The 144,179-nt window shown below is 44.0% G+C and overlaps 3 protein-coding genes across 4 annotated transcripts; 1 reads left to right on the forward strand and 2 right to left on the reverse strand.

Annotated features, from left to right (window-relative positions):
* Positions 1–3,872: 3,872 nt before the first annotated feature.
* On the reverse strand, positions 3,873–9,308 carry LOC117049674 (tubulin beta-2 chain). Its single transcript, XM_033154482.1, has 4 exons — positions 9,145–9,308; positions 7,009–7,117; positions 6,475–6,585; positions 3,873–5,150 (listed from the first exon to the last, which is right to left on the reverse strand). The coding sequence occupies exons 1-4, from the start codon at positions 9,199–9,201 to the stop codon at positions 4,090–4,092; spliced, it is 1,338 nt and encodes a 445-aa protein (XP_033010373.1). The 5' UTR covers positions 9,202–9,308; the 3' UTR covers positions 3,873–4,089.
* A 12,940-nt stretch (positions 9,309–22,248) lies between these two features.
* Positions 22,249–26,928, forward strand: PSMG4 (proteasome assembly chaperone 4). The gene is made up of 3 exons (XM_033154483.1): positions 22,249–22,485; positions 24,385–24,460; positions 26,228–26,928. Exons 1-3 carry the CDS (start codon positions 22,264–22,266, stop codon positions 26,347–26,349), a joined length of 420 nt encoding a protein of 139 aa, XP_033010374.1. The 5' UTR covers positions 22,249–22,263; the 3' UTR covers positions 26,350–26,928.
* A 5,794-nt stretch (positions 26,929–32,722) lies between these two features.
* On the reverse strand, positions 32,723–117,049 carry SLC22A23 (solute carrier family 22 member 23). Of its 2 annotated transcripts, XM_033154484.1 has the most exons (11): positions 116,411–117,049; positions 96,991–97,094; positions 93,791–93,945; positions 57,898–58,066; positions 54,462–54,589; positions 52,153–52,269; positions 46,838–46,940; positions 44,360–44,592; positions 41,527–41,559; positions 40,023–40,146; positions 32,723–34,894 (listed from the first exon to the last, which is right to left on the reverse strand). In XM_033154484.1, exons 1-11 carry the CDS (start codon positions 116,990–116,992, stop codon positions 34,534–34,536), a joined length of 2,109 nt encoding a protein of 702 aa, XP_033010375.1. In that variant the 5' UTR covers positions 116,993–117,049; the 3' UTR covers positions 32,723–34,533. The 2 variants fall into 2 exon arrangements, with proteins under 2 accessions (XP_033010375.1, XP_033010376.1); XM_033154485.1 differs by lacking the exon at positions 52,153–52,269 and having other exon boundaries at positions 116,411–117,046.
* Positions 117,050–144,179: the final 27,130 nt, after the last annotated feature.

A 144,179-nucleotide genomic window follows, 5' to 3' on the forward strand; every position in this document is an offset into this window, starting at 1 on the left:
AAATGTGTGTGTTTTGTGGTGGTGGGGGGCTACTGGTTTGTTGTTTTTATTTTTATTATGCATTTTGTGGTTTTATATCTTGGATTTTATTCTGTGAACCGCCCTGAGAACCCCAGGTATAGGTTGGTATATAAATACAATCAAAATAAATTAAAAAGTGAAGTTGTAGCAACCGTGCAATTAATTAAGGGCTAGAGAAGGTGAAGGCAGCCAGGGAAAAAGCCGAGAGTTTCATCAGGGAGTGAAAAGACATTTGGATCTCAGATCCACCAGCTGATGGACAGCAGGTCTATCCATTGAGAACCAGCAGATGGGTAGATGCAAAGTGCATGTTTCTCGGATGCCAAGTCTACCAGCCCCATCACTGCTCTGTCACCAGATATGCTAGACCTGTTACCTGATACTAGTAATGTTTATTTGGCGTAAGCGCACCGATGGGAAAAGGCCAGCAACTGCTCATGCACCCAGATACAAAGTGTGGTGAGATGATTTCTCATAACGATGCAGAGGGGTATTAGCAGCTGGTATAACAAAAATAGGCACCCTTAAGCCCATTGAATTAAATGTCTCTAAGTATTGCTTAATTCTAAAGAATGGAGTACAAAATCTGGGGAAACATGTCTTCTTCTTTTTTTGTTACTACTTGTGTATTTTATATTTTGCTCCAGCCCTCCTGTTGGTTGAAAGAGGGCAAAATGTTTATATTCAAAATGTTTTCCCAGGGACAATGAAATGTGGTACTTCAAAAGAAAAGATAATGACCATACATAGCTGTGGTTCTTGGCTATGTATCACCCAGAACATGGGTAGGCAAACTAAGGCCCAGGGGCTGGATCCGGCCCAATTGCCTTCTAAATCCGGCCTTCAGATGGTCTGGGAATCAGAGTATTTTTACATGAGTAGAATGTGTCCTTTGATTTAAAATGCATCTCTGGGTTATTTGTGGGGCATAAGAACTCGTTCATTTCCCCCGCTTCAGAATCTAGCCTGGTCCCTCCCCCTAAGGTCTGAGGGACAGTAGACCGGTCCCCTGCTGAAAAAGTTTGCTGACCCCTGACCCAGAGTAATCCATTGTAGGCTGTTGAGAGGATCAGCATGAACACTGGTACACTCAGTTATGTGGATTGCAGGTATGAGGCCTGTTGATCATAGGGTGTCACAGGTGTTGCTTAAATGCAGGTGGTGCTGTGGTGCAAAGCACTGAGCCTCTTAGGCTTGCCGATCAGAAGGTGGGCGGTTCAAATCCCCATGACGGGGTGAGCTCCCATTGCTCTGTCCCAGCTCCTGCCAACCTAGCAGTTTGAAAGCACACCAGTGCAAGTAAATAAATAGGTACCACTATGGTGGGAAGGTAAACGGTGTTTCCATGCATTCTGGTTTCCACCACAGTGTTCTGTTGTGCTTGTCATGCTGTTTAGTCATGCTGGCCATGTGACCCGGAAAGCTGTCTGTGGACAAATGCCGGCCCCCTTGGCCTGAAAGTGAAATGAGCACCACAACCCCATAGTTGCCTTTGAATGGACTTAACTGTCCAGGGGTCCTTTACCTTTTACCTGCCACACATGCTATTGCTTTAGATTAGAAACGCTTTAAGGGAATTGGGGCAAGGGGAGCCTAACTCCACTACTGATGCTCCAGATTAAAATACACCATAAAAAGTGATGCCACTCGTCTCTCTCCCGCCCTGCATTTTACAAAGTTGATTTCCTTTAAAAGGAAGATGTTCAGTAAACGTGTGAATGTCAGCGGTGCTTCAGATGCTGGGCTTGACAAAGCCAAAGAGTTGAAGAACTGGAGGAGTTGGAAGGTATGCAAAGGGTCATCTAGTCCAACCCCCTGCAGTGCACGAATCACAGCTAAGAATCCCAAACAACTTCCTCACAAGGGAGCTATTGGGATGAGAATTCAAGTTCTGGGATAAAAAACTGAATAGATTTTAGGAACAAATGACAACCCAGCAGATTTTGGTTAGCCTCCTCCAAACAACATGCAGGTGAAGTAAGATGTTTTTATAGGTAGGTAGCCGTGTTGGTCTGTCATAGTCAAAACAAAATAAAAAAATAAAAAAAACTCCTTCCAGTAGCACTTTAGAGACCAACTAAGTTTGCTCTTGGTATGAGCTTTTGTGTGCATGCTATCTGAAGAAGTGTGCATGCACACAAATGTTCATACCAAGAACAAACTTAGTTGGTCTCTAAGGTGCTACTGGAAGGAGTTTTTTTATTATTTTGTTTTAAGATGTTTTTGTTATGGTTATTAACCCTTGTTTAGAAAGCTTTGTCTCAGTCCTTTACTACCATGTTTTCCAAATTCCACCCTGAATAAAGCATTTGTTCATTTAGTACAGTTTCCCAAATATGGGTCTCCAGTTGTTTTTGGTCCAGAATTATCATCATTACTCACCACTGATTCTGCTAGCTAGGGATGATGGGAGTCCAAGAGCAACTGGAGACCCAAGTTTGGGAAACACTGCCCAGCCACCCCATTATTCCCTAGGGCAGCCATGCCCAACTGGTTGATCGCGATCTACCGGTCGATCGCGGGGCATACCTGGTCAATTGTGTGATCCTGATCAATCGCCCAAAAAGGGAAAAAAAGCTCAATCAAATGGTTAGATCACTGCTAGCTTTCTTTTTCTAGTGGGAGTAGATTGCAGTATTTTGGGAGTTGGACATGCTTGCACTAGGGAATGCAGAAAAACAGGTTCCTGTCCCAGTCCTAGGAAGGTGGTAAAGGAAACCATGTCTCTCTTTTTTGTACACCCTGCAGCAGCAGCAGCACAGCATGAAGGAAAACTCTTCTCTGTGGAGAATGAAAGGACAGGTGTGGACTCTTCCTCAGTTAAACAGGCAGGTTCTGCACGTTGTCTCAGCAAAATATATTCTCAGTAGCCACTCCTCCAAGGTTTCAGGTGCATGTAGTGATCTGAAGGACAACCTCAAGTCTTATCATCACTGACCACAATCTTCTGCGTTCTCATGAAGCTTCAGAGGCACAGGCCCAATCTTGTTTTTCTGTAATTATGATAATCATTTACCACACCTTCAAACAATTGGTTTTAGGCTAAGGTCTTGACTCTCCTCTTTGAAGAAGAGTGTGGTTAGGTTGTTTAAAAAAAAAAAAACCTTGACTAAATTAATTGCAAAAGAAAACAATTATTCACTGTAATGAACATGAATGCAGTTCCTAAATTGAGTTGTGGTGGGCCAGTTACTTAGATACAACCTCTATTGAGGGACCATCTGAAGGAAAAATGAAATTTGTGCTGTAATTCTTGTTGCATCAATTAGGGGTAGAGTAGCAACTTGCTTTTCAATGGACAACAGTACTCCTTAATGTCAGGGCAATTTGGGCTTTAGACTTATTACGACACTGTTGAAAACATGTTTCTGGCCATTTCCTTCAAAGTATACTCCAGCTTCCTTAAATAGGGATGTGGATTCTGTGACCTTCCAAGTGATGTTGGACTAAAACTCCCACTCGCCATGCTCACTGGGGCTGATGGGAGTTGGAGTCCAACAATATCTGGAAGACCACACGTCCCTCATCACTCAATTAGGAAATGTACCAAGAAGCCTAAGGATGACAATCAACATTATCTTTTAACATAGTGTTAGCACCCCAAGGAGTGCATAATGATCCAAATATATTACAAAGAATATGCCTGTTGATTGTTACTTGGTCAAATACTTTTCCAGTGCCAAATGTAGCATTCTGATAATCAGTCCAGTTAATTCACATTTTATTTACTTGCATGACGGCTGCAACACTTCTGTCGCAGAAGTAGCATAATAATTTCTCACTGTTCCCTGACTTGGCTTCATTTCTGCTCTGCAGTTTTACAACAAAATAACGGAATCCAGACAACAGCGTGAAACACAAATGCCTTTTATGTTTGTATCAGACATTTAGACAGAAGACTTTTTCATAACTCTTTTGCAACTACTGTTACACAACGAGTAAATCTGCTGACAAAGCCAGCAGAGAAAGCACCAAGTTGAACTGAAAAAGCATGCATCAGCAGAGCTGAACAGACTGTGCCCCAAAACATTTGCCCCATTGCACTAAACTTGCCCCACTGCACAAAACCTAAGCCTCGTCCTCCTCGCCTTCCTCTTCAAACTCTCCCTGCTCATCTGCTGTGGCGTCTTGATATTGCTGGTATTCGGAGACCAGGTCATTCATGTTGCTCTCGGCCTCCGTGAACTCCATCTCATCCATGCCCTCTCCGGTGTACCAGTGCAGGAAGGCCTTTCGGCGGAACATGGCCGTGAACTGCTCTGAGATCCTCTTGAACAGCTCCTGGATGGCTGTGCTGTTGCCAATGAAGGTGGCGGACATCTTGAGGCCTCGCGGAGGGATGTCGCACACGGCCGTCTTCACGTTGTTGGGGATCCACTCGACAAAATAGCTGCTGTTCTTGTTCTGGACGTTGAGCATCTGCTCGTCCACTTCCTTCATGGACATTCTGCCCCGGAAAATGGCTGCCACCGTCAGGTAGCGCCCGTGGCGCGGGTCGCAGGCCGCCATCATGTTCTTAGAATCAAACATTTGCTGGGTCAGCTCTGGCACCGTCAGGGCCCGGTACTGCTGGCTTCCGCGGCTCGTGAGGGGAGCAAAGCCCGGCATGAAGAAGTGCAGGCGAGGGAATGGCACCATGTTGACCGCCAGCTTGCGGAGGTCGGCATTCAGTTGGCCAGGGAACCGCAGGCAAGTGGTGACGCCGCTCATGGTGGCCGACACCAAGTGGTTGAGGTCCCCGTACGTCGGAGTCGTGAGTTTGAGTGTGCGGAAGCAGATATCGTACAAGGCCTCATTGTCAATACAATAGGTTTCATCCGTGTTCTCCACCAGCTGGTGGACGGACAGCGTGGCATTATAGGGCTCCACCACCGTGTCCGACACCTTAGGGGACGGCATCACACTGAACGTGTTCATGATCCTGTCGGGATACTCCTCCCGGATCTTGCTGATGAGGAGCGTCCCCATCCCAGAGCCTGTGCCACCACCCAGGGAATGGGTCAACTGGAAGCCCTGCAAGCAGTCACAGCTCTCTGACTCCTTCCTTACCACATCCAGTACAGAGTCCACCAGCTCAGCTCCCTCCGTGTAGTGGCCCTTGGCCCAGTTGTTCCCAGCACCACTCTGGCCTAGTGGAAGAAGCAGAAAGGTGATGAATGGGCAGAAGCTACAGCTGCCAACACTTTGAATGCGTAAAGGGTGGAACTGCTAAAGCAAACCAGCTTGAACGGAAATGTACGTTTCTTTTTAGATTTTGGTTATGACCTCTTCAGGGGGGCACAGTCTGCAACAGCCCTTAGAAATGGTTCTGCTGAGTTCTTGGATAAGCATAGTGCATTCATCATGTGCTAGAACGTTGGTATTTCCATCATATATCTTCTCCAAATATTTATTTGCGTGCAAGCGCCAAACCCCATGGCCAAGAAATTTGCATGCAACAGGGACCCATGGTCCATCTAGCATAGTGTCAGGCCTGTGCACAGGAGTTTCCATGAAGAATTAATGAGCCTCTGACAGGTGTGCTTTCATTGCTCCTTAACCCTTTCCTGCCTCCTAGTCCGAGGGGAGGGAGGAACATCCCTGCCGCTCTCAAAGTAAGAGCCTTCCAAACACTTCATCCCTCCTGGTTGCCTAGCAACTTCATCAGGGCTATCTATTTCCTCCTCAGACTGCAAGGTTTCTTAATCTACTATTCTCTCTGTTACTGGGAACATTGAAGGAAGGGAGGGGGGCAATGTTGAAGGCTGCTCTGTCTGTGACTGCCTGCCTGCCTTGTCCGAGTCAGACCAGTCTCTGGCATCCGAAACTGGCCAGCCCCTGACACACAGAATCATAGAACTGTAGTGTTGGAAGGTACACCAAGGGTCATCTAGTCCAACTCCCTGCAATACAGGAATCTTTCACCCAACTTGTGCCTCGAACTCACAACCCTGCGATTAAGCGTCTCATGCTCCATTGACTGGTTCTGGTTAAGCTGTTAAGGAGAGGGAGAAGGCTGCCCTTTCTCCTGTGGCAAAATGCCCCAAATCCTGGAATATCTCATCCATTTCACTGTGGGAGAGATGCAGGAATGATCCCTTGACCCAATTTTCTGCGAATACAGAAGAGGGTTCTTCATCATATGGAAAACAGGAAATGTGTACTTGCCCATCCTACTCCTATTGTGAAAGCTCATAATGGCAGAACCCTACGCAGAGATTGATGCCTGACAACTTTAAAGAGGACCACACATGCTGACGGCAGGGAATGCGAATTGGCTTCAAGCCAAGCTGACTGTAGCACTCATGCTTCGCCTGGTGGAGGGGAGGAGATGAGGAGATACTGAAGGTGAACTGGAACAGATAGGTAGATTTCTTCGCAGCAAACCCTTGATCTAGGCAGAGAGGACCTGAGCTTCCGAGTTCATTTTCGCTTGGGCAACCCATTTTACAACAGCCATGCTGAAACACCTACCGAAGACAAAGTTGTCGGGTCTAAAGATCTGCCCAAAAGGTCCAGACCTGACCGAGTCCATTGTGCCAGGCTCCAAGTCCACAAGGATGGCACGGGGCACGTACTTGTTACCTGCAGTGCGGGGACGGGACAAAAAGACACTCAGCGTTACAGACCTGCTGTCAGCAGATTTCGTGGGCTGGGGAGGGGAATCTGCAAAAAAAAAAAAACCCTACACAAGGCAGCTCCTGTGCTCTTGGCAACCTCATTACCATTCACCGGAGAGACACAGCAACTCTCTAAACAGATAAAAGGAGTGGGGGAGGTGCAGATTTAAAGGGAACAGCCTAATGAAACCAGGCTTGAATTTTAAGTAGGCATTAAAGCGTTGCCAAGGATTTCAATAGCTGCTTAAAGGCTCCAGCTTGCCAGGGTTTTGTCACGCTGCTCTCCCATTTTTTGAAGAATCTAGACTATCAGCAGCTTTCCTCCCCAGCCCCCCCCCCTCTCTCACACACACACCCCACACACACACCGCTCCCTCCCCAAGGTTACCAGTCGCTTCATTGTAGTAGACGTTGATCCTCTCTAGCTGTAGGTCACTGTCTCCGTGGTAGCTGCCGGTGGGGTCAATTCCATGCTCGTCGCTGATGACTTCCCAGAACTGGAATGGGAATTTTGGAGAGCTATTAGCAACTGCCTTTGAAATGCCAAGAAGGCTGACACACCCACACACCCCACCAAAAAAAGCACATGCCGCTTGCTGGCAGCCCTTGCCAAAATCCCGTTGGCGGAGCTGCCAGATTCCCAGTTGAAAAGGGCTTCTGCCGTGGGAAGTGAGGCTGAGGCAGATCAAGGCAAACCCTTTAACGGCTCTGCGAGCCCAGGTGGCTGCCTTGACAGCAGCTCGAAGCACAAAGAAACAACACTGCTGCAATACTCCACATGCAACCCACAAAGGAAGCCACAATGCACCAGGATGCCATTGACGGCTCTTTAAAATCTCCATTTATAATTCTGAAATAGGTTGCATGGTGGGCAGTGAGAAAAGGATGGCTGCAGAAAATTCTTCAGTACTGCTTTCCTTTAAAAAAAAAAAAAAAAAACACCACTCCTTATGATTATAGGTATTTTCTCTACTCTCTCTTTTGTAATTCAAGCCTCTGTCTTGAATACTCTTGGTTTTGTTCAATTTTAACCGTATTTAAAAATTGAATGATAATCTTCCGTTGTGTGCCACCAAGCCCATGTACACACCCACTTGCGCCCCACCTTAGCGGAGCTAGAAAGGCTATTGTCTCCTGATGTTGTTCTCTAAAACACAAAATCAAACCAGGACCAACCAGCCTCTCTGCCCATGATCATAAGCAAAATGGCAGCAGAAAGCAACTCTTTGCTTCATATCCTTGATAAGGTAACCTTAGAAGCTGCTAGGGAAACTCCCTTATGAAAGGACCACTGGGCATGTGTCCCAAGATCTGTGACAATGTTTTCTGAACAAGCACTTACGGTCTAAGGTGGGGGGGGAGGGGGTGCTTTATGCCCACCGAAATAACGCCCTGCGGTGTCGCAGAAGATCAAAGAACACTTTCCATTCACTCGAGAGCCTCGAGATACACGCTGCATGGACCACACTATTACTGCACAGCCTGCCAAGGTGGTCGCGGGCAACTCTAAATATTCTCAAAGCAAATTCAGTATTTCTTCGTTCCCTTCCACAAAAGGGAAACGAAGCCCAGCGGGGGAAACCAGATCCCCAAACAAGCCAAGCTCAAAATAATAGGCTCATATGATCTATCCAAACTGAATTCAGAGAAAGCACCTGTGACACAGTGTGAAAGTCTACCTACGCAAGGGAAGCAACGTGGAGTAGCTTTCATTGATGAAAGTTAAAATCCCCTTTACTGCAGAATTTAGCCCAATACCTTATTAGGAGTGAGGATACCAGTGAGCCTAGAGATTACTATAGACCCCCTCGACTTACTGAAGGCTATATTGTCTCTGTACCAGCACTGAGGGTGTGGCTGGGAATTGAGTTACCAGCTACCCTTGCTTGTCAAAAATAAAACAAGTGGCTGGTGAAGATGCGCGGGGTATTAATAAAATTATTGTTTTAAAGCACTAGATCCAGCCCCATCCCCACAAAAAACCAACACCCCGATTTCTAAGTGTGTGTGTGTGTGTGTGACTTGGTGACTTGAGCGCCCAAGGCGATCACTGACTCAAAGCACGAAGTGGCTACAAGGCGGGATGAGGAAACGCCTTTTTCTAGACACCTTATTAGAGCGCCGGTTCCTGCTAGCAGCTCACACATAAAAGGCAACAAATGGGGCTACCAAACGCGACCAGCATTTTCTATTCTCCTCCTCACTCCCCTCCGCAAGGGGCGTGTAACAAAGGAACCGGCGGCTGCAGCATAGGATGAACGCGCCGTCGAGGAAGCAGAGACCCGACCCGGGGTAGCGGTGGTGAAGAATACACCTCTCAAGATTGTGAGAAGAGAGAGAGAGAGAGAGAGAGAGAGAGAGAGAGAGAGAGAATCGCTAGGTTGCTGAATAGGCTCCTTCGATATGCAGGAGGTCATTAAACCCCACCCGAGTTAGAGACGCGTGGAACGTCTGTAATTGGCGACACCCCCGCAGCGCGTGTGACAATAGAGACGCCCCCCTCCTTTCCTGGTCCAGACCATACCTTCGCCCCTATCTGGTTGCCACACTGGCCGGCCTGGATGTGCACGATCTCACGCATGGCGACGGCTTGACTCCGGGCTAACCCCCCCACTCGCTGGCCGCTTGTGCCTCCGGCGCGCCCACCTGCCTGACCTCGGCTCTCTTCAGCACCAGCAACGAGCAACAGGGAGCGCCTCGACCGGGAGCTTCCTTTTATACGGGGAGCGCCGATCGCCGCCTTTCTGCAGCCCAAGCCCCACCTACTCCCATTCACAGCTGCCTCCTCGGCTCGGGTGATGTAATGTGCCCAGTAGCTGACGGCGGAGCGGGGGACGGGACGGGGGGAGACGACGGATCGGCAGAAGTCCGTCCATCCCCTCTCCCCCACCCCACCCCCATCGCCAATCCCCCCCACCCCCAGTTGATTTTATTTTTTAATAGAATGCATTCAGGCATTTGCTTGGAGGTTTATCATATCGTAATTGCTGACCCATCTCTTCTCTCCCTTCGCTACCATTTATTTTTCTGATGTAGCGGGAGTGGGAACAGGGAGGGGCAGCTGCCACCCAAACTGAATAAAAATCCTATGCCCTTTTAAAATGTGTTTTTTTGTGGAGGGGGGCCCTATTGGGTTGTTGTTTTATTTTTATTACGTATTTTGTGGTTTTATATCTTTATTTTACTATGTGAACCGCCCTTAGACACCTCCGTATAGGGCGGTATATAAATTCAACCAACCAATCAATCAAAAATAAATAAATAAAAACAACAACAACAACAAAATAAATAAATAAAAATATAAAACCAACTGAAGTTCTCCCCCCCACACACACACACAAAATGCCTGCCCCTCCTTGGCAACACCCATGTATTTAAAGGCGGGTTGGAAGCTGCTACAAGTTGAAATGGACCGGAGGAACAGAAACAGCCTCCATCCTCCTCTCCCCTCCCTGTCTCCAGCAGGACTCCCCCCCCCATTCTGCTTCTTCTTTTTTAAAGGCTGGAGTGGAGTCGCTTTGTTCTCGACTCCCCCAGTGAGAAAAGATAACGTGATGGGGTCAGGGACAGAGGAGGAGGGGAAGAGAAAAAGAATCTGCTGCGCGCAGGGCTCCGGCATTTGCAGCATCCGGCCGCGCCCTCCGGCTCTCCCACCCCCCATCCTTTTGTTTCTTAAACGAACCCCACCCCCCACCCCGTTTGCAGCTGCCAACGCTGCAAGGTGGCAGGCAGGCAGGCAGCGCGCTCGGGCGCGGCCTTTGCTGCAGTTTCTCTCTGTCGTTTCCCACGCGCTTTCCCTGCCCGACCGACCCCTGTCGAGATCCAGGCCTGGTATGCAAGGCCAGGCCACTCTCTCCCCTGACTCGTTCCCGATTTCTGCAAGCAGAAACACGAGTCTGGGCGTGTTTATTAGCGAGCAAGCCCAGTGTGTGTGTGGGGGGGGGGCTGCATAACGGTCGGTGACTTGAATGAGGACGAGTCCCCCGGTTCGCAAGGTGGTGGTGGGAGGAGGAAAGGACCACGGCGCCTTTTAAGCTCTCGAGTCAGATCCACAACTATATCTGGGTTGGCACCGGGTGTGGCTGGAAGCAGGCTAGTTCACAGAATGAGAAGGAGCTGGTCATACTCACAACTGATCTTATGGGGTGGGGGGAGAGAGAACAAAACCCGCAAGGCCCTTTCTCATCTCAGCTACAATGCTCCAAATAATTTGCAATAATAATATGGTTCGGGGACCATAGCCAAATAAGCGCATTGATTCTCTTTGCTCCTTGGATCAAAAGCAAGATACAAGGCAATAACATGCCTTCAAAAAAAACAACCAATAACAAATGATGAATTTAAGCCGGATAACTCATTAAAGCGTGATGCTGCTTCCAGAACAAATGCATTCACTCACCAGTCTCAAGAAGATCTTTTGCTCCGTCTGGAGCGTTTTACATGACCTGGGTTATCTAAACGGTTCACCCAGTATTTCCCTGAGGGGCGATTCAGCTACGTAGATTCATCAATCTCGTTTGAGTTGCAGTGTGATTTGCATTTGTTTCGTGGATATAATTTTATTGCTGATGTTATGTTATTCACCGCCATGATATATATATTTTTAAATTGATGATGATGATGATGATGATGATTGCAAATACGGTTGCAAAAATGTTTTGGGTTCATTATTAAAGTCTTTTCTGAGGATGCAGCACTTCTTTCATTCCTTCCTTCCTTCCCAGCCAATAAACACTGTTGCTAATCGGTGTCTTCTCTTATCCCGTCCACGCCTTGCCCGGTGTTCTAGAGACAATGATGAGGTCAGCTTCCCATCTTCCAGGGAACAGAGGCTACATTTCAAGCTGGCAACGGAGCTGCTTTCGAGAAACGTACAGTAATATCGGGAGGGGGTGACTCAGGGCTGCCGGCTGCCTTCTGCCAGATCGTCATTGGGAGGGGAACTCCGCCTTGTCCTGCCCCCCTCCCTCCCTCCCTGCAAAGAGGATGAAACGATCCAAGCCAGGGGGTAACAGTTTGGTATTTGCTCTCTCTTGCATATTTTGCTGCTGTGCCTGTGGAGGAAGGGAAGACAGAGGGCGTGAATCGTATCACACCATATTCCTCGCAACACAGCCTGAGTGGTTGGTCGCAGCAGCGCTTTATCTCAAACCTGCTATTAGCAGCAGCAACGCGTTTCATTCTGTTTCTGTGTGCTCAGCAAACGAACAACAAAAGCAGGTGCCTAAAGGAGGCAGCTTATTCCCCCCCCCTATGTTTTCTAGCCAGCTAGAACTGTAACTGTATCACGTTTGGATCTTGTATGTATATTTACTCCGGGGGTGGGGCGGATCCACCGAATTTAATAGAGCTTATTCCCCATTTACCTGGGGGAGCTGGACCATAAAGAAGGCTGATCGCCGAAGAATTGATGCTTTTGAATTATGGTGCTGGAGGAGACTCTTGAGAGTCCCATGGACTGCAAGAAGATCAAACCTATCCATTCTCAAAGAAACCAGCCCTGAGTGCTCACTAGAAGGACAGATCCTGAAGTTGAGGCTCCAGTACTTTGGCCACCTCATGAGAAGAGAAGACTCCCTGGAAAAGACCCTGATGTTGGGAAAGATGGAGGGCACAAGGAGAAGGGGACGACAGAGGACAAGATGGTTGGACAGTGTTCTCGAAGCTACTAACATGAGTTTGGCCAAACTGCGAGAGGCAGTGAAGGATAGGCGTGCCTGGCGTGCTCTGGTCCATGGGGTCACGAAGAGTCGGACACGACTGAATGACTGAACAACAACAACATTCCCCATTCCCATAAAACTATTGACCTAGTAGTGAGCCTTACTGAACACAGTGCGTCTTGCTTCCGAAGAAACAAGACAAGCAAAACTGCAAATCCAAGATTACGCTTGGGAGTGAAGCCTCACTGAACATAAGTGGAATTGACCTTCAAATAAAATTGGGTGAAATTTAATGCTCCTCGTGGGTTAAACCACTGAGCCTAGGGCTTGTGGATCGGAAGGTCTGCGGTTCGAATCCCCGCGACAGGGTGAGCTCCCGTTGCTCGGTCCCAGCTCCTGCCCACCTAGCAGTTCGAAAGCACTTCAAAGTGCAAGTAGATAAATAGGTACCACTCCGGCAGGAAGGTAAACGGTGTTTCCGTGCGCTGCTCTGGATCGCCAGAATCTGCTTAGTCATGCTACATAACCCAGAAGCTGTATGCCAGCTCCCTCAGCCAGTAAAACAAGATGAGCATCGCAACCCCAGAGTCGTCAGCGACTGGACCTAATGGTCAGGAGTGCCTTTACCTTAACCTTTACTACTTAAGAAGTCAATTACCAATTCTTATCCCTTGAGTATTCACTATTTTCAATTCTTAGTTATTCTTTATAAGATTTATTACCCGCCCTTCTCAAGGAAGTCCCAGGGCAAGTTACAACAAATAGAAAATGCAATTTTGTAGCAGATAAAAGTCCATATACTCTTAAAGCACATACTGTACAAGCGTTCTAAAATGGAATAGAGCAATATATAATTAAAAAGTGCCAGATAGTCTGCTAAACTACCAGGCTGGTTTTTTTTAAAAAAACTTTATATTCCTTTTATAAGTAACACAACTCCCAGACTACAGGATTTCCAAAGAACTTGGAAGAAATTGAAAGAAAAATAAAAGTATCAGTATTCAAATTTATTTTTGTCACAGACCAGCATAAGATAAAAAAATACAGATAAACTGAATACATAAGATTTAAAATAGGTAAGGGATAAAAAACTAGGAATTAAAAGGTGATTATATCATGCATACTTAAAAAGATAGAAACAAGGACAAAGGGTTAAAAGGTTATACCCAGATGGGTGTGGTATGTATATATTATTATTATTATTATTATTATTATTATTATTATTATTAGGAAGGGAGTGTGAAGGATCACAGCTTCTCAGCCCTTTGGCTAAAATCAAGTGTAAAAATAAAAGTATTATCAAGAGACAACTATGTATAACCTCATGATTTCCATATTTGTGAGACAATGCTGTTTTATTTGCAAAGCAAATCTTTAGACCTGAGCATAGAATTTTGTCAATGATATTCTTTATTCCTTCTCCCAGGAATAGAGTAATCCTGCCTTGCCTTATATAGCTCAATACAGCTCTGTCAAATATTGATTATACAGATGCTCTCTGCTGCATATGAGCCAATTCTGGTCTATTATTGCGACACACACTTCTTCTGTTTGACATGTTTCCTCTAGATATATGAGGGAACCACAGAATAGCCCAACATGGATATTGTATTTTGCTGCGTCTGAATGTGCTGGGATTCCTGACAAACTGCCTTTCCAACACATGCACATGTAGGCAGAGGTTTTCCTGTAGGAAAAAAGAAAGGGAGGGAGTGTCTGAAAGAGCATTTAACCACTTGCAGTCTGAAAGAGAGCTGAGCAAAAGCAGCACTATATCACTCTCGTTTGTGTAGTTCGCCTCTTCAAAAAACTGGACTTTCCAGGCATGTCATCTTGGTGGCGGCAAGGATCAGCCAAACCCAAAACTGCAGACCTGGATTCACCACCACTCCCGAAAAGGGCTATAATTATATAATTAACAGTGCAACTTTGATGACACCCAGAGTTGTTGGCATCCAAATGTCTTGAGAGACAATGGAGTGTGCCTCCAGGGGCGCGGTCAAACCCCTGTGTTAGCAGCACCAAAGTGGCCTCCCTGGGGCACAAGCCTGGGCAGTGTGTATGAAGGTCGTGGGCTGCCTAGCTAACATGACCCCTTTCTCGGCCTCACTGATGTGGTCCAAAGGAGAGGAGAGCGAGACGTTTGGCACCAGCTTGGCTGCAGGAATTGCCAACCATCTTAGGGACTCGACTCCTGATTTGTGTAGGCCAGGGTTTGCTCCTTAGCCTTTTCTTCTCCCAAAGATGTCTTGCAAGGCGGCGGAGGTTTAGGATCTGAGTTTTCCTTCTCCTAGATGGCTACCTTCCCAGGTTGACGAGCCCCGCCTGCCCCTCACTTCCCTCTGCAGCATGTGCTGAAACCGCCTTCTTGACTGTTGGTCCCACTGATGGTCTCGTCTGCTCAATCTGCTGGAGCCAGTCTTTGCGTGCAGGGGGTGTCCCTGACTAACTGCGGGTTCACTGGCGGAGGAAGAGGAGTGCGGGGGGAGCACACCACCCCTGGCAGTGTGATCCCAGTAGGGTGCCATCATGGCTGCCCCCCAACTGCGTTGGGTGCCACGCCCCTGCAGGCGATGTGCCCCACCCCCGGGACATGTGCCAGCCCTGGCCCTGTCTGCTCTACACCCCCCCCCGGGTGCTGGAGCATGAAGCTCCACCACTGTGTGGGTTTCAAACCCATCAGCTACCTTCACCTAGTTTGGCTGGCCAATCAAAGCCATTTCCTGGGGTGTGGCTATTGTCACGTGCTGACAGCTCCTAGGAGCTATTGGCAGGAGCTGAGTGCAGGGTGGGGACTAAAGGTGGACACACTACCCCAGAAGGAGCACGAAGTGTCCCCTCCCAGAGGTACTACCTCTAACACCTTATACTCCCAACACTCACAGTACTCCTAAGCCAATGCAGCTGTAGTAGGTGGTGGACTCTCCTTCCCTGGAGGTTTTTAACAAGGGGTGGGATGACCATCCACCATGGATGCTTTAGTTGCCCGCATTGCAGGCAGTTGAACTACATGACCTGTGGGGTCCCTTCCAACTCTACAATTTTATGATTCTATGTAATGGACACAAGTCTTCTCTAGATACGGGTTCTGTAATAATAATAATTTATTATTTATACCCCACCCATCTGGTTGGGTTTCCCCAGCTACTCTGGACGGCTCCCAACAGAGTGTTCAAAACATGATAAAACATCAAACATTAAAAACTTCCCTAAACAGGGCTGCCTTCAGATAGTTATTTCCTTGACCTATGAAGGGAGGGTGTTCTACAGGGCGGGTGCCACTACCGAGAAGGTCCTCTGCCTGGTTCCCTGTAACCTCACTTCTTACAGTGATGGAACCACCAGAAGGCCATCAGAACTGGACCTCAGTGTCCGGGCTGAATGATGGGGGTGGAGACGCTCCTTCAGGTATACTGGGCCAAGGCCATTTAGGGCTGACCAACACCTTGAATTGTGCTTGGAAACATACTGGGAGCCAATGTAGGTCTTTCAGGACCGGTGTTATATAGTCTTGGCGGCCACTCCCAGTCACCAGTCTATTCTGGATTAGTTGTAGTTTCTGGTTCACCTGAACTGCTAGGTTGGCAGGAGCAGGGACCAAGCAACAGGAGCTCACCCTGTTGCAGGGATTCAAACTGCCAACCTTCTGATCAGCAAGCCCTAGGCTCTGTGATTTAGACTACAGCGCCACCTACGTCCTCTCAATAAGAGGTAGTCTCAGGTAAATAACGTATAGTCAAAGCCTGAGTCACTTCACCTGGATTGCCTTATCAGATGGAGAAAATTGTGTAAACAATAAACACTGGGTTACTTTAATACAATTTGTAGCCCATCACTTAGAATTTTTAGGTTGCATATCTTTTTTTTAAAAAAAAATCTATTAAATATTGTATTAAAAATAAGAGAAAATACAAACAGAAAATTCCAGCAGTTTCTGACATGGCTCAGAAATAAACAAGGAGTATGGTTCTTTATTGGATCTTAACAGAATCAATGAAAAAAAATACTTTTCTATCCCATTAAAAAGGGAACTGGTTTAATTTTCCGAATGCCGTCAGCAGAGTCACATTTAATGATCCTAATTTCCCCTCTATTTCTGGGGAAAGTGATTGGAAATGGAATGTGCTCTTAAGAGGAAACAAACACTAAAAACTACTTCCATATATATGTTGAGAAAATGCACCAGCGTATTCAATACCAATTTCTTCATTGTTCCTGAAAGAGATATTTCACTGGTACTGTATTGTTTTCCAATGCACAATTTTTAAATTCCGTTAGGCGATAAATCTTCATGGTTCGCAATTTTTGTCACACTTTCCTTTTCCGAGGTCTCCTTTTACTTCCACAGAGACGTCCCTCCTTCCTTCGTTGAAACTCTTCCCACAGCTCTGACGCTGGCCATACAGGCCATCAGATTCCACCTTCTGCAGTTTCCTAGGCAACCAGCCTAGTCTTGGAAACAAGCTGCCTAGTCTTGGAAACAGGATTTCTGCCGCCCAGCACCCTGTAACCTTTTCATTCTTTGCTGCATTATTCCCTTGCTTAAAAGCAGAGAATATGAAGACTAGCTGCTATGTCAGGATTATAGGATTGTCTTATTTCTTGCATACATTGAAAAAAGGACATATCTTCGAAAGTTGGCTTAAAATCAACTTACAGACCAAATTGATTTTGCTGTCTTTTCCTTGCCACTTACATGGCTACAATCTTCAAATACAAGAAACAAAGGTGATTGTGTAAAGTCCTTGCACGATCAGCTTTATCCAGGTCAGTCAGAACTGACGGATTCTCCGGAGGTATATCATAAAAGTGGTTTCTGACTTAAGTAATAGCAGTATTACATATGCTGCAACTCCTCGAGAGGTCTGGAGGGTGGCAACACGAGAGCGGGCCTTCTCTGCAGTGGCTCCCCATCTGTGGAATGCTCTCCCCAGGGAAGTTTGCCTGGTGCCTTCATTATACACCTTTAGGTGCCAGGCAAAAACATTTCTCTTTAACCAGGCCTTTGGTTGACCTGATGGACATCCTCTACCCTTTTAAAATGTGGCTCTTTTTTGGGGAGGGTGTTATTGTTCTTATTTTGATTTAATATATTGTGATCCTTTCTGTGAACTGCCCTGAGACCTCTGGGTATAAATTCAATAAATAAATAAAAATAAAAAACCCCTGTACCTACTTACCTGGGAGCAAGGCTTACTGAACTCAGCATGACTGGGGACACCCAGCCAGATGGGTGGGGTACAAATAATAAATTATTTGTTGTTGTTGTTGTTGTTGTTGTTGTTGTTGTTGTTGTTGTTGTGTCTGAGCATACATAGATAGCACTATCAGCACTTCATTTCCTTTCTATAGGTTATCTTAGTGCCCCTCACAACAGCACTGATCGCCAGTTGGAGGAAGGGAGGAACAGGTGCTGAATTCAAAGCATCCCCCCCCCAGTTCCCCTCTCCTGACCACAAAACAGGTGACCAGCATATCAACAGGTGATCAGTATATCAAAGATGGCAACAGTCACCATCTGTTGATTGGGGGGGGGGGTGTACCGCAAGTGCTGTAACATGTGTAGCCTCCTGATTCTTTGGGTTTAGACAATGACATCTCTGTAGAAATCTGTTCATTCACAAGACCGAGAACTGCGGCAAGAGTACAATAGCAAGAACTGGTGGGGCTAAGCTCCCCAACTCTTAATAAGGGCAGCAAGGATAGCCTCCCAAACTTTCTTTTCCAGAAGAAGAGAGCCACTGTGGTGTAGTGGTTAAGAGTGGTGGTCTTGTAATCTGGTGAACCGGGTTCGCGTATCCGCTCCTCCACATGCAGCTGCTGGGTGACCTTGGGCTAGTCACACTTCTCCGAAGTCTCTCAGCCCCACTCACCTCACAGAGTGTTTGTTGTGGGGGAGAAAGGGAAAGGAGAATGTTAGCCGCTTTGAGACTCCTTCGGGTAGTGATAAAGCGGGATATCAAATCCAAACTCCTCCTCCTCCTCCTCCTCTTCTTCTTCAGAACTGAAGTCCACTTCTCATTAGTATGTGCTCTCCAACTTGGTGTGAAGTTCCAGCGAGCCAGGATGGAAAAAGCGCTGAGGACTTATGGGGTCTTTGCTTTATTTAAACGTGTGCAACCAGAGCACAGTGGAAGCAAACAGGCACCCTACATACAGCAAGCGTCAGAATCTCAAAAAACAATGGACTCCCCTCCCCCACTCGACTTCAGCTTCTAATTTACACCCCTCCATTCAAATTCCTCCAAAGTCTCCATGCTCTGCTGAGTGCATATCTCACTCTAAAAAACCGAGTTCTCCAGGAATTTTCAGTCAGTAGCTATTAAACTATGTAAATTGCTTTCAACATTTTCCCCTGCAAGGAAAATACGTAGCTGTTTTGGTTTAGTGGTTGGGTCCCCAACTTGGTGCCTGTGGGTAGTGCTTAAAAAAAAACAAAAAACAGTGCCTGTGGGCACTATGGCACCCTCAGATACTCTCCTGGTGTCCCTCAAGACTCCTTGTGCTTTCTGTGTTTTAGTTTTGTTTAAAATTAGCTTTTCCTGCTTTTGCCGTTGTTCTTGGTTGGGTCTGTGACAGGTTTTTTCTTTCTTTCTTCCGGGAAGGGGCTTCCTTTTGTGAGCTTTATTTATTGGGGGAGTTGTTTTGCCTGGTTTTTTGTGGTTTTGTGGTGGGTGGGGTCTCCCCAGCTTTTTACTTCTGTGAAATAGGTATTTTGTGGTGTCCTTGAGTTTCTTAGATTTCCAAATGTGCTCCTGGACATGCAAAGGGCTGGTGATCTCTTGTTTGGACCACCAGCCAGCTTGAAGAGCCCCCACAACTCAGGAGTTTACACCCTGTTCTGCAGAGCAGCTTGTTCCCCTCCCATCCTGCTGGACATCTCACACATGCAAGCTCTGTTTATTTTCTCTGCACAAACACACATGAAGGCACATCCCTGCAATAATAATAATAATAATAATAATAATAATAATAATAAGAAGAAGAAGAAGAAGAAGAAGAAGAAGAAGTCACAACGAACAAGGTGAATTTCTGAATCATGGCAACTCTCAAAACCACAGCCACTAGAAAAAGGAGGACCGAGATTGCAGAAATAACTGTTAATCATTTCTGTTAAGTCTGTGTAGTGCCAATTTTACAGGACTGTTCTTTCAAGCAAGGGTACATTTTAAAATAGACATGTTTCCCCTTTAAATTCAGCACACAGGAACAGAGAAAAAGTTGAATCAGCAACTCCCGGGTGCCTCATTAATATTTTTAACAGGCAACAGACCCCAGACAGGAATAAGAAATACCCTCCATCTAGTGGTCAGATGAGACATCACTCCTCTAGGTCGTTGGTGCATGTCTGACATTTACACTCTGAGATGTTCCATAGAACCAATTGATTTGTTGCAGATCTCCCCCCCCTTTTTTTTAAGGAAAGGAAGCAAAGCAGTGGGTGGGTAAGCAAACAGATTATATATCTAATCAATTTCATCCTCACATCAACCCTGTGAGGTAGGTTAGGCTGCAAGGTGGTCTGAACTACAGCATGGATAACTTAAAAAGGTCTTAAAAAGTGAGCCATATTTTGCTAGTTCTTTGGTGGGTGATAGCTAATAAAAAAAGGAAGGGGGACCATTCTTTGTGAAAAGCTACTGCCGAGTTACCAGATTAAAGCTGCTATCCTATGCATATTTTCCAGGAAGTGAGCCCCACTGAACCCAGAACAACTTACTTCCTTGTAAGAGCTGAAATCCTGTGCACATTTCCAGCTCACACCTATGCAAAGGATTGTGTAATTGGGCTTAGGTGTATTCTAACTATGTATAGGATAGGGCTGTATTTGCACACAGGATCATTGCCTTACTAGGGAGTAATTCCCATTGAACTGCCATTGAGCTTCTCAGTAAACCAGACTTAGGACAAACTGAAAAAACCACAATAGGGTAATACCCTATTAGGGCCAACCAGAATGTCACAAAGTTGTGAGCAGTCTTTTGTGTTCTCCAGTACTTTTCCTTCAGCTCATGGAATTGCTCATTTTGTTGTTGTTCAGTCGTTCAGTCGTGTCCGACTCTTCGTGACCCCATGGACCAGAGCACGCCAATCTTTCACTGCCTCCCGCAGTTTGGCCAAACTCATGTTAGTAGCTTCAAGAACACTGTCCAACCATCTCAACCTCTGTCGTCCCCTTCTCCTTGTGCCCTCCATCTTTCCCAACATCAGGGTCTTTTCTAGGGAGTCTTCTCTTCTCATGAGGTGGCCAAAGTACTGGAGCCTCAACTTCAGGATCTGTCCTTCTAGTGAGCACTCAGGGCTAATTTCTTTAAGAATGGATAGATTTGATCTTCTTGCAGTCCATGGGACTCGTTGTTTTAACTGGACCAACATGACTACCTGTACTTCTTGTGTAATTAGAACTCTGCTGCAAAACACCTTTGAAGATGATGATGATGATAACTCATTACTTATACATCACCCATCTGACTGGGTTGCTCCAGCCACTCTGGGCGGCTTTCAACAGAATATAAAAACATAATGAAACACTAGACATTTAAAACTTCCCATACAGGGTTATGTTCAGATGATCTCATTGCATAAAATAATGCAGTGCACACACCCCACAGCAAGCACAGTCAGAACCACAGTTTAGACCTTCCTGTGAACATTTAACTACTGGATTTGCATCTAGTCCAGACACTTAGGAAATCTATGATCTCATCTTCATTTTCTGCTTAGTAGGTATATCCTGGAAAGAGAGTTATATGCAACTCAAAACTTGCACCTGAACTTTAGCAAGTCCATAAAGCCTATGACACAAACACACTTTCTTTCCTTGTTTTTGGAGATCTCACATGGCTGCAAGCCTCACCCCCCTCCCCGCCCCACTGGAAATAATAATAGTAAAAAAAAATTTTATTTGTACCCCGCCCATCTGACTGGGTAACCCCAGCCATTCTGGGTGGCTTCCAACACATAACAATCTGATCCAAGTCACAATAGCTTTAAAATAAACAACTTTTATCAAATAAAGTAGGGATGCACAACCTGTGGCCCGCCAGATGTTTCTGGACTACAACTCCCATCAGCCCCAGCCAGCATAGCCAGCGATCAGGGATGATGGGAGATGTAGTCCAATAACTTCTGAAGGGTGTCAGGATGTGCACCCCCAAAATAATGCAATATTCAATAATCCAGTGCTTTTTTCTGGGCGGGGGACGGACGGGCGGACACAGTGGTACTCATACCCCTAAACATTTTATGAGTCTTTGTACTTTTGTCTATGTTCTGTATTTATTTTCCCCACTTTGAACTATAAAATGGTGATTTTTCTGGAGTCAAAATGAGAGTACCCCTGAACATTTTTTTTAATTTAAAAAAACACTGCAATAATCCATTAGGATATAATAGTAAACAGTCAGTGCCGGATTTACGTATATGCTAAACAAGCTATAGGTTAGGGCCCCACTCTCTTGGAGGCCCCGCAAAAAATTTAAGGAAAAAAAACGAAGTACATTTCCAAAATATATGATGAAAAAACAAATACAGTAAAATAAAACCTACATACAGCATTTTGTGTTGTGTATGGACCTATTAGGTCCATAAATTACCATATAGCATATATTCAACACAAAGAACAGCAACAATTTGTTGTTGACAAAGGACAACTGGACATATAAAGGGCCCCATTACCTTCAGTAGCTTAGTGCCTCATCAAACCTAAATCTAGCCCTGTAAACATTGAATACTTTTTAGTCCCCCTTATCCTGGCCTTGCGACAAAAGGAAAGGAGGATGGATTTGATCTCCTCCCTACTAAAACCAGCCGCCCTTCAGCGCCGTCTGAACGGGCACATATATATATACACGTAAAAGGGGAGCCGAGCCCAACTTGGCCGCCTTTGACAAACTGAAAGTGAAAAGCTTGCCGGAAGGGCCTGGGCTGCGCTCGGGGATCGCTTGCTTTGGCCTGCCTGCGGCGGCTGAACTGCAGCAATGGAGGAGCTGCCGGAACCGGGGGAAGAGGCTGCCGAGCCGGTCTCGGCTCCGTCCGCTGTGGCCGCGGCGGGAGAGCGGATCTCGGTGCACAACTTCTGCGGGCGCCTGTCGGAGCAGCTGGTGCACTTCCACGCCATGCGCCTGCGGGACTCGCTCTTCCTCTGGGTAGGGGAAGGGCCCCAGCTCGGCAACCTGGCCGTGGCCATGTGCACCCCGCGCGTGAGTCCTCTCTCTCTCGGATGCTCTGAAACCCGGTGTTGTGGAGGGGGGGGGGCGGGGAGGATGCGTTGCAACTTCACATTTCCCCGTCGCGGATCGGTGGCGCGCATGCCCGTCTGGCTTGCACTCTTTATAAAGAGGAATGGAGGTTATCATCACCCCTCTTTTATTGTGCATTCCGGGTCGGCCAGCCACTGCCACAGTGTCCTTTTTCTCAAGATGAAAGCAGGTGACAAGCAAAGGTTGCAAGGTTTTTAGCTGGGGCAATCAGAATAAGATCCGCTATTATTTGACTATGGATCCAAACCCCTAAAATGTATTTTATATAATGTGACACTTTATTTCTATTCTTTGTGTATCGCATTGCTGTTTTATTGCTACGGCTGATGGCTGATGCAATTAAAGATTCGTTCGTTCGTTAGTTCCCCCGTTCCGCCGTCGCACCACTGTCCTCCCTCTTTGCAGGCTGGAAACGGAAAGAGAGCCATGGTGCTACCCGATCTGGAGAGTGCGGGCGCCGAGAAATGCTCCCCTCCCCGGCTCAAATCGGGCTTCTCCCTCTCCCCGGAGAAGCATGCAGAGGCTTTGATGATGATGATGTCTGCAACCATCGGATAATTCTCCTAATAGGATCAATTAAGGAGAGTGTTTTAAGATCGGGAAAGCGCGTCTGCTGACGCATTAGACATTTAAAGCAGATGACTCTTCCACGCACCGCAAAGGATCCTGGGAGTTGTAGTTTACCCTTGCAGAGGGAAAATTCCTAGCACTGTTAACAAACTAGAGAGCCCAGTACAGTTACTGGTAAACAATAGAGTTCCCAGGATCCTTTGGGGGGGGGAAAGGCAGGTGCTGTAAATGCATAGGGTGTTTGCAAATTTCTTAAGGGATAAGTTTTCCTGGTCCGTGGTCCACTTCATTAGATTCACACACACACACACACACACACACACACTGCTTCCCCCCCCAAAAAAACTGTTTAGGGGTGCTCTCATTTTCCTACTCATATTGAAATACTGCCCCTCAATGAGACCAAACTTAAATTCACAAAATGTTTAAGGGTATACGTCCCCCTGCGTCTCCCCAGAAAAAAGCACTGTACACACACACACACACGGTTGTGGGAGCTGGAGGTTGTAGGGGAGAGTGAGAGGGATATGAAATGCAAAAAGAACATGGAGCTTTTGCACCAGCATGGCCTCCTTTCCCTTTCTTAGATATGTAATGGCTTGTCCCTTTCACCGTATTTGAAGACAGTTTCATTTCCTGGGTCCAATCAGACACCCTTGGCTAGTTTGTAGGTGAAGTTTGCTTGAGTGGTTCTTCCGCAAGTTTCTCTTTTGACATGACCAGGGTCAAGACTTATTACAAGCAAGTGCATCTTTCTCTGTGGCTAATGTGGGAACCACAGGCCTTTTTCTGCTCCTCTTGAGCTCTGCTTATTTCAAATTCTGCTTGCTGTGCTTTCCTTAAGTAGGATACGAAGCAAAATATTCCGTAGCCAGGGAGTGAAAGAGTCCTTTTCCGGCTAATCTTGAATGGGTTTGTGTGACAGGTGTAGCACAGAAGTGACATAACTCCAGCCCAAAAGGGATATTGTGGCACTGCTGTTGGATTCTGGTTAATGATATATAGCAGGTATCTTCAGCCTTTTCAGACACAGGACCCAGTTTTAACCTAAACATGCATCTGGTGATAGGACTTTTAAAGTTGTCTTAAGAAGCCTGGAAACATTTTTCTAGGCCAGGCTCTGATGGCTCTACTTGTGTCTGTGATCTGTTTTAAATTGCCACGATCCAAGTACCTGTTGTGCTCTTTCCCGTATCTTTATGAGATAAGAAGAGGGTCACTTCTGGAGGATGGAGGAAAACTCACCACACTTTTTCGCTTTCTTTCCAGGACTCCATTCCAGCATCTACCTTACTCTTTGGCGACTCCTCCAACAGCACCTCCAGTTCACTAGCCCAAAAATTAGGTACGTAATTATGTGCACCTTTAAACCTGCTGCATGGTGCCAAGGTCTGGCTGGATGCAGAGGAATGGTGGGAGGCAGTTGCTGTGCTCATTAGGCCTGGCACTCCTGAGCAGACCTTGCTTCCTTGAATAAAGAGTTAACTTCACTTAGTGTGATTTATTGCTGCCTGCCCCTGACACATGGGCAGGGAGCTGTAGGCCTGGAGGTCAAATGTGCCCCACCCCTGGCCTCCCTAGCTAGCCCCTGGGACTCTTCCCAGGCATCCACCCTCTTGCCTACGTCTCACCCTTCACCAGCCCTGCTTTGCATCTGCCTTGAGTATATTTGTCTGGCTGGAATGGTTCCTTGGACTCTGATTATGCTTCTTGCTTGCCTAGAAGAAGGCTATAGAGGGGTATGTGTAGAAACAATTTTACTGTCCAAAGCTTAACATTTCTATCCATTGCCCCATTCACTTTTGGCACGGGGATGTGGCCCCCAGAAGGCATTGTGGCCCTCAGGCTGAAAACGGCTCCCTGCTCCTCCTGTAGCACATTTGAAGAGAAATAAGCCTACGGTCCCAGCTCCTGCCAACCTAGCAGTTCGAAAGCACGTCAAAGTGCAAGTAGATAAATAGGTACCGCTCCGGCGGGAAGGTAAATGGCATTTCCGTGCGCTGCTCTGGTTCGCCAGAAGCGGCTTAGTGATGCTGGCCACATGACCCGGAAGCTGTATGCCTGCTCCCGTGGCCAATAAAGCGAGATGAGCACCGCAACCCCAGAGTCGTCCGCGACTGGACCTAATGGTCAGGGTTCCCTTTACCTTTATCTTTCTGTCTATGGCAATGTAGGCTCTTTTTAAAAGCTCATATTCATTTTCTGAGTTATGCAGATACGTTTGGGGTGTATGGGGAAGGGAGGGGTAGCTGGGGGAAGCATCATGCTCCTTCTGGGGTAGTTTGCCCGCCTTCGGTTCCCATCCTGCACTCAGCTCTCAACTGTGGCTCTGAGAAGCTGGCAGCATGCGACAGTGGACACACCCAGGAAACGGCTTTGACTGTCCAGCTAAACCTGGTGAGGGCAGCTGATGGATCTCAAACCCTCGGTGAGTTAGGGACATCCCCTGCATGCGAAGACAGGCTCCTGCAAATTGAGTGGATGAGGCCAATATTGTGTCCAACGGTCAAGAAGGCAGTTTCTGCACGTGCTGTAGAGGGAAGCGAGGGGCACATCCATCTGGGAAAGTAGCCGTCTCGGAGAAGGAAAACTCTGATCCTAAACCTCCGCCGCCTTGCAAGACATCTTTGGGAGAAGAAGAGGCTAAGGAGCAAACCCTGGCCTACACAAATCAGGAGTCGAGTCCCTAAGATGGTTGGATGGCTCCTTGTACGCCTCCTTCCGGCAATTCCTGCAGCCAAGCTGGTGCCAAACACCTTGTTCTCCTCTCCTTTGGACCACATCAGCGAGGATGAGAGGGGGGTCATGTTAGCTAGGCAGCCCAGGACCTTCATGCACGCTGCCCAGGCTTGCGCCCCAGGGAGGCCACTTTGGTGCTGCTGACCTCACCCCCAGAGGCACACTCCATTGTCTCTTGAGATGGAAGGATGCCAGCGACAATGCAGGTAGCTTACTTCAGATGCCATTAGGTTATTTTCTTTCCTCCTCCCCTTAACCACTCGCCGCCCCTCCTGTGGAATTTGAACTGGGTATGTATTTTGCATTACTGCTGCAACATTGGCTCCTTCATATTTTTTTTTTGCTCATTTCTTTGCATCTGTTTTTCTTTCAGCCAGCAAGACTAAGAAGCAGATTTTTGTCAGCTATAATATTCAAAATACAGACAGCGGCTTCATACTACTTGTGGAAAACCGAATCAAGGAGGAAATGACAGCATTTCCAGACAAGTTTTAGCTTTGCATCATTGTAGCGTGTGTGCATTTTTGTTTCTATGGTTTTTCTTTGTTTTGTTTCTAAAATAATGAATGGGATGACATGCTTTTTTTCTGTCACTGAATGAAATTTTGTAGACATGCATTTGCTTTTTGTAACAGTCCTAGAAGCTGTAAGGTTTGGCTGAGGGTGCCATCTACTGGATGTGCTGGGAGCTACAAACATGATTAACACAATCTCTCTCTTGTGTACTGTACTTCCCACTATGGCTGCCTTCTCACTTCTAGTGTATTATGAGGCTAACTTGTTCCAGGGCAGTACCACTTCAACCATGGGGGACTCAGGAAATTCAGCTATCTTGAGAAAAACAAATCCCTACCTATCAAAAACCACATGGCAAGGAGAAGGGCTGACTGCCAGTTCCCTCTGTGCAAGGAGGTACTGCATTTTATTGTAAGGAGAACATTCAATCACGTGAGCCTCCCCTGCAGTCTTAAATGGTATGGCCTTTAACAGGTTTACTGCTTCATCTGCATTTGTTGCAGTCGAGAAACAGCCCTGCCTTAACAGGGAAGGAGTAAATATATTGAGTTGCATCTGTTAAGAGGAAGTACTGCTGGCATGAATCTAGTGGAGTCATCTAGTGCTTCTGTTAACAAGTTCCCTATTAAATGTGGGTTTTGTTGTTGTTTTTTAAATGAGAGGGAGGTAATCTTGCTTTCCCACAAGAACAACAAGAACAAACTACTGGAGCTACTATGGCATCTGGGCGTTAATAAAATGAAGTCCATAGGCACCAGGTCTAGGAGGCCTTGGGTGTCAGAACACCCACAATTTTGGGGGGCAGGGGGGTGGGTGCTTAGCACCCACAATGCACCTTAGCACCTCATGCGCAAGTTCCTCATGTCGGAGCCCCAACACGACCTCCCAGAAAACGTCGGATGCCCTGCCAGGCCTCTGGTAGAAACTGGAAGTCATTCTGGAGGCCTTTCAAGACCTCGGACGTAACCTCTGAGAGACCCTGCAAGGCCTTGTAAGTGATGCTGAAGCATGTATTTGGAGAGATGCTTCAAATGCACCTCCAACCTAGTGGCCTGTAGTTGGACTACAACTTCCACCAGCTGCTGCCATCATAGCCAGTGGCCAAGGATGGTGGGAACTGTAGTTCCAGCTACAGCTAGAGGTCAGCAGGTTTTTTTTTGGGGGGGGAGGTTGCATTAAACAAATGAATAATGCAAGAAGTGCACAGCCCAAACGAGAAGTTCTCCTGTGTGAGCATGGATGCAGGAGGAGAGCTTAATGAGATACTAGTCATGAAGACTAACGCTCTCCCGGTTTGACAAGTTGAATAGGTTGGCGTTTTGCAGGGATGGCAGTGCCTTGTGGCTCATCTTTGATAGGAACATGAGAAGTAGTCGCCTTACGCCCGATTCAAGCCGTGGGGCCAATCTAGCTCAGTATTGTGTTCAGTGCCTGGCTGGGGCACTGTAGGTTCTTAAGACTTAAGATGCCTTTCCCAGACATATCCCTGAAATGCTGGAGACTGGACTAGGATTGCATGTACTTGGTTAGTGAGCTACAACACTTAAAACTGATGGGATGGGTCCAGTGGAGAGCAGGTCTTAATGTGTGACATGATTTTAATGTTTTAACATGCTTTTATGGATGCCTATAAGCTGCCTTGACACTAGACACAGGTATATTGAAATATTTCAGTTAAAAATAATAACAATCAGGTACTTGGCTAAAGGAGCTTTTGAGCAGAGAGGTTGATAGTGTACCACTGGCAAGACAGACGAGTGTGGGGTTTGTTTGTTTTTTTTTCTAATGGGGCAATGTCTTTTATTCCTGTACGTTTACATACAAAGTTGTTCAGCAGGTACACCAGATGTGACATCATGCAGACATTTAGCTTTTAAGACGGTTCTTCAGTAGTTGACTTTTAAGCTTGTGCTATGAAGCACCACCAAACCACCCGTGATTTATTTTAATAATAATAAAAAAGAACAACCGCAGAGTAACAACGATTAGTCAGTAGAATTTCATCAAACTGAGGGAAAAGGGAAGGAAATCTCACCCACTACAGACATAAGCACACTACTCCATTCTTAAAAAAAAAAAGGTTTTCACACAGTACATTTAAAAATGTGGTTTCGTTAACATTTTTTTTAGAAATTAAGTGTGGAAGATCTGCCACGCTTAACTGGTTTCTTTCTGTCCCAGCTACAGATGCAACTTGACATCACATTCAGAATTCATTATAATGGCACTTCTGAGTTTGGTGACCCCCCACCCTCCCACTTTCATTTGGCTTTCGGAATTGGCAACATAAATGAAATACTTCCAATTAGTAGTAATAATAAAACAGCCTGTATCTCAAAACATCCCCAGCTCATATAGGGGTTGCATTATCACAACTGCTTTCTACCCCATCTTTATAGTGTTTTGGCAACAGAAATGGATGCAGAAAACCTAAATAAATAAATTAAAAAACCAGTCCTGATTAATGCTATTAAAAATGGGTTTTTAAGTAAAATATTTCAGTGCTAAATTTAAAAGTGAAAAAGCTAGACAAACTGACCGATCTTGGCTCACAGAAAAATGGGGAAATGACTGAAATCTATACAGTGGTACCTTGGTTGTCAAACTTAATCCGTTCCGGGAGTCTGTTCCTGCACTCAGCGAAAGCCACGGAAGCCGTGTCGGACGTTCGGCTTCCAAATAACATTCGAAAACCGGAACACTTCTGGGTTTTCGGCGTTTGGGAGCCAAACTGTACGTGTACCAAGGCGTTCGAGAACCAAGATATGACTGTAGTTGATTACTAGTGCTTTCCCTATTAGGATGAACTCAAGGTGATGTTTCTGTTATCTTCAGACCTGGCAACTACTGGAGGTTCCTTAACTGGGATGACTGGCTGCCTTGGTTCTTGACCTCCACTCCATGGGTTCCTGTGAAGAGTACTGAATGTTCTGTGTCCATCTAGAATCACCTGCCAATCAACAACCTTCAGTAACCATCCTGCAGCAACCATGGTCTTCTGCCAGCCTGTGTGCCAAAGCTGGTCTTTTAGTTGCATTGCTATAGGCCGAATCAGCCTTTGGCACAACCCCACTGACATGTTTAGTATGGCTTGTGGTAGCATAGCGGAAACTGACCTGAGCACAAGATGTCCTCAAGCACTCATCTCCTTCACCTCAGTCACGGCTAGAAGTCAGTAGAGGCGACTGAAAACCACAACTGCTACAGACTGAGGCTGCAGTGACTGCTACAGCCTTCCTTTCCCCATGAACTCTTCCCTTGTGTTTACCAGCAAAGGGAGGCGGGGGGGGGGGGAGCATGGCACCAGATATCTGGCCAATGTCAAATTATTACTTTTAATGGAGTGTTCACTGACTCTATGAAGGGGACCATCTGAACAAGGAACAAACAACAAACACTACCAATGAAGGCATGGCTGCATGATCTGGTTCCCTCTTTCGTATGAGGGGGATTATTGAACAGCCTTTTTTCTGCTAAGGAAGAACTGACCAGGACCAGCCTGGAGGTAGAAGATTGGTTTTAAGCCGAGATGATGGTGCAACAGAGGATGCTTGCTTGCTTGATTTACTTATTTATTTATAACCCCCCCCCCCCGGCCAAGGCTTGTGATGTACACAGTTGTTCCTTTTCATCTCTGTTCAAAACATAAGTTTGCAGTAAGTGCAAAACTTAACTGGTTGCAGGCTGAATTATTATTATTTATTTAATTTATATACTGCCCTATACCTGGAGGTCTCAGGGCGGTTCACAGGACAATGTGCACACTATGGTCAATGGTGCCACTACAACCTTCCACGAAACGTCGCCAGCCTCGCTTGTACAGTGCTACCTCGGGTTAAGAACTTAATTCATTCTGGAGGTCCGTTCATAACCTGAAACTGTTCTTAACCTGAAGCACCACTTTAGCTAATGGGACCTCCCGCTGCCGCTGCGCCGCCTGAGCACGATTTCTGTTCTTATCCTGAAGCAAAGTTCTTAACCTGAAGCGTTATTTCTGGGTTAGCGGAGTCTATAACCTGAAGCATCTGTAACCTGAAGCGTCTGTAACCTGAGGTACCACTGTACACTGTTGCAGCGCCTTAAAAAGTGAGATGGAAACCAGTGTTTCCTCAAAGATGGGCTTGTCAAACTTCCAACCCTCCGGCGGTGTGCATATGCTTGTTGCGTATAGAGGCCTACTACATAATGCCTACACAATGAGGACCGTGGCCTAGATGCGAAAACAGAAAGCCAACTCAAATGGCTGACAGGCTTCGATATGCAGCTGACAGGCCTGTCTTAAGGACACAAAGGATAATGCGAATGAGGAGCTAACAACAGGGCAGGCCAGAAACTCCTGCTTCCTACAGAGATGTCAACATCACGTTACCGTAAGGCTGTAACAAATTGCAACCGGTTTAGGTGGTGAGCTGTGTTCAGCTACATGCTATGGAGATATTGGGGCTTCCAGAAACCTTGGTTGCCTGAGACTTCCAGAACAGAGCACCTGGCAGGGCACAGTAGAGAGGTACTTTCTACAAGTTATACAGGACTGTAGTGCAGTGAATTCAGTAGTGCTCTTTGCTCAGAAGGTAAAAAAGGTAAAGGTAAAGAGACCCCTGGCTGTTAAGTCCAGTCACGGATGACTCTGGGGTTGTGGCGCTCATCTTGCGTTACTGGCCGAGGGAGCCGTTGTACAGCTTCTGGGTCATGTGGCCAGCATGACTAAGCCGCTTCTGACGAACTAGAGCAGCGCATGGAAACCTTCCCACCGGAGCGGTACCTATTTATCTACTTGCACTTTGACGTGCTTTCGAACTGCTAGGTTGGCAGGAGCTGGGACCGAGCCATGGGAGCTCACCCCATCGCGGGGATTTGAACCGCCGACCTCCTGATCGGCAAGCCCTAGGCTCTGTGATTTGGACCACAGCGCCACCTGCTCGGATGGTAAGTTAGTGTTAATCTTGTCCCTTTGTCGAAAGCCGATTTGAATCTGTTAAGCACCATGAGGTACTGGATGTTTAAAGTATCTTCAGCAAAAGTACTACTGCGAAGGGAAATGAACATTTGCTTTTGGACCAAGGGAAAACTGTAAAATAAGCTGGAAACAAAATGTGAAGTACTGATTCAAAAAGTGAGATTTCCAACGATATAAATAAAAGGGGAGGAAAAATCAAAAGATTAATTTTTATATTATTTTTTTATATGAAAAAATAATCACCAAGTGCTCCCATCACCTTACATAGTCCATTAAATATGTTAAGAAACTCCCTCTCTCTTGCTTTTTCTTGTTTGTAAAGTTAAGGAGCGTCACATCAGAACAGGAAAGTAGAAAGCGCAGCAGGCGAAAGAAATGAGCACAACAAAGACTTTAATGGTGTTAAAATGCAATGAACTCCACAGGCTGGCATGTGGTCCACATGATTCGTTACACTATTCTAAGACTATATGCACAGAGACGGGGAATTAGAAATCTGTTTTGTACCACAAGGATTGCAAAAGTGCTGTGTGTTGGCCTGGAACTCTTGCACGTCGATAACCAAATCCTCTCTCTGCCTCTCTCTAAAATGCTTTTCAGGGCCCCACTCTAGTTTAAAAACAATGAAAAAAATTAAACTTCATAGATTTTACTGAAATGCTAGGGTGTTCCTGATAGGTCGCTTGCTAACAAGCATTATATAAAAGGCGTTACACAAATTTGGCACATGAATACTGCACAATTCAAAGAGGCCTTATTTTTCGCTGCGAGGTTGTAATAGTCTCGACATAAAAGTAGAATGGAGAGGAAGAAGTGGCCTTTTTGTGGTCGAAGCCAGACAGTTTATTAGAGAGTGTAAGAAAGATGGGGCTCGCACTTTTTCAAGTCCCACTCAGGTGAATGCAGCAGTGGCACTTCAGGGGGGGAAATTATAACTTTATATATATAAAGTTATATATATACACACCACTGAACTATTCAGTGTTGTTGTCTTTCCCTCAATGGAGCTTGAGAAAGATTTTCCCGAGTGTCTCAACCTCTGTATGAAAGTTACCAGCTTTACAACAACGTCGTCATTTTTTTCTTCTCAAGTACATACATTCTTGCCTCTTAGATCAGGCCAATTTTGCCTTCCTAGCAAAAAAAGCCAGCACTGAAACGCTGCACAACTTGCTATATGACAAGCTGCTTTGTGGGCTTGGTCGCAGGAACGCAAAAAAGCAGCCCGACAGAGGAAGAAAGAAGAAACACAAGCAAGTTAACAGACAATATATAGAGCAAAGAAGGGCCACGGCAGGGAGGAAAGCACACTGGGGGGGTGGGGGTGGGAAGAGTCCCTTTCCTTCACCCACAAATGCAAGATGTACATCAAACAAAGTGACAGTCAAGTGGATGGATGTACACGCCACCACACATCTGGCTGCTGCACTCATTTAAATGGCTGTACCACTGGGCAATCACAAATGCATGGTCTGAGTGGAAGGGGAGGGAAGGGGACAGTTAACTATAAGCAAAGTAGCTGCAACTCCAGAACATCCTTGCACAAAGCTGGCTCTGCAAAGCTCTTGCGCAATGAACACGGCTTGAGCAGCCAACATCTGTTTGTGTTAGGAACATTTAAATCGTTGCTAGCTTTTGGTGGAAGAGGAAGGAAGAAGGCTGTTGGTGGGTTGCTCTTTTTTCTTTTTTTTGCTTCGTTGACATCCTGATCCTAAACCCATATTAAGCAAGAACAACCTCTGTTGAATTTCAGTCTCTAAATACATTTAGGATCAGGGGACGTCTGCTTTCAGCCAAGTGGACCATATGGGGCCAATGCATTTGTTTATTGGGGGTGGAGGGGAGGAGAAATCCTACAAGAGCACTTGGGATTTTTATTTTGGTGCACTTCAAGTGGCCATTTCCCATAAGCTTTCACGTTGGAAAATGGCAGCCGGCTGATACCTATTCTTGGAAAAACACTATTACAAATCTCATAAGGAAACCACTCTGGTCTCTATTAAACATCCAAAGAGCCTGTTTGGCTTATTATTCCCCATCTCCTCTTCCCCTAATCTGAAGCATTAATTTATCGTATCATTCCATTTACAGCTTATCGCTCATATTAGTCCGTTAAAATCAGTCTTTGGGGGACAGGGAGGGGTCGCAGCTGAGCCAGTGTTGGGATAGACAGAACTTTCCAGTCTAGCCACTTCTGGACCAAGCATGTTCAAGTCTTAAACCCTTCTGGGCCATCTTTTTCCCTTCCCAAATTGGAGATATTCTCATAGAAAAAGCACTACCTTATAGTCCCTAGAACCTGTGTTAGGTCAGAACCACTTCAGGTAAAGCCTTGTTTACCACTGAGTAACGAATTTTGAAATTGCTTATTGTTGTTGTTATTATTATTATTAATAAACACCTGTAAGAATTCCCTATAACATTCCTCTTTTAAATCCACATGCCTGATCTCCATTGGAAAAAAACGTAGTTTGCTTGTGCAGTGGTTTCTTTTAGACTTGAAACTGCAACCAATGTGTGGACTCTTCCACTTTTCAAGTTTAGAAAACAGCTTTTTAAAAAACAGACTACAGCTCACTAACCAAACTCTATTTCTGCTGCCTAGAATGGAGTTGGAATTTTAAGTGAGAGCTTTGTATGCACACTTATACAGTAGGTAAACTGCAAGATGGGGTGGTGGTAGGGAGGACTGGATTATCTGGAGAGACAAAGAAAACTGGTTGAACCTAAAACGTCAGTAGTCCAAATAATTCTTTGTCGCAGCAAGGAGATGCTTCATTCCTCCAACAAAAGCACAAAAAGAGACAATAAAAAGCAAAACGAATCTCATGATTTCTATCTTGGAATGTCTGCTCTTACGGAGAACAACGCGGCTTCATGTTTGTGGTCAACAAAGGAGAAAAGGGAATAAAGTGCTTCATGGCGGGGAGAATCATTAAAATAAATAGAAACATTTCATGGCAGGAAGAAAAGAAAAGTTCCGACGGGCAGTTTTGTCTCCAGCCAGTTGCTTTGAGGATGCATTCCCCCCCCATTACTGTTTCCAAAGCAATTTGCACCCCAATCAAAAGATTCCTACGAAAAGTGGCTTTAGCAGCAGAGTCCATTCCCCCCCCCATGTATCTGTCCCTTTAATTTCACTGGTCTGTAAACCTCTCGTGGAAAGCACTGCCCCATCAAAAGTGCCTTCTCCTCCAGCCGGCCAGCTACATCGCCTTCATCCCGTTGGCAGTGACGCTCTCGGTCACTCCGTCGTTCACGGCGGCGGCCGAATCATGGAGGCCAGAGTAATCCTTGAGTTCGGAGTTTGTCAGCAGCAGAGGCTGTTCCCCCTTCTTGTGCGGCAGGAGGGGCTGGCGGGTGTAATGTTCGCCGTCTGGAATGTTCTCCGGCAGGTTCTGGTTTTTGCTCTCGGGCAGGAGGAGGATACAGATGATGCAGATGAGGGTGCAGCAGGCAAAGATGACATGGTGGAGGAAGTAGCCTTTCTGGTTGTGGAGCTCCATGATGGGCGCCGTGAGCATGCCAAAGCCTGCGCTAGCCTGGACGAGGCCAAGCCCACCGCCCCTGTGGAAATGAGCATGCACAGATTATATATATATATATATTTGGGTAACAAAAATCAGTTTGGTTACAGATTTACCACTTTGCAATGTTATGGCATCATAAATGGATCAGAATTGTACGTGCAGTTACCTGTATGGCGGAGTCGCCTTCGAAATGATTCGCTTCGCTTATGCACCAACTTTTTTTTTTTTAAAAAAAGAAACCCAAAGCAGTTTGCAACAATTAAAACATTGCAATTAAAACCGCCAACATAAGCAGTTCTACACGTTTCATAGTTATACTTCTGAAAGCTCTTTAAATGCACCTCAAAAAAGGTCCCACTTTACTGTGCTAGCAAGTTCCACAGGAATGGGTCCCTGGCTGTGTACGTTCTGCTGCTCCAGACCCCAAAATCATGCTCTCTCTCCTGGAGCATCGTAAAGGAGTTCATCCTTTCAATAGAGAAAGGGCAACCCCACTGATAACTTAATCAAGCTTAAATTGTGTTTTAAAAAAAGGCAATTAGTAGCCCCAAATGATTTATTCTTTAAGTTTCCTCCTGGAATAAGGAGGCTCCCCAGCAATCCAACTTAGCATTCTTCGCCTTCAATTCCTAATATAATTTATTACTGTGAATGTATTTTGCCCATCTTTAGTAGGTGGGGGGGCAGGGGGTAGGCACACGATGGGACACAGCTCAGATTTTGGACTAAGCAGCTAGACTCCTCCTCCTAGTGGTGGCAAGGGCTCTAAAAGTAAGGGGCAGCTCAGAGTGAAAATGGGTTAGACTTCCATTGGTACTCCTCCAAGTTATCTGCACTTTTGAAAGAAAAAACCAAGAGTTCTGCCGGACTTAATTTCATGTCAATGATACCCCATCATCTTACTCAGATTTTACCTGGCCATTTCAATGGCACCAGGTATTTACTACCCTTCACATCCAGTTGGGGGGGGGGAAATCCAGAAGGATCAATTTTCATGGCCTTGAAAATCCAAATTCTGTATGCTTTGAGTGAAAATTACCCCACACAACCCAACCCTGGCCATTTAAAAAATAAGCAGAAACAACGAAGTCTTATAATTGTGAAACTAGTGTGGATATGTTGCCTAGTTTAAATTTGCAGCAATTCACCAAACACCGCTTAATAACATCAATGATGGAAAAGGAGGAAACTTATGCTAGGATATAATGCACAAAGGGCAACCACTCATAATTGCCCACCTGTTGCTTTCATGAGCGAGTCTACTTTCTATCTCCAGATCACTAAGAAACTAACTTGTGAAATTCTCTTTTGTCATCACTAGGGAGCAGGCTTTCCTCAGATTTATACAGAGCCACTTAAAAATAATGAGGAACTACAGTGATTGAAAAAGACGTTTTATATAGTTACGGTTCTTTATCATTCTCCCACTCTAAAATTCTGAATATTTCTCTTCCTGTCAGTTAGTCATTCAGTCAGCCAACAGGGTGCCCTCAGATTAAAGAAATCTCAGCTGACCAACTGGATGAATTTTAGTTAATTGATGAAATCTGCACACATTTACAGATGAAGGAATCATATTCCCCCCCCCCCCAGATGATACAAATTCCTGTCACAGCAGGCCCTATCCTGCATTCCATTCCATTCCATGTGTGAGAGGGAGGAATGCCACTTCTATGATGGGGCCTGCCACCCATGGCTTGGGCAGCTTCACATTTTTAAAAGAATATAGTGCTTGAAATATCTCTCCCCAATTAATCCAAGAGCTGGTACAGAGCTGCATCTTATCTACAAAAAGTGCCCAGTAGGAATCACTTCTCTGTCAGAAATTCATTAGATGGCATCAGGGAAAACAATGTCTCAGGTGCAACACTGGCCATAGGCAATATGGGGATAAACAGCCTCAGCCCAGTATACCCGAAGGAGCGACTCCACCCTCATCGTTCAGCCCGGACACTGAGGTCCAGTTCTGAGGGCCTTCTGGCAGTTCCCTCGCTGCGAGATGTGAGGTTACGGGGAACCAGGCAGAGGGCCTTCTTGGTAGTGGCGCCCACCCTGTGGAATGCCCTCCCATCAGATGTCAAGGAAATAAACAACTATCTGATTTTTAGAAGACATCTGAAGGCAGCCTGTTTAGGGAAGTTTTTAATGTTTGAAGTTTTATTGTGTTTTTAATATTCTGTTGAGAGCTGCCCAGAGCGGCTAGGGAAACACAGCTGGATGGGCAGGGTATAAATAAAGTATTATTATTATTATTATTATTATTATTATTATTATTATTATTATATTATCATCTTGACCTTGCAGTGCGGTTGTAAAGATTAAAAGAGAAGCTTTGTCAAAAGCTATGAATATGCTAACAGGCTCTCTCTAAATGCTAATTGATATTTTTTTCCAGCTGGTTCCTCCAATTAATCAACTAAAAACTGAAAACCTAACAATGAAATACCATCCAATCAGGAGCGGGTGCTGCTTACCAGGATAGCGCAGGGGCATTGCAGGGTGGTGGTAAGGCAGGGTTATGCAAAGCCAACCCAACGCTCCTGCTGGCAGACCCAAGCAGGCCCAACCTCACCATTATCTATGCCACAACCTCCTGTTACAGCATATGGCAGCAACACCATTGTTGGGAGAGAGGTGGCATGGCACGGGCCTCCCCCCCAGTGGCCAAACCTGCCAAGAAAAACTTCAGTGCTCAGAAATCAGACCCACAAACATCATACCCGCCCTTCTTTTCTGCAAGAAGAACATTTCAAGTCTACTTCATTTTTTATTTTATTTTTTGCCGTCTGACAGAGCCATAAGACTGCTTAGTCCGCGGAGCACGCTTTGCAAATCCCTACGGATATAAAAATTGCGTCCAGATTTATTTTGCACTGTCCTGTTCTTGTCTGTCCCGGTCCCAGTTAGGAGAGTCCAGCCATGAATGGCTATCCAATGCAGATTCAAAGAGCTGCCGTTCCACTGGCATACGCAGAAATAAGCACTGTGCTAGGACTTGTGCTTAGTAAAGCCTTGATCGCAAGCACTCAGTCCCTGCAGTGAGTCCAAACAGCAGCCCCTAGAATGAGCTGCCAATGCAAATCAATTATGTCACTGTTTGATGCAGATGACTGGAGGCCTTTGCATAAATATAGCAAGTTGTGCCAACACTGAACAGAGCAGGCCTCTTCCATCTCCTCATTCACCATCTGGCTGCGGTGGATGAAGGCTGCATATTCCTTCCCCTTCCTTGGCCACCCCCCATAAGCGATGTACAATGGTACAGTACACATCTGTATATGGGCTGCACCTGCTTCTCAGGACTGGATTCCTGAGAAAAAGCATTTTAGGGCATATCCCCAAGCTCTTGCTAGCTGCCTTGGCTCACTCACACCATTATCTCTATTTCAAATGCTCAGGCTGTGAGTGACACTGCTTAGGTAGCCAAAATCCTGCCACCATTTTGCCAACTTGCATCCCTGCTACTCTTCTTTCACTCCTCCCAAAATCAAGGTGTGATAGATAGATACACACACACACACACACACACACACACACACACACCCTCTCATTCCATTTTGTAGCAGCAAGAACACACACAGCTGCAGGGTTAGGAGTTTAATTTTGTTAAGTGCCCGAAAGAAGCTTTACAAATGAACTTCTTGGCATAAGGAATTAGAAGTCTTCAATGATGCCTAAAGTACTTGGCAGCATGGGACCAGAGGAACCGACCAAAACTAAGGCATCAGCATACTAAATGCTGTTATATCAAGGAGCCTCCATTCTGCAGCTCTCAGTGTTGTAGCTTTTGTGAAACAAAACACACTCTGGATGCTTGAATTTGGAGCCGTCCACAACCAGACTTTTGCTTGTGACAAAGAAAGTGGAAGTTCTAATAAATGCTATTGACTCACCTCTGCTCTCTACATATTATTATTATTATTATTATTATTATTATTATTATTATTATTATTATTATTCTTGTTTTATTTGAAAGGACTAAATGCTGGTAAGATTTCTATTAATTTCATCTTGAGCTACGACACTTAAAAAACCCAGCTGAGTTGATGCACAAAATTAACCTAAAGGTCAATAATGTATTTCCTATTAACATCAGTAAGAACAACTTAATTTAATACTGAGAAAGAATGCTACTTATTTATTAATATACCACCCTTTTCTTATTAGAGCTCAAGGTGCCAAGCGACAAAAACGAAAAAATAGCAAGTGAATTTATTTTTGTTTTTACTGATGTAATGCTTTTTCTCATATTCAGAGAAATTCACGTTCTCAACAATCCTTGCAGCAATCTTAGAAGGCTAAACAGTACTATTATTACTGCCGCTATACAGCCGTACCTTGGAAGTCAAACGGAATCCATTCTGGAAGTGTGTCCGACTTCCAAAACGTTGGGAAACCAAAGCGTGGCTTTTGATTGGCTGCAGGAAGCTCCCTTCCAACTCTACAATTCTATGATTCCATGATCATGCCGTGCTCAGCGGCTTGCTTTACTAGTGATCTAGCCAAATTATACAAATCCACCTTTATTTTATTTCTTATTATTTTTTTAAAAAAGAATCCCAACATGCACCCAAAGAGCTCAGGGCACATAGTTCCTTAGCCTTTGCATCCTCATATCAACCCTGGGAAAGGATGGTAGCAACCTGCCCAAATATTTCCCACTCAGCTGTACATCCTGAAAACAGAAAACAGCACATGGGGATACAGTGGTACCTCGGTTTAAGAACAGCCCTGTTTATGAACTATACATTTTACGAACTCCACAAAACCAGAAGTAGTGTCCCAGTTTGTGAACTTTACCTCTTTCTAAGAATGGAATCTGAACGGTGGAAGGGCACTGGCGGTGGGAGGCCTCATTAGGGAAAGCGCGCCTCGGTTTAAGAACGGTTTCGGTTTAAGAACAGACTTCCGGAACGGATTAAGTTCGTAAACCGAGGTACCACTGTATTTTTTTTGAAAAAGCTCTTTTTGTCCTATGTTGCAATACTGACGGAACTTTCCCTGCAAAAGCTACCATTTCCTGCTAATTGGGGGGTTTAATGGAGGCTGGTTCCAAAGCGTCCATCCCAAAAACTACCAAAAAAGGTACCAGTGGACTGCCTTGTACAAAAGCAAGAGACCTCAGAACATCTCCTCAAGCTTGAGTGAGCTTTTCATGGCCATACCTTATAACTGTTGGTGTGATTTCTGCACAGAAGAAAACGCTGAGACTTCCTACTGCGTGTGATGAAAACATACCGACGATGGAAAACGCTGTAGAGAATTTGTCTTTTACAGTGTCGCTCATACCTACGAGATACATGCAAAAAAAGGTTAATTCATGATCCCCATTCATGATCAACATTTTAAAGCCATGACCAACATTTTAAACCTTTTAAAGCTGCCCCCCTCCACCAAACACTATTATTATGTCGAAATAAAACCAGCCATTTAGTTATTAGTTTCGGTTATACCTCTCTCATCACTGGCTGGTCTCAGGGCAGTTTACAAAAGTATGTCAATTTAAGACAGATATGGTTCTAGCCAATGCTAGTCCTCCTCAAAGCAGGCTCACTGAAGTTAAGGAATATGACTTAGTTTCATTAGTTTCCGTAAGTCTATTCTGAGTAGGACAAGCACTGGAGGCGACCCATGCAAATTCCAACAAAATCACTGTATAAAAACACAAAACTAACCAATGGCGAAACGAAACAGCAGCACAGAACAACAATGCACAGTAATGCAGGAGACAGTAATGCAGAGAACAGGTTCAACTATTATATCAGTGGTTCCCTATGTGAACCTTTTCACCATTTCACATAAGTAAACTTTAGCCATTCATTCCTATTGAGAAGGGTAAAGTGCCACATTTCTGGACACTGTTGCAGGGATGGTGTACCTTTGTTTAAATTATATTCAATTTTCCTTAGCCAACTGAAGCACAGCCACAATTACAGATGCTTGAGGAAGCCAGTGTTTTTCTAAACCTGCATCAACCAGTCTAATGTGTGGCTCAGAACTTGGCTATGCACCAGACTTTCCCAACGTTCCAGTGCAGTTCTCAGCTTATAAAATGTATCTAAATGGTTTAGATACGCGTATTTTGAGAGAAAACATGACTAAAATTAAATATTTAAATATGAATGTAATTTTGGGGGGCAATTTTTTAAAACAGGTTTTTTGCTTTTTGCAAATTAATGTAAAATGGACTTATGGGTGAACACAGATTGGAAATAGACTGATTCATTCTTATCCACCACTTAAGACCTGTGTAAGAATACTACTGGCATATACAGAAGCATGTGGAAGGTTGGTTCACACAACCATGTCCATTACTTCATATTTGCAGGATCGACCAGGGCATGCATGCAAATCTGCTCTCACAGATTTAAAGAAACATCCAAGACACATTTTTTTTTTTTTGCATTTTCTTCTGTAACCTCAAAACATACTATTTTTCAATGAATGAATTTTACATTACTTCCTAACGGTTTCTATTGTCAGTGTTAGTGAGGTGCCTCCAGTTCTCTAAATGTGGGATTGCTTGCTTCAGACATTCAGCTGGGGTGGGGAGGAAAGAAGTGTGTGAGCCTGAGTTGCAGATGCTTTGTGGCTGGGAGGGAAGTAATGTCACAATATTGTGGCACAACAAAAATAAATCACATTCGAAAATGGACTTGAAAACTATACCTGAGTCTGGAAGTTGACTGTATTTTCCTATCACTGGATTCAGAAGCGCAAATGTATTAAAATAGGAGAGAGAAAAAGAAAACGGACCATCAAGAATATGCATAGAAAAACATGACAATTAAGTGCCAGTTACTTAAAAAGTAAAAAGCAAACCACACCATAAAATAGCCCCTTTCCCCACCCAACATGACAGGACATGTAATTTTCTGTCCGATTCCCAATGGAAAGATTGAACTCTAATGAGAGATAACAACAATGGAAGGCATGCCCTTGAAGCTTTCTAGGCCTGAAATTAGTGCAGAAACCAAACAAGGGCCTTTGTGTTGATAATGAAGGGAGAATTTTAAAGAGAGTCAAAATTAGCTGTAATTCACAGAGGGGGTTCCTTAGAAAGCAAAGCCCTGAATCTCCCCCCCCCACTAAGTTGTCTGTGCCAAAGCTCAACAATGAGTGAACAGATCAAAACACTATTCATCAGCTATTTAAGCGCACACACACATCCAATATGAACAAGGAATGGAACTTTAATTTTTGCATAAGCCTGGCACCCAGGAACTCTGAAAACTTTTACTTGACAGAATTCCAAAGGTTTCCACTTGAAGTCCTATTGTAAATCTCAGGACTCGAAACTTTGTGATTATCATAAACAGGGATCCTCCTCTCCATGCCTTTCCCCTCCATTTTCTGCATGTTTGAGCAATTTCCATATGAACTGTTAATACACATAATGAACAGATAGAAGACTTGGAGGCAGGGATGGGGAAATCTCTGGGGCTCCAGGTGTTGCTGAACGATTTCCATGATCTCTGACCATTGGCCATGCCAGAAGGGCTGATGGGAGCAGAGTCCAACAACATATGGAGGGCCACAGGTTCCCCATCACTGCTTTATAGTAGGTGTCTTCTAGCCTGTATGTGTACTGCATAAGCTAATCATGTAAAGAGCTGTGCTTAAGAAAATGCATTTGACACACTACAGTGGTACCTCGGATTAAGTACGCTTCAGGTTAAGAATGGACCTCCGGAATGAATTAAGTACTTCACCCGAGGTACCACTGTATAGGAAGCTCCATGAGACGTTCAGTCATTTGGGAAGACCTGCCTCATCCACAAGTATCACGTGATCAGATTTCTCTTGAACAGGTGCTAAAGACTCTGAGGGGAATTCCATAAGGCACAGTTGATGCACTGGAAGGGAGTGAGTGCTAGGCTAAAAGCAGGGAACATAGTAAAAGTAGTCTGGTAGTCGTTTGCTCCCAGTGGTGCTTTTTTGTACTCTGGGAAGAGAAATTGCCTCTGCATCCAATCTTTATGGGTGGTATTCAAATGGCTGGGGGTGTTCTTCCCTTCCTATAGCTGGTTGATGTGACTTACTCCTGCAGCAGCAGAATCCTCACGACTTGGGAGAGTTCTACTTGCAGTGCTGGAAAAAGGCACACCAGCCAACCTTCTCTTCTTTGTGCAACCCTTAAAACTTTTAAGTTTAAAGAATTGGACTCCTTTCCTACACTGACTCTGCCCAGTCTAGAGTGTGCAGACCTCTGTAGAAACAAAGATAAATTTTGTGGTTCCACAATACATGTTCCATAGAATCACAGAACTGTAGAGTTTGAGGGGACCACGAGGGTCATCTAGTCCAAACCCCTGCAATGCAAGAATCTTTTGCACAACCTGGGGCTTGAACTCATGACCCTGAGATTAAGAGTCGCAGCTTCTTATGACTATGTTTAAATGTGAATGAGCAGGTGCTGGTGCATGCTGCTCCAAAGTCCTCACTCTGCTCCTCCCTGCACAAGAAGCAAGAAAACATTCAAATTCAGGCTTGCAGTTCACCCCCCCCCTAAAGAAACAATGAGTGGAAAGTCAAGAACGGGCAGGAGCACTATTTCAGATCACATGGCAAACCAAGGCTTCTTGTTTGTTGGTTCCAACATGCTGAGGAGCAAGAGTGCAGCCAAGTGGGGGACCTCTATGAACCGTGCACTAGTATGGCATTCGTTTGTATTAAACCATTGTAAACATTAACTATGGCTTTAATGTGGCATGTGAATACAGTCAAAGTGTGCAGTTCAAATGTAGAGAGCGATGGCCTTGAATCAAAGGAGAAAAGGTTCTAGGATGCTTGCACTTAAGTTAATCAATACCAGTAATTTATTGGATTGCCAGATAGCAATTTGCTTTAAAAAAAGAAACCACTCAAACAAACCTGATGAACTCTGAGCTTTGTCAATATGAATGTATTTGCATAGGAAGCAAGCAAAGAAACTGGAACAATGTAAAGGCCCTTGCTATAGCCATTAGTTTTATTGTAACAAGGATGAGTCAATATGATATCTGCACCCCAAGGTACTGGATTTTCTAGTGCCAGTTACTGCATGGCACTTTTTCATCACGCAGACAGTTTCTTCAGCAATACTGGGTGCTCAGAGTTCCAGGGCTGAGTAAACGCTCCATGAAATAGGTGAGAATCACATGGCAAATCAGTGCTAAAAAATTAAAGTGGAGAGGAGGACAATCGGCTGCAATGAAAAAGCTGGAATGTGAACAAAGTAGCATGTAAACCAACCCTAAAGGGGGGGGGGGAAGGAACAAAGGGCCAACATGAATTTTGGTTTTCATTGTTCCATGTTTAGGACTCCACTCTCTCCAAATCAGATTGGCACAGCTAGTTTTTTTGTTTTTTTGTTTTTTAATACTTCCCTACAAGTGCATTTCCCACCTATAGCTGAAAATAGCAGCAGACTTGAAACCTTGTACAAATAAAAAGCACAGTGCTTTGCAAAGCGAGCCCAAGGCACATAGAAGGGATACAGTAGTTGGATGCCTGAACTCACAGTTGAGAAGACCTAGTTGTAAAAGTGAAGCCAGAGCAGTGAGGATCATGAAGAGCAGCAATCCCCCTCTTCGCCCAAGGAATCCAACAACAGGGCACATGGCTAGGCAGGATGCCAGCGTTATCCCTGCCATGGTATAGTAGTCCGCATAGAAATTGTTGGTGAGTGACATCTTATCTTCGTGACCCATCATACTCTTTGCAAAGCAGTGGTGTATCCCATAGCCAGTCAGCCTTTGGGGGACAAAACACAAGGAGGAACAGGGTGCTGTTATTGAATAGCCAGACAGATAATGACATACAACCCAAAGCTGGAATGCAGGGAGGGGAAATGACATAGGTTAGTCCCAAATGCTTTGCTCTTACAAAAAGTAGAGGGGGGAAATCTGAATTGCACATCAATTTATTTTATTGTTACATTTATCAGTCATCCGATAACCATGGTTCTTTCTCCCACTTGCTCTAGATGCCAGGGTCAGCTTTTAGGAAGAGTCCATATGAAGCATGAGGAACCTGTGACCTTTCACAAGTTGTTATCATTATCCCTTATGATTGGCCATGCTGGCTGGGGCTGTTGGGAGTGGAGTCTAGCATCATCTAAAGGGCAATAGGTTCCCATCTCTGGTCTACACGTTACCTGTGGCAAACCATATCCAAGCAGTTGCCGTCAGGACTCTGCCATAACATCTAGCATGACTTGCCTGAGGGATCTTCTGTATTGCATGGAGAGATTCCATGCCAGTAACAGATCCCCCAAAGAGCATTCACTGCCATTGAATAAACTTTCCCTGCAACTTCAAAGATCCATGTGATGAGTCTCATGGGACACTGCAGGGTGGAGAGGAGAGCCACTGGGTCAGAGCAGCTTGCCACAGCTAGGCAAACGTGGACACTGCCTTGAAGAGTCGCTTATACATTACACAGAAACTGTTTTGCTACCGCAGCTCAGGTTCCATACATATGGTTAGGGCAGCTGCAATATCAACTAGCAACAATTGATGAGAGAGCTAGGGTGAGATCACCTTTTGTGTTCTATACAACATCAAATGTACCATTGGTACTAGGTTAAATATTAACCAGGGCTGCGAAAATGTTATGCTTCACAATTATGTGACCTGCACATGGTATACAAATTGATTTTATACATAATTGCTTGATTTTGCACACCTTATCCAATCTTACTAGTTTAGTGCAAAGGGGAAGGAACTATGTAAGCTACTGAAGCCATGTCCTCTGAAAACAAGAAATCCTAGTAGACCTGTTCTTCAGCAATATTTCACTGGACAATGACTATATCACTGTGAAGCCAATCTTCAACGAAATAGGGGAAGGCGCCCACATTTTAAAAAGCAAGCAGAGACTCAACACACAGTGTCCAATACAGTGCATTTTCTGCACTTGCATGAGACTGCAGAATACATACCATGAGGCAGAGTGGGACAGTTGTCTTAGGTGGCAAATCGTGAGTGGTGGAAAGTGGCTAGAAAGGTGTACTACCACGTGGTCTGCCCTGCAGCCCCTAAGCTAGTTTACTGCTGTAGCATGGGAATTTTAATTTTTAATTCCAGAGGAGATGAGAGATTTCTCTGCTTTATTTCAAAATGTTCTGCTCCAGTAGCAGGTGACAAAGACTTTTGGCAAACTTGGATGCTTTTAGTCATGGTGAACATTTCCCACAGATGTCTTCACTTTTGACAAAAAGATCTGGATGTTTTGTACTCTCTCCCTCTGCCTCCTTGAGACATCCATTGATTTTTGTACCATGCGCTGTTCACCTTAACAGCACTGCATGTACGGTGTTTTTCACACACCAAAGATTGCTTTGTGATACTTGCTAACAAACATCACAAACCGCCAGAAAATGCACTGGAAAAGGCCCCAGTGTGAAACTGCATGTTACACCTGCAACAACACCCCTCCTGTTGCCTCTCCACCATGAAGCAGTATTGTAAGCAAGTAACCTGGAGACCATGGGAGGGTGGATTAACCCCTCCCACAAAGCTGCTTTCCCCCAGTTAGGGTTGTATTCCAGTGTTCCCACCGCAAACATGGAACGGTGGGAGAAAGCAGCCGGTGGAGAGGGAGTTGGAAAGCAAAAACAGAAGGCAGGGAAAGGGCTTCTTCTGAACGGTTGCAAAACATCCCATTCCAACGAAGAGGTGGCGACAACTGCAGGTGTTAACGTTCAGTTCTCTTTTGAGTCTGATCCAAGGGCGAACTAACCACTTTGGAGAATGAAGAGCAACCAGATTTTCACTTCCAGAGCTCAAATCCAAGACAGTAGGGGATGCCTAATTTTAGCCATACTCCAAGAAGATCCACAGAAATGATTAAGTCCATTGATTTCAACAGGTCTACTCTAAGTTGGAGATCACCCACTGGGTTTGTGTGCTAAAAGGTAAAGCATTCTTCATCTTCTCCTCATTGCCCCATGGGCACCAATATGTTATACACTGTACAGGAATATGGTTGTACTTACGAATTAACACACAGCACAACAATGTTTTTCCACAGGTTCCTGGTTCCCACCACTTTAACAATGCAGACCTTCTTCGGCCTCCTGCCAAGTTCTCTCTCTAATTCTGAAACAAAAGTAACAATTCACGTTTTCAGAAAAATATATATTTAATTTTGAAATGAGGCAGAGCAACCGAGCAATATGGATATTCTAATGTGGATTCTCCATCACTTCCTTCCAAGTTCCATAATATGGTGAACTCTACTCAAGTTCTTGTAGACCTCTCAGGTGCGGCAACTGTGCAATATAAAGAAGAGTTTGGTATGTCTCCTTTAATTTTGATCCAATGTCTGCACTCTTCGTTAATTGTACCCTCGCCCCCCATGTCCTCATAGCTACATTCTCACAGAACTTGAGGATTAGATTTGCTTTCTCATTATATTTTGGAAATGCATGTAGGCATGGGTAAGAATTGGAAATAAGTGAGGAATTAAGAACGAGGGCACGCTTGTAAATACCCAGTTGCTTTGTTACCTTTGGGCACGTTTAGAATTGCCTCCAGGAGACAATTTTGTATCCTCCCCTGACTTTAAGGGTTTTTGTATGAGAGAGCAGGTAGACTAGTTTTTTGTTTTGGTTGTTTGGGCTGGCAACTTTTTACCTGCAAGGCTCTTCTCTGCCTGACTCAAGCTTCAGTTGACTCCCAACAGTGCTTTCTCTGGTCTTTTACTCTGCTGGCTATTGTGTCTGACCCCCAATATGTGGACAGCTTGCAGGACCCCCTTCTATTGGTCTTTACCCAAATACCCAAAGACTAGTATGAACTAGTATCAAACCTATCCATTCTCAAAGAAACCAGCCCTGAGTGCTCACTAGAAGGACAGATCCTGAAGTTGAGGCTCCAGTACTTTGGCCACCTCATGAGAAGAGAAGACTCCCTAGAAAAGACCCTGATGTTGGGAAAGATGGAGGGCACAAGGAGAAGGGGACGACAGAGGATGAGATGGTTGGACAGTGTTCTCGAAGCTACTAACATGAGTTTGGCCAAACTGCGAGAGGCAGTGAAGGATAGGCGTGCCTGGCGTGCTCTGGTCCATGGGGTCACGAAGAGTCGGACACGACTGAACAACTGAACAACAACAGTATGAACGTTTGAGTAACGCTCAGTACTCCAACCATATTAGTCCTTTCTAAAGGCCCCTGATCAGTGCAAATATATCAGTGACATTCACTTTCAGCACTGCTAACTGCCAGAGGTGTTTCCTTCCCTAGTAACGGTAACCAAGGTGTTTTTGCCAGGCCCACCTACGTTGTAACCTTCACAGAGGCCTGACCAGCTGCAGCTTCATCTCAGGTTTCATCTCAAGTAGAGATATTTAAGTAAAAATCTTAACCCATTCGCAGTACATTCTCAACACCTGTGCTTTTACCTTAAGCAATAATACACAAGTTTGTGGATGGGCAGGCAGACCTGACTCAATTAAGAGACATGTAACCACGCCTCCCCTTTCTCTGTGTTGAAAAGAAACGACATTCTGATCCCATAAAATATAGGTAGGAAAACACCTGAAAAAGTGTGATTTCCCCCCTGTGCAGTGACTTACATGGGAGTAAAAGGAACCAGAGCCTGGTTTTATCTTTTCAAATTATTTTAAGAAAGTCCAATTGAGGGGGTAATTTTTCTATCTTGAAATGCAGATGTTTCATAAATTCTCCTAGGATCCCTTTGTGTATCTCAGCTTTCCCCAGCCTGGTGCCTTCCAGGTGTTTTGAACTACAAGTCCCATCAGTCATGTTGGCTGAGGCTGATACGAGTTGTAGTCCAACTACATCTGGGAGGGGGGGCACCAGGTTGGGGAAAATTGATTTAAAGCACCTTAGCAAACACATGGCCAAGATTTGTCTTCAGCTTCTATCTTGGATTTATTATTGTTTATAGTAACTCAGATTGTTTAATATATTAAAAGTGATTTGCAGGTTGTTGGGGAAGGCTGGTGTAACCAGCGTTCTTTTGCACTGTATTAACTTAATTAGTTTGCCTAGGCTTTACCATTATTGCCTTAAGTCTGAAACAGCTGCAAAGTCATCTTAACACCATGTCCTTATGCAGAAACATAACCCCAAAGCTTATTAACTGATTGGTCCAGTGAAATATATTGCTTTGAGGTCCCTGTGCATTCCCCCCCCCTTGAAATTTGTAACAGGTGGGAAGACGAGACTCTCTCTGAGTAAATTAGTCAGATTCCACCATCCCACTACAAACACAGGAAATTCCATTTGGCATTTCCCCTTCACGTGATGTGAGGAAAAGCCCCAAAGGGAAAAAAAGATGTTTTACTCATCTTCTTGCAAACTTTACTGGAGGTTTTCCTGTACACCGCAGACATCATTCTCTGTAACCTCATAAATTCGAGGACGCTGCTGGAAAACTATCATATGGATAAACCATACCTTTTGCAGCAAAATAAGAAGCCCCAAATAGCATAGGAGCCATCAGTACATAATGCACCTATTATTTTTCTTTACTGCTGTAGAAGTGTAGGGTAAAAGAAAGCTCATTTTATAAGCAAACAAGCAACTTTCCCTGTTACCCTCAAAGGGTTGCATTCAGAATTTCTATGAGTAAGTAGGAGGTGCCGTAACAGAATTTGTAGAAGAGTTATCTTAAAAACACTCAGATATATTGTGAGGTGGGGGACCCAGTGTCAGATATACTACAGGAGGAGGATGTTCTCATAACCAGAGTGTAAAACAATGACAGGCATAGGGGCAAAATAATAAGGTCAGGATTCCTATGTATGTTGCATGTGTTGCTATTATATTATCTGTTTGTTACATTTACACTGCTTTGCTTCATTGTGGGGCTCAGGACAACATACAGGGGTTTCCACCAACAGTCTTCTATCCAGGCACTGACCAGACTTAAAGGTAAAGGACCCCTGGACGGTTAGGTCCAGTCAAAGGTGACTATGGGGTTGCGGTGCTCATGTTGCTTTCAGGCAGAGGGAGCTGGCGTTTGTCCACAGGCAGCTTTCCGGGTCATGTGGCCAGCATGACTAAACCACTTGTGGCACAACAGAACACCGTGACGGAAACCAGAGTGCATGGAAATGCCATTTACCTTCCCGCCACAGCAGTACCTATTTATCTACTTGGACTGGCATGCTTTCAAACTGCTAGGTTGGCAAGAGCTGGGACAGAGCAATGGGAGCTCACGCCATCGCGGGGATTCAAACTGCTGACCTTCTGATCGGCAAGCCCAAGAGGCTCAGTGGTTTAGAACACAGCGCCACCCACACCCCAGACTTAGACTTGCTTAGCTTCGGCAAGACTGTTTCATCATGGAGGCTCAGGCCATGCAGTACAGTAGACTCATTCTACTAGTACAATGGAGGTCTTATCATCAACGTAAACAAGGAAGTGCATCTCTAATTATCTAGTCAAGCACACCTCATCAGATTCCTTCCGCTGTTTAAACATAAAATGTAAAATTCAGCTGAGTCTTAAGGGAGTCACCACTGGATTTCTCATGATCGACTGCAGTTAAGGCGTAGCTAGTTATGATTATATTAGCAAAACAACCATAATGCAATCCAATGCAACTGCAATGGAATTGCAGAATGGGAGGCTTAAAAAAACCCCAAACCTCTGCTTTTAAATTTATAATGTTTTGAACAACCCCACTTTCAGTGCAATTTGTTAATTGTTCTGTTCTTTTCCTTTCTGGAGATGTTGGACATTACATATCACCTGGCAAGGCTCATCAAAAGCTTAAAACCTGTGCCTTAAGATGTGTTGTACCTATATCCAGTGTTGTTGTTTTCTGGGGGGGGGGTACACAGGGGTACGCATGCTCCTAAACATTTTGTGAATCTAAGTTTGGCCTCACTGAGGGGCAGTATTTCAATATGCGTAGGAAAATGAGAGTACCCCTAAACATTTTTTTAAAGAAAAAAAAGCACTGCCTATATCCATTAATTTATCCATTTCACAACCAAACTTGTTCAATCTGCAGAGCTCCAGAAGTTGAATGGTACCGGGAGATAGCTTCACTGTGAGACATGCATAGAACTCTTCTTGTATTGTAGTTTGCCTGCATTTGAGACACTGGTCTTGAGCTGTCACAAGTCAAGGAGGCAAAATTCAGAGCCCTAGCCTCTACATAGATTCAGAGCCCTAGCTTTACCTACACTGATGCTAAAATGTATTTTATATGTGCTGAATTGCATAAGAACATAAGAAGAACCTGCTGGATCCCACAGTGGATAACCAGATGCCAATGGGAAGCCCACCAGCAGAACCTGAGACATCAGCACTCTCACCTGTGATTCCCAGAAACTGGTATTCCGTAGCATCTGCTCTCAGAGACATAGGTTAAATAATGAACAATTAACGAGCATGCCTCCATTATATCTACATGAACTATGGACACACCTTGTCAGCTTTCTAACCCATTCCACCTACCTCTTTTCAATACTGTATTTATTCAGCAAGCTGCTCTGAAGGTTGCTTACACACCAATATCATTTTCTAAGTTATTTCCATTCTGCGTCTTGGAATGTTAGCAATGTCTTGCCAGATCAGATTCTCGTTTGGAGATAAGAACAGGCAGGGATTGCAAAAGTCGGCAGGTGAGGAATTCCTACAGTGCCTCTGATATTATAAACATCACAAGCTGCAGGGAAAGTATCCGTCGATGCCAGTGGGACTGAAACCGAAGGCAACTGTGATGCAACTGAGATTTTATGGAGCACCGATGAAAAATATATCAACGAAGGGCACATGAATGTAGCCAGAGAGGCAGCTTGTTCAAAAAGATGCCCGCAGCCCTCTCCTGTGCACATATATTTGCGCATAGAGGATGTATCAGTGGATCAGACAATTCAGTCTTAGAGGCAAATGAGGAACCACTGTACTCTCCCTCCTTTGCCAAGCAGCCTGATTGCTGAACTGTTACTTCTTCTTAAAGCAGGCAAGGGATCAAATATTTGAGTGCTCCCCTCCCTATATAGGAAACATCCCCTCCACATACAAAAGTTAGCAAGCGATGGAACAAATTTCCAGTCTAGCATTATCCCTGCTCCATAAGGGGATTTTCATGTAACTATAATTTCATTACATTTCCATCTGGATGTGCAGGATACTTCCTTTGACATGGGGGAGCTTTCAATCGTTTGACCCCTACCTCCAGTGCAGCCTGAAGAGATACAGCTGATTCACAAATGAATCAAGTGAGGCTGCTGATCATGAAGCCTGGGTTTGAGGGTGAGCTGCTCTAGGGCTTTTGCAGAACTTCTGTAATCTTGCAGCCTGGAGAACATGTGCTTATACATTACCTCCAGCCTGGCTGCTTCCCTCATCCCCAATCTGGAACGCCCTGATAGCAAAGCCATTAGCGCTCTGTGACGGGTTGTCCTGTTCGTCACTTCCTGGCATGAGGAACCATTTCTGGCCTGTGATGGGGAGCCAACCAAACAGGTAAATGGAGCTTGGTCAAATAAGTGAGGGAGAGGTGTCAGCAAAGGCTTAGCAGCATTGTCACACTATAGTCACAGCCTGCCAGAAAACAATAGAAGCAGCATGCACATTCCTACCTAAGCCATGTTCATCTAGGTCATTTTGTTTTGCCTCCCACGCCAACTCAATGCATCCAGTCCCACAGGCCATCCGACATCCAAGCATACAAGCTATGACACCCTGCTAGTTCCTTGGACTGCAAGGGTATAAACCGAGTCATCCTTATCTTATCTTCTCTCTACCAAGCTACTGTGACTTACTCAGCTTCTCTCTACAACCACAAAGGCTAAGAACTTATTTAAAATTATCTGGATTCTAGGAAGTTATTTATGGACTCAAGTAATACATGTGATGTGCTGCCATCTCTGGAGCAAAATAACATCTGGGCCCATCCAGTATTTAGATGGGAGCTCACCAAGGAACACCCTAAATACCACTTTGAGTGGAGGGCTGAGTACAAATGTAATTGATAAGCAAAACAAACGGGTGCTGTTGAGGGTAGCAGCTTACCTAAGTTCTGCCACCGATCCAACATTTCAGCTGCATTATCCAAGTCTACCACATCAGACCAATTGCCAATTCGCACAATCACTTTCAGTGAGGTGAGTAGTGGATTATTACAGACCATCTAAGGGTTGCAACATGGCTCCAGCAATTTACACATGGTAGCTCAATTCATAGCCGTACCCAAAATATGAGTGAATTACTCTCAAAGCCACCTCACCGTGGCTAAGCTACAATGCAGAACAAGTCGTCGTACTATGAGGGCAGTAGAAATTGGCTCCAAATTTGATAAAATGTGTCAGAAGCTGCTTGGGGTGTGTAAGGTTGTTCTGTAAGAGAAGCTAAAGGGGCACACATTTCTGCTTTGGAAAGGATGGTGCTCGATCAATTTGCACTAGTGAATATGCAGTACTCTTCAGTTTAACACACCATTTGGGAGCTGAAGGGGAGCTCAATACTGATTCAAGTGATTACTTATTAAATTGCTAAAGTATAAAGAATATAGAGTGATTTGCAATTATGCATTTTTTCCCCTGCATTGAAGCCATCATTTTATTCCCATCATTTTGTGGGCAAGCACCTTTCCCCTCCACTATATTACATTTCTACTTTGTACATTGAACAGAAATGTTATTTCCTATTTTCTAAGGGATGCACTGCCATCTACATTTAAGTCAATGTGTGCTTTCAACGATTAGTCATTGTCCTTTCCTCATATGAGATAGTGCAGTACTCACTTTAGCAAACTGTGTGTGGGGGGGAATCCAATATGTTTGTTCCCCATTGCACTACTATGTTCACCTGTCATGCCTCCCCGCACCCTGCCAATAAATTCCTACAGCAGTGCAGACAGGAAAATGCTTAATATATGGGGTTACTGAGATGGTCTAATAAATTGGAGGTGAAAGGAAAGAACAAGTACAATTGGCTTCAGTAAGAATACAGAAACAGATGTGTCCTGTTTCCTAACAGTAACTCAACAACAACAAAAAATGCAACTAGCAACATAGAAGTATATATCTGGGATGCTTTGCATTTCTGTACAAGAAGATTAAGCACAAAGAACTGAGAAGTGAGCCAATTTTCCTGTATGTGGGAGTTAACAGGCCTGGCTTCCTTAGGCAGTCCTGTATTGTAAAGTGTTTAATATTTGGTGTGTTATTGTGTTTCTAATATTCTGTTGGGTGCCACACAGAGTGGCTGGGGCAACCCAGTCAGATGGGCAGCATATAAATAGTAACAACAACAGCAGCAGCATTGTAAAATCAGGGGAAATGTCACCAGAATAGGGGAAGCAGATCCCTCTTATTCAGAAATGATACCTTATCTCTAAAGCAAAACTTCAGAGGAGGGACCAAACCATTATTTCCCCTCACTCCTTTGTATTTGTTGTGTGGACATTCTGAAGTCAAACTGCAGAAAAGCCGAAAGTTCCGATGAAATCATGAGAACGCAGTCCTAAGCTAGAGTGAAATAAGTTACCTTCCCCAAAGCAAAGCAAGCCAAAGAACACAATTTTTCACTCTGTTGAAGTCCAAAGGTTCTGTTGGGTAGCTGATTGTACAGCGTAGAAACCATTCACATATTTGTATTTTCATAGCCTGTCACAGGCACAAACACTCACCGGGCAATACTCCTTTGATATCACATTCCGTGCTTGTCCTGTCCTTGTGAGTGATGTGAAGGATGAGCTTCTTTGCAGCTTCAAACTGTTGGGTGGCCATCAGCCACCGAAGGGATTCCGGGAAAACACTTTTAGAGATGAAAAAATGTGTTAGTGGAGGCTTACAAAGAACTAAAACAAGCAGAAACTAAAGCAAGGTTGGGGAACCTATGTTCCTCTAGTTATTGTTGGACTCCAACACCCATCAGCCCCAACTAGCAGGGTCAATGGTCTGGGTGATGTGAGTTGTAGTCCAATAAGGAGGACCACCCCTAAGCTAAACTGTATATCCAACTAGTGATGCCTCTGCTAGGACAATAATGAAGCTGATATGTACATTTCCTGCATGAAATCAGACACTCTCGGGGAAGTTTGCTGTACTTTATTTTAAGTCAAGGAACCAACATTTGAGCTTCAATGCATGTGGCATGAGAACCAGTTCCAAAGCTGAGAGTGCTTTTGGCATTATTCCCGTGGGGAAAGATAGCATGGAAGAATAAGTAATCAGTGCAGATTTTCCAGACCAAAGAGGTAGGAATATCAGCGGTCATGATTTGCATCACAGACAAAACTGTCTTTCCCAAAGAGAGCCCTGGGAACTCTAGGTTGGGAGTGGAGGAAGAGGACTAGAGGTAGCTAACCAAGTTTTGAAGCACCTTGACCAAAACAATAACATCCAGGATTCCTGGGGTTGGGGGACATCACAATAGTTAGATTGGTATAAAACCAAAATAAATATGTAGATGTGGCCAGTGTGTATTCTAAAATTATCTCCATACATTTCCTAAGCTGAAATACCTACTGCTGGGACAATGTGCATTTGCAAAATCTCAATATGCAGCTGTACACCCACATCCAGAAATGACAAAAATCCATCCTTATCCATGGAGACTCCTTGCTTTTATAGGCTGATGCCAGAATACTCTATTTGGCCAGTCTTATGAGTTGAGGAAACTCCTGCAGATATACCCATGTAAGTCAATTTTATCTCTTTCTTGACCTCCCAGATTTCCTGATGATCAACATGAGAAGAGAAGCGAGGGATATACGCTCCTTCAACCTTTTTATCATCATCAGCAAGACATGCCAATAGAAACCAAATGGAGAATGCTGACCTGACATACACAGTGGGAGAAGTGGAATGAAGAATATGCAATGCAAACGGGAAGAGAAATGCAGATAAAGAAAGGGAAATGTGCTTTGAACACACAAAATCATCAGGTACCTCTTTAGAAAATCGCAAGCTGGAGCCATACTAAAATTACTTTGATTCCCCGCCCCTAATCCTTTTCAGAAGGAACAAACAGGTACCTCCCCCAGCAAGCTCAACAGATATTCTTATCTTTTAGCTCCAGTTACAGGTAGGTAGCCGTGTTGGTCTGCCATAGTCAAAACAAAATTTAAAAAATTCCTTCCAGTAGCACCTTAGAGACCAACTAAGTTTGTTCTTGGTATGAGCTTTCGTGTGCATGTATCTGAAGAAGTGTGCATGCACACGGAAGCTCATACCAAGAACAAACTTAGTTGGTCTCTAAGGTGCTACTGGAAGGAATTTTTTTATTTTGTTTGATCTTTTAGCTGTTATCTTTAAGGGCAGAATTTGTTGATTCACTCCAGAAGAACAGTGATGGGGTGGGGGGGGGTGGAGATGAAGGGGAAGGGGCATTTAGTACATGCCATATAATTATTCCGTGTGTGTGTGTGTGTGTGTGAAATCTAAAGGGGTAGTAGACACACTAACATATTCCCCCCCTAAAGTACAGTCATTTTTACATTTCCTCTTAAAAATAAAGATATGAAATCCATACTAAATCAGGGTTGCAACTTCTTTCTGAGATAAATGCTACCAAGTAATTCTGTAGCGGCCAGTGTAACAGTTGTAAGCTTCATTGTTTTTTGTTATTTGAACTTCAAATAACATTAAACTGTTTGCTTTACTGGATTGATCTTTCCTCCAAAATAATCAAGGATGATGCCACTGGTAGTTTAAATGCTTTCTTTTTCTTTAAAAAATGTAACAAGTTTTGCATCCTCAAGAATTCATTTGTAACTTAAGAGATTGTTTTCTCTAAAAGTATCAATAAAAAAACCCATCTGCAACTATATGTGTAAAGAGTTAATGTTTCACTGGCAACTTTTTTTTATATACAGTGGGAGCTTGGTTTAAGAACAGTCTGGTTTAAGAACGATGTGGTTTAGAAACTCTGCAAAACTGGAAATAGTGTCCCGGTTTGAGAACTTTACTTCGGTCTAATAATGGAATCCGAATGGTGGAAGGGCACTGGCGGCGGGAGACCTCATTAGGGAAAGCGTGCCTCAGTTTAAGAACAGTTTCGGTTTAAGAACGGACTTCCGTAACATATTAAGTTCGTAAACCGAGGTACCACTGTATTGTATTTTTATGTTGTGAACTGCCCTGAGATCTATGGGTGACAGGTGGTATAGAAATTTTAAAAATAATAATTAACCACACCAGTCCAACTTTTGATAATGTTTATTGGAAACCGGAAAAAACAGTTTTCTAGCATATGTTACATTGCCTGTGGCCAATGTAATGTGACCATTAATTGGTAGGCACGCAGAAATAAATTGGTAAAGGTAAAGGTACCCCTGACCGTTAGGTCTAGTCGCCAGACGACTCCAGGGTTGAGGAGCTCATCTCACTCTATAGGCCAAGGGAGCTAGTGTTTGTCTGCAGACAGCCTCCGGGTCATGTGGCCAGCATGACTAAGCCGCTTCTGGCGAACCAGAGCAGCGCACGGAAACGCCATTTACCTTCCCACCGGAGCGGTACCTATTTATCTACTTGCACTTTGATGTGCTTCTGAACTGCTAGGTTGGCAGGAGCTGGGACCGAGCAATGGGAGCTCACCCCATCGCGGGGATTCAAACCACCGACTTTCTGATCGGCAAGCCCTAGGCTCTGTGGTTTAGACCACAGTGCCACCCGCATCCCGTTAATTGGTAGGCACACACAAATAAATGCCTCCGAAGCACTTTACTATGCATTCATAAGTTGCAAGTCAGCTGGCAAATATAGGGTCTCAATCCTATGTCTGCTGAGATAAAGGGAAGTGCAAGGGATAGGGGGCATTCACAAAGGAGACTGCATAAACAGAACATCCCCTCTGCTAGCTGATTCCCTTCCCACTATGTCTGTCTTACTCATGCCTCATTTTGGAGCCTCTCCTGCCATAGGGGATATTTGCAGGGGAGAAGCTGCAGTTAGGAAAAGGGTTGAGCACCTACTCCTGCCTAGTAATTATACTATGCAAATGTCCGGAGTCACCACATTAGTAGTACAAGGGAACCGTGGCATTGGGAACCCATGTTTGGCCCAACATGTCCAGCTTCATCAGTAAATATTTCTGAAAAATGAGAAGCGGCAAATACTTACAACCAGTACAACAACATCAGCAGGAAAGGGCAAATGATGACAGCTTGAAGAACTTGCCAGTCCCGGCAGAGGGCAGCCAAACCCGGCATGAGGAACTGCCCTGCCATTGCTACAAAACTCGCCACCATCGTTATCATGAAACGGTGGCCAGGAGGACAGAGTTCTATTCCTGAAAAATTTAAAAAAAAAAGAGTTGAGAGTGAAATGAGTAATGATGAAGGGGGGAAGGATTGAAGTAAGTTCTCTTTGGAATTGCTGTTCTTGGTTGCTTATGAAACTTCAGATGATAATAATAACAATAATAATCCTGTAGATTATTTAATAGGACATACACCTTGTAAGACGTTAGGGAAAAAAATATATTATTCCACAAGTAGGGTTCAAAATAGTCATGCAAACCATTGCCATGTCTTCATTAACAACACGTCTCTATTTTATTAGTTCTCTCCTGACAGTCATATACCGGTATTTAAATATACCGTATTGGCCTGAATATAAGCCTTTAAAATTTGAGGGGGGGGGGGAAATACCCGAATATAAGCCACTCCATTCCTCGCTGCTCCTGGCTGCATACTGGGGGGTGGGGGTGGGGAGCTGTGTTGCATTGCCAGCAGCCTTTCCCTTCCCTTGCTCTCTCCCATCCCAACCTTGGGGGAGAGGATGGGGGACTACGCATGGGGCAGGTGCCACTTTGCCGCGCTCCTGGCACCTGTTTGCCATGCACTCCTTGCTGCATACCGTAAGGTCGTACTTTATCTTTTCACAGTTGGAATTTGGGGGGGGGGGGAGTGAGGTTTATATTTAGGCCAATATGGTATGTCCACTGTGTGAGAAGGGTTGTTGTTTTTTTCATTTTCTCCACAAACCACAGAACAGAACCTAAAATTAGGAAGATTACACACCTGAGGGGCTGGCATGGTGCCTAGTTTCTCAGCAATTAAAACAGGAAAGGGAATAACTTGAACCTACTTGTGTTTAATGTGGTTCCATTATTCACTGCGAATAAATGTAATAAACGGGGGCTCCAATCCAATGAAAGCAAGTCATGACTAAATGCTACTGCATACCGTTTGACCCTCTGGTTCAACCACACTGAACTGAATGGGACTTAGCTGAGTAGATACATATGGGATTGCACTGTAATTCCCATCAAAACCAGTTAGATGCAACAACAACTAACTCATTGTTTTCAATGGGGCTTAGGTTAGGACTAAGTATATTTGCATCCAATTGCACTAGAACCAGAGGCAAATTATTTCTTTGTTTGTAGCCATCACATAAAATGAATGTTCGCTTTAAACTGGGAAATATCCATTTGAACACAGTGAGGACACAATAAAGTCCTTGATGACCTGTCCCACTGACACGGTGAATGGCTGAACTCGATTAAAATTGGTTTATTTACAAGACATTTCTAAAACCAGGTCACAGACACAAATCCAGACAGTTGCTCTGGATGTTATCAGTCAGGCTGCATTATTATTTCCCTCCAATGAGCACAACTTTTGAGTCAGCTTATCTGCATTTATCCCTGGTGAAATTTAAGCAGAAGACATACTCATGGAGTCCCCTCTGTTGCCAGCAGGACCCAAAAGAGAACCAGAGCAGTGCAATAAACTAAGCAGAATACACAGGCATGTACCTAAGGGAGCTCGTGGAAAAGATCACTCACAGATGCCACAGTGACTCCCGTTTTTCACAATCCTCTCTGAAGTTTCTCCACTTTTTAAGTGGTGGTGATGACCACCATATCTTCTCCACCTTGATCACCAAAATACCTCCCAAAAATCACAAGGGAGTCAGCCAGTCAAATCCCTCTCCCCAGAGAGAGAATTTCAAATGCCAAGAGAGAAGAATGAAAGTGACACAAGACAAGTCACTTCATTTGGGAGGGCAGAGGTAATTGGTTCTGAAATCAGGCTGTTCAGGGGGTAGGTAGGAGTTTGATTCAAGGGTTTAGAGGCAGCTGTTGCCCTATGCTCCTACCTGCATGCAGGGGAGTTTGATTCCTCCCTGTCGCTTGCTGTGTCTCTACCACTATCACCTCCAGGGGCTATTGGGTACACCAGGTTTGTTTTTAAATTGTGGCCATTATGAATTGTGCTGCATCTGTTGACCCCATGGCAGGTATTGGAATGAAAAGTTAACGTTGAAAATACGTCGTGGCACACTCACATTACATCTACACATAAAATGCTTTATATAGGCATAACTTTAAAAGTGCATCTGTAAAACAGCCTAGCCTGAAGAACTACCTTGCCAAATAAATCTAAACAAGTTACTAGTCCATGACATTTCCCCTTCCAAGGCTAGTTGCCTGGCGCACAAATTCAACTTCTTTGTGTCACAACATTCAGAATGTTTTCTTGCCTCGTTGCAAGCAGGTGTTTACAAGCCCCAAAAATAAAATAAAACCAAACACTAAACATTTTGGTAATGCTCCCAGTTTCTATTCCAGCAGGACCTTAGTTATAAGGGCAAAAATGTTGATAGAAAGAAGTGGTCCTTTTTAGACAGCGGCATGTTTAATTTAGTAATAACCTAACACGGTGAAAGAAGCAGAGGTCGCACAAGCTATGAAATCTGCATGGCAATTTGGTGTTCCTTCAACAGTAAGTGTCACTCCCCATCAGTCCTCCTCTGTGTATTTCAATTACTGTCACTTTCTGCTCCAGCAAGTTGCACACAGAAAGAAAAGAGAAAGGGACGCATATGCCTTCAGCCAGATGGCATGCTTTTCACCACCACCATCAACCTGTTTCAGGTCTGTTAAGCATTTCCAAACTATCTTTGAATGAGACTGTGGAGCAGAGATTGCCTCTCACCTGCTGGTGGGGCTATTAAAAAAAAATTGTGACAGCTAGTGTCTCTGGGCATCAAGTGTATTCAGGAAGCAAGTGCACTTACGGGATAAGTTTTAATAGGTTTCTGGCTCAAACTCCCCCAACAGGATTACTAATTTGCTTGCAAACGTAGGACAAGAGGGGTTGATTCTGCTGTAAAATATTCAGCCTGCAACCAGATGCCCACCATACATGTTGTCAGAGTCCATCAGCCCTGATTCCATTGACCATGCCAACTGAGGCTGGTGACAGTTTCAGGGCAACAATATCTGAAGGGCACTAAGTTAGAGAAGGCTGAAGTAAGGTTTATTGAATCGTAGAATTGTAGAGTTGGGAAAGGACCCCCGAGGGCCATCTAGTCCAACCCCTTGCAATGCAAGAATCTCAACATGCGGTCCCACATCCAATTTGAAACCATACCGGACCCTGCTTAACTTTGCAAATGTGCTAGCAGTTTCATCGCAGATGCTCTGTCACTGAGTTATGGCCCTTCCCCAAATGACAATGGTGATCAGTACCATTTGCTAACAAGCCCCTCTTGGCCTATGGTCTGTGATTTTCACAATACGTCATTGGTACAGCTGATGAATTTCCCCATAAAATTTTGCCAGCTAAAAGGGCCCTTCCAAGTGGCCTGGCCTGGGACCCATCATTGTTCAATATATAGTGTTTGTTTTGATCATAATACTGATGCAGAGGTGGGGAAAAACCATTAAGCGATCCACCACAACCCTCAGCAATTTTCAAGAGGTGTGTGTGTGGGGGGGGAGTGTTTTCCTGCTCTGATGTGCACCCACAGACAATAAACATACAGCTATACATGATAGTAAGATACATAACGAGGATATTGCCACAGGTAATACCAGCTGAATTGGAGAAGGTGAAGGTAATCTGTAACCAAGCAATGGAATGGAGGTTTACGTTTTCCCCTCATACATCCTTTCCCATTAAAACCTCCCCCCCTTCTTTATCCAAATCTGCTATTTGACACATGGGATAAAAATGAAGGAACCTCTACAAAGAAGGGAAGGCAAAAAAACAACAACTCACTATTGCAGCACAGATTAGTTTTGAAATGTATGAAAGAAATTGGTTGGTATTCATCAATTTCCATGAAAACAAAGGAGAGAGAGAGAGAGAGAGAGAGAGAGAGAGAGAGAGAGAGAGAAAGAAAGAAAGAAAGAAAGAAAGAGAGTGCATGCATACGTGTACATGGGGGCACACAGAAAATTTGATTTTTTCTTTTGGGGATGGCTAGCTGACAATGGTAATGTGTTTTCTTTAGCAAGCGCTAATTCCCCCCCCCCCAAATAACATTATGAATAGTGCAAAACACTGCCAATAAGAAATGCATAATAGAAATGGAAAGACCGAAATTATTCAGCACCATGTCTTATATGGTAACAGAAGCCGTATCTGATCATATGGAACGAATAACTGGGACGAGGCATATGATTTCAATGCCAGACTTGCTTCACATATCAAGGCATTGTGCTTGAGCTGAAGAGACTGGTCCGCTCCTATGCAGCTGATGGCATCAAGCTGTCTAGATGAATTACTAAACGCTCATTTAAGCATACACAGCTCAAGATGAGTCCCCATTTGACCACCTTGCAGGTGCAATTATTTCTTCAGAAGGTCCTTGAATGTGTCAGAATAAGTGTGTGCTGAAAAGGCAAGAGAATGCTGGGATCCTGACAGCATAAATATTGCCTGTTGCCTTCTTTGTGCACTCACCTTTGTTCTGCCACTGTCAGATTGCGTCAATGCTAATAGACGAAGACAAAAATGCTGCAGTAGTGCAGAGTTAAGAACATAAGAAGGACCCAGCTGGATCAGATCAAAGGCCTATCTAGTCCAGCATTTTTTTCCCTCGCGACAGACAAGCAGATGCTGATGGGAAGTCCGCAAGCAGGAAACGAGTGCAATAGAGATCTCCCCACTAAACTTCCCCAGAAACTGGCATTCAGAAGCCACATAATATAGCCACCATCACCAGTAACCACTGACAGACTTATCCTTCAGTTCATAATGAAGTATTTGTACACCGGTAGGTTAAAGCCTTGTGGCACTAGAAATCTCTGCTTGGAGGAGGTAAATATGTACAAAGAGGTTGAGCTTAGTTTCAAATGGCATGGAAGCCTCAGGGCTTAGCTACAGACAGCTGTCAGTAGGGAGCCAGCATCTGGGAGCTGGAAACCGGGAGGCAAGAGTTGCACTGGGAAGTCAGAACCAAAGGCTGAGCCAAAAACACACACCACCAGAGCAAGGAAGAGTGTTAGAATAATAGAATCGAAGGGTTGGAAGGGACCATGAGGGTCATCTAATCCAACCCCCTGCAATGCAGGAATCTTTTCCCAACATGGGGCTCAAACTCATGAGATTAAGAGTCTCATGCTCTACCGGCTGAGCTATCTTGTTTTTGATCACGCAAAAGTCTTTTATAGTCCTTCCTATCTAGTCAATCTGGGTGGTTGGGGCTAGAGCCTGAAAATACTTCACTGACAGGAAGTGGTCCCAAACAGTGGCTCCACACGTGAGCCCAAGGTTCCTGGTTTTCCCAGCTCCAGTGACTCTTGACAGGAAATAATGTTTGCTAATACCTGGGCAGCAATGGCAACAAGCAACTGTGCCATGGTTTCAAAATGGGCCATGCTCTTGTGGGTTTGATTGTCTGCAAGTAGCTTTTGCTGTGCTAATGCCACAGGGAGTCCACAAAACCGGGAAGAAAATAAGTAAATAATGTGGGAGGGTGCTGGATGCTTTCCATCACTGAACTACACAAACTACCCAAGTAGCAACAAGCTCTATGCAGATGTTCAAGGAACCTGTGGATTTTTTTTTTGAAAGGAACCTGTGAGGGCATCAAGAGGGGCGCATGCCATCTCCACCTGCTGCACCCCCAGTCTTCCCACATTGAGTAGAAAGGTCTGAAGGGAACCTTCCCTTACAACTGGAAATGCTCATGTTGTGGAGTTTCTGGCTGCAGGGAGGCTTCCAAGAGCATTCAAGCCAAGCATACTTAGAAGCCATCTTCAATGCATGGAGGTTGAGGGTGGGCTCAGGGTTGGTGGGGGGCATGACTGTTAGTACTGCACATGATTCCCTTCCATATTCTAGGAGTGAAATAACAGGACAGTAGGAAAGATGTCATAATCACAGCCGTATCTCTGTTCAATATGGAGTTCTGTGGGAGAGCCACCATGATAGCAGGTAATAATAAATGGGTTTTGTAAAAAACAATATATTGTTTACTCAACCAATTATCCCAAGTCACTAGCTCCATAATCTTCCACAATATAATTTGTTTATGCATTCACAGAGTGTTGATCAGAAGAGAGCTGAAAGCAATAGGAGCATTCAGGATAATTACAGGCTCTTGATTTGGCTTTTGTTTTGTCTCGGCAAAACTAGCCCAGGAAACAGCAGCAGAGTCATTTCCCCAGGGATGCAGAGTTGGGGCATCTGAGAATGGAATATATAGTGATTTGCAAAATGCTAACTATAGGTCATGATGCTTTGCTTGCTGTGGTCTTTGCAGCAGCTGCCAGTGCCAAAATCACTGTTCTGTTTAAAGCGACAACTTCCCATTTATCTTCTTCCTCAGATATATGTAGCTACAGGTTGGGCATATTCAAGGTTTCACTAACTATAAACTATGAACACACCAGGCCAGTGCCACATGTACCCTAGCAAATCCCCCAGAATCCTTTGCAGTAGTTATGCTGCAAAAGGGACTCTATTAAAGGTAGCATATTTCATTTTTTTTAATATTATTTTTATTTGCATATTTTAAAGATTCCACATACAAAGGTAGCATATTTCAAAAGTCCTGCCTATGAAAAGAAGGAGACAGAAGACATTCAATTACAATTTAACTTTCTCATAAAAGTGATGATAACTGGCTTTGCAAATAATATAGGTCCATAGCTATTAATATAAATTAAGGAATTCTCAGGTGAGGCATGAGCTGCAAGGGAAAGTGAACTTCCCATCAGTCCAAAGAGTATATACACACATGCATTGGTTTTGAACAAGCTGATGGACATCTTATGGATTGTATACTGCTCTACTTGTTACAGTGTTTGATATTACTAAAGGAAAAAGAGGGTATCCTTTCCCGCTTACACCCACCTTTTCACTTTCCTAAATATATCTCTTGTGGACTTTATAAATCATCGTGTAAGCTTCCTCCGTGTCTTTAATCTGCCTCTCCTCTGACCTGTGACAGACCTAGTTTGCGTTGAGATGGTAAACCAGTGCCTGGGGCCTGAACCACTTTGGGCTGCATTTAAGAACTTGCATAAAATAACCTTTTCTCCATAAAAATAGGGAAAAATATATATGCCCACATAGAAAACTTACTGTCTGGAAGAAGAATTGCAGCCTAACCTCCTTACTGACATCTGAATGCAGGGGTTTATTTAAATTAAACTTTAAGGAAAGCTCTCTCTACAGCAAAGTTTGAGAATCCCTCTCGACATACACACTGCAAATGTTTTGGCAGGGGGGAAGAGGCTACAAAAAATCCCGACATAACTGATGGCAGATAGGTTTCCAGATTCAATCTGTCAGCCACACATACAGAGCTCAGACTACACGTGGCACTTCGAAGGAGAAAATGGCAGCAAATATAGGGCTGCAGTCAATGCCAGCCGTGTTCAGAGTCAACCAATTGAAACTAATAACATGACTAAGTTGGGCCCATTATTTTCATTGGTTCTTCTACCCTGCATAAAACTTAAGTCGGATATAACCCATGCTCTCTAGCGACTTCTGAAGGTAACTCTGAAGGCATCCGCAGAGAGCCAGCTCCAACTCTTTGTGTAACAAGACAGCTCGAACACTCCCCACCCTCTGGCTCCTTCCTCGCCCACACCTTCATTTGGAATGTCCTCTCCATTCCTCTTCTTGCCCCTTGCATTCTTAACAAGGTATTAAGTAGTGTGCAGGTGATGTCTTCCTTAGATTAGTCACCCTAAGGGAATATGAGCTACAGTGAATTAATTCCTCAAGCTTAGTGTCCAGGGTTTTGTTTTGTTTTTCTTTTTAAATCAACTGCACTGCAGCATATCTTATTTGGATCCAGTGCTTAAGCCATCAAGCCAAAGGGATTTCCCCCTTTTTTCCTGATGTAGAAAAGTCAGTAGATAACAAATTGACATCACAATCCCTATCCAACTCCCTCTGACTTTAGCTGCTCTTCTGACAGAGGAAGTCTGTACTGTGGTGGCTGTATCAGCACAGAATCATTGAATTGTAGAGTTGCAAAGGACCCTGAGGGGGTCCAAGGTAGTCCAACCCACTACAATGCAGGAATATGCTGCTGTCCCGTCTGGGGATCAAACCTGCAACCTTTGTGTTATCAGCACCATACTCTAACCAATTGAGCTACCACATGGGATCAATGGTCAAAACACACATATCTCCTGTGCTTCAGGAGGAGCATGTTCCTTCCTTTACTTTCCTCATTTTTGTAATGATTTGATTAGGAGGTTCAGGGTGGACTCTTCCCTTCAGCTTTTCCATAATATCTGGATATAGCCTGTGCAAACAGCTCCTCAATTTTTGTATTGGTTCACAGTAACCGCACCCTTGTTAACAAGCTCATAAGAATTAGTAGTTCTATAAAACACACACACACACACACACATGGTCTGCCCATGTGTCCCAATGTCAGTCATTTGGGGCTTGCTTTTGGCCTTAAGTAGTTTCTGTTAGCAACATTTTGAGAATCTCCAAGCTAGCTTCACCACTGCTCTTAAAAAAAATCACTGTTAAACAGTCACAACCTAGCCTTGAAAAAGGCACTGCACTCAAACCGTTATTCCTCCACTTGGGTTTCTGACTATCCTTCCTTTACAGGACCCTTTGTATTGTACAAACAAATGCAATAAATAAACTCAAAGAATATAGGGACATTTGTTTCTTATCCATATCAGCTCAGTCCTAGGTATGCTTATTCAGAAGTAAAGTTCAATGAAATGAGTTCAATGAAACTTATTTCCAAGCAAGCACATATTGGATCATAGTCTCAATTGCACAGGTATAATTCCACCAGAGTATCTTCTTAAAAAGAAAGAAAAGAAAGGCTTGCTATATCAAGTTAGCTAAGCACCCAGAGCTGCGAATGTTTTGCAGATCAGGTAACTAAGGAATCTACGGAAGGAAAACTCAGTGTCTCCACAAATAGAGATGTGATGTTCCATGCATATTAATAAAATTTGATGAGAAACAAAGCCATCTGTTTCAGCTTCTATTCTAAATCCAGTTTAGTTTTGATTCTTCACCCATCTGTGAAGGATTCCTCTCCCTCCACAGTCATCTTAACAAAATGCTCTAAAACAAATATCCTGCTATTGAACACTCATTTAGGTTCTCAAGTTATGTGAGAGGACCCTCAGCCCGTGGGCTGAAAATTCCTTTGGTCTTTACAGAGCAGTTAAGGTCCTATACCAGGGCGGTCCAACTTTTCATACCAAGTGGGCTGCAAGAGTACTTTGACACAGAACCCACGGGCCACAAACTGCCTTGTCGTGCAGGGGGTTAGGGAGTGAGGCCAAAATTTGATACCCCTCTCCAGCCCAAACACTGCCTTCCCAAAGCTGGCTAAGTGAGGCACTAGACTAGGTTTTGGGAAGGAGGTGGGAGGACTCTAGGACTCTGTCAGAGCATTATGTCTCATTCCCAAAGCCTTGCTTACCCGGCTTTGGGAAGGCAGTGAGAGGGCCGGGGGGGGGGGCATCAGATGTTGCCAAAGGCCACCAAAAAGACATTGAAGGTTGCATGTGGCCCCCAGCCTGCATGTTGGACCACCTTGCCCTATACACTGTTGACACTGAATGCTAACACTGAACTGCACTGGAAACAATGACCATTTCTCTCTTGTGTGCACACACCCGTGAGAGTGCAGAGAATTCTAATTCAGAAAGGAACTAACCAGCTGACACAAATTTAGCACACCCACAAACTGCAATTTCCTCAGTTCCTTGTGGAGAAGATACGAGCACAGGTGCAACCTTCTGAGGGCACCCCAGTGGCTTGAAAGGCAAGAGAAGCATATCTGCTCTGTGTGGTGAATTGCTTATGACATCCATGCCTCCCTGCTGTTGGAGCCTATGTAGCCCAGGAAGAAAATGAAGGACTTAGACTTCCGGCGGCGACGCCATCGCCGGGTGGTCGAAGGCTGCTTCGGGTCCGAAGCGCCTTGTCCATCCCGGGGGTTAGGAGCCGCGCTACCGCAGCGCGCGGCTCCGGTTGGGGTGCGGGAAGAGCGTCCCGCACCCTGGGCTCCCCGGCTGCGCCCGTGGAGGCTCCGAACCCTTCCCCTGCCCCCCTGTAAAGGGGGAGTGGGGGTGAAGGGACAACGGAGCCGGGCTTACGGGGATATGCCCCAACCGGGATGCAAATGCGGCGGCAAAGCCCGCGGTGAGCGTCTAAGTTCTACCTGTGAAGAATGGAGCTAAAGGAACCCGGTGGTCGTGAGTAAATAATCTTGGCAGAAATCGTGTTTTTGGAACGATCCGGGGGGAAGGAGAAAGGCAGCCTGCCTCCCTCCCTTCGAGCCTAAGAAATTAACCAATTTGAGGGATTGCTGCCACAGAACTGGTTATAAAGTATTTAAAATTGATACATGAGACTGGCAAACTTTTTTCTTGGGAAGCTAACTAGCGGAAAATATCTCTATTTAAAGTTGCGGTGTTTGCGCTCCAGCTTAGGAAAATGGCGACGAACAAAGAGACAGGAGAAGAAATATGATACCCACTTCCTCCTCCTCTGCCAGTATGCTGGGTTTCGTCCTTGAACTGGTATTGAACTCTGGACTAACAGATGAACAAAGGCTCACTGCCTTGAAGGTGGAACTACTTTACAGAAAAGTTAAAGTCTTGTGTGGGGGTCTGAAATGGAACCAACTGCCCACAGAGGAGGCTTACAAAACTTTTGACACTTTGGAAGAAAATCTTGTCAAAGAGCTGAGAGGATGGATGGAAAGATGGAAAGAAATGAGTGAGCTACTTCGGAGAAGAAATTCGCTTGTTGGGGGTGGCAGCCCCAAGGCGATGTCAAGATTTGCTATATCCAGTCCCCGAGGTGTGAGCTCGGGGGCCAGGGACAGAGAATTAAGGTATCTACAAGAAGAAAAGGAATGCTACAAAGAACCGGAGAAGCTGAGAGAGGGAGAGTTGGACACCTCGGAGCTCGTGGCAAGGAGAGCTTTGGACTATGCCTGGATCTGTGGACGTTTGGAGAGGGAAGATGCATGGAAGTTCAGTGCTGATGCCACCAGGAGAAGAAGAATGGACAGAGGGGGTGTGGGGTGATGTATTAAGCAAAATCTAAAAGTAATCTGTTATGGTACTTTGAAATTGGAGGGTGAACACTGTCAACAATAGTTTGTTTTATTATCTGTTTGAACATGAAAAGAGATATTTTAAGTTTTTATGTTATTAGCAGCAGTTCAAAGGACAGAAGAGATAGATTTGATGAGGATAATCTGTGAGGATCTATGAGGATGTAGTATAAATAAAGTCGATTTAAGTGGTTTAAGTTTATAGATTAAGATGATTAAGATTAAGATGAAGATTAAGATGAATGTTTTTCTTTATATATATAATTAAGTTTAATTTTTTAAATGAAGAGGTTAAAAAGTAGATTATGGATATAAACTCGAAGGTGAAAAGGCAGGGGAAGTCAACTGTCAAGATTGGAAAAAGAAATTTTTTTTTTTTCCCGAGATGTCTAATTAAGAAGGAAAATCATGGCAATTTTTGTATTAGATGTGTAATTGTATTTGTTTAGTATGTGTATAAATGTAGGTGTGGTTAAGGTTGTATGTGGTTATAAGTAAAAATGTCAATAAATTCTTATAAAAAAAAAAAGGAAGAAAATGAAGGACTTAATTTATTTGTGAGGGGAAGCAACATTAAGAAGTGGCTTTTATATTATATTATATTTATATTTAATTTATATTGCTAGATCCTCTGGGTGAAAACAAAAATTGGAAATCAGTGATGTGAAAGGCATGAGCAGACACTATGATTTTGGGAGTATTGTACCTGCCTCTTTATTTCTGCATTTATTAAAATATAAGTAGTAGTTTATCAGATAGCATCTGTTGCATTAGTCGTGGCTTGAGTACGAGCAGAATTTATTCAGAATCTTCTCAAATGTTTGTTTTAATCACACACACATACATCCCTCCACCCACACTGAAAATGATAATTTTGCCCCTACTTGTGTTTTGTTTTTCCTAGAGGAAAAGCTTTGTTACATTGTCTGTAAAATGTTATAAGTTCTGATACTGTTTTAACTAAGGAAAACTTTATAATATTGTTTTTCCTTTGGCCTGTGGCTGACAAACCTGAAGTAGCCTTTTAACATGGTATCTTAGCTTGGCTTACAGCCAAGATCTCCTGTTTATGAAATACATTGCTACTAGAAGAGGAAAGATATACATGGAAGAAGAAGAAGAAGAAGAAGAAGAAGAAGAAGAAGAAGAAGAAGAAGATCATACCAAATGCTCTCTAGATGTAGGATATACAAAAGGACTTTGACTGAAACCTTGCCTGAGAAAACTGTGTTTTGTGACTGTTCCCCAATCATTCTGATTGCAGACTTCCCGAGATGGGAGCTGTCAAGTTTATTCGCCTTCCACACCATCTGGTACAATTACGCTCAACCTGCTTCAGACTTCTCTAGGCTCTATTCCTGTATGCATGCCGAATCAAAACAGGAATGGGGAGCTCAGCTTGCAGCTGCTCGAATTCCTGGCAACAGAAGCTGGAAAAGCAGAAAGAAGCCTGATCGAGCTGTATCAATGAACAACAGCTCTAGGCTTTATTTGCAACAAGCAACCACTGCTGTGCTGCCCACTGTTATATTAAGTATATAAAAACAAAACCCCACATCCACTGCCAAGTTCCTTCCATTTAAAAAGAGGTAAATATATCTGCAAGAACATGGACCTCACCTCCAAAGAAATGTGAGGCATGCTAAAAGGTAACGCACAACCAATATGAGCATTTGACAGGGGTTTAAAAAAATTCTTTATTCATATCAGTGGAGATATGTCTACTCAGAAGTAAGTCCCATTAAGATCTGGCTTAATCCCAGATGAGAAGGTATAGAACTGTGTGGTCCAAGCATGCCGGTGCTACCATTAGGCAGGGTGAAGCAGCCACCTCAACCAGCTAATTTGGGTTGTTATGAAAGGGCAGCAAATGGCTATTCATTATCATGCCAGGGAAGAAGGAGAGAAACTTGTGAAATTTTCTGCCTCAGATGCCAAAATACCTTGACTAACACCAAGTGCTATATATCCTGATGAAACTCAGGGTGAGCACCATTTCCTGCTCCACCTCAAGCAGAGAAATGCCTTGGGTCAGCATTGAGCCTTAGGACACAGATATCTGAGTGTGGGGCAAACACTGTGCCAGGTACAAAGAAATATTAACATGTATAAACTGCAGCCTTTTCACTCTAAAATACTTGCAAGCTGCAAACAGGAACAGATAGGCCCACACTTGTGAGTAATCTGAACGGAAAAACCATCACACACACACACACACACACACACACACACACACAGAGGCGCCTTATTTGCCTGATGCAATGTGCATTTATTTGAAGCTTGGTGTCTCAATCTGATTTACAAAATATCTCAAGCAGCAGTCCAATGCCTATTGTAAATCAGATTGAGACACCAAGCTTCAAATAAATGCACATTGCATCAGGAAAATAAGGTGCCCTCCTTGTATACTTCTAGGCTGTTCTGCAAACCAGGAATATATTACTGCTTTGTAAAACATCCTAGAAATGTTTTCTGCAGGATATAAATCCATAAAATGAAGAGGTAAGATAATAGGAATAAGAATAATACCCAGGTTTTTCAACCACAAAGAAAATGCAAGAATTTTATTCAGAGAAGCAGCTTACAATATGGGATTGCCCAGGAGAAACTGTCCTATGAAAACCTACACTCCAAGAGCAGGTAAGTTGGAGGAGGTGCTTCCCTAGTTCTGGCGAAGTTGGCTCAAGGATGAAAGACAGAGAGTGCGTGGAGAGACTTAGCCAAACACATGGAGGTGCTGAATGATAGAATCTTGTCCATAGTATAACAGGCTTTTTGCAGTATGTATTCTCTGCTTGGGAACTTGTACATTCTCCATCTTAACCAGCCTACCTTCACGAGCATGCCGAGTCATAAACAGAGTGTTGGCAGTCGAGGCATATTCAAACAAACAAATTACAACAACCTCACACCTCTTAATGAACAAAGCTGGCGCATGAAAACTGCTTCAACTGGATCTAAGATTACAATTGCCAGGCTAATACCCACCATAGTATATATTTCAACACACCTCCTGAGGGGGAAAACCCACATTCATCTTTCTGAAAGCTTCTAATCTTCTCCAGAAACCGAGATCGCTCTTTTGTGTTCCCAAAACACCCCGTTTCCCATTGCAAAATCCAGATACCTTTAACCTAATTATGGGATCAAAGGCTGATATATTTGCTGACGGCTTATTTGCCTGGGAAAGTTGAAAGCTGAATAAGAGACAGCTAAACACTAGGAGTTTGATCCAATCCACTGCAGGAACAGCAACTGCAAAAGCTCACTTTCCCTCCCCCTCCCCATCATTGTAGAAAATGGAAGGATTGTGCAGGTTTCCTATATCCAGCTCACTCCCTATGATCAGCGAAGGAACATGAGCTCAGATCAATTAAAAAACTCTTACTAAATACAATGATCAGTGAAATCATAACTCGGAAGAGATAATGTAATTCCAGCAGCACAGGACTAAAAACAAAATGAACCCCTAAGGAACAATAAACAAAACCCATGAAATCTTAGCTGACCTTCTAAAGGGACAGTGGCATGCATCTTGTGGATGTCCAATGGATGTCCAACAGAGAGGCCACCACCAAAAGTTGTTCAGTGCCAACTGCACCCTTTGTCAACATGGTACTCTCCATAGATTTTGGACTAAAATTCTGATAAGCCCCCTCCAACATGCCCAGTTGTCAAGTGACACGGAATCAGAAAGCAAAGGTCTCCCTTTAGCACACAAATGAACATAGAAACATAGGAAGCTGTCTTGTGTGTGTTTTATGTAAACAGTTTATATGTTTTGATGAATAAGTGGGATCTAAATCCTAATAAAATAAAATAAAGAAGTAATTATACTGAATCCATTTAGCTGGGCATTGTCTACTCTGACAGGCAGTGACTCTCCAAGATTTCAGGCAAAAATCTTTCCTAATCCCACCTGGAGATGCTGGGGATCAAACCAGGGACCTTTTGCATGCAAAGCAGAAGCTTTACCACTGAGCTATGCGGAAGATGTCCTCACAAAAGCAAGCATTATTGATCTTATGGATGGATGGATGCAAGCAACCACTAGCCAAGATGGGCATGGATCAAGGGATAGACATGATAGCATAAAGCCTTGAGGCATTTAAGATACCTTATCAACAGCCAATACCTGAATCACCAAAGGAAAACACCCAAAGTCAGACAGAAAAATGGCAGTGCTGATTCATGTGCAATAAACAGCACACTAAATACTCAAGAGAGACCTCACTGTTACATGCACTGTCTGAAGCGCATGTGGGTTCCTCGTGCTCAGGTAAAAGGACATTTCATATATCTTAGCATCGTGGTGGGGGAGCAGTATTCAAGTTGTCCCTCAGCTTCCCAGGCCCCAGATGTCCAACCATTCAAGGAAGAGGAGCTGGGATGCTAGAGAAGACAAAGGTTAGCCCCACAAGCAACCACATCAGCTGATCTCTGCCTCTCTTAACAACCAAGATCCAAACAGGATGTACTTCCTTGGTGGCAAATCAGAGCCTGAAAGAAGCACAACCATTATCTATCATTTTCCATTTACAATGGCTTCAGTTTCTATCCGGTCAGTTTAATAGTTTGCATTCTCTATTCAAGCATGCTGGGTTATTGTTTTTTTTTTTTTATAAAAAAAAAATGTTGGCCACTGAGTGAGATCCAGAAACTGCTGCCTGAATCATGGACTTCTTTTCTGGAACTTCCTAGTGGTTTAGTACATGGGTAGTCTTTGTATTTAAATGTGACCAGATACCTAACTGATCCTGCAGTCCTCATTATCCCTCATTACTGGCCATCCTGATTGGGGCTGATGGAAGCTGGAGTACATCATCATATAGAAGAGAACAGATCTCCCATCTCTGCTCTAAATTACTCTGCAAAGTTATATTACAACAGGACTCACCATTTGGCTGGGACTTATAGCATACTTAGTTTAATGATTAACGCAGACTGCAACAACAGTCCACATCTTCTCGGTTTCTTTATGTGCAACACAATGCAGATCACTAGCACAGCTACACCACACTACTGCTACTTCCATGAAGAATTTACTTATTGCCCCTGTTTATCTTTTCAGTCCTAACTTAACCTTTGCTTGTGTATTCCGCCCCACCCTGTGTGTGAACATTTAAAATATGTTATACAAGCGTCAATGTGAATTGGGTAGAGGGGGAAAGAGCTAATCAGAACAAAACAAGATATTGGAGACCTGACAGTGCAATTGGTGTGCTCAGAAGTAAGCCACACTGAGTTCAACATGGTCTACTCTCAAGTAAGTGTATATAGGATTCCAGCCTGAGGTACAAAAAGCTGAGGTTAGCTGGATGAAGAAAGAAGTATTAAATTGATTCAGTCTTTGATTTTTTACAAGCACAACTTAAATGGCTCCAACAAATTAACAAGTTTCAATTATTGCTGGGAAAACAACTCTGAATTGTATTCGGAACCACAAATCTTACGGCACGTTGTCTATTTATTAATATTGTATTAAGAACCACTTAGGCACTGATTATTGGAAAGCCCCTATAATAATGCATTGGGCCTCAGGCAAGATTCAATTAAAGGCTGCACTGGATATTCTCATGTGAACACAGTACTGTCTGCACAAAAAGGAAGCTTTTGTGGAGTTGAAACGTTACCATAAATCTTTCCATATTTAATCCTTTTAACACCTGCTCACTAGTATTTGCAATGCCTCTCTACCGCTGCTGCTCAAGTCCCTCTTCCTGTTTCTCAGTCACTGTACCAGATGACTGATGATCATGTGGTTAAAATGATGTCACAAAGCTGCTTGGCAAAATTTGGTTCTGGATTAACATCACTTAAGCAATTCAAACTGAGAGCAATGTTACCTGACCTGAACTGGATGTGTGACAAAGCAGCTTAGCCAATCAGAACTGGCTATATGATGAAAGCTTAAGACCATTCGGAGTGAGGACAAAAAGCACTGAGACTAGGAAAGGAGCCGCAAGCACTTTTGCCCTTGTTTGCACACACACACACACACACACACCCTTGCTGAAATAGGAACACTCTTCATGGAGGTGAAAATGTTTGTGAGATATGCTTTTTCCTTTTTTGGCTCAGCCTTACATACCAGCAATAATTGCCTTTTGTCCAAATTGCCTCTGAGCAGCCTATAAAGAAAGAGGGGAGTGCAAGTCCCAGCATAAATCAATTCAAGATTTGTTTCTCCAGCCCTTGGCTGCTTCCCAGCTTCCCTGAGTGATGGCGCTGGCCCTCAATTATTTAAAAACTTGGGGAAATAGGAGTGTGGGAACTTTGTTTACACAATTAAAGTCTTGTATTTATTCATTCATTTTAGATTCATAGACTCTGCCATCCCTGCCTCACACTGACATGGGAAAACAGCAAAATTAAATCGGAAATTCTGTTTGCTATGTCTCCCCCCTTTACATTGCAACAATTAGTTTTTTTAAACTGAGATACCTTTAGATGCTTATTCCTTAAATTCTCGCCATGTAAAGATATGTTTGTTCTATATTCATAGAAGCTGGATAACATTTAGCAAGGGTGGGGATCTTTTTACCTCTCTTTATTTTATTTATTTTTAAATATGGACAAGGAGAGAATAATGTTCCAGCTACAAGCAGTGGTAGCAGCTGAACAACCATGTTTATTATTGCAATGTGTAGGTCTAACTTTGTTAGCCATGATAACGAATGTACAGATCTAGTCACTTGCTGAGAATAAATCCCAACCCGTATGTTTCTGAATACAAAGCACACCCACCCCAGAAAGGTTGACTTTTGGCACTAGGTGAAGAAACTTGGTTCAGTTTGCATTTTAATATGATCCTACCTAATTTGCCCCTCCCCAAACACACAAAATGATAATGCAAGCATCCTTTGAAATCTGCACCTCTCCAAATTTTGTGATGCATTTCTCCATCAACAAAAAAATGTGTACATTATAGGGGAAAGTGTGCCTAAAAATGTGTTTATTCGTGAAATAAAATACAAAAGGGCATTGCATTAGGGAAAATTCCTTGCAAAAATGTATTTTTTACAAAAAATAAAAATGAATACTAAAAGGCTGAGGAATTTTCACGAGGCTGTTAAGAAAAAATGGAATCATGGACTAATGCAGAAATGTGGTAAGCTGAATTTAAGATTGGAAAAGTGGAAAACCAAAATTGACAGATTCACCCATCCCTATGGGATACCTAATTATTTTCTGCTTTTGTAGAATGCCTTTCAGGTCTGTCCTATCTGGGTCTCAGATAAATACTATTTTATTTTCCAGGCCTATTTAGCTGGCTTCATCAATGACACTTTTTGTTGGATTTCTAAAAATGTTTTAAGCACACAAAGTTTATTTTGAAACGACACTGAAAATCTAGGCAATGAAAAGCAAGAGCATTGCAAAACAATAAATCACCAATTAAGGGGAAAGGGGGAAAGGAAACTCACGTTATATTCCTTAATGTATTGTGGGTGAGCTTGTAGGACCAGTCTAAATGAGAAGCTAGCTAACTGTTGAGGAGTGTTTGAAATTTTCAAGCTATGAAGCTAAATTGCAATCAGGAAAAAGAAGGAGGAAAAGAATCTATCGCTGATTGGAAGCTGGACAAAATTTCCAAGTAGCAAGCTGGTTGAAGCAACTGATTTTTAAACCATTTCATGATGGATCATAAATTATGCCTTGAGCACAGATTACAGAAAAGGCATGGTAAATTACACAAACCCACTGCTGAACTAATTACGTCCAAGTTACATCCCAGTAAATGTTTAATTTTCTGAATCATGGTCAGCGTTTGCCAGTGTCCCTAATTAAAAGATAATGTTCCTAACTACCAAACTTCCTCTGCTTGTGGGGGTGGGTGGGTGGGGGTGGGTAATGCAATAAGTGATGACTGAGATCTTCTGTTTCATACCTGCTGCAATTGCACTTATTAAAGTGTGGGGCCCAAATGACTCTCATGCGACGTTCGTCTGAAGCAGAGCCAATGTTATTTTGTTTCCCCCCACTGAAATTAGTGTAATCCTGGAGAGTGGTTGGCATCACCTCTGTGGGGAATGGCTGACATGCATCGAACCCACTCAAAATGATGAGCTAATTAACATTCTATGGTCTTTCCCAGCAACTGGAGACCTATTTTTAGACCATGGCAAACTACCCTAGGAAGCACCAGCTACACTTCCTTTTGTGCATGCTTCTGTCTTAATATTCTGATAAATAATTCAGCTTTGTTCATAAACATTCTCGCCTCCTTCCGATATTGCTCCTGTCAGACAGGAGACAGCAACATTTTGCTTATGGGGGGGAAAACTGTATCTGATAAATGTTATCAAGCTAAGCTACTTCACCTCACCTGTTTAAACTCAGGGTACAACCAATCAATCTGCTGCAAATTATAGTTGTGAATTACAGTATAGGATGCAACTGGCATTTTGGCATATACTTGCAGGTGAGTTTGCAAGTGGGATTTTATTGTTTTTTTTTTTAAAAAAATAATCCATCTTAAAAAGATTTTTATTGCTTTAAAACTGGATTCCCCCTCCCCTGTGTGTGTGTGTGTGTGTGTGTGTGTGTGTTTCCCCCAAAAGAACCAAAATGTAGCTTATCTCTGCTCCATGCCTCCTCCTTTATTTTTGATCCACTAGGAAACGAATTAGTACTACTGCTTGTAGCTCCCTGTTGAGAGTACACTGTGGCAAACTCACAGCCATTCCAACTGGCTATAGTAGTGGGAGGGACAGGGCTGTAGGGCTCAGCTGAGATGCAGAAACCTTTGGTTCCTCCTCTCCTTAAACATTTCCAGTTCCATCTGGTTGTTAAAAGAACTCTGGAACTAAAAATGAGTGCTTGAGCTTGCTTCCCCCCCCCCCTTCTTCCCAACTGCTTTTCCTTTTGTGACATGCCTTTTAGATTGCGATCCTTTGTTTTTTGCTTGAAAAGTATGGTAAAAACATTTTATATAAATGAACAAAGTGTAAAGTGGGTCTGAACCACATGCCTACATATATTCAAAAGGTACAGAAAAGCCAGAAGGAATCACAGCTGTCTTGGCCTCACATAGCAACCATGAAAATGGTTGTTGCCTGGCACCATTTTGCCTTTCCTAGTCCCAACAGATATCACAGCAGTATGCCTTATGTCACTTTGGAAAAAGAGAGTGAAGAGCAGACAAACATATATTTATTGAGCACATGCATCTTTCAAGCAAAATTAATAATGCTCTTAATCATATAACATCCAAAAGCAAAATTGGATTCTGTCAAGCTTTTCCTATGGGGTACAGTCCTAGCTGCCTAGTTTGTATTTAGTTCTTTAAATAAATTTATACATTGGTGTGGCTAACATATATCTGTACTGACTTCTGTTATCTCGGGTTTAATGTATGAAACTGGCTTTAGTAATTTGAACTGAACTTTATCATCATCTGAAGCTGTTCTGATTGTAACATGGCACATAACAGTGTGGTTTGGGGGGTTTTAAGTGTTATATTTTAAACATATATAAGTAAAAAGGTTAGCAGAAAATAAAGCACTTGAAGGTTGCTCACAAAGTTCCTGTTACAAGTGGACTGAAAGAAACTTATTTCCACTAATTTCCAACATTTACCAGGAATGGACGTTTTGCATGCCACAAGTTATAAAAAGTCAAAACATTCCTGACATTTCAAAAGTGGCATTTTCTGGCATTTCCAGCCATTAATCACCAGCATCTTCCCCCTCCCCAAATGTTAAGATGCATAAGAAAGCAAACAAAGCAACACTTTACTGAAACAAGCCATCTTCAGAAGTACACATGATTAATATTTTCATGGTAGTGGGGATGAACTACTCAGGGATAGATCCCAGCAGGAAAGCTTAGAAAGCATCAGAAAAAGCAGGAACGGAAACTGCTTCTCAGAAAGAAGCTGACAACCAACCTCCACAGCTTGCAGCAAGATCCTCCCACCCCTTCTCTGACCTGCTGCAATTAATTCCATAGACCCAGGGCTGCTTGTTTATTAGGACCCCACACAGTGTTTTGAGTAACATTACAGCCTTTAACTAGCTGCTTGTTTCATAATTCAGGGCCACCCTGCCCTGAGAAACTGAGGAGCAGGGCTTTGTCATTCAGGCTTAACGTGACACAAAAATTACAGTGCCTCAAACTCAGGCACGGCAGCTGCTGTGTGCGCCTGAATGAATAAACAGCACTCGTGTGAGGAGGAACAGAAAGCTTTACTTGGTCCTAAAGAGGATGAGGGAATACAGGAAAGCAGGCATGAAAGTCACACGGGGTGAGCTTCTATCCAACTGCACAACAAGGCTCAACGAAAGACTCACAGACAGGCTGCTAGGGCAGGAATGCCCAAATTGTGTGTCAAGGGCCCACCAATGTGCTGTCAGAGGGGACAAAGTGTCCCTTCATAAATTAAGCAATTCTGTTGAAGGCATCCGACTCTCCACACTCCTCTTAACAGAGGCCCAAGCAGATCTGCCCCCCCCCATTAATATATTGGTAAGAACATCATCCTGAAGGACAGACGAATAAGCCTTTGAGATGCCCCAAAGAAGACCCCACTATGGCTGTTATTGGCATGGGGAAATCTCAGGAACACCACCCTTGTTCAAAAAGTAAAGTCCCACCTTTGAGTCACTGTCCTGGGAGCCAATTGAGAGAGAGGGAGGGAGGAAGAGGATGGGGATCAGAGTGAATTTCACCTTCCATTTTAACTGAGAAAAAAATGTTTGGGAACCCTTGGTCTGGTTCAAACAACACTAAAGAAACCATGGCTTATACAGTACTGGGAATATGTTGTTCAAGTCACAACCAAATGGCGCCCCTCCCCACTTCCCCAAGAAAGACGTAGCTCGGGAACAAGGGGGGGGGAGAAAGATCAACATTGGGAACTGAATGTCGCATGCTTCTAATTATTTTATGATCACTTTTACATAACTCACCTTATTCCTTTTCAGAAAAGTATCTTCAGGTCCACAAGACAATATAGGATCATGATGCAATCCAGGAGACAGTTTTCTTTGAGGCAATCCCTAAATTGTGGAACTTCCTCCCCACAGAAGTGCACCTAGCACCTTCGTTATACAGCTTCCACCAAATACTGAAGGTGTACTTCCTTACCTGGCCTTTGACAGTAAATGTTTTTTAATGGGCCCTAACTCTTCTGTTTTGTTTAACCTATCCTATGCTGCTTTTGTTTGGCACTGTTTTACTTGCTTTGATTGCACGATTGTATTGCTGCAACCCACCATGGGACCTTATGGTAAAGGGTGGATAAGAAAGAAATGTGCAACTAAGCAAATACATAAACACACATAAATATGCATAAAGAAGCACTCTTTGTATCAGGGCACTATCAGAGGGAGCTGAGTAGTTGGGGAGAAGGGACTATTTTAAGATCAGACATGATTGTTCCTCAGAAACACTAATACCTACAGTCATTATGAAGGTATAATTGTTATCATAATATACTTTGCTCTTTAATTTTCATTATATCCAAGAGGAAGCAACTGAACCCCCAAAATGCAACGACATTTGAGCTTATCGCCACACTACTCACCCTTTGTTTCAAGGACCTGGTGTACTTAACACAATTGGTATATCAAGGCTGCCTGAATTTATGAGCCATGACTATTGTGCTTGGCAAAGAACTAATGTTAACACAGCAGCATTTGCAATGCCAGGGCACTTTGCTGCTTTACAGCAGAACGTAATCTGGAGGGGCAAAAGACTTTTATATAGTACTCGATTTGACAGAGGGTCAGGAAAGCTTTAATGGAAAATTAAAAGCACCATAGCTTGAAGGCATTTCAAAACGCAGACCAAATGTCTGAGCATGTAATGAAAACACTGCCTGCCCCACATTACTGGAGTCCTGAAATACAAATGTTTGATTTACTAGGTCTGTTGACTATCTTAAGCTAGCACATTGTGTAAGGGACACAGGGAGGGGTGGAGAAGCCTTAATCAATTACCACATTTCATAGATAGGTTTCTGTGGTTCCAGGAATTATTAAAAGACAACACCATTACATCACAGAGTATCAGCTAATAAGCCTGTGGCCCATCTAAACTTGGACCAATGGAAATTCTTTCCATTTCCAGTATCTCAACATTATAGACTTTCTCCCCAGCGCACAGCAGTATAAACACCACACAGCTACATTTAACTGAAAATCAGATTAACATTTTTATTGTCCCATTAAAGAAACCTAGTAGCTTTCATTTTTCTGCAAACCATCATGCAAACTATAAGACTCTGAGGAGGTGGAGATTGTGACTAGAGGCCCTGCATTTAATCTGCCTCTGGGCCTGTCTTTTGCTGTGAGAATGCAGAAACCAGCAACCTTGTACTTTTTGTTAAATGTACATTTGCACATCTGCAACATTAGCTCTCTCCTAATGCATAAATCCAAGAGAAGTGAAGGTACAGAACTGCAATGAAGCCACACTGTAATCTCCTGGTCAACACAGTGTTCCTTCAGTGCTGTAATGCTAAACTCATGGTTTATATTTCCCTTCCTGAGGATAGAGTGACTGCCAGATCCCTGGACAAAATGCTTTACTCCAAGGCTCAGATTATTTACTGGCATCTGCTCTCTGCAGGCTTCTATTTATTTTCAGCTGCTTCTCCTGAAATGCTGTTAACAAAAGCTTACTGTTTGTGTCAAAGTCAGACAACAGTCCAGTAATTGAGAACTGGTCACATTGGTTCTCTAATAATAGTTCAAAGAGCAAAATGGGGTGAGGGGCAAGTTGGGAAGCTGTAAAGGCCTTGGATATAGTCTTCTCATTTGGAGAACTCAAGTGTGTTAAACTAAATGATAGTCTATTAAAAGGACTATCATTCTTTTTAATGACCGTCTGTTTAAACATTTGCTGTCCAAGGTAGTACAGTCCCTCGTACAGAACTGTAACACATCACAGTTTCTATGTGGGAAATCCCAACTGTTTGAAAGTGACTCAAATTAAACTAAGCACTTCAAATACAAGACTGCTTTCCAAAACTTCTCTCCAAAGCAGTGCATTTTGACACGATGTGTATGATTTTATATAGGGGAAAGTTTCAAATGCTTCTAAAAAAATCAGGGAGTGAATATTTGAACTGGTCAACTGAAGATGGTGCTGCATTTGCAGTGCAGAATACCTAGTGTTACCAATTTCAGATACAAGACGTCTTAGGACATTTTGATCCACATGATGAAATTTACTTTTGGATCAACCCACAAGTGTACATGCTTATGACCTTGTAAACTAAACCAATAGATTCACTATTCTGTTTGCAGAAACTTTGATCATGACCAACTTGCCTTCTGCCCTTGCTTGTTAAATTAATGGAATCAAAATGCACATTGTCAGCACATTCTACTTTAGCAGAAAGTCGTAACAACAATCCACATCATTACATCAAAATTTGGCTGTTTGTTGTCCTGCTTTTAATGCTATTGCTTGGTGCATGTGCATCAATACATTCTGTACCCCTTTGCTCCTTTTCAGAAAGTTCCAGATATTGATCAATGCAGTTCACCAAATGAATTGCTTAAGCGGGATTATAAATGTAGGAGAATTGATAAGAGGAAAAGGTTCCAGCTGAAAAAAAGTGCAGCATCTAATGAGCCAATATACAATCAAATTTCAGCACAAATTGAAGACCAGCAGAAATCCTGACTTATTTGCTCAAAATACAGAGAGGGTCTTGGAGTGGATAGGTCTATGTTTTTATATGCTTTAGAAATGCTCACTTGATCAAATGGAAATTGAGCTGTGTGTTGTTGTTAAACAGTTACAGTCAACTGGACCAACTACTCAGCTACGAGATCTCGAATAAGCTTTGTAGGGCAAACATAGCACAAAGCCTTTCTTCATGCAGTTTTGAAAAATGGTCTTGTTAGTTTCCCAGTAAAACCATTCATTTGTGAGACCGTTCATTTTGAAAGATAGAAAATTTTCTTTCTTTTAAAAAAAATGTTTTATTGATTTTAAAAACAAAATAAAACAGTCAACAAAAACAATCCAAAATTGATACATATTACAAAAAAAAGATTTAGATTCGTACATTACTAATTCCAACATGACTTCTAATCACCCCATTGTGGTTCCTAAATTACATTTTCGACTATGCACTTTTACTTTATCTCTCCTAAGTTGTTTTCAATTGGCATGTTATTACCAATAGATCTCTTTTCTTAACAAAATTAGCACTTTAAGTAGGTTTTCTAAAAAATATATATATTGCTATATAACCAGTCTGAACTTTTTATTAAGAAAGGCAAGGTATTAAAACCTTACAATAATAAATAAATAAATCTGCTACCTGTTAACTTTACTATTTTCTGTCTTCAACTGAGTGAGCATTAGAAGCAACTAAGGCTTCTAAGCGCACTAAGCTTTGAGTAAACCCTTCTGAACTCAGCAGGATAGGAAATAGGAAAGCAATGGAATCAGTAAGTAATGTCTAATGCAAGTTTTATTTCTTTCAATTGGGCTTAGCAACAGCTCACTTTTGCTGGAATGAGGCCTCTGTGTTTAAATGTCTAATTTCACAAATTTAAATATGGATTATACATTTTCAATGACATTATATTCTGTAACTATACAACCTACAAATTTTCAGATAAATCACTAAGCTGACCAAGTAGAATGCACATCTGTTAAATGTTATTGAAATGACCTTTGTTCTGGGGCAGCTAAGCTTGAGTTGGAAGAGAGACTGGATCACTGAGATTTGCCAAAATCATCTACTTCCAGTATGTTCACATCACTGCTTGTTTCCCTTTCCCAATAAACTGTGTAGGCAGGTATAAAAGTGAATGACTTTGCCTTTTGTATGCCATCACCACAATCATAGAATTATAGTATTGTAGAGTTAGAAGGGGCTCTGAAGATCATCTAGTCAAATCCCCTGCAATGTAGTAATCTCAACTTGATCACACATGACAGGTGGCCACTCAACATCTGCTTAAAAACCTCCAAGGAAGGAGAGTCCACAACCTCTTGTGGGAGTCTGTTCTGCTGTTGAACAGCTCTTACTGTCAAAACGTTCTTTCTGGTGTTGAGTTGGAATCTCTCTTCTTATAACTTGAACCCACTGGTTCTGGTCCTAGCCTCTGGAACAGGAGAAAACAAGCTTGCCCCATCCTCCAGGTGACAGCCCTTTAGATATCTGAAGATGGCTCTCCTCTCAGTCTCCCCTTTACCAGGCTAAATACACACAATTCCCTTAACCATTTCTCATTAGGCTTGGGCCACTACTTCAATTGCCCTAACTTTTCACAGCATGATCACATTTCACAGCTAGGGAAACCTGGGTTAAGAAAGGTTAGTCACACCCGTCTTGAATTTCTTCAGCCATGAATCAGCTCAGCACTTCTGTGGATAAAGGAGCTGTGAGCTCATCCAAGGTAATATGAGATCATCAACAGTGTATGATATACAAACTAGTCTCATATTTCAGATATCTTAGAAAATATGTCCGGTTACTTTCGGTCAACATTATCAAGGTACTCACACTGCCCTCAGCCAGAAGACCTATGAAGACATGACCTACACTGCTAGCGGAGAACTGGAACTTTTGTATGACACACCATAATAGGATTTCTTGGGTCACATACACAAGGTTATTTCTCTTTACAGCTTTAAGTAATTTAGGAACATAGGGAGCTACTTTTTGGATGTAAGGAATTGTTAACAAACAATACTGAGCACAAACTATAATTTCCAGTAGTTCTGTGTGTGTGTGTGTGTGTGTGTGTGTGTGTAGCATAGATATGCCCAAAGAAAAGGGAAAGGCAACAAGGAGAGAGAAGATCAAAACAACTACAGAAAAACACACATCTTATATGAATGCACTGGGATAGCACAATGATATTTTAGTCTTCAAACGCAGGGCTCTGAATGTTCCACTTGGGAAATCCCCAATTGCCACACACACACACACACACAAAAAGGATTTTTAGATCTGAAAACTGCTTGAAAAAGAGCCTTGGGATCTCAGAGCCACAGCTAGCTATTCAGCTTCCTCCTGAGCCCAGTGTTCACCCAGGAGGCCGGTCCACCTTGCAGCTGAACCTCTGCCTTGGAGCCCAAACTGCATTTGTGTTTCTAAACAGAAACTTCTACTGATTCACCGGTAAATATCTTCTCTGTGCGCAGTCCCAACTGCTAGCACTTGAAGTTTAAGTATTGTATCACAACCCCCAGCCTCTGAGTAAGAAGATTACCCATGCCAAAGTCTGACATGCCTTTGCCAAAAACATAATGCTTACGGACTAGAAAATTGCAACGAGTGCACGAGAATCCAATGAAAATTTGATCAACTGAAATGATAAAAAAGGCAGCAATGTTTTTAATTTGCAGCGCAGCAAGTTCAGAGAGACAAACGGCCTCTACATGAAACCTCCCAGCTATCCCTGTGTCCCATGTAACATATACCCAATGTTACCATTTCCATTATCTTTCTTTTTATATTTTCATTATCAAAACAGCACTTCCAGCAGTTTTTTGAATTATGCAAACAGTAAGAGTGTTTCCATGGAGCACTGGCACAGGGATGAGGTAATAAGGAGAACATTTTACTAGTGAACTAGCCCTATTACTAGTGCTATTATTTCCCCCCCACCTTTTCTCTAAGGAGCTTAAGGTGGCATACGCAATTCTCCTCCTCTCCAAAAAGTGAGTTGCAGTTTTTCTGTGATTATTTTGAGCAGCTTTATATATTGTCATAAAAATTAGGTTCAACCCCAGAAGGGAGTCCACGAACCCGGGGGAGAGCCTTAGTAGGGCTCCCCTCCTCTCAGGAGCACTTATGAATAAATAGAGACGATACAAAATCTCCCAAAGCAAGGCGATAGCCCTTTATTTGTTACTGCTGCAGCAGCGTGTTTTGCAAGCAAAAGACCATGAACAAAGGCACGCAAGCTCCTATATAGACTTTTGAAATTGCCCCCTCCAGCTCAAGACCACCCCTCCATACATTATAATTACATCACAAATTGGGAGGGTCTGGTAGCAGTGATCTGAACATCTTGGACCCTGCCCCCATGTCTCCTCTTGCCCTCCACCAAAAACCCATCAAGTGAAACAAAAGATATTTACATTTCCCTATATCCCAGCCAAGTTAATCACACCCTTTTGTCTGACACTCAGTTCTCAGGATGCCAGAGATTATCACTCAGGCAGAGGGCTGCTGAGTAGCTGGAGGGGCAACCCCCCCTTTGTTCCTGAGACAAAAAAATACTTGGTCAGTTAGGAGTCAAAATGGAGTGAGGTCTGTCTGTGCTGTTTTTCAGACATGTGGCCTTATTTGTTTTGGTACATTAATAACAATTATTATATATAAATAAAATACCTTAAAATTCTTACAACAATATCTATAATCTTCTGGTATACAGCCCATATGCATGTTCGTTTCTAAATGGCTTTGGTGACGGGTTAAAGTAGTTAAGTAACTGGCCATTCAAATAATCAGGACTGGAAGATTCACATAGATCAGGCAAAACTGAGTAACAGCAATTTGACTCTAGATCTGTGCAGAAACTCACAAGCAGCAAACAAATTTGAAAAACAAAACAATTTTATTTAAGGTATTCATATTCCACCTCTTAAATCACACTGATTAACAGGCAGCTAATGATATAAACATTTCAGTAAGACAGTTTAGCAAGGCAGCATTTAAAGCAGACATCAAATGACAACAGGGGAATAAACAGTAGCAGCGTAATACCTGCTATCCTATGCACACACACTTCTTGGGAATAAGCCCCGTGGAACCCAATCAGATGTACTTCTGAGTAAACACACATAGGACAGATTTGTGTGTTGCATTAGACACTGACAAAAGCTGCTTGCAGACACTTTACGGCTCTTCAGGAAACTTCTTTACAAAACAGGCTGCAGGAAAACTTTGACAAAAGATCCAAGTGAGATGATCTAGTGTGTCCTGTGGCATTAGGAATTTATGTACCATGCTCAGTTCCAAGCTCCTAATCTTGGTAACTGACAGGATATTCAGGATGCAAACAAGACATCCCTTTGAATCTACTGCTTCCTTTGGAAAGAAGCTGTAGCCACAGATATGTAGGAGTTATGACTATGCTGCTAATTTATATTCTGTAACATACAGGGGAAGTCATCTTCGTGGTTTCAAAAGTTACTCCTTCCGCAACTAGTTTCTTGTAAAGAATACTGCTGGGGCTATGGGGGGGGGGGGAACGTAATACATCTATTGGATTTCTAGATTTGTTCAGATATATATTTTCCTGGTAGCTATCATGATGATTTTGACAGGAGGCCTGGGGAGGGAGGTCCCCAAAAACCTTTTGGCACCACAAAGAAGCAGTCAATAATTAAAAACTAATAATAAATATAACAACAAATTTTGGAGTGGTGGGCACAGAAAACCTTTGGGTGGGAGGCTATGGTCCATGGGCTGAAGTTTAGCCACTCCTGATTTAGAATGAGGATAAGGATTATTTAGCTGTGTCAATGGAGCTGCATGCTGAGCTTCTTCCTGTTTTTTGGTATTTCTGACCAAGAGGCAAACTTATTAAATGGGGACAGACTCCGCCTCTTCTGTACTCTCCCCTAGCGATGGGGGGGGGAATCAATTCAGTTCACATTTAACAGAAAACCTACCTAATTTTGTCTTCTCAAAACAACGAAAGAACTGCAAACACACCCATCCTTTGAAATCCACAGCTCTCTGGATTTTGTAACGCAGTTCTCCAGCTGAAGTTTATTTATTAAAATGCATTATATTAGGGAAAACAGTTTGCAAAAAAATGTGTTTATTAGGAGAAAAATCACACTGAAATGTTGATGAATTTTGCTGGTGATTTTATTTTTAAAAAGAAAATTGCAAATGGTTCCAGAAATGTGGAAAACTGAAATTAAGGTTGGAAAGATGAGAAACTGAGAGAACTGAAAGTGATGGATCTGTCCCTACCTTAGCACAGCCTGGCGTGCTGAGGTAGATGCAACTAGGATGAGGTATAGGGGTGAAATTAGTTCATGCTTCCCAAACCAAACACTGCCTTGCTTTGAAATTTGCATTGCCCTGAATTTTGCAACACAGTTCTCTAACAACAACAACAACAACACATACAGAAATGTGCACATTAGTGAAAATAGCACACAAAACTGTATTATATTAAGGAAAATTAAATCCACATCAAAATGTGTACAAATGTTTGGGCAGACTTTTTTTAGTGGGTTGAATCGAACATTAAGATTAGAAAACTGAGCAAAACCAAATCTGACAGATTAATTCACTGCTAGCCAAGCTACCATCTGCTGAGCAGACATCCTGGCAGGAGGGTCTGCCTGCTAGCAGCTATGCTAAATCTAGGAATTATGTTTGGTAAAGTACCTCATCAAGCAAGATTAGGGCAAAAAGCCAAGTGAATTAGACATTTGTCAACTGTCCTTTGGTGGGTTTCTTCTTCTTCTTCTTCTTCTTCTTCTTCTTCTTCTTCTTCTTCTTCTTTTTCACCTAAGCCTTTGTAAGAGCATAAGAATAGTCTTCTTGAGATGGCTGATTCATCGGCTGTGACCCTATCTGGGACTTGCTCACAGTACCGGTAATTCATGTTCTGGTTTCATCTAGATTAGACTACTGCAACATGCTCTACAAGGGACTCCTTTTCAAGGTGGTTTGGAAGCTTCAACTGCTGCAGGTTGTGGCAGCCCTGTTGCTCATGGAGAGCAACTGATTAGAACATACAACAACTATTTTGTACTGGCAGCAATGGCTACTACCACAATTCTAGACCCAGTTTAAAGCACCTTTAAAGTCCTTAAATCAGCCTCCCCCAACCTGGTGCGATGCATATTTTGAGACTACAACTCCCATCATAACACTAGAACTCATGGGTGTCCAATGAAGCTGAATGTTGGAAGATGCAGGAGATATAAAAGCTTCATTAAACTATGGGGCTCACTCCCACAGGAAGCAGTGATGGTCACCAACCTAGATAGCTTGAAAAAAGAATTAGACCAATTCATGGAGGAGGGCTATCAAAGGCTGCTAGCCATGATGGTTATGCTCCGCCACCACAGCTGGAAGCAGTGATGCTTCTGAATGCCAGTTTGCTGGAAGCCACAGGTGGGGAGGGTGTTTTTGCACTTAAATCATGCTTGCAGGTTTCCCACAGGCATCTGGTTGGCTACTATGAGAACACAATGATGGATTAGATGGATCACTGGTGTGATCCAGCACGCTCTTATGCTCTTTGTCCTTGCTGGCCGGGAATGGGGGGAGGACCTGAAGGACAACAGGTTGGGGAAGGCTGCTCTAAATAGTTTGAGGCCGGGTTACCTTCAGGACCACCTCTACCTACCCAAACCTTCCCAAGACCTGAGACTGGACCAACATTGAGATCCATCAGAAGGGTTGGCTAATGAGGCCAATGGTGCTGCCGGGTTTGTGGGGGCTTCAGGCAAGATGCTCTCCAGGACACTGTACCATCCCCCCCTTTACAGTAGCCTGGTTGTTTGCTCCTCCATCCTCCCATTTATCATCTTAGTGGCAGGAAGGGAATAAAAAGGTCCCTTCTTCTTTCACTGTGTGGTGGGGAGGAGAGAGAGACAAGGGACCTATCCGTTCCCTTCCTTGCTTACTGGCTGTTTGATAAGAATGGGTCTCTTTTTTTATTTCTCTTCCCCAACCCCCACCAGTGAAAGAAAAAGGAACCCATTCCCTTACCCCCTTCTTACCAAGCAGCAGAGACAGGAACGAAAGGTCCCTTTCTAATTCTTTTTCCATATTTCTTTTAGAGGTGTTTGGGTGCACTGGAGCCAGCATGCATGACCACTTCAGGTCGGAAAGCGACTTCTTCCATTCCCTTCTCAGACAGCTGCTTCCACCTGCCTATTCTCTCCTCCATCAGCATTTCTCTCTCTCTCTTCCTGCTCCCTCTCTTCCCCTCTTTACCAGGTAAGCAGCATCACAACTTCTCTTTTCAACTCTGTATAGATCAAGTGTGAGGCTACTAGAAGCAGGGCCCAAACAGCTGCACCTGCCGCCTTCAGTTCTCAGAGTATCTTTGGACCCACTCTTGGCAATGCCAAAGCTCTAGAGACTCAGCAGGTGGCAGAGATCAATTGTACAAACTGAAAGCAAGCCTGAAAACCTTGGCCTTGGCCCCAGATAGCACTGTACCCCTGTGTTTATTCTATTCCAGCTAAAGGTCTGTGAGGTTTGGTGGTTGTGGGGGAGAGGAGAGAAATGTACAGTTCTTTCCCTAACCTAACACACCCATTCTTTAAAGAGAGGATGTTTCTGGACAGATAACTCCTGCTAGCACTATTAAAACCACTGCTTCCCACACCATCATTGATACTGTGTTCTGTTGCCCCTACCACCCTGGTATGTTCATAGCTGCTATGAGTGGGAAAGGTGAAGGTCCAATTCAACTGAGCAGACATAGGTGGGGGGAAGGAACTGAGCAATCCTTTAAAGTCAATTATATAAAGCACACATTCATTTAGACACGATTACCCTGATGGGATATTAAGCTGAGCAACTGCACAACAAGAAGGTTGAGGAGACTGTAGAGCAAAACTAGGAGTGGTTTAATGAAAAGCAAAAATAACAGAAATTACATCAGCTAACATTACATTACAGAAACATGACCCATACGGTGACCCACCACCCAGGGTACTGAGGAAGGTACGCAGACCTCCTTATATACCGTACCCGATTACTGGCACGCCCAAATCAAGACAAACTCAGCAACACCTGCTGCACTGTCCCACAGCTGGAAAACTAGGTCAATTAATCTCCTTCATACTTTTAAAGAGATATTCCTGTGGAACAGTAATGAACCTTGAATTAACATCCAACATACCCAACACTACCCACGAAATGTAAAAAAAAGAAAGAAAGAAAACAGTCTCTGATTCTCTCCCGCCCACCCCCAGTGGATGCACCCACAACCCACTAGGTCCCTCCCCAGGCTCATCCTCCCCCCATTGTGTACTCCCCCCCCCCCAGGCTCATCCTCCTCCTGACTCTGCCAGCCTGTGACAGTTGTTCTATCTACTAAACCTACTTGCTTTTCAGGGAGGGCTTCCTGCATCTTCCCCTGCCCCCTGCCCACACAGACCACGGTGGTAGCAGGGAGACCTATGGCAGCCCCCCCCCCTCTTCCCCATCTTCAAACTCAGCCAGAGCTCTATTCAGCAGACTGCTTATCATAATGTGAAAACCTCTATTTCAAATGCAGCAGAGGCTACTTTGTCACTGTGTTTTTCCTTCGCCGCATTTTAGAGCATTTTCAATAGGCACAGCGACTTAATTCTCTACTACAACAAGGTTATTTTTCAGAGCCCAGCCACCTGCTTATTCTGGCCTATGCTCCCTAATTTTGCGAGATGATTTTTAGCTCGACCATCCATGAAATTACTGAACATGCCGTAACTGTGTGCAGATCTGTGCCACTGCGTATATGCTTTTGTGCTCTAAGGTTAAGGTCGTCAGAGGTGGACCACAGCATTTTAACGAGGTGGGTGTTTAAAAATGACAGGAGCATCTACCTGAAAAAATGGAAAATTATTTCCACTTGCATAGATTTATACACTTCACCTTTTCGCTAAGAACTACTGCTGTCCTGAGGTGTTCCTATTAGAAGTTTTAAAAACAAGAAAGGAGAAGGGAGAGAGAACCTTCCTTGTCTTCTAAGAAGAATAAATGACACATTAGCCACTCGGTAATGAGCAAAAAGGCGTCTGCCCATGCTTAGATGCACTCTTCACAATTAGTTCTTCCATTGGCTGAGCCTTGACTCATGGGCTGCCATAGTCAGGGGGTGCTTGCTTGTCAGATTTAAGGCTGATTTGACAGTTCTAACTCCCTGATGCTCACTAATTTGGCCTTGACTCTTCTCGAACAGCATACCTTTACAAAGGATTCTCAATCCTGTTCTTTCTTACGAGTTTATGATGGCAGTAAAGATGAAGACTTTCCTTCTGAAAGCTTTAACTATAGCCAAATGTTATTGTCTCCAATCACATGAATATTGGGCATCAATGTTTGTACGGTATACTGCATGCCATTTGAGTGACAGTAAGCAAAAGCCTATATGAGTCTACTCAGAAGAATGCTCCATTGAATTCAGTGGCGCTGACAGGTAAGTGAAATATAAAGCAAAAATGCATTCACAGCAACAATGCATGTTGAGGTTAAGAGATACAAATTGAGACTTGACGTTCATCATAAATGTTCAAAGGAAGTGGAGAGGATATAAATGCAAAGACAGGCATTCCTGTCAAACAAAAAACCTCCCTGCTGATTTTCTGAATGAGTTTTCCATGTGATTAAGGTACTGCCACCGAAGGAACACAAGACTCAAAATAAAGATCCCACCAATTAGTCCATGAGATTTCAGTTTCAATTTCTGTTGAGTGGAGATTATAGGTCTTAAGCTCATAAAACAGTCAGATTCACCAACACGGTGAAAGAAATTGAAATGCTACAGTGTCAGGTGATTAAATATAAAAGATAATATAATTCCATAATTGCATTTTGTAAATTAACTGCATAATTCTTGTTTGGTGGAATATTTCTTTCTCCCACCCCCACCCCACCTCCATCTTTCTATTCAACTTGGTAAGCTCAATACATTATATCTCTGGATAAAAGCTATAATGCTTTGGGCATGGTGTAATATTGTTTCTGCAAGCTGCCTTGAGGGCTTTTATGGTGGAAAAGCAGTGTATGCATATTTAAACAGACAAGCAAATATCCCATACTTTATTGACATTGGCTTGGTTCCAAAGATGCCCTTCCACTAGCAGAAAGCCTCCTCCACTTACAAGAGTGATTTCTAACCAAGCGAAAGAGTGTTGCATTTTGGTTGTTTTTTTAATGCGTCTGTACTAGAGGAGGGGTAAGGGAGCTCACGAGCCTGGGGCTTCTTCAGGTAATGCTAAACCACAGTTTAGTGTTACATCCAAATGAAGCAAACCACCCATTTCCTGCAACAACATGTAAAACTGTATTAAGGATGATGGTTTACCATGCAGGGTAAAATAATATTAACAACTGTGTGCTCATAATTGCAGAATCCTGCGCTCTACTGATACTGAGGCTTTCTTTTTCAACTCAGGGCCTCCTGGAGATAAGGATAAATAAACAGTACTAAACTATTACCAGCAACTCCTTATAATGAACCAATGCATCAACACGCAGCTTTCACTTTTATTGAGATCTCACTGTTCTCAGCCATTTAAAAACAAAACAACATTAGCAAATTCATGGAAAATGTCTCTCTCAATGTACAGTATATTACTTTCTGAGAAGTCAAAGAAAGCTTCCATGATTAGATACAGGGTACCATAGATTACTGAATACTGGAAATAAATAATTATGCCATACCTGTGAGCTTCCAGAGGCACCTGACCAGCCATAAGTGGAGACACACTGATGGCCTAGGTGGACCTTTGGCGTGATCCAGCAGAGTTCTGCTGATGTTCTTATAGAGGGGTACATATTTCAGCAAGAAAGCACTGTATTACTACTGCTTCTGTCTTGATACTGTGGTTATGCATTAGATGCAAGGCATTCTGTCCAGTTTCCCCAACAACACGACACAAGAAAATGCATGCCGAATTAGCATTTCATCTCTCTTTTTTTCCTGCATAATGTTGAAACACAGTCTGCAACAAATTTTGGCATACGGAAGAAGATACGTTTCTTAAGGTAGGCAGGATGCATTACAAAAGCAATACTTACTCAGTGCGTACAACGAAAGGATTATTCCAGCCAGGCAAAACCCTTCGAAAAACCTGAGTGTGCTGAACATCGTCACATTCACGGACAGGGCCACCGTCAGTCCAAATATCAAAATGAACAGAACAGAGAAGAGCAGCACTGGCCGACGACCAACCCTACAGAAATAAAAAGAGGAACAAAGCCAAATGTATTTCAAATCCCATACTCCATTTTTCAAATGAGAGTTCTGCACTGGATGCAACATTCCCCACCCCCCTACAACTTTGATTCTTAAATTTCTCTATGTAGATATTGCTTAAGGAGCAATATCACACAGTAGGTCTGTAAGCAATATGTGTTGCATTTTGAAATAATATACCTTTGTTTTTAGAACAGAAGGCTCCACTCGGGTGTTCTTAGGGAGGGGGATGCTACAACCAGGGTTCCCATCTCCAAATGTCACCTACCGCTCTCAGTTGGCCTAATACCGTTCATGTTTCTTCATGGGTTAAAGGGTGAATAGGAATGAGACATGACGTTCAATGTAGAATGGGCACCTGGAGAAGGGTCTCCAATAACAATATCGATGAGTGCTAAGGCTCATATGGGAGCAGCTGATCCTTCAGAAACCTTGTTGCCAAGCTTTGCCAGCTCCTTGAATTCTCTCCATAAACAAATGGTAAGCCAGCTTCTCATAAGTCAGGGGCAGGGGGCCTGTGACAATCTATCAGTGTTTCCCAAACTTGGGTCTCCAGCCATTTTCAGACTACAATTCCCATCATCCCTGACCATAGCTCTTGGTGGCTAGGGATGATGGGAGTTGTAGTCCAAAAACAGCTTGAGACCCAAGTTTGGGAAACACAGATCTAGATGTTGTTGGACTACAATTTCCACCCAACATAATCATTGGCTATACAATGTAATGGTTGTGCTGATGGGAGTTGCAGTCCAACAACACAGAGAGCCTCAGGTCCCCCACTCCTGTCATGAAGCATCAGGATCTGCTTTCCAGTGGGAGGTGGGGACAAAGACCCACTGGGTGTGTCAGAAAGAAGAAGAAGAAGAAGAAGAAGAAGAAGAAGAAGAAGAAGAAGAAGAGTTTGGATTTGATATCCCGCTTTATCACTACCCGAAGGAGTCTCAAAGCGGCTAACATTCTCCTTTCCCTTCCTCCCCCACAACAAACACTCTGTGAGGTGAGTGGGGCTGAGAGACTTCAGAGAAGTGTGACTAGCCCAAGGTCACCCAGCAGCTGCATGTGGAGGAGTGGAGACGTGAACCCGGTTCCCCAGATAACGAGTCTACCGCTCTTAACCACTACACCACACTGGCTCTCTAGAGTTCTTTTTGTTTATTTCTTATACTTCAATCCTGACTATAGATTCGGCAGTTTCATCAATATTTGGTTTCGAAGGGTGGTTTGGGGGCGGGAATAAAAGCAAACCCTTTTTCATTCACAAACATTTTGGTGTCGTTATTTTCTAGCAAAATGCACAGCACCTACTTAAAATGGAGTATCTCAAAATCGCTATTGCTTTGCATTGGTACCTTTCAAATGGCCAAAGATATACACTGGAGATGTTCTTTTCAAGACATCTTGGAATAGAGATCTCTCACAACATACACAATTGTTCTAGTGCCATTCACTTCTTGCGCACCAATTCTCAGTCCACAAAGCAAACAGACGCAGCTAAAAGGAAACACCCCCTGCAATCAAAAAACCCTACACAGAAATCCTTCCAAGTATGTATGTGTGTATATAACGTGTTTTGTTCCTTAAGGAGCCTGCTGTGTGGGTGACTATTTCCAACCAGAAAAGCAGAAGCAGGTGGAGATGCTATCTATGACCGCTGTGCCATAGATTGCAGCCATTATCCAGATGAGATCAAAGTCCTAACAGCTAATCCAGCCTCAAGTAGCGAACATGTTTAATAAAGCATAGTCTCGGTTTCTGCTGGTTGCCAAGCAACAGGAAGATGTTCTAGCCGGGGTCTAACAAGGGATTTCTTAGTTTGGTCTATTTACATGTATGTAAGACCATTTGGAGAAATATTTCCCAAAATAGCTTTTTTTTGTTTTGTTTGTTTGTTTGGAGACCAAGAGATGTATTTTTCTGACTGCAGCATAGATTCAGTGTTTTGCATCTCCTCCCACCCTTTGCCTCACTCTTTTTGTTCTCCATGGAACTAGACCTGCTAGGAAGATTCTCAGCTGTATCAACACGTTGCAAGAAAAACTATGAACTCACTTCCAATATGCAATGTATTTGGGAAGGCTTTTTTATTTAAATAAAGTTCAGGGCATCATTCAGTTGTGCCAGAGGTTGTTAGCCTTTCATTTTACTGATTATGAAACATGCCTGACTATGTAGGTCCATGTGCATCTTCAGTTTCCATGTGCATCACTTGCAGAATCAGGTACTGGAGGCACATATCTGATGCACACTGATATAAACATCAGAGAGTGGGAATTCTATATGGGACACACATCTCCATCTGCATACTTGCATAACTGGTCATGTAAAAATACTTGGTTTTGAAGCACAATTAAATTTGGATTGGGATGCAAGAAGGAAGAGCTTCTTTTGCAAAGCACAAGAATTACCCCCCCCCAAAAAAAAATTAAAAATGCAGTTTTTATTAGTATTAGAAAAAATTATTTTTTTCCTGTCTGCTATTCAGATTTGTATATCATTTGTATGTAAGTGTTCTCTTCTCTTACTGGTGGTGGACCACATGATTGGACAGGAATAAATTTATGTGTCTCTGGAGGAAATACATCTTTGTACTGGGGAAATACTGCATGTCATTTCAGGTTAAGTAGCACTTTTGTTTTCCTTGCTCTCTCCATCTTCTTCCATTTAAAAAAAAATATGTTGTTACATAGTGACCCAAAGCTGGTCCAGCCACCTCTGCAAGGCTATCACAGTTTAATAAAATTGGGCTTCCAGCCAGCCTTAGTGAAAGTACATCAGATTCAGCCACCCGTGTTATCTCAAGCACCTTCTTTAAAAATTTAAAATGACTTCATTTTCCACAACAATAATATCAATCAACGGCAAGTCAGTTGTGAAATGCACTGCACTTGTGACACATGCATTGAAGTGGAATGCTATGGAAGAGGTAATAGCATTCAAGGGGGAGAAAAGCAGTTTCATAATGCTTTAGAGAGAGAGAGAGACATATTTATCGCTTTTAATCTCCGTGTGAATTTGCACTTACCAGTCAGCTATACATCCTGTTATTAGGTAGCCAAAGATTAATCCTACAAGCAGGGAGAATTTTGCGATGTGGACTTTCCAGGCAGAATCACAAACAAGATCCCACTGGAAAAGAAGAAGAGAACAAGATGCATTTAAAAAAATGTGCGCTCATACACCTGAATAGAATTACTTATAGCATGGGTAGACACCAGAGGAGGGCAAAACACTTATCATCCCTGATGGCTGGATATGATGAAGCTTGGAGCCCCACAACACCTGGTGAGCAAGCTTTTAAAGCACCTTTCCAGAGTATTTTTTCATACGTAGCTGTGAATACCAGATTATACACCAGGGCTTGGTCATCTGTAATCATCCGTTCAGAGAAGCTGGGTTTGCCTTTAGAGTTCTGGAAAGTTTGCATGTATTCACTATCATAAGCTGTTCCAATAAATTGCCTTCTGCAATAGGCATCAGTGACTACTACAGTATTAATCTAGCAGTTAACAAAATGAATTCTGCCCTAACATTTTAGCTAGGGCTGTGAACTACCGGTAATTCATGATTTTTAAACCCAATTTAACTTCCCCCCCTCTCTCTCTAGCAGGGTGGATTTGATTTAAATCAAATCAATTTAAATCACAATTTAAATCATGACTTAAATCACTAGTCAGTAAGACTTGATTTAAATCTTTTTTTTTTCTTTTTTTTACAGAAAGACTCATTCTTGCTGGTATAATCATAATATTTACAACCAGATGAAGGTTTCATTTTTGGAATAATAAATTTTCAGAGTAGTTTTTACAATTATTTCAAAAATTACTGATTTGGTTATACTATTAGAAACACATAGACAGATAATTATGAAATTATTGTGAGGTTTAATAAGTTAACTGTTTATATTTGGACAACTTTTCTGATACACTTTATTGGAAGGAGAAAAATAATCTTTTCCTTAATAACAACTTACCGGTAAACAACTTATTAACTAAAACATTAACATTATAGCATATGTATCAATGTTTTTTAACTGATGTGGTTAAACATTAAAAAAAAAAACCTTAGACTGAGTTTTAGCACACATGAAAAACTGTAAACAAATCCTTATTTCCTGATGAATAGCCTTTGGACTATAATGTAACTTAAATAGAAAACTATCTTTAGAAAGATTTTTCCTTCAAAAGCATTTTATTTTTAAAATCCGATTTTTAAAAAAAACAACACCCCGATTTAAATTTAAAAAAAAAAAATCATTGTCCCCCCCCCCCTGCTCTTAAGTAAGCTTTGTTTTATCAAAAGAAGAGACTTGCTGGTTTAGGTCAAAGGCTAACTAATTATTCTTGTTCTTGTTGTTGCTGTTGTCGTTGTCATCATTATTTAAATAATGGCCAGGTCAGATGCTATAGGAAGCCCACAAGCAGGACTTGAGCACAAGAGTGCTGTCCCCATCTCTAATTTGCAACAAGTGCTTCTGAAGACCAGTGGCGGAGCTTCATGCTCCGGCACCGGGGGGAGGGGGAGAGCAGGCGGGGGCATGGTGCGCTGCCCGCAGGAGTGTGGCACGCATCCTGGGGGTGTGGCATGCTGCCTGCGGGGGTGCAGCGCCCAGCACAGGCGGGAGGGCAGCTGCGATGGCACCCGACCAGGATCACACTGCCCCCGCACTCCTCTTCCTCTGCCAGTGCTGAAGACAAACCACCATGAAAAACCATGGTGCCGTCTGAGGGGCCATCGCTTTACATGCAGATTCAATCTGCGACACCTTCAGTTCAAAGGTTCTCAGGTAGTTGGACTGGGGAAGACCTCTCATTAAAACCCAGGAGGACTGCTCCTGGTTGGAATAGCAGGAGATATATTGGAATACAGACGGACTCATAGCCTGATTCAGTATAAAGGCAGCTTCTTAAGTTCTTATATAAATAACTCCCCCCCCCCATAGCTGTCAAGTTTCGGATTTGAAAATAAGGGATCAGCAGTCTCACCTATCCCAGGGACAGTCACATGTCAGTGGTGGGCGGAGCCAGAAGCAAAAGTGGGCGGAGCAGCAATGTAAACTCCAAGCGGCCTTGGGCTTGGAGCGGAGCAAATAGGAGGGCAGCCAGCAAAGAGGAGGGCAGCCATGTGCTCCACGCAATGGAGCCCCATTGTCTTCTTGTCTGATCCCGTCAAAATAGGACAGGAAGCAGCAGCTGCTCAAAGGCAGCCAGGCTCCGCCCACCAGCTAACCCTATTGGCTGGCTGAGGGGCTCGGTGGCAACGGATAGGGGCTGATGCAGGGGGAGGAATACACCCCCCCCGTAAGCACGGGAAACGGCTCCCACTTGCTTTGAGGGCTGAGGCTTTTCTCTCCAAGTAGGCGAGGTCTTCCCACCCAGTCCCTGGCCAGCAGGGGAGGAGCTGCTTCCATTAAAAATGGGAAATTTAAGGGAAATAAAAAATAAGGGAGAGCAGCGGGAAACTGCTTGAAATAAGGGAGAATCCCCGGGAAAACGGGATACTTGACAGCACTGCTCCCCCCCTTTTAAGATCCTGCTACAAAGCATAATCACCAGAGCATCACACTTTCTGAGAAAGGTTTTGGACAAATGAAGCAGGATAGGAAAACACAGCTGATATTCAGCCTCATCACGCAAACCTGCTCAACAAGCTATTTTAAGGGTTTTTGTTGTTGTTGTTGTTTGCAAGAGTGGGAATGAACAGGATACGGCACCAGGGTGTCTGTTCCTCTGCTGCCTTCACGCAGCTGAGATAACATTTCCCAGGCCTAAATGTTAGCTGGAAGGCATGTGGAACACATAGTTGCTGCATCACAAGGCACGGTGGCTAAACCCACATTTAACAGGATTCCCCCGGGTTTCTGCACAAAAGCTCTTCTCATGAAAGAAGAGAAGCCTGACCACAGTTTTCTGCATGAGGAGGTCTGCAAATGACAAGAGATTCTGAACTCCGTGCATACAGTCAAGCTACATGAAAAAGGTGGGGGAACCTGGAGTGGCCTCCCCAAATAAAGAGTTTTCAGAACCTGAGCTGGAAGATCAATGGAGGACTACGCATACAATCTCAGAGGTAGTTGGTGAAGTTGCTACGTAGCTACTTATGAAAAAAGCTTCAGCATGATTCATGCATGATTATATGAGGCATATTTGGCCCGATTCACATAGGAAATCTCTGGACAATACATTACATGGAAAGAAGACACCAGGTGCCTGTAGAAGCTACAGCATTCTGGCTACTGCTGCAGCATTCTGTTACTAAGGACATTTCCAAGCAAGGGGTCTATACTTTGCTTTTTTTCTGAGAGAGCATTACTCCTGACATTTGTTACTTTCCTAGCTCATACTTGCCTCGCTAATGAACTGGAGGAGAGCCAATAAACTGAAGCTCAATCTAGAAAAGACTTGAGACACTGTGAGTGGGGTGGTCCCCTAGACCGGATGGGTGGGTGGTTGCCTGCTCTTGATGGCATTACACTCCCTCTGAAGGAGCGGGTGCACAGCTTGGGGGAGGGGTACTTGTGGCCTCGGTGGTGTGGAGTGCCTTCTATCAGCTTCCCAGCAGATGTGCTCCTATCTGGACAGGGATAGCTCAACATCTGCCATCTGCGCTCTGGTAACCTCCAAGTTACATTGCTGCAATGTGTTATACATGGGGCTGCCTCTGAAAAAGGTTCCGAAACTCCAGCTGTTGTAGAGGGAAAGTAGGTGGCAGAAAGAGAGGAAGGAAGGAAGAAAATGGGTTGCCTAACCCTGTTCTGGCTCCTGCCACACCCCACCACTAAGCATGCACCCTCTGACAGATTACAGTGCCCCCGCCAAGCAAATGTTACCCTCCAAAGAGAAAAAGCTTTCCCATGCCTGCTTTAGCTCATCAGGGGGTTGGCTGGCACTCAGCAAAAAGCAGGTTGCAAAAGACCGCTTCCTACATTGGCTGCTCCTGCCACCATTAATGCCCTTTCTGGAGCTGTCAGCAGCTGCCTCCAGGTAAATGGCTTTCCCCAAGGTGGCTATTAAAAAATGTCTGAATTGAATGCTGGCAAAGCAGCCAGGGGAGAGCAAGCAGACAGAGCATCTAACGCCTCCTAGTTTTGTACACAATTTAACACAAACCAAATTCCCAAACACGCCAGCCTGTACCCTGAAAGGGAACCCCTTAACGAAGCCTTGCATGTGTCATGGGACCTGCTAGCTTTCGCCCTTAACAGAGGGCGCAATATCACATTCATTCCCTCAAAAACAGCCAGGTGCCATTCCCATCACGACATAGCACAGTTGCTCATTTCCCTCTAGGCTACTCCACTGAATAATATTTTGAAATGCAAAGCTATGCAGCAGAGCTTTCTTTCTTTCCTTCTTTGTGTGGTTTAAAAATATATATATTAAAGGAAACAGATTCATGGCCAAATGCTGTCCTACATTCAATATTTTCCGATCGCGTACCACTACGTACATAGCAGCACACAGGACAAAAGCTTAGTTTCAATGAGAAATATTTTCACTCTCTGTTGTTGCTTCCTTGTTGTGTCTGTGGGTTCAGCTTCTGAGTGAAGCTTAATTGCATGTCCCTGCTGGGAAGTCCGTCTGAAGCAGGGCTCGTTAGTCTGGGGATTACTAGACACATTGGTCCAAATCTCTCAGGTTCCATTTTGAAATTCCATCTTTGAGTTTATGAGCAGCTCATAGGACCGAAGGTCCTACTGCTATATTTTTTTCTCATCCACCCCAAGTGGCTGTACTTATTCAGAAGCTCCCTCTGTTCCAATCATAACCCCTCCAAACTCATGGAGCTGAGTAGGCTATTCCAAAAGCATTCCTATCTCACCTTTGAAACTTGAAGGCTTCTCACAATGTCCTGCCAACAACACCCACATGGACCTGCAATCAGTCAGCCCAGGGAGAACACGATCTGAGCTATGATGCAACCATAAACAAGGCTTTCTTCTTTCTACGCTAGCCTTTGCCAGCCTGGCTGCCTCGGACTGTGCAAGACCTATTGCACCCATAGCAAGACTGCCTTGTGCAAAGCTGGGTTTAAGTTGAATGTTAGTTCCTGGAATATCAGAACACACTTACTAGTAGCAGTAAAGTCCACTGAACATAATGGGACATACTTCCAAGAAAAGGTGCACAAGATTTGACTGTAAATCCAATCAAGTTAGAACAGAGATTCAGCTATCACAGAACAATATAAAAAGACATTTTTATATTGCCTGGGAGGAGAAAGCTGTACAAAAGCAGGGATTCTGTTACGGTAACAGAATCTAATTCCCCTCCACCACCTTTTAAGGAAACCCTCCCAGATATTTTAAAATAATATTTATTTGTTTGACATTGTTACTAGTGGTGGTTTTTTTTTTTAAAGGCACAGCGGAAATTCAAGTCATTTGCCATCTCAATTTACTTGTTTATTTGCCACAGCAGAGAAATGTGCAGACTAATTTAATGAGATAACCTGCCCCTTTGGCATTCTGTCGGCCCTAATAATATTACTTCTTGTTACAGTTCATAACATTGTAACCGATGGAATTCCCCCCCTGGCCACAAAGTTTCAGCAATTTAAATGCCGCACAGCCCATCTGCAGCAAATTTTGAGTCTCTCCTGTGGAAAACGGGGGTGGGGGGGGAGGATACACAACACAGCCTTGGCAAAGCTGCCAGCCCCACCCATTTGTGTACTCCAGTAGTAGGCAAAGCCACACATTTCCCAGCTCCAGTGTTGGCTCTGCTCCTTGCATTTGGCAATATAAGGAAGCGTATGCTGAATAAATTCGAGAAACATGGTTAACCCCAGCCTTTTCACCAGAGGAAAAAAGGGCTGAAGCTGATCTGGCATCCCCATAGCTGACTAGCCTGCTCTGGCAGTAGTGGCACACCTCCAGGTTGGTGTCAGGCATCCTAAGTATTTCAGCCACCCTAATATGACCAAGGGCAGCACCATTCTAAGCAACACGGTGGCACCTTAAAGCAAAGGGCAGAGTTCAGGCTGGCAGGCTCTCCTTTGTGTTTCAAGAAAATCTCTAACTGGGACATATGACAAAAAGACATACGGTTACAATCCAAGAACATTGCGCCCCTGAGCAGCTCTGGAGTCTTCAATGAGGCGCGGTGAAGCTATGTGCCTCAGGCGGCAGATCTAACCACCTCCTCACCCCTGCCACTGGTCCACTGCCAGCCGCACTGCGATTTTGCCCGCACCACTGACATTGCTGTCACATGGCCCTTGCCCTTCCCACTCATGCTGTACCCTTGCTGCTGCATAATGGCAGCAGTGCGAATGCAACTGCAGAAAATAGTGCAGTCGGGGGGGGGGGGCATGGCAGCGTGGGTGCAGGAGGGCCCCAGATTTATAAGTGGGAGGCAGCAAAACATCCTGATGGAGCGCAGCTTTGAAGCACCAGAACTGAGCTAGTCTTACAGCCCTTCCACATCAAAAATCCATTCACGATAATCCCAAATCATCTAGCCTTCACCCAGACAAGTGAAGAGGCATTAGAGTTCAAAGACACATCCCAGCCAGGGAAAAAACCACTCAGAAGTGTGAGGTAAAAGGTCAATAAGGAGTGTGGCCTGCAGAGAGTGGGCCTGTCCTAAGGAGAGTCCTGAGGCCCAGACAGAGAGGATCAAGTTTCCCTACACTGCCTTAACAGTTTAGAGATCTGTGTTCAGTGATCCTCAGCATGCACTCTTGCTCAAGAACACAAGAAGTGCCCTGCTAGATCAGATCAAGGTACACCTCGTCCAGCATATCCTCCTTTGAGAGGAAAGGTGGAATGTAATGTAATGTAACTAATATAGGGAGCGGGTGGTGCTGTGGTCTAAACCACTGAGCCTCTTGGGCTTGCTCATCAGAAGATCAGCGGTTTGAATCTGTGCAACGGGGTGAGCTCCCGTTGCTCTGTCACAGCTCCTGCCAACCTAGCAGTTCAAAAAGCATGCCAGTGCAAGTAGATAAATAGGTACCGCTCCGGTGGGAAGGTAAATGGCATTTCCATGCTCTCTGGTTTCCATCACAGTGTCCCGTTGCACCAGAAGCAGTTTAGTCATGCTGGCCATATGACCCAGAAAGCTGTCTGTGGACAAATGCCGGCTCCCTTGGTCTGAAACGAGATGAGCACCACAACCCCATAATCTCTTTTGGCTGGACTTAACCATCCAGGGGCCCTTTACCTTTTGCCTTTACCTTACCTAATGTAACTAATAAATGAACCACCTTTATAAGAATCTTAGCAATCAGCAAGTCATTGGCTGCCTACTAGAAATGACCCTGTGATCCACCATTGGATGGCAGGCAGCCTATCTTCCATAGGAACAAGTTTTTATCAGAGTTTTCTCCCAGCCCTTCTCTTAGTTCCCAACTGCATATAGCAAGGCTCACTGCAGATATATTTTGGAAATCAGAAAACTAACAAGTTTAATTAACCATGCAGTTTCGCATGGGGGGAGGGAGGGAGGAACAATTTTGTGTGCAGCAGAGAACAATTGTGCCAAGGACGGAACATATAATGGAGTGAAGCAAGCAAACAAAAGGGGGAGAAAAAGTCCTTCCAATCATTTTTTAAAATAAGTATAACTGTCTCCATTCTCTTCCTGGCATGCCTCCAGCTCCAGTAACACAATATCCTATCCCTACACAATGGAGTGGGGGAAGGCTTAATGTTGAAGTGGCAGATAAAAGAGCACTGGCTGCTTTTTAAACAACAAAACAAAACAAAACAGTGAATACAGGTATGGCAGATGCAGTGCATTCAAATAACTGGGTTTTTAAATACGGTATACATTTTTTTAAAACAGAAAGCAGAGCCTTCAAATAACTAAATTATTATTTTTTTTTTTTAAAGTAAAGCCAACCCAAAACGGCATGGGTAGAATTACTGTCCCTGGGCAGGGTACAGTGAGCATGCTGGGGCTTGCTTTGAGTACTATCCCAAGTTCTCCTGTGCAGAATCGTGCTCAACCTTTAAATGTAAAAAAAAAACCAAACAAACCCAAGTTGAAAAAACAACAGTGGGACTGAGGATCTTCTTTTTTCTATGGAAGTGATTTCATAGGCACTATCCCACTTGACCTGCAACATTTATACAGCCCACAGAACTCATGCTAGGTGTGTGCAATCTGGGTCATGTTCACTGTACTTGCTGGGCCTGGCTTGGCCAGCCTCTTATAAATGTAAACCATATCTACCCAATACCGAGCAGTGTAGCTAGCCAGGGGTGGGGCGGGGGACAGTCCACACCCGGCAGTGGGGGCCGTAGGGCACCACGGGGGTCCGTACTGCAGCACAGTGGCTGTTGTGCATCAGGGGTTGGGATCCTGGGCAGCAGGAGAGCTTGAGGGAAGTACGGTGGTTGCTGGGTGTTTCGGATGCTGCAGGGGGGTGGAGCTACTTCACGTCTCTGAAATCTGCAACTGCCCTTAAAAAAAAAAACTTTGATCCACCCCAGGCGCCAGAGGGGGTTGCTACACCGCTGCCAATACCCAACTACAGAAGAACAGTTTTGTTGGCATGTTTTAGCCTTTTAAGAACACAGAGCCTGCTGGCTTAGGCTAATGACACATCTAGTCCAGCATCCTCTTCTCAGTGGCCAACCAGAAGCCTACGTAAAAATCAAATATAAGAGCTTTCTCCCTTTCTTGGTTTTCGAGCAACTGGTATTCAGAAGCATTGCTGCCTTCAACCATGGAGGTGGCATATATCCTTTGTGGCTAGTAGCCCTTGCTAGCCTTATTCTCTGTCTAGTCCTCTTTTCAAGCCATCCCAGATGAGAATAATTTTACCCTCCAAGATCCTAGGTGGCAGTTTTGCAAAAGTTTCCTTCAAGGATAGGTGATGTTCCTGTAATGATTTAAAGCCTGAAACAGTCTCCCATGTGTTACTGGAGTTTCAAGACTGTAGATTCTTTCAAGGGGTCCGAAAATGCATAAATTACTCCCCCCAATGAGGTAGTCCATAGTTGATCATTAGGGACCCCTTTTAAGTATCTTCCTCAAGGGGTCTAACCAGGTCTGAATGTTGTAATATCTCTTTGACCTGCTATATTAACCTGTCACTTTTTCTTCTTCTGAAGTTGTGATTATTATTATTATTATTATTATTATTATTATTATTTACAGTTTGTCCCTTCTTTAAGCATTGGCACAATGAGACACAATAAACATCTGATTGGTATTGGGGCATGAAAGACAACAGCTTAGCATGGTATAAATTAATATACTTTTGAGTGCTAGAAAAATGTGATTTTTCCAAAACAGAAGTGCTGCATTTGTATTAAAATCCCTTAATCTCCTGCAACAATTATTGAGTTCATATGTACCGTACTGGGGGGGGGGGAGAGTGGGGGGCGAAAAAGAGTACTGTTTCAAAAGGCTGTAACCAAGCAGCCAGAAATGAGGGTAAAAGGACAAGCTGAAGCATTTACTCCAACATTTTCTAAATTTAGATCCTATTTAGGAACGTTTTGGAAGAGATAAAAATGCTGTCTTTCCTCAAAACCTTTATACGAAGTGCAAGCTGAAATAGAAAAGGCTATTTTAAGAAGACGGGTGATAATTGCTGCGTGGCATACACTGCACTTTAAAAAAACCCATACTGCTGTATCACCCAGAACTATATTTACAATCTGACCCCATTAAAGGAAGGAGGAAAAGACTGACCACTGAATTACACAGAAATTAAGTGCTTTCTGAGCTGCTGCCTGGGCACATTCCGGTACAAGACAAAACATTAAACATTTGATTGCACTAAATGTTTGTACCCTGACAAGGAAACAATGTTACTGCAACAGTGGAAAGTGCAGAATTAACTGGATCCCTAGGTAGCTCTCCATCATGGGTATAGCCCTTGGCATACACAACTATCTTGTCAGTCCAGGTTTTGAAACAGCTAGCTGCCTGGTTTACCTGTGATGAGTAACATATTGCTTCCAGGAGACCAGAAATGGGAAGCTTTAGTAAAACTGGATGAGAATTGGTTCTTTCAGGCTAGTTATGGTCTAATAACTTGAGAAATCCAATTACAGTGGTACCTTGGTTTACAGACACTTCAGATTACAGTTACTTCAGGTTACAGACTCCGCTAACCCAGAAATAGTACCTCTGGTTAAGAACTTTGCTTCAGGATGAGAAAAGAAATTGTGTGGCGGCAGCGGGAGGCCCCATTAGCTAAAGTGGTACCTCAGGTTAAGAACAGTTTCAGGTTAAGAACGGACCTCCGGAACGAATTAAGTTCTTAACCCGAGGTACCACTGTATGAGATTTCTGCTTTGTGTAATTCTGGGACAGACAAGTTTAAGGCATCTTACAGCACAACCATCTGGTATGTCTACTCATAAGTAAGTCTCAGTGAACTCATAGGCATTTGAATCACTCCAAAATGTACACGGGATATCTACTTTAATTTTCAGAAGCCAAGATAGCAATGATAACTCAGTTGGTAGAGCATGAGACTCTTAAACTCATGCTCATGAACCCTGCGGTCCCTTCTAACCCCAGGATTCTATGAGTCACGAAACCTGAAAACATTTCCCCCTATTAAATATACAGTGACTGCGACTGGCCCAAAAGACTTATCAGTTCTTGAGTATGCTGATAAAACTAGCACTCAATTGGTTCCATACTCCCAATCACTGAAACAGACTTACACAAGGAGATGGTTCTATCTTAACTAGAACTGGTTATACATTAGAGGTTACATGTTGGTCAAAGTCTCTGGTCCAAATCTCAGCTAAGCATTTGTTATGTGGGGGGGGAGCTCTCAAATCTGTAACAGGAGTGATGGTAGAACTGGCCTATGTCACAGGGCTGATGTAAGATACAATATGCCATCTGGGAAGGCTCTTTACTCTAATGGAGGAAACTGAATGAACACCTGCTCTATGAAAAAAGTGATTTCAGTGAACAGAAGTTGGCCATCTCCCATTAGCTTCAAGAGGGCTTGTTCAGGAGAACAATTTGCTGGATTCTGTTTTATTTTTGTCTACCTATGTACATAACTAGGGCTATTATCTTAAGCACGCTTGGGAATGCTCTCACATTACTCCTCCGGTAATCTCCTGAACAAAAGATTCTTCCATTGCTGCTTTTCTTCTCCTGCAAGGTATAACTACCAGAAAATATTGGGTGGGTTCCAAGGCTTACTCACACCTGTGAAGCTCACTATTGTCTTGCCACTGTCCTGCATTAACTTGAGAAAGGTGGAAGAACAGCATTCTTCCACCTTGGGTTCCCTATTGTTGGAGAACTACAGCTCTCATCATCACCAGTCAGCTTAGTCAATGGTCAAGGCTGACCCAATCTCAGGGACCCAGGATTGAACAGCACTGCTGTAGAACACATCCCAGAATCCTCTGCAATAATACACAAGGTTTCTTTGGCCGGCTAATCTACGTGGCCAGAGTCCTCTGAAGGTTGAAAGTTTGAGGACCATCGCACTATAAGTTAGCTTTTAAAAGAAAGACTGGAAAAGAATGTAATAAATGAGACTTTCAAATAAATGTGGTCAACAGAGTGCTGCAAATAGGTTTAATTCCCAGGACTGTGGCTTAATTGAGTTGTGGACTGAGTCATTAGAATGTGTGCTATTGAAAGCATGACAAATTGCATATTTTGATATGTACTTGGTCCTGAAAGAGTTGGTGCCAGCTCTGTAAGCACTCTTGAAATTAAATGAACTTTCATGTAGCTCCCCACTATCAATAAGACTGAAATGAACCAAAAACGGTAAAACAAAGTGTTCAGGGGGACTCAGCAGTAAATCCATGTCTTCAGACTGATATATATTATTGTCATGCGATGCCGATAACCATATGCATGTAAAACCTGAAAAAAATGTTAGAATCTTTTCTTAAAAAACAACAACATAGATATGATTTGTTATCCTCATTGTCATTAGCCATTTGCTTAATCTATAATCCTACTTTGCATAGGATAAAACTGTAATTTGCAGTAATGGATGCCGTTGCTCTAAATTAATCAGAACCCCCAATTCTCCCATAAATATTTATGGGAAGGAAGACGACCACCGTCTCACAATCATGATAGAGTAGTTGCTCAGAATGTAAACCTAGTGGATAGGAACCATGTCATTCTATGATTTGTGAAATAACTAATGTACTCTTGGAACTCAATAAATGTTTAATAGTGGAGTTTGGGGCTGTTGTTTTAATGCAATTCTTCTTCGGGTTGTTGGTTTTTTTTAAGTGTAATTCTTCTAATCAGCTGCCCTGGCTGACAGCAAGTTCTTCAGGAAGAGATCTCATTTCTGTACCCAATGCCAAATTATTTTCAACCTTGTAAAACATAGAATGATATATTTAACCCCACTGAACGGTACTAGGACCTCAACGGTCCATACAGTAGTTCATTTCATGAAGGACATTAGTGGGATACATGGCTGTTAAGAGTTGTTGTTGGTGATTTAATAAGGCTTTATAAATAAGAAAGGAAAAAAAAGTTGCCTGCAAAAGTAAAGTTTACTTCGCCTGCTGATTCCTAGAAGATATGGAATAGAGATCTCCATCCCTCCTGAAGCAGATCACTACATCTCCTCCTCAGGCAGGCAGCTTGGTTTCTATGCTGGGCACAGAAGAGGGCCAGATTGTGCCAACCCTCCTCCAGCACCCTACTCACTTATCTGCATACAAGTTCTCTTTTGTCTATGGCTACCAGGCTAGTGCTTAAATAAAAGGTAAAGGCACCCCTGACCATTAGGTCCAGTCGTGGACGACTCTGGGGTTGCGGCGCTCATCTTGCTCTATAGGCTGAGGGAGCTGGCTTTTGTCTGCAGACAGCTTCCGGGTCATGTGGCCAGTATGACTAAGCCACTTCAGGCGAACCAGAGCAGCCCACAGAAATGCCTTTTACCTTCCCGCCGGAGTGGTACCTATTTATCTACTTGCAATTTGACATGCTTTCGAACTGCTGGGTTGGCAGGAGCTGGGACCGAGCAACGGGAGCTCATCCCGTCGCAGGGATTCAAGCCACCGACCTTCTGATCAGCAAGCCCTAGGCTCTGTGGTTTAGACCACAGTGCCACCCGCATCCCTAGTGCTTAAATACATGGCTGTAATAATAATGCCCAGTGGGTCTCACATTCGAGTTCTATACATCACTCGGAAGTATGTCCTACTGAATTGAATGGGACATACTCCCAACTAAGTGTATATAGGACTACAACCTAGGCTCACTAGACGTTTGGACTTGAGAAGTAGAACAGCAACAGCAGCAGATTGCTAGCTCTTCAGAGTTACATTTCCCATGTCATTCTGTTTCACTCCTAGTGAAGAAATAACAGCATCTCTTTCTTCTACATTGCTCTAAGATATCAATCCGTAATGCTGTGTGGGATAGCTAGCTCTAATGAATACACAATTTGTCTCTGAGAGAGTTGATTTGATTTATCATTTTTCTAAGTCACTTTTCATTCAAATGAATCTCAAACAGTGTTAGAAATTAGCCAGGCACCAAACGCTTTTTGCTACTGGCACGGGTCCAATTGATTGACATCTCCATCTGGCTAGCCTCTCCAGCCTTCTTAAGCAGGTAAGCGGAAGAGCTTATTTACTGCATTTATATCCCAACTGCTAATCTCTACAACAACCCTGTGAGGTAGCTTAAGTGGCTGTGACTTAAGTGGCTTCCAAGAGGCTTTTCCTATATTTATCTACTTAATTTATATACCTACTTAATTTATATAGCTGCCCCATAGCAGAAGTAATATAGGAAAAGCAAAATGTCACTTATTTTCCTTGAAGCTTGAATTTGTTTTATTCTGTATTTTGTTTTACTTAATGTTTTAATGTGTTGTAAACTGCTTTGAGGTGTTTCCTTTAAAATATAAAGTGGTATAAAAATGAAATCCAAATAACAAGAAGAAATTTAACTGTAAAAAAGAAGAAGAGCCTAGAACATTACATTGCGGTGACCATAACCTAGGTTTAAGGTGCCATTTGGCAATTAGCTTATACACCCTCATTTTCAATACTGATCAAAGCGGCTTACAAACCAAAGGCATAGCTTAACAGCCAGGACCTTCATTGCCCCATGAGCACATTACCTCGGCCAAGAATATAATGCCGAAGGGAGGTATGAAGTTTCAGAAGTAATTCCAAACACAATTAAATGTTTCTTTAAAGAAATAACAGACAAGATTAATCTAGAGCAAGAGATTTACTGCCACATCGCATTACAAGCTTTGAGTTATAATGCAGTGTCAGAACTTCAACCTAGACCTGTGATTAAATAAACCCATTGACAGTTCCAAAATGTATTGTCAGCTCTTTTTCTATGTATTTGTTTGAGTTCTACAAAGTAACTTGGTTTGTTTGTTTTTTTAAATCATGTTCAATCCCTAATGACTGCAGGTGACAATTTAATTTGTGGGAGGGCTCATCTTCAAGAACCTAAAAAAATTCCTTCCAGTAGCACATTAGAGACTAACTAAGTTTGTTATTGGTATGAGCTTTTGTGTGCTTTCATGTGCATGCACACGAAAGCTCATACCAAGAACAAACTTAGTTTGTCTCTAAGGTGCTACTGGAAGGAATTTTTTTATTTTGTTTTGACTATGGCAGACCAATACGGCTACCTACCTGTAACTTCAAGAACCTGTTCTGAAAGCCTGGGTGCAGTCCTAAAACAAGTGAGGAGTGACAAAGGAGAAAGTGTAACCACAGTCAGAGAGTCTTATCTGGGATTAGGATGATAGGAAAGATTTCAGAACAGAGGGATCTTTTAAAACTGCTTGAGCCCCCAATCACCTCACCCTTCCTATAAAAGCTAAGAACACAGAAAGCTGTTTTATATCATGTCAGGGTATTTGTTAAGCTACTTTAGGATTGTCTTATCCACACAGTGCTAGAAACTCAGATATGTTAGCTAATTTCGTTGTTCTGTATGGGACAATATGACAATAAAGATTATTGTATCGTAATCGCCCAATGGCACCTTAAACCTAGGTTACGGTCACCACAACAGAATGTCTAGGCGCCATTTCCTCCCTCCGCCCCCAGGATGAGATTTATTATTGTTGTTATTATTACCTATCTATTAATTTCAACAAGTCTACTATGAGTATGACTTGGTTGGCTACAACCCTGTAAAATGGATGCTGGGCTAGATGGAGCATCAGCCTGATCCAGCAGGCTCTTGTGTTCGTACACCTGTGATTTGATGGAGGTTTAGAGGGGATCCCTTGTAATAATTGTAAGAGTCAATAAGGAACCATCTTTTTCTGCCATGACTGTGCTGGCAAGCACCCCATCTGTGATTTTTAATGGTTTAGCCAATGGAGACAACAGCATCATTAGTTGGATTAGCAAAGTGTTTAGCAGGATTAGCCAGAATGTTGCATCGGCTAATTACGGCATTTGGAAACACTGTGGCTGTAACAATATCAAGATGTCTGACTCAATACACACGTTTTCACACACACACACCCTTTATTTTAAAAGCAGGTATGACGGACCCTCCACACCTTTTAAAGGGAAGCTGAAACAGTTTTCAGCGATTGCCACCAGCCCCTGAAGGTGGCAAGAGAAAGCAGGACTGTAGTCACTTGATTACTGCATACCTAGTTCACAGCACAGTTAATCCGAACACAGAGTTTCCAGGAGGAATGAGTTTTGCTGAGCTTTGGGTGTTTGGGATTAAGGGAACTACCATGATGATGATGTAACAGTTTCATTTTACACTGCAGTTGTTTACTACAGTAACACTGGGAATGCAGTGGGCAGGAAAGTACCCTCCAAGCCTATTATTAGGGCAAATGAGTCGTCTGCAAAGGCAAAGTGCGATCTGGCACCCACACTAATTAGTAAATATGGAAAATACAAGTGGGGATCTGCAACAAAATCTTGCAGCGTATCTCCAGCCTTGGCAATAATGCTCTTCCTGTTCAGCTATCCTACAACAGGAACAGTGCAATGCTGTTCAGGGCTATTAGCGGGCATGGGGGGGGAGCAAGTTGGGAGAGAAGGGGAAAGCTTTCTTTCATACCTTCCTGAAACTTCCATCTGCTGTGGAAGGAACAGGCACCAGCTATGACCCTGAAAAAAATGCTATAGAGGTCGAGTGAAGTTTCTGGAGAGTGCAAATGAAAAAGGTGTCCTTTTCTTCAACCCCTTCTTGAAAGTGGCCATAATGTCATGGCATCCCTCAGAACCTAGTCCCCTCCTCCAGGATACTGTAAACTGTTAATGGTTCAAGCAGGCCTCCTCTCAACCCCACCCCCAAACTAACACCTTCAATAGTTCATGGTTCAGGCGCCCTCAACATTCTGTATGTCCTGAAAGTCACTCAGCATAGGTCTTCGGCAGATATAAAAAGTAATGCACTTCCAAGGAGTTCTCCATGTATGCAGAAGCTCCCATCTTGTTTTTGGACAAACCACACTTGATTACATAATGATAGATACAGAACCAGCCAAGTTAGAGGGAATGATGCAGCTGATAATTCCAGTTTATTAACCTCAGAGCTTTGCAGCTGGTGGCCTTTATGAAACAGCAACCTGTTTAACATACTGTACATTTAAATGAGAGAAACAGGTTTTTGATAGTGTTTTAGAAATGCTGCAACGCCTGTTTGACTCGGATCAGTGTGGTGCAATGGTTAGAGCGTTTGACTACAACCTGGAAGACCAAGGTTTGAATTCCCACTCAGCCATGAAGCTCACTGGGTAACCTTGGGCCAGTCACTGTCTCTCAGCCTGACTTGCCTCACAGGGTTGTTGTGAAGAGAAAGTGAGGAGGTGAGAACCATAAACACCACCTTGAACTCCTTGGGGGAATCAAGTGGTATATAAATGTAAGACAGAAAGAAATAAAAACAGAAATACAAAAGAAATGTGTGCACACTCCAGAGGAGTTCTCACAGCCCCTAGCAATTTTCAAATTATAAGACCTGACTTGCACACAACACCAAGCCATGGTTTAGTTTTGAATGCATGAGCTTCCCCCATCCTCACTCTGCCACAGCCACAAAGAGATTGGAAGTTTTCAGCTCCCTTTTAAACTAATTGTGGTTTCTTGTTATGTCTAAAATAGAAATGATCCCCTGTGGCAGAAGTTGGATCCCTCTTTCTCAGGCTGTGGGAATTTCTAGATGTTGACTGAGTAGTGAGAAAGAGTGGGCTGTTGGAGTATGTTGTTGTCCAGAAACACCAAGCAACAAGATGAGAACATGATGGGAGGGAGCTAATGAGGTATTTTGAGGATTCTCCAGGATTATAGCCCCATCCCAGCTACCCTGAGAGACAACAGCAATTGGAGGAATTTTAAGAACTGGACAGTAGACAAAGGCCAAGGACTTTATAATTGGACATACCGTGTTTTCCCGAAAATAAGACACTGTCATATATTTCCCCCCCCCAAGAAAACACACTATGGCTTATTTTGGGGGGATGTCTTATTTTAACCGCTCCACGTCGGTACACTGCATAGCCACGCCTATCCAGGCCGTCTTAAGGGAGGCGCCGCGTCACTATGTCTTATTTTCGGGGTATGGCTTATATTGCACAAATGCATAGAAATCCTGCTACAGCTAATTATATGGGTATATCTTTTTTTCGGGGAAACACGGTATTCAGAGTGACACACACAGAGAAAAGGAAAATAATTAGAGCACCTCATTTGAAATCCTATGGAAAGTTAGATAAGGCATTAACATGCATAGTAATTGCTAAAAATGCAGCTGTTACCTTAATGGTTAATATACCAACAGAAATGTAATCAGATGTTAATAAAAAATATGAACCGCAGCAATATAAGAACTGGACAAAAAAACACTGATCAAGGAGCACGGGAAACCACTTTGATTAAATTGGATACATTTTTAATTACAGTAATTGGAATTATTTTGATGTTAATTGGAATCTGCATAATTGACAAAACTGTGGTAATATTGGGTAAATATTGGGAAATTAATTTAATTTAAAAAGAAAGAAAGAAATGGTGGTTAGCGAAAGAAGCCAGGATCCGTAATCGTGGTTTGAAGTTGACTATAGAGCAGTGAAACTAGGTAACACTAACCACAGTTTATCCAGATTTGGGGAGAATGAGTTATCATATTTAGCTGAAAATGGAAGTGAAAGCTTCCAATTTTCTTCACATGAGCACATCAGAGGATAAGGGGGTGGGAGTATAAGTGCACAAACCCAACTATGGTTTAGTGTTACATGCAAATATAGCTGCAGCCATAACTAGAAAAGACCTATTCTAGCACCCCTAAAACTCCAGTGCTTTCTTATCATACACTGTACTGGACTGAATTGCCTCACATTGTAAGCTAACCTTGTTCCAACTTGCCTTCCACTGGCAAAAGCCTCAAGTCACATCACAGCGATGCTCTATTTGTTGTGAGTAATTCATTGCAGAAATATCATGGGTGTCAGCAACGGCCACAGCTCTTGACTGAGAAATGTACACAATGGAATCCACATCTAGACACACTTGTACAGGCAGTGCAAAAGAATGTTTCAGCAGCATGTGATTCAGAGGGTAAGAGTACAGACACTTTATCACAGGGGGGAAAACATTTACCCAACACAGTTGCTGTTCAAAAGCAGGGTGTTGTAACCTCTTGTATTAAACTAGGGTCACTGCGAGTTGTAAAGGACCATGAAAACAGATGCAATATCTTATGGGCTGGAGACAATAAAGATTAGGCCTGCTTTTTCTCTAGCAAGACCAGACGACACCCCTGGGATGTCCTTACATGACATCACTGAATGCACTAGGGAAATATATTCCTGCATTCCAACCCTTACAAGACACCCTTCAGAATAAGTTTATACTCATGGGTTCCACTTGATTCACGCTGCTGCTCAGCCCCAACATCATCTCCAGCACACTCTCACACACAGTATCAAAGAAATTCAATCCTCTGCTCAGAGGTCCCTTCCCTTTCTTTGCTTCACATATTCAAAGGCCACACAAGATAATGCCAAAATGCCTTCTCCCCAAGTAGCATAACATTTACAAGTCCTTCTCCCCAGCGCCACACGGTTATTTGGCATGCCCACCAGGGCTGGCATTTTGCTGTCAACAGAGGGGCTGGACTACATACTTTGCATGCTGTTGGACACTCATTGGCCCAAACATTGCCTCCTCCATGCAGAAGGCAACTTTTTGCAATCTAAACCAGGTGGCTTTGCATGGCAAAGCAACTCAGGGGCTGAGACCTGGGCGAGCCTTGGCACAAACTGAGCCCTGCACCAGATGACCTCTCCGGAGTCCTTTGCAGCTATACAACTGAAACTGTACCCTCCTGCCTCATTCCAGTGCACAGCTCAGTTGTAGGGCAAAGATTCTGCATGCAGCAGGTGCCAGGTTCACTTCCAGTTAAAAGGGTCACAGGTACCAGGGCTGGGATAAACAAACTTCTCAGTCCTGACCAGCTGCTACCGGGCAGTTTAAGGCAGCTTCATACGTCTGCATGTACATTATGAGTGCTTACCTTGCTGACGATGTTCTGCTGGAGGCCAGCCGAGATCCGGTGATACCTCTCGCTACAGTCACAGTAACTGTCGTTCTTCCCCTCTGGGGTGGGCAGTTCTGGCGCCGCCAGCATTCCTCTGCTGTAGCTGCTGCTGCTGCTGTGGTTGTAGCTGGGGCTGGTGGCGAGGCCCCGAGCAGCAGCGGGCAGGTGCGGGTGCCCCGTCCAGTTGCCCTGCCCATCCGTGCCCTTGCACCAAGAGACAGGCTGCACCAAGAGGAAGCTGTCCGAGAACTGGCTGAAGCCGATGAACAGGGCCGGGATCCAGGTGAGCAGGATGAGGGTCTTCTGGTGCCCGCCGCCCAGCCCGCCCAGGAGAGGCAGCACCGAGCCATCGTAATCCAAGAGCAGCGGGTTGCACGACCCGGAAGGAGGCGGAGGCGGAGGCAGGCTCTGGATCTCCGCCGCCAGACCCCCGGCAGGAGGGGCGGCCGTCGCCGCAGCCGCAGGGTCCGCCTCCCCGGCCGGCAAAGAGCCGTTCTCCTCGGGTAGCTGCCGCCCTCCTCCACCTCCACCCTCCTCTCGTCGCCGGTCTATCGCCATCCGGAGAAGCTCACATAGAGAAGATCGGTACCGGTGCTGTTGCTGCTGGTGGCGGCGGCGCGCCGCGCGTACCGGTGGCAGCTGCGATCCAAGGGCTGGCAACCCTGTCGCGATCCGAGGAGGCGGCTTTCCCGTCAGGAGTCTCCGCCAACACGCACATAGGGGTCCGCTTCGCGATTACGCGCGGAGACGGCGGCGGCAGTGGCAGTGGTGGTCTCTCCCGCCTTTGCCTCCCCGCGCGTCAAGGCGCGCCCATCCTCCGCCACTCCCAGCCCGCCTTTCTTCCCTCCCCAGAAAACCTTCGCGCGTCTCCGTCGACGTCCTCCGCACACACACTCACGCCGGCCACCAAGACTCTGCTGGGCGGCCTGGAACCGAGGGTTACCCGAACTATTTTTTTTAAAAGGTCCCTTTCAGGTCACTGCGGCTGCAGCTCGCGGGGCGCCGCGGAAGGACCCGGCGCCTGGCTCCTCGCGGGCTCTCGCCAGCCCCGGTTGCCGCACATCAGGCTCGTTCGGCCCAGGGGGCGGCGTTTCCCCCCTCACCCGGCGAGGAGGGTCCAAAGGAGGCGAATCCCGTGCGCGGCGGCGCCTTGTCCTTCGTCGGTGGCGAGTCGCCTCAGCTCTCTCCCCAGGAGGCGGCCGGCTTCCCTTTCTTGGGAAGGGGGTGGGGTGAGTGGGGAGGCCTCGCTCGTCTCGCCCTTTCTTCCAGCGCTCGCCTCGCAACCTGAAAGCCCAGCCCCCTGACCCACAGCCCGCCTACGGCTCCGCCTCTCCCTGAGGTAAAGGTAACGAGGGCTGCTCTGCCGCAGCACCTGCTGCTGCCGCCGCCGCCGCCGCCGCCGCGAGACTAACCCGACGCGACCACCCGGCTCCCCCTGCAGGGGACGCCCGGAACGACCCCGCCCCCTCGACCCCTGAGGGAGCTAGCGGCGCGAATTGCGCCCCAGAAGTGGCGGAAAGCCTTGGCGTGAGCGCCCGGGGAAGGGATAGGCAGGCGGGCGGGCGGTTCGTGAGGGGATTTCTCGCGGGGGAAATAGGTCGTGTTGGGTTGCAGCCAACACAAACCCGGCGTCTGCTTCCCCGCTGAGCGTCTCTGCGTATGTCCCAGCCGGAGAACCGAACGGAGTCTCCTGTAAGAATATAGAGAGGGGTGTTCTCCTGATTGTCTTAAACTGCAGTCCTGCGCACGCTCAGTGAACCTCGAGTAAATCCTATTGAATTCAGTACGTCTGAGAACAGACGTGAGCTGTCCTGCAGCACCCAGCCCTGTACCTTTGCACCAACCTAGCTGCCTGTCTGCCTGCCTGCAGTGCCAACGTAATTTTACCGCAGTGCAAGTGTAACCTTTTGTTCTGTGGCTGAAGCTGTGCTGGTATCCCAGGTGCTTTCAGTTAGAATGGGGCTGTGGATAGATTATAAGAGAAACCCAATGGAAATCAGAGGCATTGTGTTTGGTGTGTATCCTGATTGTCCTTTCTTAGATGAGCATATTTTTTTCCAAAAGGCCCTGACATGTTTGAACTAAGATATAACATTCTGACTGCCTTGCACCATTCAGAGGCAAGGCACAGAAATGTGTTTTAAAAAAAAGCTTTTTTTTTTTTTTTTTTTTTTTTTACAAATCTAACTATCTAGTATCTTCCAGTCAGATGCTATTTATGCAAGAGATGGCCACATCTCTTTTTACAATGCTTTCTACTGTTATTTTCTGGGAAACCTCATCTCCCGTAAGGAAAATAATAAACCAGCAGATGCTCATTTGTGCTGCATCATATGTTTAAAGGACTACTATAGCTGTATTTTTTGGGCTGCTGGAAGCAAAATGGCTCAGTCCTGCTCAGGTGAGGAGCAAACAGATGCAAGGGTGTAGCAATAGGGACTGCCTCCCAAAGCATCACCACACACATGATAAACTGTCCACCAAAAGAAAAGGAGAAAGAAAGAGAGAGAGAGAGAGAGAGAGAGAGCTTCCACGACAGCAGTGAACATGCATGCAAAACAGGCTATTGTTTTTACTTTAAATGGATTTCCCATGGCAAAGGGAAATCTGTGTTAACTTCTTTTTTTTAAGTACAAAGTGGCTTTTTGGTGACAACTATGTCATGTGAACAGCGTGAGAAACTTGTGTGCATGAGCAGCACCGATTCCACAGAGGATTGTGCTGTACAAATGTCACTAGCACCGCAATCCTATTATTCAGAAGTAATTCCCACTGTAATAAGTGGAACTCACTCTCAGTATGCAGTATGCATACCAGGATTGTGGCACAGTCTGAGGTTTTTTTATCCACACCAAACATTTTAAGAACATGGCTTTCCCCCAAAGAAGCCTGGGAAATGTAGTTTACACACACATACACAGAGCCACAATTCTCAACAACCCACAGTTCCCAGGATCTTTGGGGGGGGGAAGCTGTGTGGTTTAAATGGATAGTGGCTGTAGCCTGAGGCTCTGCTTTGAAAAACCAACCTGGCAGGTGCACCTCACCCACTTCCTGCTGAACTTTATAAATTAACTGGTTGGGCCAGTTTTGAAAAGGTCAAGTGATCACCTAATTCCTGAAGGGCACTGGCCCCAAGTTTGTGCTGAGTGTAAGATTGACTGGTTTTGCTGTTCCTCTTCTCCCCTTGTCTTTGTAAATTGGAGCTTGAGGCTTCCTTTCTTAGTGGTTGCTGTACCACTTTTAAGCAGCACCAGTTTAGTTAACGTAAGTCACATCTGAATCAGGTTTAAAATACATGTGCTGGTGATTGACTAAGAGAGATCTGTGTGAGGCTATAACTAGTGGTGCAGTTAGAAAGGTAGCAATTATGATGCTTTAGATAGTAATGTGTGCTTCTTCACTAGCTAGCTAGCTAGACAGACAGCCCTGCTGTACTTGGAGACACCCCCCCCCCCTTCTCATTCTGCCTAGCTCCCCAAAGTTCAGCCATGATGGTATCCCTGACTGCTACTGTTGTGGGCTGCCCCAACTCCTTTTTTGGGGGGGGGGGTAGAAATTGCTGGAAAGAGACTTAGTGCTGAAGTTGCCACTCTCCCACCCACAACATGTTGTCCCAAGTCTTCCCGAGGGGCATTTTGTGGCCACTTACTTTCTAGAATTTCACATAATAGCCAACCCTGTTCTTGGTGGACTTAACTCTGGGTCTAAAATAACTGATTTGGGCATGTTGGATTTTCTGGGCTAGTCTACCTGTCCCCACCACCTCTTTTTACTTGTCTTTGTTCTTGTACTCCGTCTATATCTCAGTGTGTGCTTATTTCAAAACCCTTGTATCTCTTCTCTGAGTCTGATGTCTTTTGTTTTTGTTGCATGTTTAATGTTTCCCTGTGCACAGTTTATTTCTTCTTCTTTTTTTATAAAGTAGAAATATACAAAACCACATGCACAGAAGTCTTAAAAAGATTACAAATCATTATCAGGAAAAAAGGTTACTACAAACCCTGTTCCCAGCCTAGATTCTTGTGCATGCGACCTATTTTCCATTGCTAACATTCTGTCATTTTTCTCTTTTATTTCTTGCTTTATATTATGCGGGAGCATAAGTTTTCAGTTTCACACCATGCATCTTGATACACAGACTTTGTTGAAATTTAGCATGACTGCATCAAGCTATGACATCACTGGTAATGCCAATATGACGTGGTATTGAGCCAGGATGCAGTTGTGATTCTATAGTCCAGCCTTAGCTTGTCCTTCAGTCTGTGCTTGGAGTTGTTGACTGCTGGAGGATTTGTCAACATTGTGCTTTCCTAGCATGGCAAATTTATGGAACCCATTTGTCTATATGAGTCTAGCTCCCTTTGCATTACGTTTCTACAGGGAGTATCTGTGGATAATGGGGGGATCCACACTGAAGAGGGATTGGGATGCTGACATGGTTAAGATATGTGATGAATGTTTGCATACCTGTACCCCTCTCACGCTTTGCACCTTATTACTTATTTCTAAGCCTTGTTCTGCACAATCATACTGGCCCAGCTGCAACGTCCAACCCTTTTGAATTGATGGCTAATTTCGCTATGCTGTCACAAGGGCCAATAGATGTGATCCTATCCTGCAGGTTTATTCCTTCAGGGAGGATATAATTGGACTATGAAACTGTTTGTTTCAGTATGCCAACCCTCATAAAACAGTAGTAGATGATTTGTTAGTGGGTGTATGTCAGTTCCTCTGCCGTTCCACTGCGTCAGTTAAAACAAACATCCATAACCAAACCTTCAGCTCATATTTGATATGGCACATATATGCTACATTGAGAGTCTGCATTCTCCTGGGACAGGTTATTACAATGAAAATAGAATTGCTTCGATCTCTCTACTCCATACAGCAAGACCAAACCATAGAAAGGAGCATGTCCCTTAAAACACAGAACCGCCAGAGGATTTAGTACAATGTATTTTTTGTTTCTTGCAGTGTTTCATTGTTTAGATTGACGGGGGACGGGGGGACTTTCAGGGAAGCTGAGAATAGAAACATGAGAATAACAATGAATTTCTTTTATATATAAAAAGGTTATTTTAAAAAGTGCAAGTACAAAAATAGCCTTGGAACAGAAACAAAGTAAAAGACTCCAAATTATAACAGTGCATTCATATGTACATTTTCGCAGAAGCATTTGTGTCAGCAGGATCCCACCCCCACCCCAGGGAGATGGAAGACAAAGTAATTACTACCAAAAAACAAGCACACATAGTGTTATGAGTTGGGGGGGGGAGAGAGAGTAGACTGTATGCTGAGACCCGGATCCAGCAAGTGTTAAAATTTAAGGAAGGATTCAACTTCCAGGCTAGTTTCCTGGTGAGGAGATAGCCTAGGTAATGGATCATTAAGGGAACAAAGGAAGTGGATCTATGCCAGATAGTAAATGCGCTCCCTCAAATGATTGGTAGTTAGAAAAACCACCAGAATGGAGAGTTTGAGTTATGTGAGCCAGCAGGCTAGAAGCTGCATGTAGCAGGCTGGGAAGCGAGAAAGACAGAGCGATGCCTGATCTCTGCTTTGAATCCAGGCAGAAGCAATATCCTCTCGGGGTGTTAATGCTGTGAACCCCTCCATCATAGGCTCAAGTTGTATACATGTGTAAATACACCATATATCCTAAATACACCTCTGCTGTACCTCATTCCAAAGGAAACACGAACCCTGGGTAAGCACCTGGGACCCCTGTATCTTGCACCGCACAGAGATTGGGGTGGTGTGCAACAATGTGTTCCTAGCAGCAGAGAACTGGTCCATCATGTCAGGTGGATCTGGTGATTGATCGGCCATGGGGCCTGGGTTGCCCTAGCTGCTGAGAAGCTAATATTGCAGGTGTAGCTCTCCAATGTTTCTCAACAGGTATGAACAGCTGTTCATCCATAGACTTGGCATCTAGACAATCTTGTTCCATCAGCAGCTGAAAGGCTCAGTTCTTTTGGCCCGTTAGCAATTGCATTGCTGCAACAATAAGCTTCACAGCCACACACACACACACACACCAATTTCCCTAAAGTGCACACACCCAGACCCCAGGATAAACAACACAGGTCTAAACTTCAGATCTGGCATATGCTACTACTATTACTTCTTCCCAGTAAAATGGGTACAATAGTATGGGGTTACTTTGCATGGCTGGTGTAGCCCATGCTCTCTGAGCCACAGCTGCTGCCCCTGCAATATGAGTATAATGGTGATGGGCTTTAACTGCATTGTGAGGGGAGCAAATTTAACTGCATTGCGAGGGGAGCAAATTCTTCTGGAGATGAAATAAGCCCAGAGTTAGAAAAATAATGAACTCTCATTTATGGTGGGGGTAGGACCCAGGTGGCGCTGTGGGTTAAACCACAGAGTCTAGGGCTTGCTGATCAGAAGGTCGGCAGTTCGAATCCCTGCCACGGGGTGAGCTCCCGTTGCTCGGTCCCAGCTCCTGCCCACCTAGCAGTTCGAAAGCACGTCAAAGTGCAAGTAGATAAATAGGTAGCACTCCAGTGGGAAGGTAAACGGTGTTTCCGTGCGCTGCTCTGGTTCGCCAGAAGCAGCTTTGTCATGCTGGCCACATGACCCGGAAGCTGTACGCCGGCTCCCTCGGCCTATAGAGCGAGATGAGCGCCGCAACCCCAGAGTCGGACACGACTGGACCTAATGGTCAGGGGTCCCTTTACCTTTTTAGGATGCCCTATTTGGAATAAACAACTGTAGAGAGGCATACTGTTGTAGGTCCCATTTGTTCCGAATCTTCACTTGTTCCGAAATATTAAACTGGAAGAAGAAGAAGAGGAGGAGGAGGAGGAGGAGGAGGAGGAGGAGGAGGAGGAGGAGGAGGAGTTTGGACTTGATATCCCACCTTTCACTCCCCTTAAGGAGTCTCAAAGTGGCTCACAATCTCCTTTCCCTTCCTCCCCCACAACAAACACTCTGTGAGATGAGTGAGGCTGAGAGACTTCAGAGAAGTGTGACCAGCCCAAGGTCACCCAGCAGCTGCATGTGGAGAAGTGGGGAAGTGAACCTGGTTCGCCAGATTATGAGTCCACCACTCTTAACCACTACACCATGCTGGAGAGGGATGATGACACTGAAACAATATTTTGCTTTGCCTATATCACAGAGGACAGTATTTTGGACTCGAATGCTTTATCTGACTTATTTCCCTTTTCGCCCTAGAAAAACAGATTAAACTATTCCCATACAAATTTCTCTGAAAGCAAAACTATTTTAGATTAATCACAATGCATAAAACATAAGAACTGTAATTTCTTTCCCACAAACAAAAGTGCTATTCAATAGAGCATTGTGGTTAAGAAATCAATCTTTCAAAAATCAATGTTAAGAGTTCAACCTTCATCTCATTCTTTATGCATTAAAATGTAAACTCTTAGATCACGGTAAATTATCCAACACAATTGTGAACTTTGCTGCATGGCATTACATCTACAGGCATTTGCCAAGCAGAACAAAATGTCTTAGCAACTTGAGTGTCAACTAAGTATACAAATCAAAATGAAGAGAAAATTAGTCCAACTGAAGCCAAAGAGTTTGGGGCTCACAACTGTGAGCTAGTGTGCCTAAGGACTTGCCTGCTTCCATCAAACCTGCATCAAAAGTGATTAAAGTTTAAACTTTACTTACAATTGGTATCATGAACTAGCAGATCGTTTGGTTCTCAGCGTAAAGGTCTGTCTGTTCCCCATTAGTAATAATAAGAGGCAACATAGTTTGAATATCTCTGGTGAAATCAATAGCTGTATTATGACATCATGCTGAACCCTGGTTTGTGTTAATCATGGTTTGAGCTTCCAAATGTACAAAAGCCACCCATAGTTGCGAAGTACTTCTCTACTTTTGATTTACATCCTCTCAGCACTAGGATTTACAAGGTTGTAAACTGACAATTATTTTGAATTATGGTGCTGGAGGAGACTCTTGAGAGTCCCATAGACTGCAAGAAGATCAAACCTATCCATTCTCAAAGAAATCAGCCCTGAGTGCTCACTAGAAGGACAGATCCTGAAGTTGAGGCTCCAGTACTTTGGCCACCTCATGAGAAGAGAAGACTCCCTAGAAAAGACCCTGATGTTGGGAAAGATGGAAGGCACAAGGAGAAGGGGACGACAGAGGATGAGATGGTTGGACAGTGTTCTCGAAGCTACTAACATGAGTTTGGCCAAACTGCGAGAGGCAGTGAAGGATAGGCGTGCCTGGCGTGCTCTGGTCCATGGGGTCACGAAGAGTCGGACACGACTGAACGACTGAACAACAACAACAAACTGACAATGTAATAATAGCCATAACTGTGGCTTGTCAATTTCCTGTGTGATCCTATACATTTCTGTTCAAAACTATGACCCTTTGAGCTCAGTGGGAGTTTCTCCCAGGTAAGTGAATGTAGGATTGTAGACATCTACAGCAAACCACCATTGGCAGAAACCATGTTCTGCAAACCCACTTCATACTATGGTTTTGGATTATAGTTTGCCCACCACTCCCAGTCATCATGCCAAATCATGTCAGTCATCATGTTAAATCAGGGGTCACCAACATGGCATCCATGGGTGCCAGTGGTCCTGCTGGTACCTGCTATGGCATGTGCAAAAGGTCTCAGTAAATATCTCCCCATAAATATACAATACGCGAGAGGCTGTTTGCTCTTCCTGCTCAGTTCCTGTTTATGGTGGCTAAGCCTCTCCTGCTTTAAACACATCCCTTTAAACAAACCCAGATTTCATTGCATGAGTGCTAGCCTGCTGAAATTTTGTTCAGTTTCTGCTACCATCACAGACAGTGTGCAAAAAAAAATCTGTAAGGCTATGCAGGCTTCAATGAAACTTAGTTACAGTTGTTTTTGTAGATCTCATTAAATAAGATAAATGGTGGTAGTTCGCATTCCTTTTCAGAAGTAGACATTGGGAAGGTTTCATCTTTTTCAGGTGAAACATTTCACAAGGAATTTTTTTCTGAGTGATCTGTAGGATACTTGTGCAGTGGACATTTAGAAGCTTCTTCCAATTCCTCAGGCTCCAGCAAAAAAAAAAAAAAAATTTAAGGACTCAACAGAATATAAAGCAACTGTTCTTTGTTCCTTTGAATCTTTGCTCTAATTCATAGGTAGAATTGTTCAAAGTTGCTTCAGAAGCATTCTTTCTGAATTAAAATTCTGGTTCATTTTCAGCGGTAGTGGCAGAACCTGACTCCTCAGGCTCAGACATCTCATTGTGAAAACTGCTATTTCTTACTTCTTTTCTTTGGAAATTGTGCCAAAGTCCCCAATAACTTCTGCTGCAAGACATGTTTCCTGTAGAATTTTGGACCATCAGTCACTGAGCTGTTTTAGTTCTTCAACAATACCAGCAGTGTGAGTTTACTGTGATTCAATAAATATTCCTCTGGCTTGTAAAAGTTTGTATCTGTCATATATAATGTTTGAAAGAACTTTGGACCAGAACTTAGACAACAAAAGGTTTGAAAATTAACTTTTCGGTGCTTACATTTGTTATCAGTGGCAACCAATCCAGTGTTTTCTCTAGTGTGTCCACAAAACCTCAACTTTGCCAAGGTCCTACCTTACTCGCAGGTAATAGCAGCCCATGTGGTGGGTGGGGCCAGCCTCATGACATCAGCTGAAGCAATGCTTATCTCAGGAGGTTGGGCTCACCATCACAAGGACTCCTTGTGATTAAGATTAGTGTGTCAAATTTAATTCAAAAACATGCTCTAGTGCAGGCTTCCTCAACCTCAGCCCTCCAGATTTTTTTGGTCTACAACTCCCATGTTCCCTAGCTAGCAGGACCCAGTGGTCAGGGATGATGGGAATTGTAGTCTCAAAACATTTGGAGGGCCGAGGTTGAGGAAGCCTGCTCTAGTGCTTCCAGAATCATCTTCTTCTTCTTTGGCGATCACTCATAGGCGAGTAAGATTGTCTCCCATAAACACGGTTTTAACAATGAGTCCGTAAGTGACTGTGGAGGCCAATTCTGGATCCACATGTCCTTTCACAGTGGGGACATTGGTTTCCGGGCAGGGGTTGATCACGGTGTGGATTTGCCACATTTGAGCACATTTCTCCCTTGCGTCCTGAGTTCGAGTGTCTTCAAAGCCCATGACACCTTTGGTAAAGGCTGTTCTCCAACTGGAGCACTCGCAGGCCAATACAAAATAACCCCTCTGCTGCGCTTCCAGAATACCTGGAAGTCGGTGTGTTAGTGGATAGGCAGCTTTAGCATGTGTGTTCTAGCATGTGTCAGACTGAGAATGGAATGAGCCACATATCTTATCTGTTACAATCTTCCAACACACAGGGCCAGGACTGAAAAACACAAAATGTCGGTTCACACAGGCTACTGCGGTAATAACTCCCAGAAGATTTAGTGAATGGGAAGCACATGGAGCATACACAGCAAATTAGTTTTTTTGACACGAACACCTTTTATTTCCCCTGATGTATTGAAGCCATTATCAAATCCTTGACCTCTACAGTTGTCAAGAAGAATGCTTTGATGTGCCAACCTTTCAGTTAGCATTTCAGCTTCCCACTTTTTCTATTAAAAACCCCAAAAGTTTATGAACTCAGAAACCTTTATTAATATTAAATGTACCATTGTATTAATTACCAATTGCAGTATCAACTCACATTTTTCCAGGTGGGAGACATCAGCAATAGGATAAGATTGTGTGTGTACAATCTTCGTTCTCTGCAAGGATGGCCTTCTGCACATTGTTGCCACTTAATTCAATAAACTCATTGTGACTCCCCCCATGAGTGATAAGCAGCCTGTCCTCACATTGTTCTGCCCTCCTTTTGCTTCTGCTTCACTTTAGCCAAATGATTGCAAAGTGATGCTGTCAAAATGAGCTATTAATTGAAAGGTTCAAAGAAAGTTGCCATTGTGTGGGCTGCCAACCAAATTATTATCTCCTTGGAATGCAAAGCCTCTTGAAGCAAGATTTAAACATCCAACCATCTTTCCGCTATTTCTTTTATCTTGTAAAAGGTAAAGGGACCCCTGATCATTAGGTCCAGTTATGTCTGACTCTGGGGTTGTGGCGCTCATCTCGCGTTACTGGCCGAGGGAGCTGGCGTACAGCTTCCAGGTCATGTGGCCAGCATCTCACCGGAGCAGTACCTATTTATCTACTTGCACTTTGATGTGCTTTTGAACTGCTAGGTGGGCAGGAGCTGGGACCAAGCATCGGGAGCTCATCCCATTGTGGGGATTAGAACCGCCAACCTTCTGATCAGCAAGCCCTAGGCTCGTGGTTTAGACCACAGTGCCACCACCTGTGAGCCTTATATAATAAAATAGGCCATCAAAGGAACCCAACTGTGGTTGTTGCCACAGCTTAGGTTTCCCTTATGACAGACCACCAGGGCTTTTGCAGCAACACTTCCCAATCTGCAGTCTAATTATTCCATGGAAGCCCATGCTTCTTATTAACATGGAGGCACTGCAATGGGTGGGAAAGGCTAACTGGGCAGGAAAGAAAATGGAGGAGTTGTTTGTGCACAGCTGCCAGGGATGAACGCCAACATATTTTTTCCCAGGTAGAGCCCTTGTGTTTTTAACAGATGTGTGAAAAGTAAATGAAGCCTTTCCCAGCCTACAGTGCTAAAGGCATAGGAGGTTGCAAGAAAAACCTCAGGTGGATAGCTCCAGGTTGTTGTTGTTGTTGTTGTTTAGTCATGTTGTCGTGGTCTACTAGATAATATGAATATATAAGTGTCTAATGCCTACTAGTCACATACCTTTTCTTTGCTTGATAAACTGTGGACCAGAGCACGCCAGGCACTCCTGCCTTCCACTGGCTCCTGCAGTTTGGTCAGACTCATGTTGGTAGCTTCGAGAACACTGTCCACCCATCTCATCCTCTGTCGTCCCCTTATCCTTGTACCCTCAATCTTTATCAACATCAGGGTCTTTTCCAGGGAGTCTTCTCTTCTCATGAGGTGGCCAAAGTATTGGAGCCTCAGCTTCAGGATCTGTCCTTCCAGTGAGCACTCAGGCCTGATTTCCTTCAGAATGGATAGGTTTGATCTTCTTGCAGTACCCCCAAGTTTAACAGAAACATAAGAATTAGACAGATAACAGCTAGGATTTCAGCCTTCAATGCACCTTCATGTTGGGGGAACATCATATGGATGTTTATGGGCTCCCTGGATTATTATTATTTTCTGGATGTCTTCATTGAAGCATGTCTTCATTGACTGTATCCTCACCCCTCATTTTAGAGATGGTTGTGCCCGATGGAAGGCGTAGGAGCGTAGCCACTCTCTCAACCATGAACTGGTTACACCTGCAAGCTGGCATGCGAACTCTGGGATATATAATAAAACAGGGCAGTTCCAACAGGTAATTCAGGACAGTATGGAAAGATAAAGGATTCTGGGTTTATGATTGATTACGGTACTTATATACACATACAGTATTTCTAAAATATTTTTTATAAGGACCTGTAAAACAAAGGCCACCAACCTTTTGAAGACACATTTGCAAACTGGAGAAACTGTCATGGGCACCACATATACACAATTTTTTTAAAAAAAATAAATGTTGGCAGCTATGGATTTCATTAGACAAATGGAGTTTCACCCCCAATGTGCATGATGCAAAGGCAATTTGCAAGACTTCTTGAGCTTTGCAGAGACAACTTATAAAAGTCAATTATTCCTACCCGGAGAGCTGTACTTTTTATACAGAAATAAGCAGGCAATGCCTTTGATAACACGGCACTGAATAATGACCACTGGCTCATTCACTGCAAATCAAAGTGATGTTAAGAGGATGGCTACAGGGTCCAGTTTAGAAGTTGCCAGCTCCAGGGATTTTCTTCAGCATGCTTGCCACTGCTCTTTTAACTACTTGCAAAAGAGGGGTGGGGGGTGGGGATCACTATATAGATCACTCAGCATAATACACTTCCTTATTTCAGCAAGTCCTCTACAGTATTTCCATTGTTTTCCTCCCAGAATTGCTCCCATTTTACAGATAGGGGTTCAGTTCCGTTCTTTACCAAATTGTACAACAAAGGAGAAATCAAGAGGTGAGACTTTTCCTGGCAGGGAAACGCAGTGATGAGAAAAGCTTCCTTAAGCCCCACACCCCACCCTACCCCACTGCTGCTGTTAAAAGCTTCCTGAGTTTCAGCAATCTGAGAATAAATATTGGTGGCGGCTGGGGAAGCTGCAGTTCTAGGAAGAGATGGGCTGTTCTCTTTACTGTACAGTATTCCAAAATCCCCCCTGGTTCCCCTGCACTTGCTGCTTGTTATCAGACATTCTGCTAATGTCACCAGCTTCCAGTCTGAAGTCCTCTGGGGCTGGGGCTGCTTCAGGAAAAATAATAATATGCACCCTCTGTCAAAATTTAGTTTTTCAACACCCCACTCTCATAATACTGTGTTTCTACCCATAGGAAACGGGAAATCCATCTAAGGTCTTGGATGAATGAGAAAGTGCTGCAGTATAACCTATTTTGTGCCAGCCAGGAAAATACAGTGCCAATCCCTGCCTCCCAGTCCAAATAATTCAGCCTTTGAATGGTTAGTGCTACCCAGCAACCCAGGACAGGAGAGCCTCCTGATTGGCTGCAGCAAGAAGAGCCCTGCTTTGTGTCTGTGTGCGCTCGGAGACCAGCCAGAGCTCAGCGTCCTAATCTGTATGGGAAGCGGAATGCCACACTCGATTCATTTCCCTTACAACCTTCCTAAATCACACATCGGGCATGGCTAACTCCGACTCTGCCCTGCTGTGCAGAAACCTGAGCAAAGCAGCAGATGTGTCATGTGCATAATCTCTTACCTGCACCGTGCCCTGATTATGACACAAGCTGCCTCCTTCTCCTTCTGTGCCAGTTTTGTTCAGCAGTTTAAGGTTGAGAAATCTGGAGAGGAGGCACTGCAGTTTCATGCTACAGTGAAGTATGGTGACACTACGAGAATGGGATTCCCAGGGCAGTTGGCAGGTTCAAATAAAAATAAAAATCACCTTTGGGTGATTAGCTCCGTAAAGGCTTCAATGTATTAGGGACTGGTCTGTGCTCTAGTCAAATCAACCAACCAATCAAAATAAGAGGCGGCGGCGGCTGGGGATTAAAAGTTTCCTAAAAACTGTAAGGCATCTTCACATACTACTAGGATCAGCAACTGCGAGACCCTGGGCCACATTTCTTATTTGGCCCCCTAAATACATTAGCAGAAATAAAAGGGGTTGGAAGAGTTGCCTCTATGGAAATGGGATTTAGCAGATTTATTTTAAAGGGTGGGGCTGTTTAACTCTTCCTCCCTCCCTCTTTCTTTCCCTACCTTCCTACCTATGCAAAACTAGCTGCTAATAGGGGCAGATATCAATTTACCTCAAGACAAAATAACCCCAACCTTTGCAACCCGACGGAGGAATGCCCCAATATGTTAGGTTCCTGTGCTCTTATCCTTGCAATCTCAAGCAGAAATTTAATTAGATTATCCTTTCTATGATCACTTATCTCAGTCGCAGAAATGTCTGGCTCAGTTCCCCCCTGTGCCAGCTCTAGTGCCCTGGCATTTTTATCCAGCTGTACTCTGCTTGATAAGGAGTAGCTGTGGACCTGGAGCTTCCAGATGAATTTGTGAACTAACCTAGCTTTGAAAAATAGATTAAAAAAAAAAAAAGTTCTAGCGTTGTACTTTACGTTATGGCCATCTCATCTAAGAAGCACTATAAAGTTGTAAGTGATCTTGGCAGGCCATTGAGCATTAGCACCCGAAAAGCTGGAACGTGTCCAGAAGAGGGCAACCAAAATGGTCAAAGGCCTGGAAACGATGCCTTATGAGGAACGGCTTAGGGAGCTGGGTATGTTTAGCCTGGAGAAGAGAAGGTTAAGGGGTGATATGATAGCCATGTTCAAATATATAAAAGGATGTCATATAGAGGAGGGTGAAAGGTTGTTTTCTGCTGCTCCAGAGAAGCGGACACAGAGCAATGGATTCAAACTACAAGAAAGAAGATTCCACCTAAACATTAGGAAGAACTTCCTGACAGTGAGAGCTGTTCGGCAGTGGAATTTGCTACCAAGGAGTGTGGTGGAGTCTCCTTCTTTGGAGGTCTTTAAGCAGAGGCTTGACAGCCACCTGTCAGGAATGCTTTGATGGTGTTTCCTGCTTGGCAGGGGGTTGGATTGGATGGCCCTTGTGGTCTCTTCCAACTCTATGATTCTATGATTCTAAGACCTAGCACATCCCTCATAAAGTCCCACTTTGTCAGTAACATCATACAGGGAGGTGCCCCATTTCCCATTGCAAACCTGTTCAGTCATTTGGCAGCTCAGTATTCTTCTGCAACCTGAACACCTACGGTATCTCCCCATCTCTTTACCACAGTGGATCAGAGGATAAACTGTCAGTGGAAAGTTGAGGCAGAGTGGATTGCAAAAAGCTTTGCTGAGGAAGCAAGGCTTGAAGAGGTATTTGAAGGGCATTGTGTGTGTTTTTTAAGCTGGGTTGTTGTTTTCTTAGACTACAGGGTTTGCAAAGCTGCTTGTTGGGAGTTTGTGACAGGGCTCAGCAAGCCCTTTGAACTTTCTCACCATGACCATCCCACTGCATGGGTCAACCTTGAAAGCTATCAGTCACCTCAGATGACTGACAGGTAAGCCACCCTCCCCATCTTTCAAAGTTGGCCCACAGTGTGATAAAAATCCACCCAGCCAGGCCAAAAAAAAATTCTCCACTCCTGCTATACAGTATAGTTTTAATACATGACAGCAAGGCTAGCAAGACAGGGGTTCCTCTGGGCCAGCTCTGCAATGTAGCTAGGTGAGGTAAACTCCTTCAGGTGGCATCTTGGAGCCTTCTTTGCAGTGTGACTTCAGTCCTGCTTTCTGCAGGGAATATCCATGTGATTGAGTTCCCTATGGTGAACTTTCAGACATATCTCTACCTGCCCCTTACCTGACACCATGTATGACATCAGAGCAGTAGTTTGAGGGAAATGTGTTGCAGACAGATTGGGACTATGCTGGGCCAAATTTGGCCTCTGAGCTGGTGGCACTGCACCTCGTTCTGTTCTCACTCACTGTCTGGGACACTTTCTCTTTGTTCTTGGGAGGGATCACCTGGATCACCATCCTGGATTACACCAGCCAGCTTTAGCATGCCATTACGCACATAGGAATTGCCTAGTGAATTCTAACATTCTAACCGAGTGGAGGATAATTTCACCCATCATTATGACAATCAAGGAAAGTACAAAGTTCACCTTGGGAGAGGAAGGGAGAAGGTATGTGTGCATAGCTTTGAGTGAAAGAAAGTCAACAGCTACTGAAAACAAACAAAGGAAATGTTCCTTAAAAGAGCTTGTACAGTTTCTTCTATAATTTGCTGTTGATTTCCACAGTTCATGCCTAGATCTGTGTGCCAGTCTTTTCATTACCCTTTATGGCATTTATTTTCATTTCACATTCTCCCTTGCGCTGGTACATATTTTTGAGCACCGTGCCCCACAATGCTCCACTCCCTGAGGATCTGAGGGTCCACTTTGGCTCTTGAAGAGGCAAGCTGGTGCATCCACCTGCAGCAGATCCACAGGCCAATGGGTACATTGGGTGCCAGTGTGATGTAGTGGTTAGAGCAGGGGCAGGAGAAACCTATGGCTCTTCAGGTGTTGTTGGGTTCCAACTCCCATCAGCTCCAAGTGGTCAGGAATAATGAGAAATGAGAAAATGAGCTGCAGTCCTGCAACATCCAGAATGCCAAACTAGAACTGCAGAGGCACAGGTTGAAGTGCCCACATGCAAAACTCACTATCTCTCAGAGTGGATAAAATTGGAGGTGGGGAGTGTTGGCAGGTTTGCTAGTGTGTGCGAAATTGTATATTACATGCATACTTGTAGAAAAGCCAGTTTTAGGGAATCCACACTACCACTCTTGGGATCTTTACTGGTGACAATTGCACACACAGAGAGAATTGCATTGGCCGTGAATACTGTGCCTACCTTGGGAGGTTTAGCATGGACCAACAAGGAAGCAATATTAGCGGGCTTACTTCAGAGTGATAGCATTGACAGCACTGTAATGTTTATTTATAATAGAATAATGGTGTGCATGCCAATAGAAATTGCTTTAGAAGCAACAAAACAGTTTCACAGCTTGAAACCCCGCTACATAAACATACAGAATGGAATGGGTTAATGATGCATTGCACTGGCTAGCCCAGGCACCCCCAAACTTGGCCCTCCAGATGTTTTGGGACTACAACTCCCATCACCCCAGCTAACAGGACCAGTGGTCAGGGATGATGGGAATTGTAGTCCCAAAACATCTGGAGGGCCAAGTTTGGGGATGCCTGGGCTAGCCCATTTTCTGAACCACATTCTTAGTTTCTATTGCAGAGACAGGGGGAAGAGACATTGGGCAGAGTTGTTTACTAAGGAGTTAGGATGCAGAGTCTTGAAGACCCAGTTTGGCTATGGGGAAAGCGAAAGAATCAAGAAGATGAAAGTGTTAAGGGCAAAGTAATAGTTTATCCCATCTCACCAGAACTACAAATGGGCAGGACTGGAATAATGCAGTAGATAAATATATCTACCTTGAGACACTGTATTTATTTGTACAGCAGTAAATGTAAATTTGGCAGGGAAACAGCTTGGTTTCTTCACAGTAATCTAGAAGTGCACTGCTGCAAAATGGGCTAGCGGTCTATATTGGAGCTGGTTGCAACTTCCTATAGGTTCAGGGGACCCCCAACAATGGAGTCATCTTCCACCATTGGAGATGGCTATGGTGGTCTCCCTACAGGACTCAAACCATCTGCCCAGCCCTGGAGAAGTTGTCTCCTTTCTGTAGTCTCATTTTTATTTTATGGTTTAAAATAGAGAGCTCCATCCAGGTAGATAATTCCTGACTAACCCCAAAGCAAAGTAACAAACACATCTCAGAGACAAGGGGACACAGAGAAGGTGGAGGCTAGAGAGAGTCAAGCTATAAGTGGAAAGAAGGAAGAATCCAGCATTGAAGGTCCATTATGAGGAGGGTAGAACATCTCAAAAAGGCTTCTGGAAACATCCAAAAAAGCAGAATATCAACCACTCATTTTTCCATTAATATGATCAACATGGTTTTGATATTCTAAAATCCTAGCCTTGTGGCCTCAGGCATGGGCTTTCAGTCATGCATATAGACAAACACCCAATTAATGCATCTACCACTAGCATTACAATAGTTTGATGCTGATTAAAAAGCTCCTATCTGTAGCAGATTAGCATTTCAATCCAAATCTTTTCACTCTGTAAAAGTGGCAGACTAACTCCAAGCAATGATAGCCGTTTAATCTTACCTAATTTAGTCAGAAAGGAAATGGAAATAGTAGGGGTTCTTCCCTCAGAGAGCTGTCCAATTTTTTTCATCACTCCTCAAAGCTCGGCCAATGGGGTTTTCAGTGACTGAAAGGAAACACACACACACACACACACAGAGAGAGAGAGAGAGAGAGAGAGAGAGAGAGAGAGAGAGAGAGAGAGAGAGAAGCAATTGCTCAGAATGCTCTCGCTTCCAGAAGCATGGAATTTTGTTCCTCCAGCAGGGTATCTCGCAGTTTAATTTTAACAGTTATTTCAAGCTGGATTGTACAAATGCAGGGTGGTAAAATGTGTGGTTTGCAAGATCAAATTCAGACCCAGGCTCCAGAAATTTCCTCCTCTGAACACACACACATACACACACACACACACACACACAATGTGCTAGCCACAAAATCCCTTCTGTAAATTTCACAGAAGAGGCTGGAAGTCAGAGGAGACATCCCAGGAGAGGCCCATTTCTAAAGTCTCAGTTCTGATGGTAGCTGATGTTTTTTTCAAAATGGAGCCTTATAACAAAGACAAGAACCTCAAAGAAGCACAGCTTTTTATTTTTTTTACTTTTACTCTGTTACAGAATAGCTCTGATGGGTAGAGACTCTCTGCGTGATGGTGAAATAGCAAAACACTTGGGAAGAGGTAAATCAGAAGCAGGGCAAAGAAAGTGGGAAGGAAGAGATTCAATCTCTTTTATGGACATTTTGCATATCGAGCTGTTGGTGGTTTGGGGAACATGGCTATTGAACTGACATCAAACGCAGCTGCTTTCAGAAGTTCTGTCCTGCATAGAGAACTGTGCGGCAGCTTAAAGAAAGCCGTTCGAAAAATAATGACACCACATGACCTTTCGCTTCTCATTTTACTCAAAGCCGTCTTGGCTTCGCTTTACACTTAATGGGGAGGAGATGCTGAGGCCAAAATCAGGAGAGCAGAAAGAACACAAGATTAGGACAGACAGAAAGGATTATCAGTTAATATTCTTGTTCATTTGACATTTCCATTAGTCACTGCCTTTGCTTTCTTGCCCCCCCCCCATCTTCAGCCTTATCCACAGCTCTGCTGAAGAACCAAGTCAGCTAATTTTAATTTAAAAATACGCTAGACCCAGGTCTAGGTGTTACATTTAATTACAAATGTATTCTGTTGTTGGGCTGAACAAGAGAGGGTTGCCTTTCCTTCATGTTCTGCTTATGGGCTTCTTCTGGCATTGTATTGGCCACCATGAAAATGCTTCAGTATACTAGATGGTGCATTGGTCTGATCCAGTAGGGATTTTACATTCTTAAGCATGACTGAAGAACTGAATGCCAAGCAAGCATGCTTGTGCATCCAAATGGCTCTTATTACTACTTATCAAACCTTTATTAGGCATTTACAAATGGCTCTTATTAAATGAAAAATTATTTCTGTTTCTTATGACATTGAACCATTCCTTTAATGATTGTGAACATTTGTGAGTACAGTAGTCCTTCTGGGTTCAAAACCTTCACCATTTCTTACTTCTAAATGTTAAGGCCTGATCCTGCACCTTCGTATGATGGCGGAATAGCCAGAAAGGTCAGTGCACCAATGTGACGCAACAGCCTATTTCAGTGCACCGTTTCTGTTGGGGCTGAGTTGGGGCAGGTGATCAGGACCAGGAGCAACGCCATTGCAACTTTTCTGGCAGCTTACAAATAGGCAAACCCATTGGCTCAAATAGACCCATGCAGGGGAAGAGGTCTACTGGAAACACATCATCACCCAAAGCCAATGGTCATTCACTGGGGGAGGACAGTAGTTCAGTGTTGGAGCAGGTGCCTTGCGTGCAGAAGGTTTCAAGTTCCATCCCAGTTAAAAGGATTGGAACCAGTAGTTGCACCACACACCTGACCTCCCAACAGCAGAGTCTCTGCTATTTACCAGGAAGGAGATAGGTCATGCAGTAGGGATGTCACTGCTGTGCAGAGCACTGGTTGAGCCAATCCAGTGTCCCTGACATTGTGCCCCAACAGGGCTGCCATTTTACCCCTCTCCCTCCCACTGCTGGGAGGTCAGGTACACAGCATCGCCCTCAGTGTGGTGTAGTGGTTAAGAGCGGTAGACTCGTAATCTGGGGAACCGGGTTCGATTCCCTGCTCCTCCACATGCAGCTGCTGGGTTACCTTGGGCAAGTCACACTTCTTGGAAGTCTCTCAGCCCCACTCACCTCACAGAGTGTTTGTTGTGGGGGAGGAAGGGAAAGGAGAATGTTAGCCGCTTTGAGACTCCTTCGGGTAGTGAAAAGCGGGATATCAAATCCAAACTCTTCTTCTTCTTCTTCTCCCCGCTAGTCACCAGAGACTTTCTCAGCTTTAGCTCTGAAAATCTGCTACAGTCGGAGTAGACAATAGATCTACTCTGGGCTAGATCGAGAAGTATGAATTAGCTTCTTTCATCTGTGCTGGGGCTGCTACAGGATACGGCCACTGATCTTCTACCTTTTCGACTTTAAAAAGTGGAATTTTTCATGTTGTCAGCTGTAGAGAATTTTAAAGGAGCAAGAGAGGCAGATGCAAAAGTTCCTTTCACCCTAGGGCTCTGTCAGAGAATTGCCTAGCAGCAGGGATCCCTACTTCCCCGTTTACTTTGGTTACTGTACACAGGATTGAGCCCTGCTCTTTCGATCATCGCTGCTCAAATAAACACACAGCAAGAGAGGGAGGGGAGGTCCCGCACCTGTATGTACCGAGCAATGCTGCAAACGTGATTGTGGAGAAAATAACTCGAACAGTTGGGTGTTGTGGTATTCAAATGGCACAACGAAGGGAACAATATGAGAATGTAATATAAACAAGGGATGCAGGTGAAGGTAAACAATGGCAGCCTGCTGAAATGTTCCGAGCAACTGGCAGGAATAATACAACGGAAGCAAAGAATACAAGGAACGCAAAAAGTGGAACCAACTCCGTTGAAAGCACAGGGTGTTACGGACACCTTAATTAGGCACATGATGGAAAGACACACAGAGTTTTATGTCTATGGAGCATGCAGCACTAATACATTGTGAAGGCAACATACAACAGATGAAACCTTGATGCTGGGGAGCACTGTTCCATAATAACAGTCCTGAGCTGACCAGGGAGATGTTGACCTTTGAGCAGCAGCAAGGCATTCTGGTCAAATGTGAAAGGATTAAGAGGGTAGAGAAAGCCTGTGTAGCTTTCAGAGAAGGGCTGTGCACATGCTAAACTTCTAAAGCACATTCAAAGCACATTCCTTCCCTCAAAGAATTCTGGGCACTTTGGTTTTACCCCTCACAGAGTTACAATTCCCAGCAACCTTTAACAAACTATGGTTAGTTAGTTAGTTAGTTAGTTAGTTAGTTAGTTAGTTAGTTAGTTAGTTAATTAGTTGCAAATGTGCTTCAGAGGTACATTGTGTACAAAGCCATGGAGCAGGAGGGAGGGAAAGTGCTCTATCCTGCTGCAGCTTAAATGGCAGAGAGTTTTGCCAGCTGTTACGCCAGGAACCTACACCCTGTTAAGATCCATATGGCACATTTGCAAAGTGAAGTCTTGTACAACAGCTGCTGCATACTTGTATCATTCTGTCCAGGGCCAGGCAGATTTCCTATCTGCAGAATTCCTGTTCTTCCTGTCAGCTCATGCTGCTGCTCCCAGCCCAGCTAGGCAGCTGTTCCCAGCCTAATAGGCAGGGAAGTAATGTAGGTCAGGTGTGGTTTATGCCTGCCGAAGAATAGGGTGGCAGTACAGTGCCAAGGTGAAACCCTAGCCAGCTGCCAGAAGTAAGCTGGGAACCACACGTACACACACATACATGCACACACACACACACACACACGGCCTAACTACACAATATGCTAATTGCATCACTTGCAATTATGTCATTTTTTTGTCTTTATTCAGTGACAGACACGGGAGGCAATGCTCATTGGGAACACAGCAGGTCAGGAGGGGGGTGGGCTTAATCCTTCCCTCTGCGTTTGCATTGTGAACCACCCTGTGGGCATTGCAGTAAGCTTTGGAAACAGGTCCCACTCGTGCCAGTATGTCAAGGAGCTGTCAAGCAAGCCAGGGCAACCACAGGGCAGGCACACACACACACACACACAGGAGGCATGGAATGCAGTTAGCTTTTTATTCACAGAAATTAACAACACAGGAGAGTCCTCTGGTCCGTCTTAAGCCAGCTGAGACATTGCTGAAGCTACTAGATCTTCCCCTTCCCCTATTGTCTTTCACTTTGGATCTCTCCGAAGCAGATGGAGGTTGCGTCGAAGGGGTGAGCTCCTCCTCTGGGCCTGTCTGGCTCAGCAATGTGCAGGATTCTCCTGAGTGGGGTGTCAGAGGGGGAGGAGAGCCAGCAGGACTGGCCTTCTGCTGGGTAGCAAGGGCAACCTCTGACTCCTCTCTGTCTTTAACACTGTCTGGGAAAGGCCTCCTGACACACTCCCCCCCCCCCCAATCGCTCAACTCCCCTGCCTCTAGCACCTCCCAGCTCATCCCTTCTGCAGACTGCTCTTCAGTGTCCCACCTCCAGGAGCTAAGTTGTTGTCTTCTGTACCCTCGGGCAGATGGCTCTCACCACTTTTCCTCATCCAGCCAGTCCCTGGCACAATAGGACTCAGCACCTGATGAAGGGGTCTTTTCCAGGGAGTCTTCTCTTCTCATGAGGTGGCCAAAGTATTGGAGCCTCAGCTTCAGGATCTGTCCTTCCAGTGAGCACTCAGGCCTGATTTCCTTCAGAATGGATAGGTTTGATCTTCTTGCAGTCCAGGGGACTCTCAGGAGTTTCCTCCAGCACCAGAATTCAAAAGCATCAATTCTTCGGCGATCAGCCTTCTTTCTGGTCCAGCTCTCACTTCCATACATCACTACTGGGAAAACCATAGCTTTAACTATACAGACCTTTGTCGACAAGGTGATGTCTCTGTTTTTTAAGATTAGATGCAGTTAAAAAAAGGAAGATAAATTTTGGAAGCCAAGGGAGGAGTGGAGGGAAGTCCGTGGGTTTAGGGAACTCCATAAAGGTACCAATATGGATTGGACTATGGTTTAATGTAAACAATTGTGTGTGTGTGTGTGTGTGTGTGTGTGTGTGTGTAAAAAATTGTTTTTTTTTTCTTTTTGAAACTTTGAGAATAAAATAAAAAACACAAAACTTTGGATAGGATCCAGACTTAGTTGCCCTTAGTTCCAATGGGATTTAGGTGAAGTCATGATGATTGACTTGCCCGGTGCCTCATTAATTTCAGTGAGGCTTAAGATAAATTAACTTAAGAGTCAGTGTAATTGTACAATTCTGCTGAGGCTGTGAACTTAGCCAACTGTCTGTGGTACGACAACAAGATATGCTATACACCCCAGGGAGACAAATACCTCTTTGATATTTCTCTCTGAAAGGATGGAGAGCAAGAGTCAGCAGAGCAGAAAACGGCAGTGCTGACAAAGCAGTGTCTAATGACAGGCACCAAAAAAACTGCCATTGTTCTGACGCCCTGAGACCTCTGCCTCAGCAAGTTCCAAGGTTGGATCCCGGAGAGCAATAAGAGATAACTAAGACCTGGCATCCTATGCTTCTGGTTCAGCATGGTAGCACACAACTGGCAACTTGGGAAGTTCTTCTTCTTTGGCGCTCACTCGCAGCCGAGTAAGATAGTCTTCCACAAACACGGTTTTAACAGTGAGTCTGTAAGTGACTGTGGAGGCCAATTCTGGATCCACACACCCTTCTACAGTGGGGACATAAGTTTCCGGGCAGGAGTTGATCATGGTGAGGGTTTGCCAAGTGTGCCTTCCTCTTAGCACGTTTCTCCCTTTTGTCCTGTGTTCGAACGTCTTCAAAGCCCATGACACCTCTGGTAATGACTGTTCTCCAGCTGGAGTGCTCACAGGCCATTGCTTCCCAGTTGTTGGTGTTTATACTACATTTTAAAAGATTTGCCTTGAGAGATTCTTTAAACCTCTTTGGCTGGCCACAAGCATTACACTCAGGGGCATCGTTGGGGAGGGGCGGTAGGGGCGGTACGCCCCCAGTGACAGGGTGATAAGCGGCGGGTGGGGGTGACAAGCGGCAGCCCCTCCCGCCACTCCCACGCGCCGCCGCTCCCTCCGTCACCCCGGGAGCAGCAGCGCTGCATGGACGGGGTGCTCGCTCGGCCGAGCGAGCACCCCGTCTGTGCAGTGCTGCTGCTCCCGGGGTGAACGGTGGTGCGTGGGGAGTGGCAGGAGGGGCCGCCACTTGACACCCCCACGCACCGCCACTCGCTCCATCGCCGTGGGAGCAGCAGCGCATAGTGTGTGCGGTGCTGCTGCTCCCGGGGCGACGGAACGAACGGCGGCCGAAAGAGAAAGCGGACAGGGAAGCAAAGCCGGCGCTTAAACGTGCCGCTTCGCTTCCTTTTTTCTCCCCTTTCGGCGCTGAAAGAAGCCGAAAGGGAAGGGGGGGAGCAAAGCAGGCGCTCTCAAGCGCCTGCTACGTTCCTTTCTTTTTTCCTGGGGGCGTGGCGTCGTGCTGTGAACGTGCGTCATGACGTCATGACGCACGCACACGCCACGATGCCCCGCCCCCAGGGGTGCCTCTTGGCTTCTTGCCCCGGGCGGCCAAGGGGCTAGGAACGCCCCTGATTACACTTTCCATTTTTAAGTTCGGAATAGAGTAGTTGATTTGGAAGACGATAATCAGGCATCCGCACAACATGACCAGTCCAACAAAGTTGATGTTGAATAATTATTACTTCGACACTGGTGATTTTTGCTTCTTCTAGTACACTGGCATTAGTCCGCCTGTCTTCCCAAGTAATGTGTAAGATTTTTTGGAGACACCGTTGATGGAATCTTTCGAGGAGTTGGAGATGGCATTCATAAGTGGTCCATGTTTCACAAGCATACAGTAAGGTTGGTAATACAATAGCTTTGTAAACAAGCATTTTACTTTCCCATGGGAAGTATTATGGGGTTAGCTCAGTTGGTTAGAGTGGGGTGCTGATAACGCCAAGGTCACGGGTTCAATCCCCACATGGGGCACTGGCATATTCTTGCATTGCAGGGAGTTGGACTAGGAGGTGATCCTCAAAGTCCCTTCCAACACTACAGTTCTAAGTGTCTATGAATTTTTTTGGGATGCATCAGCTGTGAATGTAGGGATCCTGTTGTATGAGTTGCACTAGAACATACCTGTCTGGCTGCTGTTGCATAGGCTGTAGCACCTTGAAGGGCCTAAGCTATGGAGACAGGATGTGTTCCTTCTCCCTCTTTCTGAAATCAGAGTAGTCTGTCAGTGCCTCCAGGCTGTCCATATTTTGCTGGATGGAATCAAGCACATACCAGACCTTCAGGTTTGCACATTTGAAGTGGATTGAAGTGCTCTGTCACCTAGCAGAATAAACCCACTTAAAACAAACAAAGCATACCTTTTTTTGCAGTTTGGAAAGTGGTGGGGAAATGCATTTAAAAGTATGGGATGAACGAAAGATCAACAAGAAGTTATATAAATGCCCCGCGAGCAAATCAAGATGATTGCTCAGTGTCAGATAAGTGCCCTGTAAACAAATGCTCAGTAAATACCAAGCACAGTTGATCCAGCACTAAGTTTTGTGCAAATGAATCAGGACAGATATTGAATATTTTAAAGTCAAGAAGCAATATTATATTTGAAGCTTAGTATACATGCAAATAAAACAAAATTGTCATATGCACATTTAGAAAATATTTCACTGGGCATCTCAGCAATATTAATTCCCAATCTAATTTCAGGTAATGTAGTTAAATGTTATATTTTAGTACAGTCTAAGATGGAAACTACTTTTTCCAGTTCCCATAAACCAATAGCCAACAGTTATTTATTGTTCATTGAATCTGCACAGGCAGAGCTGCCATGCATCATAATTCAACCTTCTCCAATATGGTACCCACCAGATGTTTTGGACAGACTGCTGGGAGTCATATTCCAAAACAGCTAGAAGCCACCACCAGGCTGGTATAAATACATTAACCCGGTGTACATTGAATTTTGCAATTAATTAAAGCTACTTGTGGGATGCTCAGTCGTGTGAGTCTTCCCAAGTTTTTTTTAAAACTGCAAAGCAGTTCTGGGGGCTGCTGTTGAGAGCATGATGAGACACTAAAGGAAAGGGGTCACCTAATACTTTTCCTTCTCACCCCATGTCTACACAAAATTTAATAAGCACGCAAGCAACTTTCCTGCCCTCTGGCTGTATCTCTCCCCCACCCCCCTTGCAGAGGTAGGAAAGTAGGGAGCGGGACATTTTGAGCAGCCAAATAACAGGAAGAGTTAAATTCCTTCCTTTAGTCACTTCCCACTCTCAAAATCCCATTCTTCAAAGTTTATAAGAAGTGTTTTATAAAAAGTGTGGGGAGGGGGTGGGGGAGAGAACTGCACAGCTATGTGTCATGTGCAATTTGACCCACCATCTATATTGTTTTCGTCTGCTCTGTTTGTCGCAGGCAGCTTAGAAAGCGGAACGTGGCAAATTGTAGGAGCAAGAGCTGAGCCTGTAACTTGGTACCGCTCCAGGCTGGTGGTTTTTCTCGAGTTTTTCTCCTGCAGCGTGCCATCCTGCTTCCAGACTCTCCCTATTTTGGAGTTGGATTCGGTCACTTCCCAACAAATCCAGGCTACACAATTCAAGCAGATTGAATTGGAGCTCTGGCAAAGCACTCTTGCTTCCCCCAAATATTTTTATTTTTGCTGTAAGGAAAGTGACGGGAAAATGCACTGGACAGTGTGGAATTACAATTGCTTGACACAATGCCATCTAATGTCCTCACAAACAAATCAGGAAGAATGCTCATTAAAAAGGTGAGCTCATCTAATCTCTCTGCAAGCAAATCAGGCTTTGGGTCCCTCCAGACTAGAGGTTTACTATTATCGACTCAATAATAGTGCATTAGTGATGGATTCATTTTGTTTTATTGGCTCTTTGGCTTGTTGGTTGGAGATGCAATGCATTTCCAATGTTACCATACTATTGCTGTCCAGAAAGGCTGTAGTGCAACGAAGGCTGGACATACACACACACCCCTGAGAAAATAACGTGATTTCAGTAGGCAGCTACAAGATAAGCAATGATTGGAAAAGAAGCAGTATGACTGGCCTGCAACTTCTGCAGGCTCAAATAGCATTGTAGGCAGGACCACATATCATAGAATCGTAGAGTTGAAAGGGACCCCAAGTTCAACCCCCTGCAATGCAGGAATCTCAGCTAAAGCATCCATGACAGATGGCCATCCAACCTCTGCTTAAAAACCCTCAAGGAAGGAGAGTTCATGACCTCCTGAGGGAGACCATTCAACTGTCAAACAGCTCTTCCTGTCAGAAAGGTTTTTCCTGATATTTAGTCGGAATCTCCCTTCTTGTAATGTGAAGCCGTTGGTTCGAGT

This window comes from Lacerta agilis, chromosome 7 (genome assembly GCF_009819535.1).
Source record: "Lacerta agilis isolate rLacAgi1 chromosome 7, rLacAgi1.pri, whole genome shotgun sequence".
Classification (NCBI taxonomy): domain Eukaryota; kingdom Metazoa; phylum Chordata; class Lepidosauria; order Squamata; family Lacertidae; genus Lacerta; species Lacerta agilis.

Bases quoted from the DNA above. Each gene is read 5' to 3' on its own strand.
- LOC117049674 (XM_033154482.1), bottom strand. From the start codon at position 9,201: ATGCGTGAGATCGTGCACATCCAGGCCGGCCAGTGTGGCAACCAGATA. The intron at 7,118-9,144 runs GTATGGTCTGGA...TTCCCATTCCAG, and splicing joins GCAACCAGATAGGGGCGAAG to TTCTGGGAAGTCATCAGCGA. The intron at 5,151-6,474 runs GTAGGTGTTTCA...TTCTTCCACTAG, and splicing joins ACCCGACAACTTTGTCTTCG to GCCAGAGTGGTGCTGGGAAC.
- PSMG4 (XM_033154483.1), top strand. From the start codon at position 22,264: ATGGAGGAGCTGCCGGAACCGGGGGAAGAGGCTGCCGAGCCGGTCTCG. The intron at 22,486-24,384 runs GTGAGTCCTCTC...CTTTCTTTCCAG, and splicing joins TGGCCATGTGCACCCCGCGC to GACTCCATTCCAGCATCTAC. The intron at 24,461-26,227 runs GTACGTAATTAT...TTTTTCTTTCAG, and splicing joins TTCACTAGCCCAAAAATTAG to CCAGCAAGACTAAGAAGCAG.
- SLC22A23 (XM_033154484.1), bottom strand. From the start codon at position 116,992: ATGGCGATAGACCGGCGACGAGAGGAGGGTGGAGGTGGAGGAGGGCGG. The intron at 54,590-57,897 runs GTAAGTATTTGC...CATCTCTAAAAG, and splicing joins CTGATGTTGTTGTACTGGTT to TGTTTTCCCGGAATCCCTTC. The intron at 34,895-40,022 runs GTATGGCCATGA...TCATTTCCACAG, and splicing joins ATCACACCAACAGTTATAAG to GGGCGGTGGGCTTGGCCTCG.